Raw genomic sequence first — 140,303 nt, forward strand, 5'->3', positions numbered from 1 at the left:
CTCAGTTTTAGAGATCGACGAAGAAACAACATTCACTACTGTGAGGGGCTCCGCCCAGATCAGTGGCTCTCAACCCTTGAAGCAAATTCCGGTACCTAGAGAGCTTTTAAATAACTTACTGAAGACTGGCCTGCTCCAGACAAATTAAAAAGGGATGTGGACGTGAGGGAGGGGAGCTCAGGCAGAGGACTGACATCCTGCGGTTCTGTAGGTGACGCTGAAGGGTCTTCTCCCCGGGGAGTGTTGCCAGGTGTCACTTCTTGGCCTTACCCAGGCCCACCACACCCCAGACGAGCCACAAGATAACTTCAGCACCTCCCCCCCTCCACGGGGCACTCTCACTTCTCTCCAGATGCGGGTCCTGGGGGCGTTCAAGGTCCCACCCCCACTCGGGCCACGTGTGTCCCCCTAGCTAAAGCAGGGCGGGCGGGCGGCAGGACCCCTGGGGACTGCCCTTGGGCTGTGGCCTCCCTTCCACATTGGCGGGCGGGTGGCAGGTGGGCCGGGCGGCCGGGCGGCCGCAGGATGGAGTCGAGGCCTCCCTGCGTTCCGCGAACTGGCCGGAGCAGGTCTACGAGGAATTGCCAATCAGAGGGGCCCTTTCTATTCAACCGTGGCCTCATTTTAACTGAATTACATTTGCAACCACCCTATTTCCAAATAAGGTTACATTCTGAAGCAATGGGGGTTATGATTTAAACATAACTTTTGGGGGAAGGGGGGGTGGGTGGGACATAATTCAACCTACACATTGTCTAGGCTTGCACACTTGGACTTTGCCCTCTCTCTGAAGAGTCAACAAATAAGTGAATGAGCCTTTAAAAAACAGAAACATACAGAAGTGTGGCAGAGAGTGGCTGTTTACCAAACCTACATCGTCTTCCTAGGCACTGGAATGAGAATATTTCACCTACTTCCTTACATACTCCCTTTGTAGTTGGGAGTTCCCATGTGGAAAGGGAAGCATCGTGACCCTCCAGAGAGTTTAGAGGAAGAAGTGATAAATTAGTTCAAAGAGAGCACCTACAAATTATAAAACGTACTCCCCTTTCTTCTCACTTTTTTGCATTGACCATGGCTCAGTATAGATTTGACGTAAAAGCGTACTACCCTTAAGGTATTATTGGCCTTTAATAGCTGGTAAGGAGATGCTGTGGGGTGGAGTTCAGAGAGCACGTTAGTTCCTACAGAATTTTCCCTGGCAGAAACAAAAACTAAATGACTTCCAAGGCTTTTCTAGCTCTAAGAATTCCACAGTTCTTTGAAAAGCTGGAATTGTCCTACAATTGCCCTATAATTGAAAAATAAGAACAGGAAGAGTAGATGATCTTATTCATATTTTATAAAGGATCATCAATTCTCAATTAAAACAATGTGGTATTAGTGCTTAACAGAAAGACTGACACAACAGAATAGAAAGTCTAGAAATAGACAAATAATACAGGAATTTTGTATCTAATAAAGAAAGCATTTCTAATCACTAGGAGTAAAGATGGACTTTTTTAATAGTGCTGAGACAACTAGATAGCCATTTGTAAAACACCAGAAGGAACTTCAAGTAGATCAAAGATTGAAACATAAAAGCGAAACAAAACAAAAAGCCAGAAGTACTTAAAGAAAATATAGGCGAATTCCTTTGATTCTTGAAGTGGGAAAGACCTTTCTAAATATTACTCAAAATCCAAAAGCCATGAAAGAAAATATTGGTAAATTCAATTACGTAAAAATAAAAAGGCTGCATAACAAATTTTATCATAATCAAAGTTAAACGACAAATGACTATCTGAAAAAAATATTTTGCAACTCTTATTATAAAGGGCTAATCTCGCTAATATATAGAGAGCTTCTGAAACCAGAATAAACCGTTGTTCCTTTACACAATGAATATCATGTACCCATGGAAAGAAAAAGGAAGACCTCTGTTTCCTGTTGTAGGCACAGCTCCAGGACATACTGCTAAGCGAACAATGGTAGAGAACATGTATATATTATCCTATGAAAGGGTGAGAAGGAAGAGTATATATATTTTTCATTTCTATTTGCATAAAGAAATAGTGGAAGGGGAACTGTGTCGTCAGGGACAGTGGTGTGGAACTTGACTTCTAGGTGCATATCTTTTCATATGGTTTTGATTTTTGAATCAAATTATTTATTAAAAAATAAAATTAAAAAAGATGTGACCCATGATAGTTGAAATCTAGTAATATTCTTGTCTTTAGGTATTTGTATTTGTTTTTAAGCTTCCATTGTTATACTTTTACCATGCCCTGTTATTTGCAATGTTACTTTTCACCCTTTGAAATAGAAATCCCACTTCTGAGGACCTACTTTTGAGACACACTTGAAAATGATTATGTAATTGTTGTTAAATAAATTTTTAAGAATCCAGCAATAGGTGACTGGTGAAATAAACTATGTAGCATCGCACAGTGGAATACTGTGGGTATTTGCAAGGCCGCCATTTTACTATTTAGGAGTTAGTACTTCTTTTTTAATCCAGTTCTGTTTTTATATGCAGAATAATTATAGTTTTCTACATGGGCACATTGTTGAAGAGCTGAAAAATATGTTATGGTATAAAGAAAAGAACAAATTCCCTTCTCCTCTCCCAATATTCCCCGTTTTTACTTTGGCCACATAGGATACAATAAAACTTGTAGCATCAAGATGAGAGAGTTCTCCCTTCATCTTTTTTTTTTTTTCTTTTATGTGTTATTATTGTACATCTTACACAGCAAAACCCCTTATTTATGGTTTATATCTTCTTAAGGAGGCCCCACTGGTCTTCAGTTGTTCTGGAAGTCATATAACCTTCTGTTCTTTTCTCTGTCCCTCTCTTTTCTCTTTTCTTTCAAAAAACCCCACAGGCAGGGATAATCAAACCAATTATTAGTAAAGAATATAATTTCTGTGTCACCACTCTTACCTACTTGTCTCAGAAGATCTCTCAGACAATCAATGAGATTGATTTCAAGTCTGTCTCCTCTTACATGGATGTTAGAGCTGATATAATTCTGTGGTCAGAACATCAAAACAATAGACTCCTGGAATTGTAAAAGACCATAAAGAGCATGTTAACCACTGGGTTTCAGACTTCTTTGATTGTAACCCCAATAAGATATGCTTTCTTCTTTATGACCCAGAACGTACACGCATATGCCTAACAACATAAGTGTCTGAAGCCTAAATTCCAGGAAGCCGTATTTATCCTTACAATGTGCACACTCTAATATGTTCTAGTCGATTCTATTCCTAACAGGCCATGAAAAACACTAATCTAACCGTTTTGCTTTTAAATAAGCAAATGGAAGCACAAAGAGGTAGAATAATGATTCAGATTTATGGATGATAAATGATCAGGGCCAGGTCTCCTCTGTCCTTTCCCCTTTCTTTATATTCTTCTCTACCTCAGTCGCCCCCTTGGTGACCTCACCAAGTCTCATGACTTTAAATGCCATCCATAGACCAATGACTCCATCTTAATTCAACTCCATCCTCCCCAAAACTACTCTTGTCAAAACTACTGACCGCCATACTGCTACATCAAGGAACTATTCTCAGGCTTCTAATCACTTCAGTCTATCATCAACATTTGAACCCAGTTGATTACTCCCTTATCCACTTGGTAATCTCTTGGACTCTGCAAATTTCACAACAGAATTTCTGATTCACTCTCCCCCAACTCCACCACAACACACTTGCTTCTCTCTTATAGATGACCGTCTTAGGAAAACTCATCTCATTCTTTCAGCCACATTGAGTTTGAGGGCTTAACATCTAAGAAAGCACTGAACAAATTAAAAGAGAAAAACCATATGATTATATCAATACATGAAGTACGGCAGCCATTAAAAAAATTTTTTTTAAAGTAAAATAGGAATTGAAGGTAACCATTTAAATATAATGGAGATACAAAAAGTTAATAACAGATATTATTCTAAAGGACAACACTTAATACCATGCTAATGAAAACCAAGAACTAAAAAGGGATGCCTCCTAAAAATATTATTCAACTTTATTTTGGAAATTCTTAGCAAATGCTATACAAAAAGAAAATTAAATGCTTGGTATTCACATTTAAGGAAAACAAAAAAAGTTAAAATTATTTTGCTAATGACTAGGAAAAACTCAAGGGGCTCTCAGTTTAAGGAGTAAAGGAAGTAGAATTATAGAAATTAGTAAGTTTGCTGGATATAACATATCAATACATTTTTTCCTTCCTAGCAGTAAGACCTAAAAATAGGAAATGAGTATTCCATTCACAATAGAAACAAGGAAATAAATTAATTAGGAATAGAATTGAGAAGGACACATGACTCATACAGAGAGAACAGTAGAAAAGAATGAGAATACAGAAATAGATCTCATTATATAAGAATTTAATAAATAACAAAAATGATATATTTCAGTTCAGTGTGAGGAGTGAATGGATTATTTAACAAATGGTGTTAAAACAACTGGCCATCCATCTGGAAGGATGTAAACTTGAATTCTATCTTAAACTACATAAAACAAATTCTAGATGGATTAGAAAGTAAACATTTTTTAAGAAGCAAACAATTTTAGAAGAAGAGCTAGGAGGTGAATAAATAATGGAGGGGTGGGATTCAGTTTCTAAACCAAGAGTGGAAATCTAGAAGCTATAAAAGATACATTTGTGATTAAAATGTCTAATATTCAAATTTTATATATATCTAATAAATTTTATATAATACATATAAATGGAAAATATACCATAAACAAAGGAAATATAGAGATAAAAGCCAAGAGTAGAAAACTATCTGCAACACAGGTGATAAGTATAAGGTTCATTTTTCTATCATATAAAAAACACAATTAGGCAGGAAAAAGACAAACTGCCTAATGAAAAATTAACAGATATATAAATGGAAATTCTCTGAAAAGCTTATTCAAATGGCCAATAAACCTAAAGAAAGGATGCACTGGTGGTCATGGTAATGCAAATCAAAGTGACAATGTGAAATAATTTTACCCCCTTTAGACTGGCAGAAATTAATGAGATCACACCCTGATGGTTGGAATGCAGGAGGGGGAGCCATTTTCAGGCTATGTCAGGGCCAACTGAAATTTAAAATACACTCTAACTAATCTAGCAATTTCAGCTTTGGAATTCTATTGTTTATTGCACCATGCTCAGCAGTTGTAAATAGAGACGTCAATACTTATCAATATGAAATGGATGAATAAATTATTCTACTCCACATGCAGGACATTAAAAAAAAAAAGATTTGACTTGAAAGGATTTCCTTTAGGGTTAAGAGAAAAGCAGAGAAGCGTATATATCGCCATTTTGTAAATAATAATAAAACCCTACCAGAAAAAGAAAACAATCATGCATGTTTATGGATAAGTGTATGTAAAAGACTGAATTCAAAGGAAAACATGAATAGCTACATACCTGTTTGGGGAAGGGGAGTAGGGATGTGAAGTGACAGTAAGGCAGACATTAAGGGGATGCAAGGAGCCATGCAAAACAATGGGGAAAAAAAGACAAAACATAAAACAATTGACTATTAAAGAATTTGTATGCACATATGTAAAAGTTTTACAACTAATTGAGCTTCATTAAGTGAAAGTGAGTAAACCTGGCTCAACATATGGTACTTTTTTTTTCTCGGATGTGAAAAAAGACGTTATTAAAATGAATCCCAGAATTAAAATTTCAAAAGCTTAAAGGGGCAATTCTATGAAAGTGTCCCAGAGTATTTAACGTGGTGCAGCGCACCAGGGTTGAAAACTCTGCAGGCGGAGAAATACGATCTAGTTAGGCACAGAGTGGGAGCTTCAAATATTATCCAATCAGGGCAGTTCTGTTTCTATAAAGAGAAACCAGGACTAGCTGACAACCTGCAAATGGACCCAGGGTAAGTCGCCGAGCATGGACGATCTGCAAGGTCAGAGCTCGACTGTGATGTCGCTGCAGGAGGCGTGTGAGGCCTACCTGGTGAGCTCAAGGACACCAATCTGAGTGCCATGTAAGCCAGAGGATCACCGTCATTCCCAAGGTCAGACAGCTCTTGAGCCACATCTCAAAAGCATTTTTCAGGGCCACCCAATTTTGGAAAAAGCCGATTTAGCAATATTGCCCAAGAACATAATGTCCCCACTTTGGTCTCGCAGAGAACGCCAGGGAAATGTTGAGTAGACAAACGAGCACATAGTACACGGACCCAGCCTCAGCCACGGGTTCAATCGCAGTTACAGGTAGTTACCACTGAGGACGAATGTTTGGGGTGTGGGACTTCAGAATCGGTTCAAAAAGCTCCCCCAGGTATTTCTAACGTACAGGTAGAGATGTAAGCTTCAGGTTAAAACGGGACTAGGGAAATAAGCTCCTGAGCGTTGAAGTTTAAATCACTTGGGAGACCAAAACAAAAACAAAAACACCAGCTTCCTCAGGAATCAATTTACAAATCCCACAGCGAGAATTTAACTTAACCTCAAAAGAATTCTGACGTGGAGCAAGGATTGGCTTAAACACACTGCATTTGCATGGGGGCTGAAATTTATGAAACTTGTAAGACAGGAGAGCTGTGTACTTAAAGCTCTTTCCCTGAAATAAGTAGGTGGCTCTTAAAAGAGCCGTTGGGTTATTGGAAGCAGCTTGCAAGTGGGACTTTTACTTTTTCTTCGGTGCTGCCTTCTTGGGCTTGGCGGCAGTCTTTGGCTTGGTCACCTTCGCTTTGGCCGCTTTGGGTTTCACAGCCTTGGCTTTAGCAGGACTCTTACCTATTTTCTTAGGCTTCACAACCCTGGACTTCTTGGGACTCTTGGAGGACTTCTTTGTCGCCGCAGGCTTTTTAGCCTTCTTCGGAGTCTTGACACCTTTTTTGCCAGCAGCCGCCCCGGCGGCCTTCTTGGGCTTCTTAGAAGAACTTGTTACCTTCGCTTTCGCTGTCACCTTTGTGGCGCTGGGCTTGCTATCCACCGAGGCTATTCTCTTGTTGAGCTTGAAAGACCCCGAGGCGCCGGTGCCCTTGGTCTGCACCAGAGTGCCTTTGCTCACCAGGCTCCTAAGGCCCAGCTTGATACGGCTGTTGTTCTTCTCTACGTCGTAGCCGGCGGCCGCCAGCGCCTTCTTGAGCGCAGCCAAGGACACGCCGCTGCGCTCCTTAGAAGAAGAAACGGCCTGTACAATCAGCTCCGAGACTGAAGGACCCGCGGATTTCTTCTTGGCGCCTGCTGCAGCCTTCACAGGCTTCTTCGCTTTCCTGCCAGCTGAAGGCTTCTCGGGGGGAGTGGAAGCAGCTGGAACGGGCGGTGCGGTCTCGGACATGACGGAAGCAAAGAAAGACTAAACAAACGACTAAGACCTGACAAGGCAGTAAAACTCGAGCGGCTCAAGCGCGCGGTATTTATAGGGCGAGGCTGAGCTGTGATTGGTGCGCGCTGGCGCCCGCCCCCGGCACCCTAGCGCCCCCTGCGCGCCCCGCCGGGTCTCCGAAGGCCAATGCCGGCCGCTGGGGCCTATAGGCCTTCTTCCCTGCCGCTTGCACTGAGGCACCCAGACAGCACCCTGCCCCCCTCCTCCCCCCATCCCCCGCGCCGGTCGCCTAATGGAGACAGAAATACTAGGCAGGGAAGGGTACGGCTCTGCCGCCCATTACCATCAGAGGGTGCTACTTCTCTTTAAAAAAGCAGGGTTTTTTCCTAGGGGGAGGTGGGGTGGGAAAGAGCTGTAGAGAAGGCAATCACGTAAGAATCCAAGGAGTTTCACGTGAAACCTCGCCTCTAGGAAGCAATGTCAAAAGGACATTTGTTTCTAATCTGCAATAAATGCAAAACGTGTCTTGAGTGACTGGGGAGGGAGAGCAGAAAGCGAGGGGATGTAGGCGTGGTCTGCAGGTTTGGGACAAGTTCTCATCGATGCCATTGCCTTTCCTGGCAGCGCTGAGTGATGTGTGGTAGACCCGAGACGCCGGTGCCCTTGGTCTGAACCAGCGTGCATCTATTTGGGGCAAAGAATTGCAGAAAGCAAAAGAACTGGCTAACACCGCAATTAACACTCAAGCTGCACCGGTGGAAAACAGCACGCAATTTCTGTAATTGCAACTTGCTTCTACAGTCTAATGCACTTAACGAACTTTCGACCCCTTTTCATTCTCACAACATATCCCAAGCTCAAAAGCTAGCACAAGAGAAACATCAAGTAAACACTGGGTGGACTGAATTGTTCCCGGACAGGCATTGCACGCGGGGAAGTGTGGGTGTGGGTGTCGGGGCGAGGGTGGGGGATACGTTGCTTTAGTGTGGAAGCACAGCCCGGGGATAACATTTTAGAACTTGTTTGTGGTTGTAAAAGCGTCAACAATGCTAAAACGACTTCAGACTGCGAATCAGGCTAACTACTGAAAGAATAAAATGCCCCTCTCACAGCCCCGTTCTGGATGACATCCCCTCACAATTCTGCCCTGGGATCTTCTAGCAGCAGGGAGAATGCAATGACGAGCCATTCCCGCGCGCGCGACTGCGGTTTTCAAACAAGTCCGTACCGGCCTCAGTAACCGGCGCTTCCCTGGTAGCCCTCAAACAACATAAGAGCTTGTTTCCGGCTTGTGGCCAATAATGTAAGGGTTCCAGACGCACGATTCGTCCATCTTCTTTACCACCCTTTGTTACTTGTTTTCTTGAGAGTCTGTATTTACAAAATGCATTATGTAATTTCTAAGAACTTGAAAAAGAACAGTTGGAACTATGCGTCTTAGTTTGAAGGATAGTCATTTATAACACAGGTATACAATCTTTCTCCAAGCTGAAGGTTTCGTAGGTGAAAATTTCTGGAAAGACATAAATCTTTCTTAGAGTAATAAACATGGCTTCTAATCAAACAAAGCTTTTAAAAGAGAAAATATGCATGCAGCATTTCCTTATTTAGATAATAATTTGTACCTCCCGTGTCTAACGGGTTAAACAGCTTCAAATGCAATAGAAACGCTCCATGCAAATGAAGGATGCTATATCTCCTTTCTTAATGGCTACCCAGTATAATAAACTTAGCCAATCAGAAGGTAGAATCTGGGTTACCGCCTCTTCGTATAAAAGGTTCTCATTCGGTGTTCTTAAAGTCGACTATTTTACATGACGTATAGGATCAGTCATTGGCAATATTAAACTGTCCTCGTTTTGGTCCGTAATCCATTTATAGGCCCTAGTCCATCGCCTGCTCCTCATAGGTGAACTTCTGAGACGTCGTGCATGGCGTGATTGTGTGTCCGGCGTTGTACCCGGCTAAATGTATTCTAAACTTTAGAAAACTTAAGTTTCAGGAAGTTCCAAGTGTAAAGTCAGCATAAACACTTAACAAAAAAGTGCCTTGTTACAGGAAATATTTCTGGAAATGCTAGTTTGATTTTATTATGCTTGAGTTTACATCTTGTAGGTTTCAAAGAAGTTTCTCAGTTTAAGCGTTACAGAGGGATTACATTTTTTGTGAAATGGTTTTGGAAATTGATAATCCGTTATCGGGTTATCGAGCAGGGAATGTAGAGTACATTAGGGCAATATTCCCTCAATCTCCCCTCCCCCCCAGAACCTAAATAAATATACAGAACTACAGTACCAATTAAGTTAAGGTCTGTTTTTTCGAAAAGGTAACGCTCAAGGCATTGCATTCTCATGAAAATCGTGTGCGGAAAAGAACAAAAAAACAATTTGGAAAGAGCCGAGGATATAACGTAGTGGCCAATGAAACTGCACGGTTGTTGTAAAGTTTCAATGTAGACCAATCAGAGCCTGTAACGTAATATTTAAACATTTTTCTCGCCCAATCACTTCCCCTTAGGTACTATAAATACTAGCAAACTGCTGGGCGATATTTTTGCGCTAATATTCGGTACGTCTGTGTACCTGTCACTTGTCATGGCTCGCACTAAGCAAACTGCTCGTAAGTCCACTGGCGGCAAAGCGCCTCGCAAGCAGCTGGCCACCAAGGCGGCTCGCAAGAGTGCGCCGGCCACCGGCGGCGTGAAAAAACCCCACCGCTACCGACCCGGCACGGTGGCCTTGCGCGAGATCCGTCGCTACCAAAAGTCCACGGAGCTTCTTATCCGTAAACTGCCTTTTCAGCGCCTTGTGCGTGAGATTGCCCAGGATTTCAAGACCGATCTGCGCTTCCAGAGTTCGGCGGTGATGGCACTGCAGGAGGCATGCGAAGCCTATCTGGTGGGTCTTTTCGAGGACACCAATCTGTGCGCCATCCACGCTAAGCGTGTTACCATCATGCCCAAGGACATCCAGTTAGCCCGCCGGATCCGCGGGGAGCGGGCATAATTACTGCTTTTCTCTGAAATTTCAACCAAAGGCTCTTTTCAGAGCCACCCACGTTTTCAAGTAAGGGCTGTAAGAAACTAACTTTCCAGCTCAAGTTGTTCAGTATAACTTTGTATCTGCTTGGGAATGAAAAGACATGCATCAACACTTGTCGGATTATGGATAATTTTTGTCTAAATATCCACTGCGTATGCGAACACACTGGCCCTTTATAAGTGTTTATGTAAATAGTACTGTTTTCTCTTACCTTAGTAAAGAGCCAGAGTTTCAGAGGCACGCGAAATGATTGGCATTTGCAGAGCATTTTAAAAACATGGCCTTGTGAGTATTAGTTGTGAAACAAACAGGAATAGTATGAGTATAAACATTTTTACGTTTCTAACTTTGATCTTGATATTTTTTACGATTATCAAAATTTATTGATAATAAATTTTCGCCTTTTTAAGTATTTCTTCTACTTAGGATATTTGGAATCATGTTTCCTCTAAGCCTAATTCCTCCAAGTACTGTAGTTAAAACAGTAGCCCAGTCACGGAAGCAAAGACTATTGGTCAAACTGATCTCTTCCCACCTGCCCCACCCGCCCGGCCCTCCCCGCCCTCCCCGCCCTTCCGCGTGAGTTCCCGCGGCTTGGAGGCGGGATTAAGGGAGGGGACTGTTGGCGTCACACTTCCGGTTTGCGCGCTTTCCATTCTCTCTTTGGGGGGGGTTGGGCGGGGGAGAGGTGGTAGGTATATAAGGATCCGCTCTCCTCTTCTTTGTCAGTTGCTGTTGGTTTGCTTCTCTCAAAACCATGTCTGGGCGCGGCAAAGGCGGCAAGGGTCTGGGTAAGGGAGGCGCTAAGCGCCACCGCAAGGTTCTGCGCGACAACATCCAGGGCATCACCAAACCCGCCATCCGCCGCCTGGCCCGGCGTGGCGGTGTGAAGCGCATCTCCGGCCTCATCTACGAAGAGACCCGCGGGGTGCTGAAAGTGTTCCTGGAGAACGTGATCCGGGACGCCGTCACCTACACCGAGCACGCCAAGCGCAAGACTGTCACCGCCATGGACGTGGTCTATGCGCTTAAGCGTCAGGGACGCACTCTCTACGGCTTCGGCGGTTAAGCTTTCCGATTTCGCCATCAAGAATTAGCATTTCTCAACCAAAGGCCCTTTTCAGGGCCACCCAACTACTCATAAAAGAAAGCTGTAACCATTAGCCAAGGCACAGGAGTCTGCAGCTCAATGGTGTGGTTAAAATGAAAACTACTGAGACATCCCCGAGTCAGAAAACATTGCGGGAATTAATGTCTGTATATATCCATGTAACTCCCACTCTCGGCTCCATTCACTGGACACAGGTAGGGGGGAAAGATGATACTCAAACTTACTAAAGAAAAGTGGAAAAGAACCAAGTATGGCGAGAAACTTGAATCGGTTTGCAGGAACAAAGAGAAGCACTGCCCAATCAGAAAGCCCCATCCATGGATTTCAACCAATCAGAACTGATGATCTCATGTGGTTCCCCGCGGCGACCCAAATTTGGGGGATGGGAAATCGGGCGAGAAACGCCGAAGCCCTTGTTTAGAGAATTTTTTTTAATTTGTGTTTTTACAGGTTATGAAATAGACTCCGACGAGACATCTGAATGGCTCTCAGTCATGTCCTGAGAACAGTACTGAAATTACCGCCGCTAATAGGATGATTTGTCTCGATTAAAAAAATAATCTCTGAAATGTTAGGCAGAAGGGGAAACCGAATTCAGACTGCCAGCAAACCCAGGGCAATGAATTCAGGCGAAATTAAAATCTCGTTTATGAAGAAAACGCGCTTCCTTCTCTTTCAGTGTCAACACAGCCCTCAGCAGTTAGCCGTACTTTTTTCCTTACTTCACAGAGGAATGGAGATTAGGGTGATGGAAATGTTCTAAAATTAAATAGATTGTAGTGGTGGTTGTACAACTAAGTAAATATACTAAAATTCATTGAGTTGTACACTTAAAGTGGGTGAATTTTATGGTATATAAGTTATATCTCAATAAAGCTGTTTTACATATATGTATATATGTATATGTATGTGTGTGTGTATATATATATATATATATATATATATATATATATACATACATATATATACACACACACATATATAATCACCAGGCAGGGTAGCAGGAGATTGTAGGGTAGGCACTGTTGGTCTGTGAAGAGGTTCTCTTGCTAAAGTTGAAAGTATGGCCTGCTTGGTCTAGTCTGTCATTATAGCCACAGGTTTTTAAGCAAGAATATCCCTAGTCCAATTATATGTTTCAGTAGCATACCAGACTTTAGAACTCAGCTGGAGAAGGGATGTGAATTCACTTGAAGTTGGCTAAAAGGGAAACAGCTTATCCTCATCTAAAAAGATATTTACAAATGCCTCTGTCATTGGGTTCCTTTTTGTATCATTTTTATAGAAGGCTGATTTCAGCCTCAGTGTGTTAGTTTCAGTCACTATTTCTCCTAGCTTTTTCGGTCCCATTTCCCACGTGATAACTGTCCTCCAAGATTTTGGGGGGAATGATAAAAGTACGGAGCCTGGCTTAATTTAAACTGACAATGGGGAGAGTTCAAGGCTGTATCCTAGATGACCAGAGGAGCAAAAATGGGCCTGGTTGGGAGAGTGGTCACTTTATGTTTTCCTTAGCTGGTGTCCTGGTGTCCGTCGGGAGATATGTATTGATTTCATGTAATGTGCCAGATACTGTTGTAGGCATTGGGGTACACCAGTAAGCAAATTAGAATTTCCTGTCCTACATTCAGAGCATATGTAATGAAGTGTGTGGATAGTTTTCCTACACTGGAGGGAGGTGTGGTTGCTCAATAGACCAGCTTCTGTTACGGTTGGCCTGTCTTTTTTAGTTCATAAGCCGTGTAGGTAGTATCACACTCATTTTAGTCATACCCACTACCTGAGTGAAAAACCTGTGAGCCTTCCTCAGGCCTAACAGTCATGAAGTCCTTGTTCAGAACAAAGATAATGCTGCCTGATTTGCCACTCCTGCATCATTCCTAAGAGCCAGAGAAAACCTGGCATGCTGACTGATTCAGGCAGTGCCAGGTCAAGGAATTGTAGATGGGGGATCGATTATGGCCCTCTGGTGGGCTAGGGGGGTGGGAGAGGGCCTGAGCGCTTGTGTAGAAAATTCATGCATGCATTCATTCAACTCTGCCATGAAAGGACACAAGGGAAGACAGCAGTCTATGAAGCAGGAAATGGGTCATCAGACACCAGATCTGTCTGCATCGGTCCAGTGCCTTGATCTTGGACTTCAGTCTCCAGAACTGTGAGAAATGTTTGTTGTTAAAGCACACAGTCTATGGTGTTTTTATTATAGCAGCCTGAACCAAAACACCATTTAATGGATATAGATAATATTTTCTTTATCTGGTCCCTTCTCATGACAATTTACATTGTTTCCACTCATTTACTATTACAAACAATGTGCTGCATTAAACCATGTTTAAGTTCTTAGTGATCTCATCCAGTCTCACCGTTTGTATGTTGATGAGTCCCCAAATTTTTATCTAGTCCAGACCTCTCACCTGAACTTTAGAATCTCGCTTTCCCAACCACCTAGTCAGTATCTCCTCCAGTGTCAAGAGAGAGACATTAGCAGAGTAACCAGGCAGCAAAGTGTTTTCTAGAGCAGCCATCAGTACACCCTTTTCAAACATTAAATCAAAGATGCTGATTATGCAGTTAGCTGGTTTATCAATTTGAGGACATACTTTAAAAAACCTTTTATAATAACCATATTGTCATGTTTGAAAGTTTCATTAAAAAAAAAATACAGTTTACTGCAGACAGAGGAAAGAGATGAGCTGGAAGGAAGGTGAAGGTGCAAGAGAGCCACCTAAGAGCCACTTAACTGCAAAGGAGGGAGCTTCTCCCTTACAACCTCAAAGGCCCTGACAGAGGCCTAGGGGTTCAGAACAGACTCCCTTAGTCTAGTAAATGGGAATTTAAAAACTCTGCTTAGCCAGGGGCTTAGGGAGGGCCCCCAGCCCGAGGATGAAAATCAGCAATGCCGAGGCATTTTTAAACCCGAGATCACTGGCTTTACAGGGGGGTGACGACACTCAGCATGATGCCTGGCTCAAACTCTAGAGGTACCTGAGGCCAGGGTCTGGGGCCGACCCAGCGGAGGACGGGGAGGTGGTGGGAAGGGAGAGATCATAGAAGGCAGATCTTTCCTGACGTTGCTAAAGGCAAATACACTAGGAATTAACACCTGGCGTCTTGCTGGCAATGTATTTTAATTGATCTGGCTTCTGACTTCTTGTGAGCGAAGCAGCACCCTCGCAGGTTCTGGCAATTTGTACAAATATCTACTGAACCCTCCCAGGACTAAAAACAAGATCGGCGGCGATTCAGTAATGCCCGCTTCCCAGGAAAGAAACTGCCTCCTCGACGAAACTCCGGCCGGCAATTGATGCTCCTTTTACAGACGATGTGGGATAGGCAGGATCCCTCCCACTAGAAAGAGCCGGGGACGCCGGGCCATAAGTCCTTCATCGAGGTTACCGGGACTTCCAGACCCCTCTCATTAGCTTTCCCTAGTCCAGCGTTAGCCCCACCCACAAGCAAGCCCTCGCAGCCTGATTAGGCGAAGGTACCGCTACTCTTAGCAGGTGCCCAAAGATTGGCTGATGGAGACCGGCAGTGAAAGCGAACCGTTTGGCCTGTAGTTAAGGCCACGGTAGCCTTAAAACAGAACCACTTTTTTTTTCAAAAGAGATACGTTTTGAGCACGTAAGTCGCGTACAGCTCTTCCTGAGCGGAGGTGGGCGGCCCTGAAAAGGGCCTTTAAAAAAAATGTATAGAATGAGACTTTAGCCACCGAAGCCGTAGAGAGTGCGTCCCTGGCGCTTAAGCGCATAGACCACGTCCATGGCGGTGACAGTCTTGCGCTTGGCGTGCTCGGTGTAGGTGACGGCGTCCCGGATCACGTTCTCCAGGAACACTTTCAGCACCCCGCGGGTCTCTTCGTAGATGAGGCCGGAAATGCGCTTTACGCCGCCACGCCGGGCCAGGCGGCGGATAGCTGGCTTGGTGATGCCCTGGATGTTGTCGCGCAGAACCTTGCGGTGACGCTTAGCGCCTCCCTTACCCAGACCCTTGCCGCCTTTGCCGCGTCCAGACATGATTACCTAAATTATCGCAAACGTACAGAATGCAACAGGCTACTACTTGGTCAAGAGTAATTATAAGCTATAGTCGGACCTCGTTGAGAACTGAAAGCGCAGGCGGGAAGAGAGGCACTGACAGCGCCCCTTTGGCTCCGCCCCTCTCGGCAGTGATCCAATGACTATGTGGGAGAGAAGCTAGTAAAGAGGTTCACTTTTCAACTGGATTGTTTTGCTCCCTTTGCTCTTTGCACCTGAGGCTGTTTATTTCTTCGGCTGAGAATTTTAGTGGAGGCTTATACAGTATTTTATGGCAAATACTGTACTTTCTCATTCAGAAGGAAGTGATTGTTAGTTGCTAAGGGTAGCAGAATATGACTCCCCATTCCCCCACTCCCATATGCTTCTTTGGCAGAAGGACTATTTTTGAGCTGATTATTTTTTTAAAAACACCATACACAAAAACATTTCTAAAAACAGAGTAGAATTTACTCTTTTGTGAGGGACATTTACATTTATAAAGGGAATTTTGATTTGTGTCTTTTTCTCTGTACCGGGAAGAGAAGGATGACTAAATCACCAGAGAATCTCATCAATGAGGAGGCACTAGACTTAATTCTGTATAACAACCTTACCCTTGTTGTTCCTTTTCCTGGTAACCTCTCATAACTGGCTCCCACCCACTTCTTAGCTGAAGATGGTATTTAAGGTGGTGGCTTGGGCCAATTTTGGGAGTTTACTCAGTTTTTCTAGGTATTTCTCAAGCCTATGTGAGGTATACATGTTATTAAGCTTCTGTTTGCTTTTCTCTTGTTAATCTACCTTTTATACAGTGGTTCTCAGCCAAGAACTTAGAAGCGTAGAAGGAAAGTTATTTTCCCTCCCTTATAGGTATATTGATTATTTTGAGCTGTAGCAGAAAAACAGCAAATGTAGAGAGAAGATTTCTCTGAACTCCCATTATCTGCCTAAAGACAGATCCTCCAAAAGGAACTCAATTGTCATAAATCCCTTCCCAAGGAGTTTCATTAACTAGGGAAGAGTGACACTTATCTGAGGAAAGGACACTAAAAATTGACACCACACCCAGACAAACCTTGGCACAACCTATTGTCCACAAAAATTAATTGTCAATCTAAGACAGAAATAGAGGATTTTATTAGAGCCAACCTGAGGATTATAACCTGGGAGACAGTCTTTCAGAAAACTCTGAGGACTGTTCTGCTTGTCAGAGGTCAAAGCACAGCTATATAAGTTTTTGAGACAAAGAGTCATATATCAAAGTTACATATTGAGTCTACATAGTCCAGACCTTCACGTACAAGGTGAGTAGTGGGGCATCACAATCCCTTACAGGATTGAGAAAGGAATGTTATCTCCTAAGGAGTTACCTTGCTGGAACCAGGAGAAAATTGCTCTTTTCAATGAAGCAGGCATTCCTGTGTCTTCTAAGGAAGTCTCGTCAATCTGTAATGTGCACAATGCACACTAAAGAGGGGTAGTGGCCCAAATAAGCAGAGAGAAAATTTTATGTTTAGAAATTTTCTTATCCTGCCTTAAACATAATTTTATTTTATCCTGTCATACTTCTCCCATCTATTCTTCTAAGGGCCCAATCATCTTTCCTAAAAATTATTTACTCTCCCCCAAGAGGCCTACATACATACCACCCCCAACCCCTTTTCCCTATTAAGATGGTGTTTAAGTCTGAATTTTAAGCCACCTTGAGGAGTTACTCATTTTTCCCTGGGTATCTCCCACGTATACATGAGGGCTACATGTTACTTCTGTTTTGTTTTTCTCTTGTTAATTTGTCTTTTATTTCAGGGGTCTCATAGAGGGAGAATTATTTTTCCTTCCCTACAGCTGTGTGACCTTTAACCTTGCCTTTGTTTTCTTTATCTGTAAAACTGGGTAATGATAACACTGATGGAATTCTAGTGAAGATTTAATTTAGCTATTGTAAGCAAAGCATTGGAACAGAGATTGGCCCATGAAGTCCTATATAAATGTGACTTGTTTTCAGTTGGTATTATTTCTTTTTTCTTTTTTAAAGGAATTCCTTTATTATTATTTTAAAATTTATTTATTTATTTATTTATTTATTTTAGCTGTGTTGGGTCTTCGTTTCTGTGCGAGGGCTTTCTCTAGTTGTGGCAAGCGGGGGCCATTCTTCATCGCGGTGCGCGGGCCTCTCACCGTCGCGGCCTCTCCCGTTGCGGAGCACAGGCTCCAGACCCGCAGGCTCAGTAGTTGTGGCTCACGGGCCCAGTTGCTCCGCGGCATGTGGGATCTTCCCAGACCAGGGCTCGAACCCGTGTCCCCTGCATTGGCAGGCAGACTCTCAACCACTGGGCCACCAGGGAAACCCTGGTATTTCTTAAAGAATCTTCCTGGACTTGAGATATTGCCCTGAGGTCTCATCTTTACTCCTAACACAGTATCAATCACACAAATATGCATTTACTCTTGAGGATTTTTTTTTTAAATCACAGCATCTAATAAAGGACGAAGCATGAAAGCATTGTTTTGTTTTTCATACGTGACATGTTAAACATGGTGGGTCCAAATATGTTCCTTTGGGCCCTCTCCCAAGGTGCACTGACAATCTCAGGCTTCTAGCTTTCCTGCAGCCAAGCATGGGGTGCTGTTCAAATCTCCATACCAGTTTCCCACTATTGTGTTAAATTTCTTGAAAACACTCATTGAGCAGTAACTCACTTCTACTGGGACAACTGGAAAGACTACTACTAAATTTTTAAGTCTGAAAAATTCACCCTGACCTTGACTTCCTCCTCCTTTCCTTTGAGAGTCTTTATAACAAACCAAAACTCATTCTAGACTCCAACAGCATTAGCTGTAAACTTCAACCTGTGGTGTAACATCACTCTGCAGCCTGGGTAAGAAAAACCCTTTTTGACTGAAGACCTTGCAGCAGCCATTTAAAAGATACAATCTGTACATTAAACACCCCCTTTTGTCTTCAGCCCGACCTTAGTCACTCCCCTAATATAAAATAATAGATGCTTAATGCAATGATATTAAAATGCTGGCACCACCCCCCTGCCCAAAGTGTTCAGTAAATTTTCTTTCACAAATTTGATTTTCTTCCACGTTTGATTTTAAAATGTCTGCTGAATTTTATTTCTAAACTGAGCAGAATCTATGCAAGTAAGTAATGCCAAATAAAAAGGAAATTTAGAAGCTAAAGTTTGTCTTTATTTCAAATTTCGAAAAATCCTAGAGTATGAGAGAAAATGATACACAGTTCAGGAAAATTAACAGCATTTATATGATGCTATGTGTCCAAAACTTGATGCATATTATTCCAATAACAACCCTACGAAGTGGGTAGTGTTACTCCCATTTTTCTGATGATGGAGAAGGTGATTTGTCTAAGATGACACATTAAGTAGTAAAGCTGGGATATGAACCCAGGTAAGCTAGCATCCAAGTGCTGCCAGCTTGCTGAGTATACCCTAGAAAAATTAACAAGGTTATGAATTGTAAGACTGTGTTAACCTTTTTTCCCTAGATACTGCATAGTTGTTCTGTTGAGGGGCTCAAGTAAATGAAGACTTAAAGCCAAATTCATGTTCCTTGGCTGGGGAGGGGAAGGATCAGCCAGTCCCAGTCATTGTCCCCTGCCTATCTGATCCTCAACCAGCAATGGGCACTTTTACTTTTTTAAAGCTATCCTATCAGGCCCTGTACATAAAACACTTTTTTCCCAAGATACATAAAATATTAAAGGAAAAAGTCAAACAGTGTACATAAGAGCCAGCACAGCAATAAACAAGAAAAACCAAGATACCTGGACTTCAGCAGGGGCCAAGAGTTGAGGGGCAAAATCACCTTGGTTTAAGCCAAGGGCATTGGTGCCTCTGACAGACCCCTTATATGGGTAACAAAGGTCTGTTCCAGGCAGAGGCTTATACCAGTCTGGAAAAAATAAAATGTTAAAACAATATACACAGAGAGAAATATCTTTGTCATTTAAAAAAATACATTATTTTGTAAACCAAAAGTTTTTATTGAAACCCTGAAATGTAAATAAATCCAAGTGAACAACACAACACACATTACTCTTCTGTGTATTTTGTGGGTTTTGTTGTAGGTGGGAGTTGGGCAAATCATTTTAGCAAGGTGAATCAATTCTCATCTCAGAGCTAGGCATAGACTACTAGGAATAAGGTATGGAAAAAACTGAAGCAAAGCCTTCAGAATTGGTGGCTGTCATGTTTTTAGCATTCTCTATTGTTTTATAGTTTGTAAAATATAGTGTAAAAGCTACACAATTAAAAGGTTATTTCCTTCTCACATTTGGTCACTATCCCATGTGTCACTTTTCACCCAGTACTGAATCCCCAAACCGAAAAAACGTAAAAGCAAGATCAGAGTCAAATGGCTAAAGTCCTATATTTGAGTAATAACTACAGCAAAGAAATGTGAAAAAATTGTACAGCATAGCATACCATGGTACATAGCCCTAGAAGAGACAAAAGCAATGTGAGATAAAGCAATGCAATCAAATGGACTATTTACAAGCAGGGTCATAAATAAGGTTTGATAAACTATGCCTGGATGGCTACCTGTTAAGGAAGTATGGTTAGACCCTCGCTTCACACAACTCCAGAAATGTTTGGCTGTGGGGGAAGGGGGTGGGACGGGAAGAATTCTACCCTAACTCACCCTAGTTGAGGGGAGAATTTTACTTCCTTACGGTACAGCTCTTCAAAATGAAGCTGTAGGTGGCTCTGAAAAGAGCCTTTGGGTTTAAGATTGGCACTTTAACGGAAAAACAAGTTTATGCCCTCTCCCCGCGGATGCGGCGCGCAAGCTGGATGTCCTTGGGCATGATAGTGACTCGCTTGGCGTGGATAGCACACAGGTTGGTGTCCTCGAAGAGCCCCACCAGGTAGGCCTCGCACGCCTCCTGCAGCGCCATCACGGCCGAGCTCTGGAAGCGCAGGTCGGTCTTGAAGTCCTGCGCGATCTCGCGCACCAGCCGCTGGAACGGCAGCTTGCGGATCAGCAGCTCCGTGGACTTCTGGTAGCGGCGGATCTCGCGCAGCGCCACCGTGCCGGGCCGGTAGCGGTGCGGCTTCTTCACGCCGCCCGTGGCCGGTGCGCTCTTCCGGGCCGCCTTGGTGGCCAGCTGTTTGCGCGGGGCTTTGCCGCCAGTGGACTTGCGAGCGGTCTGCTTAGTACGAGCCATGACAAAGCCTCACAATGAATGTTCTCCCAAATGCCAGTAGAAAGCACTCAGCCGCCCTTCTTTTATACAGCCAGGCCACCAACTATTGGACCCAAGAACATTCAAAAGTACCCGCGCCCTCCTCGGATTGGTCCATTTCTGTGCCTGGCCCGGAAGAATTAAGAGCTGCTTTCGGGTTGGTGAATGAATCCTAAACCCTGCCCTTTAACTATAGCGACTCCGACGCCCTGACGTCATTTTATTTACGCTTTCGCTTCCAAAACGTACAGCAGTTACACAAAGCAACGCGGGCACCGCCAACGGCTTGATTTTTTGTGTATTTTTTTTTTTTAAAGTACAATCACCAAAGATATTTTGGAAGTGCTTAGAAAAATTAGATGGGCTGCATCTAAAATGATGCTCAGGTTTTCTTGAGTCTGGCACAAACACTGTGGACAGTCAGGAAGATGTTTCTGACACGAGCGCGAAGTACCAAGGATCTGTAATTTACTCAGTCCCTTCAGGAAATGTGTAATGTTTTTTTTTTTGTTTGTTTGTTTTTTTTTAAAGCTGCATTTTATAGCTACTTTATTTTTATTTATTTATTTATTTTTGGCTGTGTTGGGTCTTCGGTTCGTGCGAGGGCTTTCTCCAGTTGCGGCAAGCGGGGGCCACTCTTCATCGCGGTGCGGGGACCGCTCTTCATCGCGGTGCGCGGGCCTTTCACTATCGCGGCCCCTCCCGTTGCGGGGCACAGGCTCCAGACGCGCAGGCTCAGTAGTTGTGGCTCACGGGCCCAGCCACTCCGTGGCATGTGGGATCTTCCCAGACCAGGGCTCGAACCCGTGTCCCCTGCATTAGCAGGCAGATTCTCAACCACTGCGCCACCAGGGAAGCCCTGTAATGTTTTTATAAAGTTGAATAGATGCAGAGGCTTGGGGTGTTCCTTTAAGTCAACAAAAAATGTTGAAGGTTAACTTTGAAGAATACAGCGCTTTTCACTATACTGAAAGTGAGTATACTTTCCTCACTCTCCAGTGCGAAAAACTTTCCAAAAGTCACCGCTGGAACGAAGAGGAAAGTAGTTTGACTATAAACTGATTCACCTATACTTAATCCGGTCAATTTAAACTCGTGTGGCTTTCCTCACAGCTGGTGTTTTCGCACATATTCTTATTGATTTCCCTTAGGACACTCACTTATTAGCCGTGATTTTTCTCCTGATGTCACAACCCTCGTATGGGCAGAACTGAAAAGCATGACAGCTCTTTAAAAGAAAAGGGTGGGTGGCTCTGAGAAGAGCCTTTGTAAGTTGACTTTTTTCTTTTTCTTGGATAATGGAAAACAAAAATGCCGTGCAAAAGTAATAAACACTTTATTTGCCCTTGGCCTTGTGGTGGCTCTCAGTCTTCTTGGGGAGCAGTACCGCCTGGATGTTGGGCAGGACGCCGCCCTGAGCGATGGTCACGCGCCCCAGCAACTTGTTAAGCTCCTCGTCGTTGCGGATGGCCAGCTGCAGGTGGCGCGGAATGATGCGCGTCTTCTTGTTGTCGCGGGCCGCGTTGCCCGCCAGCTCCAGGATCTCGGCCGTCAGGTACTCCAGCACCGCCGCCAGGTACACCGGCGCCCCGGCGCCGACACGCTCGGAGTAGTTACCCCTGCGGAGCAGGCGGTGCACTCGGCCTACGGGGAACTGGAGCCCAGCTCGCGAGGAGCGGGTCTTAGCCTTAGAACGAACCTTACCACCCTGTTTACCACGGCCAGACATAACTACTACTCCTCTACTTAAAAGCCTTCAAAATAAAAAGCAAACAGTAAATAAAACTAAGGCGAGAGCAATATTTATACTAACCAGAGGTAGGCTTGTGCTAGTTTCCCATTGGCTACTATTTAATAACCAATGGGAAGTCAGAACCTGCATCCTTCATTTGCATACAAGGCTTCCGTCTAGTGTGAGTTTTCCGTTTGCTCCAATCTCATACAGTCTGGTGGGCTTTTAATACTGTTAATCTGGAGTCTATTTGGTTTTTTCAAAGCACTGTTCTTAAATGCAGTCAGAAGCAGGAGTGATTATTCTTATTGTTCTGACTTTTTGCTATTGAAATTGTGACTCATGATTTTTGGAAAGGAATAAACGCAGAACAATTTCGAAACATAATATTTAAGAGGGAGGTACTTCTATTCCCAGTGTTACTTTAACTTACCTAACTCTTTAACTCGTTTGGCAGGAAAGAGGGAGAAGAGGAAACAATTAATTTTTTGTCCTGGCCCAAGTCTTAAACTATCTGAACAATGAAAACTGAAGGCAAGAACTGGATGATCCAGTAAATCTTCCGTTTCATTCATAGCTTACTTATGAGGCCTTCCAGGATCACCTGGGAGGTATGTAGAGTGAGTACTGTCCTCATTTTAGAGATTGTGAAACTGAGAGACCCAGTTTGTTTGCCTTGGCCAAGGTTAATGGGACCAAGGACAACAAAATCCTGGCTGAAAAACTTTGTCGTCGTTCCCCAGTGCCACCTCTCAACCTTCCTACCCTCCCTCTTTTCTCACTTGGCTACCACACACAGGATTCTAATTACTTTAGAAAACTCCTCCATCATTCTCCATATCGTACTGCACTTCTTGCAGTTAGAGTGCTGAAAATTTTGCAGTACATGAGGACTCCTAAGAAATGAGAGAGAACAAACACCCCACAGCACATAAATACTCAAAATGAGATTACAGTATATTACTATAAAACACTATATTAATATTACTACAGAGTGTTTGGTCTTAAGCTCTCATGTTGAGGAACATAAAATTAAGAGAAATTACCGAGGGAGATCTTGCCGTTTTTTCTTTTAATGGTCCATGAAATAGAAATAGATGGGGCCCAGATGGAGGCGGATTACTATTTCAGGAATTTCTGAGGACTCCAGCCTAAAAGTCTACTAACTAACAGGATGGTAAAAGGAACAAGAGCCTGGGTGTGAGAAAATTACTTCTAAACCAACTCGGTCAGAGAACTATATTTTGATCCAGGCAACCAAGCAGGAGAGTAAAGATGCTCATTTCCTGTTTCTTTTTTTACCTTCTCTCAAGTCTTTTGACTCCTATGACGTTTTCTCTTAACAATATTCACTTCCATATTATTTATTATCTTTACCATGGACAACAGCAATATACATCAACACTGGCTCAGCCGTGTCTGAAATGTTTCAAAAACCGTGATGGAGATGTAAAAAGGTATCTCAGGTGCTGCCTTGAAGACTTCATACTCTCTTTTGAAAAGGGCAGGGGGTGGGGAGGTGGGGGGTTGTATACCTGAAGTTTAAATAGTACAGCATTTTTTGCATCCAAAACTGAAGGTTTTAAGCAATAAATATTATAAGAGCACATGGAGAAGAGTAATCACTGTGAATCAGAACGGTCAAGAGAACTCGAAAGAGATGTACATTTAGCATTTATTCAACATAAATAAGTAGTGCCAGAGTGTTCCAGGTGATGACATGGTGTGACCTTGGGGTCGCTGGGGAGGAAAAAATTTTCCTCTACCCTTCTAGGTTCTTCTGGCTGGTCTAAGAATTAAATTGACATGAGACAAATTAACAGGAAAAAGTTTAATTTCATTTGGGGGTCGGACACAATAAGAAAAATGAGACCCAAGGACAAGTTAGGCAGTTGAGGCTTGTTATGCCATCTGAGAGAAGAGGTTAGGGGCTTGGGACTTCAAAGGGTAGGAACGCATTTCACAGGAAGATGAAAAAAAGAAAATGTTTTGTGAACAAATGTTTGCTGGGCCAAACAGAAACAATGGCACCCAGAAAAAAATTTTAATGAACAGTCTTTGCTAGGCTCCCCCCTGTCTGCACACCTCGTTCAAATTATACTGTAGTTATCTAGGGTGAGAGCTGCCTTCCTGGAACAGGTTCTCCATCTAAAATTCTTTTAGGCATTTAGGGGGAAGGTCAAAGCTTCTTCTTGCATCTTTTGGGCCTTGATTGCTTTCAGCTCTAAATTCTCTGCATGACAAAGTGGCACATCTTGGGAAGGCCTGCCCTGAAACCCATCACTGCCATATCAGTTTAATTATTAGACCAACCGAAGAAAATTGTTCCCCCTCCTACAGAGGCCACATGGGGATCCTGAACTTCCAACCCCTCCCCAGCAATAATGAGGCACCTCTTCCCTGTCAATGTCAAACAGGCTGAGCAAGAAACTTGGATGCCACTCCCACCTGACAATGAGGCAGTGCCCCTCCTTCTACCCCAGGCGGGAAGGGGGCTGGGAAGGGGGGAAGGTCTCCTAAACCTTAAATTTAAATAAGATGTAGAGTCTCATAACAATACCCAAGATGCCCAGGATAAGTTTATTTTACAAAAAGATCACTGTCATACCAAAGCCTCCATTTGAGTGAATAAAGATAATCAACATATATTAAGACCAAGAGACACATATGTTAGAATTCTCCAACTAGGATTCTAAACCAGCCATCATAAAAACACTTAAATGAGCAAAGTTGGTGCCTCATCAGAATCAGCTGGGGAGATGTATGAATTTTATTTCTGGCTTCTCACCACTCCCCACATAGTTTTGGAGTCTAGCCCTGAGTCCAGGAATCTGATTTTTAATTTCCTTTTTGCTTGTTAAAGATCAGCCAGGTATCAGTATAGATGTCAAAAAGGCCTAGCTTTGAGTTTAGGGGACCCAGGTTTTGGTTTGGGCTTCTTATTTAAGGGTATAGTTTTAGGTAAAATATCAACTATTAGGAATAAGGGGGAGAGAGGAGAGAAGAAAGATAGAAGCAAGCAAGTAGGCAAATATTATGAAAGGCAAGATGGGGAAAAAATAATTCTTACCTCAGGAGATCATTTTGAAGAGGCTGAGATATTATTTCCCAGATCTCACCCCTCCAGGGAGTGATTCTTAAACTGCAGCTTGTGTTCAATAATTTTTTTTTTACGGGGGTTGGGGGGGAAGTAATAATCTAAAAAACAAAAATTTTAACTTCTAAGACAAGCTTCTCTTTCACAACTATGTTTTGTGTACGCTGAGATAAGAAATGCTTCTCATATAGCAGTCACCTGATTTGTGTGGGAGCTGGGAAAAGATCATTTAAATTTAAATTTTCTTTTAAAAGTGGTCCTTTTTGAGAAATTCTACTTCAAGTTTTATTTCTTCATCCAGACACACTGTTGTATGTCACCTACATACGGTGCTCATAAACCAAAGGAAGAGACTTTTCCCCACCTTGTTAATAGGCAGTCAACTGCTGCCCCTTTTCCCGGCTCTTTTTCCCCTCCCCCAGTCCGAGGCCTAGACCAGCCCCAACTGACTCCTTTTCCTCAACCAAGGCCCTTCCTATGGGGATTATTTTTGGAGTCGCGAGTTCTTTGAAAAGGGTTTCCAAGAAAAATCAGCACATTTTCGTCTCCAACTGGGGCCCTCCCGCTCTGCGACGAGGTAACACCAGATGGGGAGGGCGGGAAATTCAAATCCTTTGTCCCTCCTAGAGCTGGAGTGTCACCCTTTCAAGCTCTTCTAGAGGCATCCCTGAACGGTAAATGACCCAAGAAACGGGACCCCAGATTTCAGGAATGAAAGAAAAATTGCAACGGCTTTAGATTGGCTGTTGCCATCAGTAAACAATTCTAATGCGAATTAGAAAATCTCATTTCAACAACCGTGTGAAGAGAGCTGGAGGTAACCCTACAGAAGTGCCCACAGCTTATTAAAGGAACAACAGGCAATTTTGCTTGTTTTCTACATCCCAGGGGAGTTCAGGCTCCCGGGAGAAAATGGCACTTACCTGCCCTTTGTTCCGTCGGGACTCCTCCCCTCCCCTCTCCTCCTCCCCTCCCCTCCTCCTCCCCTCCCCTCCTCCTCCCTCACATTCCCTCCCCCCCTCACACCTCCACCCCCGCTCCCACCGCTCCCCCCACACCTCCCCTCGCTCCCCTCACCCCTCCCCCGTTCCCCCTCCCCTCCCCCCCCGCCCCATCCCTCCCCCCCTCCCCCCCGCCCCCATCCCTCCCCCTCACCCCCCGCCCCCATCCCCTCCCCTCACCCCCCGGCCCCATCCTCCCCCTCACCCCCCGGCCCCCATCCTCCCCCTCACCCCCCGCCCCCCATCCCTCCCCTCCCTCCCCCTCACCCCCCGCCCCCATCCCTCCCCCTCACCCCCCGCCCCTGAAAAGACAGCCTGGATAATCATCTCCTCAGGGGTCTCTACTCTCTGAAATCCCCTAACCGCTTCTTACCAAGGAGGGACATTCCCATCACCATTAGAAATTTCAGGAGGCTTTGTAGAAAGGAGTGAACACTTTCACAGCTTAATAAACATCTGGAAATTTAAATCCCTGGGGGAAAAAGTGAGTTTGTTTTGAGTAATGCGACACCAGTAATTCATGTCTTTAAAGCCGATAACCTTCCAAGTCGCTTCGGGCTTATGGCTCCAAAATTGCTTCAACTATCAACACCACCGGAAAAAAAAACCTGAAAGTAATATAACCAGTAGAAAACCGCATTCATCATCAAAAAAAACGGAAGTTTCAGCTCTTCTTCGAAAAAAGTGGGTGGCTCTGAAAAGAGCCTTTGGATTAGAAGTGCCTAATACAAGCACTTACTTGGAGCTGGTGTACTTGGTAACGGCTTTGGTGCCCTCGGAAACAGCATGCTTGGCCAGCTCTCCAGGGAGCAGTAGGCGCACAGCCGTCTGGATCTCCCTAGATGTGATCGTGGAGCGCTTGTTGTAATGCGCCAAGCGCGACGCCTCACCCGCGATGCGCTCAAAGATGTCGTTGACGAACGAGTTCATGATTCCCATGGCCTTTGATGAGATGCCGGTGTCTGGGTGGACCTGCTTCAAAACTTTGTATACGTAAATAGAATAGCTCTCTTTACGACTACGCTTGCGTTTCTTCCCGTCTTTCTTCTGTGCCTTAGTAATGGTCTTCTTAGAACCCTTTTTAGGGGCCGGAGCAGATTTCGATGGCTCTGGCATAGTTCTTCCGAACAGCTGCAGCAAACGTTAAACCGCCTTTTCCACAACTAAAACTAGTAGTGCGAAGAGTTCAGAACCCATTTATTTATAGTTGTTCAATGCAAATGAGCAATCAAGAGTTCTCACTTTTGATTGGATAACAGTAGTACTGGTTCACTAAGGGCGGGAGGGGTAGTTTATGCAAATAAAGGATACACTATTTGTTTTTCTATTGGATAGAAAAACAGCATACTTTTGACCAATCGGATAGCTTACTGGGGCATCCCTGTACTGTCCGTAAAATGATTTGTTCATATGTCATCCAGCGTTTTCTCCTTTTGCTCACAATGTTTGTTGTTAAATTGTATAAAGTAATTACGTTTGGACGTGGTGAATAAGTAGGCAAGATTAGGGCTAAAGCTAAAACTCGATCTTCCCCAGCTGGTTTGCAGTTCCCAGTAGGCCGCGTACACTGGTTGCTCCGTAAGGGCAACTACTCCAAACGGGTCGGTGTCGGGGCCACCGTGTACCTGACGGCCGAGATTTTGGAGCTGGCGGGCAGCCCGACCCGCGACAACAAGACGCGGGTCGTTCCGCCCCACCTGCAGCTGGCCATCTATAATGAGGAGTTCAACAAGCTGCTCGGTAAAGTCACCATCGCTCAGGGCGGCGTTCTGCCCAACATCCAGGCTGTGCTGCTGCCCAAGAAGACTGAGAGCCACCGCAAGACCAAGGGCAAGTAAAGCCTAGACAAAATACGAAATTCTTTTTTATAAACTGTCTAGAAGTTCTTTTCAGAGCCATCTACGTTTTCATTAAAAAAGCTGGTAGCCAGGTTATCTATCTCTGTTTTGTAAAAGACAAAGTGACGTCAAAACACTGACTTCCAGGGAAATTGGACTTCCCACAAGCATTATTTTAGTGCATACCGGGTGAAACTTCTGTAGTCAACAAAAGCGTTTCTAAAGAGGAGGCGGAGCATCGCTCGGGCTTGAGAATAACAAAAAGCAAAGAAATTTTCCTTTTGCCAGTAATAACCCTGTTCGGGCTCTCAAGGCTGTAAATTTAAGCAAAATCTATTTTTTTATGACGAAAGTTTGGTTGCGGTCCAGTGTGTATCTGTCATCAAATCGGTCTTTACATGTGATTTTTTGAATCATCCACCCAGTGACACTGCCATGTAGTTTCACAAAAGAAAAACTCGGGGTTAGGGGAGCTGTGATGACCAGAGAAAGTGGCAGTCCTGGCGGTTCGAGATTTATTTAAACCTAACCCAGCTGTCTAGGGGAGAAAAAACAATTGTACTCAATTTAGTGTGTGGACCAGCAGTATTGACAACCCGCGAGCGTGTCAAGAATTGAGATTATCAGGGGAACTCATCAACTGAATCGGAAGTTAACATGGTCCTTAAATGTCTCGTTATGCACGCTGTAGTTGGCGGCAGGATGAAATAGAACGTATGAAAATTCCTTCAGATCCCAGAGGCAAAAAAAGGCACCGGGAATGGGTGGTAAAGTAATTCATCCAATCAGATTCTCTAGTAATTAATTCTCCTTCCCCGTCACCTTTCAGCCAATGGTTTTATCGCGCGGTACTTTTGAAAAACTACAAGACCAATCAGAATGCTTCTAACTATATTTAAAGACAACTGCCTAAGCCTGCATCAGACTGTGGGTGTGTGGTCAATCACTTGTCATGGCTCGCACTAAGCAGACCGCTCGCAAGTCGACCGGCGGCAAGGCCCCGCGCAAACAGCTGGCCACCAAGGCGGCCCGGAAGAGCGCACCGGCCACGGGCGGCGTGAAGAAGCCGCACCGCTACCGGCCCGGCACGGTGGCCCTGCGCGAGATCCGCCGCTACCAGAAGTCCACGGAGCTGCTGATCCGCAAGCTGCCGTTCCAGCGGCTGGTGCGCGAGATCGCGCAGGACTTCAAGACCGACCTGCGCTTCCAGAGCTCGGCCGTGATGGCGCTGCAGGAGGCGTGCGAGGCCTACCTAGTAGGGCTCTTCGAGGACACCAACCTATGTGCTATCCACGCCAAGCGCGTCACCATCATGCCTAAGGACATCCAGCTTGCGCGCCGCATCCGCGGGGAGAGGGCATAAAGTTATCTCCCTAATTGAAAAAAGGCTCTTTTAAGAGCCACCCACAATTTTACTTAAAGGCGGTTGTGACATGATTGCTGAGGCATTAGAAATCACTAATGGTGGAAAGCGTATAGTAAAAATTCAAGTAAGAGAATTTAGTATTCGTAAAAACCAAAGTAAGCCTTTATTCGGGTTAGAGTTATTCAGGGAATTATCTCTGATAATTAAAATACTGTCTTAAGGTCAATTGGTCTACCTAAAATGGAATTGTAGCTCAGGCAATAGGAACTGACCTCAGTACTCACCAGCAGACATCCACTAAATTTATGTAAACTTAAGATTTGCCTATGCATCTTAAAATCAAGGGGGTTTGAGATTGAAGGGTACCAACTGTAGAGCTTTTTTTACCCATGCCCTCTTTTAATACAAAGAACATTTATTTAAATGTTAATTTTTTAAAAACATTTCCACATATTGATGTACAATGTAACTGATGGAGCAGATGGTTTTCTGAGGCTTAAGGCTTACACAACGCGGTGACTTAAAACTACAAACAAAATTACAAAGTAGATACTGAATATAATGAGAAAATAAATTAACAAATTACAATTTTACAAAAAGACAAAACCATAGCTATCACAAGATTCAGAAAAATAGCACATTTTATTAAGTTGAATACACACTGTAATGCTTTATTTTCCTATATTTTTGACAGCATACTCTGATTCCCTCTTTAAAGGAAAATTGTTTAGTAATATTTTCTATAGAGTGTAGACAGTGGGAAGAGAATTCAGTATTCCCTCTACTGTGGTTGATCACAATTTGTTTTATTCCCTTGATAACTTAGAAGAATTTCAGTTTCAAAGCACTGTAGGTGGTGTCAAGTTTTTAGGATTGTTTTCAAATTTGGAAAATCCTCTGTCAAGCTTCTTTCATATGTGAATTGTAAAATTTGGAAGAATTCTTCACAGACCAGCTTCTGGCTCTATACATTTCAAATCTCAATTCTCCCCTATGCACTCACTCCCAGTGCTAGGTACATGGATATATGACATCTAGTCCCATATTTCCTTGCCATTAATCCAGGTGAGTTTATCAGTGGGCAGTAGGAGTATTCCTTGAAGCCATTCTTAGATCGGACTGGCTAGCAACAACAGAACTATCAATATATATGAGCACATCTGCACATCACTTTATATATGTCATTAACCCCAAACAATATAGATGCAAGTAAATTTTCTCAAGTCCCAAATATTCTCATCAACATCCCAACATAATCAGACAAAAGGTGAATTGTAACAGAAGAGAAGACTGAATGGAAATAAATGGTTTTTACCAGCTGTGATTAAAATCTGTCAACACTGCAATTAAAAAAAAAAAGTATTTTTTAAATGAGGGCAAGTGAACATACTATACTCCCAGGGGCCCCTCCCAGGACCTTGGAAGTACAGGGTCTGACACTTGAGTTTCATTATCTTCAGGGTAAATCTGCTTCTCAGCACTTGCTATGCTTTTCCAAATGACACATGGCCTTCCTTGCCCTCCTACCACTCTGTTATACCACACCTCAGCAGAGTGCCCTGTTGAGAAACACTAGTCTCAGATGACTCAGGACTCTGAGATAGAGTCAGCATAATTATAGGATCAGGTCAGCATAATTATTTCCTTGGAAACATCTAGATTCTACTCCAGAGCAAGTATCCTCTTGCATGTTCCTTTCAGCATTTACTATAGATCTATATTGTTCAAGACGGTAGCCACTAGCCATATGTGGCTATTGAGCACTTGAAACACGGCTAGTCCAAATTGAGATGAGCTTAAGTGTAAAAATACATACCAAATTTCAAAGAGTTAGTATGAAAAATAGAATTTAAAATCTCCTTAATATATTTACCTTAGATGACTTGTTGAAATATTTTTATTTTAGTGGGTTAAAATATTATTAAAATAGATTTTACTTGTTTTACTTTTCTAAAATGTGGCTACTAGAAAATTTTTGATTACTTATGTGGCTCATTATATTTGTGAGGAACAGCACTCATACATGGAGGATAATTATACTGGCTCACTGATCAGATATTAACTCATTATGTCCTTAATGTGACCAAGCCTCAGTAATAATGGCACCTACCTCAAGGTGCTGTGACAAGAATGTGTTTGAAAATAAATGAAGAGTGTTCAGCAATAGTGCTTGGCACCCTTGTAAGTTAGTGCTCAAGAAATGCTAGCTGGGCTTCCCTGGTGGCGCAGTGGTTGAGAATCTGCCTGCTAATGCAGGGGACACAGGTTCGGGCCCTGGTCTGGGAAGATCCCACGTGCCACGGAGCAGCTAGGCCCGTGAGCCACAACTACTGAGCCTGCGCGTCTGGAGCCTGTGCTCCGCAACAAGAGAGGCCGCGATAGTGAGAGGCCCGCGCACCGCGATGAAGAGTGACCCCCGGTTGCCACAACTAGAGAAAGCCCTCGCACAGAAACGAAGACCCAACACAGACAAAAATAAAAAAAAATAAAAATAAATTTTAAAAAGTTAAGTACATTGGAAATTGGAAGTAATGTTAAAAAAAAAAAAAAAAAAGAAATGCTAGCTGTCAACAGTATTGCTGTTACCACTGTGCCCTATATCCCTGTTCCCTTCTGAAATTCTCTAATGATGTAATCACATCTTGTACTGGACCTGTTCCTCTCTGGCATGGATTTCAACCACAAAGTTACCTTTTACATCTCCCTCAGGCTTAGAAGAAATGATATCTAGAGCACTGCCTAGGGGAAGTAATGGGATATTTAATTTTTCAGCCATGAGAGCACTGTGTATGTACAGAAAAAAAATTTTTTTACAATAATGCATTACAAGGAACCTTTAATTTCTGTGTACACTTCCAAAGTACAAGAACATTTCATGAATTTTCATCATTATCAGTCAGCAGTTTAGTTTATGCAGTATTCATTGCCATTTTTGGCTAATCAGCCATGTTTGGCCAATTATTTGAGTATATTATTGCTGTTGTCAATATTATTTTATAATAATAAGTGAATACTGAAAATAATATTAATAATGTAAAAATAAAATATAGGTTTTATAAACTAAACAAAATCGTGACAAAGACCTTTTCGTTAAAATAGCCAATTTTTAGAATTGAATGAATGTCTTATTAGACCCAAGCCAGTAAACTATGTGAACAGTTGTGAGGGAATGGAACAAAAAGAACACGGACAAAATTGAGGAAACATTGTTGAAGACTATCTAAAGACTAGGTAAAATTAGAGATTTTTAACAATAACTTAGCTCTCTGTGAATCAACTCTTCCTGCAGCCTTACTAAAGAATGGTTATATTTGTTTTTGAGGAATATGTTTTACTTGAAAGTAAAGGACATGTTTCAACTATGCAAATACGTTTGCAGGAAACATTCAATGACAGGATCAACTGTATATAAACCCAATAAATTTACACCCCAAAGGGCATTCACAAGAGGTTTGAAGAAAAATTAGAGAATCAACTCTCTTTGCTTAGGTTGATTCCTTCCCTGCCTCTTAGAGCTGATGTGAAATCAAGCAAATGGGTGGACTTGAAATTATTTGAAGGAGAAAGGGAAAATAGAAGTACATGGTGCTATTACTATAAGCCCTATCTGTGATTATATTTGGAGTGTCTTTATTAGGTTTCCTGGTTGTTGCAACTTGACCCAACCTGAACTAAGTGGAGAGGCCCCGGTGGCAGGAGTTCAGGTGGCTCAAAGAACCAGGAACTCAGGAGGTGTCAGGAACCCAGATCTTGCAGCACTCTCTGTACATCTCTCATCTCTGCTTTTCTACACACTTTGGCTCCATTCTACTCTTTTTATCCAGTAGATCTCTTGGTTTCTCCTACACAGTGACTAAGACGAGGAATGAACTCCATTGCTACTACCACTAATGCAGGAAATAACAGATTCGTCCTTGTGGCAATGGTTGAAGAACTGAGCTGCAGGTCTGCAGAAGCCCCTGACCCGGGAAATTGTCTTGAGAAATTCTCTGCCCACCAGAATAGAAATAGGATGCTGGACTTTCTCTATCCAGGAGAAACGCCATGAATATGAAAGAATCCACATATAATACTGTTAATGAAAACTAAAGCCCTTTATTAGAGACATCACCTCCCCCCCCAATACACACACTATTTCCAAAACTTTACCAATATATTTTTTCTCCTTCGCGTAGAAAATTTTGGATTGCACAAAAATGCGTTTAAAGCATCTTCGATTTTTAGATGTTAAAGTCTACCTAAAATGAGGATCCTTGACTGGCCGGCCAGGACAAAATGGCCGACTAAAAGTTGTTTTTCATGCGCTCAAATCCATCACACATTTGTTTTAAGTTACACGATGCGAGGAACAGAAAGATCCCTGGTCCAGCCTTGTCCTGGGTGGAAGAGTCATTGCCACCGCTGTAGCAGTTTTTCAAATGTTCCTTTGCTGCCACAGCCCACAGGAATTAACAAAAGAATGCGAGGCCAGAGTGCCTGCACCCACACTCCTCCCCGGATCGGATGATACCAACGCCCCCGAGAGCCAGCAACTTGACTTTCGAAACATGGAAAATGTCCGAAATACCAGATACATTTCTGTATCAAGCGAATAGTGCTAACCCAACGAAAGGAAAACAAACATTGGTGACTAAGGATGGAGGCCGGCCACCATCCAATTAAATACAGGGTGAAAATCACGGGCTGGAGAAGTGAGCCAACCCGCGAGCAGGGCGGGACTTTTGAATGAGTTCTTAGCCCAATCGGAATATCCCGTTAAGACTAAGAAACTGGCTGGATTTCTTTGTGGTCGTATTTGCTGCTCACAGGAGTGGAGTGGGGCAGGCGGATAGCCGAAGTACGCAAGCCTCAGGACAGCGCTTGTAATTGCTGACCAGGAGACTAACCAAAAAGCACCGCAGAGCAAGGAACCCACAGGGATGGGTCTACGCCCTGCAACCTCACCGCAGTCACCCTTCCAAGCCCTCGCTGTCCATCTTAGTGTAGTGTGAGCAGCCTTCTGCAACGACTCCTGCGCAACCTTGATCTAGATTAAAAGGCTAAAGGTGATAGGTATATACAGCAACAGCAAGTATGGAAGGAGTATACAGGTCTTTTTTTTTTTGAGATCAGTGGTGGCTCTGAAAAGAGCCTTTTTGGGTTTTAGAAGCAGACGATTAACAGCCTACTTCTTTTTGGGTGCAGTTTTCTTGGGCTTCGCAGCCTTAGGCTTGGTGGCCTTGGGCTTCACTGCCTTAGCAGAGCTCTTGGCGACCTTCTTGGGTTTAGCAGCTTTAGCTTTCCTTGGACTCTTGGCAACTTTCTTGGTCACAGTAGCTGCAGCTGGCTTCTTGGCCTTCTTCGGGGTCTTCTTGGCGGTTTTTTTCGGAGTGGCCGCACCCGTGGCTTTCTTGGCCTTCTTAGCTGCCCCAGCAGCCTTCTTGGGCTTGGTCACACCCGCCTTCTTAGCCTTGGGCTTGGCTTCCCCAGTGGCCACCTTCCTGTTGAGCTTAAAGGAGCCGGAAGCACCGGTGCCCTTAGTCTGCACCAGAGTGCCCTTACTCACCAGGCTCCTAAGACCCAGCTTGATGCGGCTATTATTCTTCTCCACATCGTAGCCCGCGGCCGCCAGCGCCTTCTTGAGTGCAGCCAGAGACACACCGCTCCGCTCTTTGGAAGCGGCGACAGCCTTCGTGATGAGCTCGGACACCGGTGGCCCAGACGCCTTCCGGCGCGCCCCGGCCGGCTTCTTAGACGCCTTTTTCTTAACCGGGGTCTTCTCCGCAGGAGGCGCAGCAGCGGGAGCGGCAGGAGCGGTCTCCGACATGCTGAATGGTGAAGATCTAGGATTCGGGTACAAGTGGCAAAACGCCGATGGAACTATGCGCGGCCCGGGCCGCCGTATATATAGAGCGCAGGCGCGCGCTGATTGGTGCTCCGGTCGCCCGCCTGGCTGGCAGGCTCTGAGCCGCAGCGGTGCGCCCAAGTTGTGTTTGTTCCACTTCACAAAAGGGGGAAAATATTAAAATACCCAGCACCAAATCACCCGAGTTTGGTCGGGAAAGGATCCGAGAAGCCTCAGCCTTCGTGCTCTCCATTTATTTTTTCCGCAACCACAAAGACTACTCGTCCAGTCGTCCCCAACTCCCCCAACTCCTAGGGAAGTCCTGGGCAGTCGGAGACCACTTTCTGTTTTTCTTCTAAATTACCTGTTCGCTCCTTTGCCCCTGAAAGTTCTTTTTCTCAGGGGTGGTTGGGCACATGCTTCCCTTCTTTTGGAGCCAAAAACGAAATGGTTTCCACCTAAATTTTCACCATAATTCTGTTTCTTCGCAAGGGAAGTAACACAGGTCCTCTGTGAATTCTGCGTACAGACCCACAGGAACTGTGGACTGGGACCAGTCCAAAGCAGTTAGGGCGGGATGGGAGGGGGTTCGTAAGCCTTGGGGGGGGGGTCCTGGATGATGGGGGGTTAGAGACTTAAATCTTTGATTTGAAGACATTGAAACTCTATCAAATCCCTCTTTTCATAGATGGGGGCGGGGCACTCTTCTCACTTCTCCAAAGGCGAGAAATTGGGCTGTTTTTTAAAAGCTCTCAGGTTTCCCTCTGGGTTGTGCAAGACAGGGGGTCTGGCCCTCAAGAATAGGGATAATGAGGGAAGAAAGGAGACCCCCTAAGCCTGCAAATAACCCCCAAATAGACTTGGCAGCTAGGGACGTGTAGATGATCTGTTTTCAGAGAAAACAAGCATTTATTTATTTATTTTTGCATGCTGCAATAAAGATGAATTTCAGCACATGAAAATTCTAGGTTACTTCCAGTAACAATATCTAACACATGTCGTGGTACAGGACACTCTCTAGCTGGGAACCCAAAGATACAGATGGAAATAAAGCAACTGACTTCAACAAGATACACTTTTGACTTTTAAGATGAACTATAGATTTGAAACAGAAATCATGAAATGGCAAAATTTTAACAGAAATAGAGGAAAAGTACTAGAACAAATAAATTATTATGCCACTTTTTGCTGATAAGCTCACCTCTTATCCCCTCTAAAGCCGGCCATATGTATTCTATTCTAAAGCTCCCTTTACTACTACTACATCTAGATGAAAATATGTACTAAAGATGTCAGTCTTAGATGTGATAGTCAAAAGGGGTTATACAAATTAAGTTCAGTGATGAATGAAAAATGAGGTATCTTCTTTTAGACTAAGGATAACCCCATGGTTTCACTGAATAACATTCATTCAACATTTGGAAACTATGTCTACTACTGGTCATGTCCTCTGGGAATTAACAGCCTAATAAGATTAGTGATGGATGAATTAGCAACCACAGAAAATCGCTTTAGACCTGCCATCCATCAGTGTGACTTTGGGCATAGGAATTGTAAGAAATCATTGAAAGTGTATGAACAACTAAAGCACCTTCATCATACTAATATGTTTTGGTAAAAAAAAAAAAAAAAAAGAACATGCCATTTTGTTCTGATTCTATGTGCAATGAGCCCCCTCTTCATCTGAAACTCAGCTAAGTATGCATAACCACCAGGAAAAGAGCTGTGTGGAGTCTTGATTATCAGGTCACTGAACCTCCCTTCACTATAAATTGGTGTCCCTTTTTACAAATCAGCAGCATGTAAATTTGATTACTGTAATTCAGTTTTCTGATATGACCACTCAGTTTAAATCAATCAAATCACATCTCTCTATATGCAAATCTGAAGTCCAGAACCAGCCACCAGCCACTCAAATTCTTGCTCTCAACCTCCTGGCTACATAGTAGAGGCCGGAAGGCAGAAAAACAAGTAGCCCTTCTCTAGATCCCTGTAACTTGTGTTGAGAAAAGTCAAAAACAAAGCAAAGATATTTCTTCATGTCTTTTCAAGCTGTAGTAGAGAATTCTCCACAAGTCCACTTGTGGTTCATCTAATGCTCTAAGGCCATGCTATACAGTAAAATAGAATGTGAGTCATACACGTAATTTTAAGCTTTCTAGTAGTCACAATGAAAAAATAAGAAGAAATAGGTGAATCTAATTTTAATAATATATTTTACTTAACTCTGTATATCCAAACTACTATCACTTCAACATGTAATCGATATTTAAAAAAATAAGACAGTTTCTATTCTTTTTTTCATATGGTAAGTTTTCAAAGTCTGGTGTGTATTTTACATTTGTAAAATTTCAGACTAGCCACATTACAAGTGCTCAATGACCACACGTGACTAATAGCTGTCATACTGAACAGCACGCTGTCCACTATGACTTAATATTTCCTTTTCGATTGGGCTCAGAGTACGCAAAATTATACGTTTACTTGTAGAAGATTGATACATTACTAAAGGTTTTGTTCAGTAGAGATGCAAGTGAATTCTTTCTGGTAGAAAAGATAACCCTAAAAGTTATGATTGTATTGCCTAATAGGACATTAAACAATTTTGTATCTGATTTTTCAGCCACCCAGCATTCTTTCTTGCCCTGACTGAATACATATTTCATTCTCCTGTATCCTGCTTTGACCTAACTTTGTCATTCTGCTTGCTCCGTCATTAATACTGAAATCATTCTCTGACCCATGCACGAGCTCACTATACACAGTACTTGTATGAGAGTCATGTTTTGAAAATTATACTTTGACACTTGGTTATTCAGTTTGTCCTACAAACTCTGAATCAGAATCTCTAGAAACCATTCTAAAAAATTGGAAGATACAAGATTTTTTGACCATGAGCTATAAAGCCACCTTAGATCTTGTAGATGTCCCATGAAGTCTCAGGCTTTGAAATAAGATTGAACAAACCTGTGAGCAACAAAAGACCTACTAAAATTAGCTCCAGGGAAAATTCAGATTAAGGGTGTGGTCTGCCCACTCAAAATTGATGGTGTCAAGATAGCCAGCAATAAACTGAGGACAAAGTTAAATGTTGCCATGCAATAAATTGTGTATACTTGTATTTACACACATCCTAAATATTATGGGTTGGCTAATTTTGTTTCATGTTCTTCAGGTCAGGAAAGCTGGTGGACAAAGTTAAAGATGCAGAGCAGAATGTCAAGCCTAAATGGAGCTGGAGAGAGAGAGAGAGAGACTCAAACAGCAAGACACACTCAAAGGAGAGTGAGAGGAGTTGTTGGGAGAGGTGTATGGATCAGGGGCTGACAACTGATTTTTCTTTCACCTCCTCCTTCTACCATGCCAGAAGAGTGTTCTGTCTGTTCGTTATAGGCCCCAACTGGAAGTTATTAAAACCTGTTTTTTCCTGACTCGCCAAGGAAACTTTCGGTTGAGACTAAAGTTTCTGTATCTTATTCCCTGACACACTCTCAAAATACACTGCGGAAACCAACACAGAATATAGTAGTAAAGCACATAGTGGGAGCTCAGTTAATACATAGAGAGTATTACAAAAGGAACAGTACATTGCAAAACATTTGGAACTGCTATTAGAAGCACATAAGTGACACAAGAAACTAGGGCATTAATAGCCACCTTATTTTTCAAGCTTGTTTTCAAATGATTTTAAGTGGTTTCAAAAATGAAACCTACCTTCAAAAGAAAAGGATTTGTCAATAGCAAGAAGATATACATTTTTACACTTTCTCAGTTTAGGCCGCTAATGAAGGCAATTATAAAGCATAAGATGAAAACATATATTAGGCAATAGCCTTAATCAGAATAAATATATGGCTTTACACGATGACTATTTTGGAGGAAACAGGGGCATACAAATTTTGGTAGATTTGTTAGGACATGTTATTGCTTTTTATTTCCTAGCTCATCACTATGCCATGCATAAGCTTTTCACATATGCTTACTGAGCACTTGTTAAGCAAAGGACACCAGGAGGTAACAAAAGCAAAGATAAGCCAAGCGAAGTGTCTCCTCTTAAGGAATTATACGTTTTGAGACTGACACAGACAAGTATAATTATCATACAGTGTGATAAATCTGATTAGAAAGACACAAACCACTGAGAGAACAAAAGTATGAAAACCAAAAATGTTCATGTGCTGCTTAAACATTTGCCTTCAAGTACTTACCAATCCAATTGGGAAATTAAGACATCAGAGAACAGGCTAGAAGAGTGGTTCTCAAAATTCAGATTTCAGGACCCCTTCACATTTCTAAAAATTAGTAGCCCCCCGGTAAGTTTTGTTAATGTAAGTTACATATATATGTAGATATTACTACTTTAGAAATTAAAACTGAGTATTAAATTTAATAATCACATGTATATGATGTTTACTACCTATAAAATTAATTATATCTATTCATAATTATATATAACAAACAGCATTATATATTCATTTACATTATATATATAGATTTGTACATAAAATGTATAGCACATAATACTATATATATTATATAGAGATTTATATGTAAAATATATAGTAGTATAAATATATAATATTAAATACATACTACTATATATTACATATAAATCTCTACATAGTATGTATATTTTATATATACTATATACGCTATATATAGACTTGGATATGAAATCTATAATATGTAATACTATATATATAATATTATGTATTATAAAGGTAAATGATAGAAGGTCAACTCAGGAACGTTCCTCATTCCCTAGCCCATTCAAAATCCTGGCAGCCCCAGGCTAATCTGAGACTTGTAAGGCTGCCTGAAGGTTGGGAACACAGCTGAGTTGTTAGTGCAAAAGAGCGGAAGGCAAGACAGCAGCTTTGGAGCCAGCACACTCATTTCCTCCTCTGTAACACTCCCCACTGCTCCCTCGCCCCAGGAATATAGTGAAGATTGAATTAGATAATGTGCGTACAGTTCCTGGGATTGGACGGAGCACACAGTAGCCTCTTATTTGAGGTTTATTTCCACTACATCCTTGTACCATGGGAGTCTCCTGTCTTGGGGTGACCCTGAGATAGTTGATCCTCTCCTTCATTTGGAGGAGTGGGTAAGAGTAGAGCAAGACCAACAAGCTGGTTCTCTCTTTCCAATCATGTATGCTTCCCCTGGCAGCTTCTGAAAGGTCACCAGACCTAGGAACTAACCCAAAGAAGACCTCAAGAAGAGATTCTAATAAGAAGAGAAGAAGCTTGCCCATTAGAGATGGGAGATATGTGTGTGTGTATGTGTACTGGGGAGTGAGAGGAGAGAACATAATCAAGGACGAACACTGTCACTCAGAATCTACCCCCTGCATTGCTGTTCTTGGAGCTCACTCCTTGACCAAAACTCAAAAGGAAAAGATTATGATGACATTCACATAGTCACCTCCTCCCTGCATTCTGCATCCTAAGTGTGTGCATACTTCCAACAGCAGACAGGCATAGCTGTCAGGGAGAACCGTGTGTTGTCAATACAGAAGAGGGACCAAGGTATCCCATCACCCTGCATTTTTTACTACTGAACTCACCTAAACCTCCTTAAGTTAAACAAAATTTCTGGCTGGGACCAAATCCTTACAATGTTAGCTTACCTAAGAATTTGTAGCTATGCTTCAGTTAATACATAGATTTCTTACACTTTTCATGGTTAATGATAGTAGCACTTATATTTTCCTCTTAATTTTATAAAATAGTCCAGGAAAAATACAGATGTGGCATAGTATATTTATCAAAAGGACTGGCTCAGAAGCTGGAATGCCTGAGTTCAAACTCAACTTTGCCATTAGATAATTTTATTATCTTCTCTATGCCTCAGTTTTCTCATCTATAAAGTGGCAATAGTTGTACTTGTTTTATAGGTTGCTATGAGAATTAATGAGTTAATGTTTATACAGTTCTAAGAATAGTACCTGCCATGTTGTAAGTACAAATTTTTATATACATATTTTAAAAATTATTTTAAAAGTTATACATACATTCTTATAAACACAACACCATTCTGTAACTGTTGGTTTAAGAGTGTCAATAATACTAATAAAGATAACAGTTAACTGAACACTTTCTATGCGCCAGGCATTATATGCACTATTTTCATTCTGTCTTCACCACCATCCTATGACTACCATTACAAGCATTAGCACTTCACCAATAAGGAAATGGAGATTGAGAATTCAGATTTCTCCTAGGAGAGCCCTGCAGACTGATTACAATTCATGTACCCTGAACACACACACACACACACACACACACAAATATCAACTGAACTAAAGTCAAAGACCTTTGTTTTTCTATTATAAAGTGTATAAAATTAAAATACTCCCATAACTATTAATTACTTACTAGTCTGTTTAATGAGTTGTAGGCAGAAAGTGTTTTCACCCCTGCAAATAATTCTGCATGAATATCATACCCTTCCGGTAGAATCAAAGGTGTTTACAACACATCTTGCTGTCTGTTCTGACGGACACTAGATGGCGATCCCAACCAACCAAAGCTCATTTTGGCGGCTGGCATGTTACAATTTCTCCAGGCCCTTATGTAATTTTTAACCTTTAGTTATAACTTAACACTTTTCTGTCTCTTTTGGTGAACAGAAATTTTTATTCCCATTTGACAGATGGTGATCCTGACACCACTGTGAAGCCCTGAGACTTCAGCAAGTCTATAGCCAGGCAAGGCAAGGCAGGAACAAATTAAGTGGCTTGGACTGACAGTTGTCTAAGTAGTCCAGAAATATCACGCTGGATAATTATTTCATTCCACAAAAAATTAATCCGCACCTTCGATAATCCCGTCTGGGTTTAGGGAATAAGGAAGTAAATAAGACAGGCTCTACCCTTATGGTGGAATTTGGAGGATGGGGACCTAGAAAACGATATGGAATAATGGCTGTGGAAAAGGTCAGAGTGGACATGAAAAGGAGGAAACAGTCGACTTTCCCCAGGCATGGAGGTTAGCCATAGTCTTACAAAGGCAACTTTTAAAATACTAAATTATTTTTCTTTCCTTTCTTAAAGTAAAAATGACCACAGTGAGGAGGAAGATGACAGAAGAAAACACTATTGTGCAAAGATAACAACACTGGTACTATCTTGGTTAAGGTATATCAATTATGACAATGGTGATAGTAATAGAAAATTTATTACACACTATGTGCTAATAAGGATAAAAAGGTTTAAAGGGTTTGGGACTTTGCAATGTGCCTAAGATCAATCCAGCACCTTCATTGTAACACACACGCTCCAAACAAAGCCCCAAGAAGTAGACTGCACTGAAGTGTAGGTTGTGTAAAAGTCCAATTAACAATTTAATAAATGGGTTTGTTTTGGCTTACCCTTCCCTGCCCAAGGGCATTTACTATGTAGGATGTCGTTGGCACCAATAGGCACTAGATGGCGCTCCAAATTAACACTGTCCTTGGTGGACAGCTGATGCTCCTCATAGCCGGGCTAAGTCATCAATCATTAACTCTGGGTTGACATATTACCCAGAAGATTTCAAAACTCATTCATATATAGTCTTTTGATGGAAAGAAATGATTATTACCTACAGTTGACAGTGACAGTATTGAGAAGCTGTGAGACTGGAGTAAAGGCCCAGAGCAGTCAAGTACCAAGCTGGCTACTGGGACCTTTGGAGTCAATAATCTTTATAAAGAGAAATAAATTGTCAAATGGACAAGACACCCATGGTTCATTCATTCACCTCCTCAAGCAATTAATAAGGAGGAGAAGCACAGATAACTACCCTCAAAGTGCATACAGTTTAGAGTAAGGGGAAAAGGTATGGAAAGAGAATGGAAAGAAATGTTTTACATCTGGCAGTATAGTGTGGAGTAGAGACTAAAGGAGGATATGGCCAATTTTACCAAATCACGGGGGGTAGAAACAGTCTTGTGCAGAAACCACTTCAACTGTGTCTTAAATGTGAGTAGCAAATTAGGCATAAGAACTCCAAAGACCTAAAGAGACTGCATATGTTTTATCTTTTTAAATTATTATTATTTTGATAGTGAGATAACCACAATACAGGCAATCTGTAAGAGGATACTGACCTATCACCTGGTAGGGAGCAGCATCCTCAGATAAAAAATGTCATTGATAATATTAGTATGATATTAGAATATGTACCAATAATAAACATGGTTTAGCCTTGTTTACTTGCCAGGCACTTGTTGAGGGCTTCATTTATCAATTTTTATTCTTTTTCATTTAATTCTAAAAATCATTTTATGAAGTAGCTGTTATTATCACCTCTTTACAAATGAGAAAGTTGAGACGGAGAGTTTCAGTGGCTTTGCAGTATAACTTTGCCTTGAAGACTGATTATAATTTATGTGCCTTTAAAGCACACATATATACTCATCAGAAATGAGATACAATAGGGTAGTTTACAAAAACTCTGATTATACTAAAGTGAGCAAGAGTAGACTTTGTTGTTTTTCTCATCGGTAATGAAAAAAATATATATGACAGTTTTCATTAGAAGATATTAAATATCGAGGACGTTTTCTCCCTTAAAATTTCTAAGGCTCTTGGAAGAGCTGAAAGATAACAATTGACAAAAATAGTCATTGCAATCGTCCCAAACTCTTCCCAAATGAAAGAGACATTTATACCATGGTATCTCGTTAGTTCTGATGGCACTCTAAACCAAAACTTACAACATACAGTTTATTCCTAATCTGCCGGTCTGTAATTATTACCTTCTAGGGGTGTCCATATCTGTTAAGAGCTGTAAGAGGTCATTCACATAGAGTATCATTTGGTGATCAGAAATTATCCCCATTTCACAGATGAGCAAACTGAGGTTCAGAGAAACTGGAGTAAGGCCATAGTACCGTTAAATCTTTCCCTTTTTGTAGCTCTTTGGAGCTCTCCTCTGCTTGCTAGATGTTATGCTGCCTGATTCATGAATCATTCAATGAAGCCAATCAATCTTTAAATTTTACTTTGCTGAATTATGTTTTTTAGCAGCAGCTTAGTGACTGGGTAAGGGGAGAGGGAGGGAGGATGGTGGAATTTGGAGATGATGACTAAACGGTACTAAAATGTTTCATTGTGGATGGGATGACAAATGTTCTAAAATTGATTGTGGTATGGTTGCTCACCTTTATGAATATACTAAAGCCGTGGAATTTTATACTTTAAATGGGTGAATTGTATGTACGTGAATTATATCTCCATAAAGCTGTTACCAAGAAAAAAAAGTGATTGCACAATCAACCCCCATGTGCTCATCAGCAATATTCAACATTTTCCCCACCCTATTTCATATCCCCACACAGTTAAGAGGCCTTAATTTCCAACTCTGATTTTTTCTGAGATGGCCAAAATTTGCATACATGCTTTAAAAGGTATCACTTATATTTATTAGGCACTTAAAGGTTTCAGGAAAATCAGATATTAATATCCTTTTGAAATTTCTCAGACAGTAGTTCTCAAACTTTGTTGTGTGTGTTGGGGGGAAGAGGGGTATTTAAAATCCCGTTGCTCTGGTGGCACCATACAGCAATTAAATCAGAGTGTCTGGGGCCTATAGCAGGGCATCAATAGGTTTAACGATTCTCCAGGTGATTCCAATGTGCAGTAGTTTGTGACATATAATTTAACTATATAAATTGTGAAAGATGTTTCGATAGATAGGATCTAATCTGTTAATCTTATGATTTAACTAATTCTGATCAAAGAATAAAATAAAATTTTTATGCAAAAACATCAGGATTGGAAAGTTGAACTTAAAATTTTTGAAAATGTATAATTAAAATTTCAAGTTATTCAATATTTAAATATTTAGATCAGAAAATCGTGAAATATACTTTCCCCAGTCAGCAACATCCTCTCTGGGTTTAAAAACCAGAAGGACAGCTGCGTCACCGAGTGTTTCCCAAGCAGGTACTCTGGATTGCAGGAGAGAGAGTTCAAGTGCAGGAGACCCATTTCTTTTCGCCAGTGGCCCCGGAAAAGGTTCCCACTGTCCAGGAAGTTTCATCTGGGATCCCCGGAGCCTCGGCAATGGCTCCAGGGTGACTTCTTGGGCCACCCCCGTTTCCCCGCCCTACCCAAGCGGCTGAAAAGCGCCAGGACGGACGGTCCGAGCCGGCGAAATGGGCCCGCGAGCCCGGCCGGCGCTTCTCCTCCTGATCCTCCTGCGGACGGTGGCCACGCAGGGGCGATCGCCGCGTGAGTCCGGGGGCTGCGGGCCAGAGAGGGGAGCGGCGGGCGGTGGGGGGGAGGAAAAATCGAAACTAGCTTTTCTTAGCGATTGGGAGTTCGCTAAGCTCGGAACGACTGCTCAGCCCTGTGCGCGGTCCCCTCCCCCAACTTTCCCCGGAGGGGACGTGAGTCACTGGGGTGCAGATGGGGTTACGGGGCCTCTCGCCCCAAGACCTTCACCCCCACCCCCGGCCCGCTCGCTGTCCCTGCTGCTATGGAGTCACGCTCGGAACCAACCACTCCCTCCTCCGACTGTGCCGTGTTTAGATATAAACCTTTTCTCATCGAGGCCAAGCTCGGATTAGGGGTCCTTGGACTCGGATCTCGGTATTCTTGTTTCTACTGGTGGTTGTGTCGTTTTACCCCCGATCATCCCCAAACAGGAAGTTCTTTTCACCAAGGGCGACCTCGGCCGGAGCGCCCCCTCGGTGTTTCCTTCCCCGGGTGCTCTAAGGGTTGGGAGACTTTGGGACGAGCGAACACACGGCGGACCCAGCCGGGTTTCCATTTCAGAACCACTGGCGCTGTGGGTGGGAGGTTCTTGACAGAGGTCGGCCTAGGGACTGACTGACTCTTGGTGATTGTTCTTTTGCCTGGAAAAATAACATATCTGCTGTTTTTGAACTTTTGAACTGAATCTCACAGTTCTCCTTTTCAGCCCTGGTTTGTTGATTTGCAGTGTTAATAGTATTGTATAATTAACCGGCCTTTACTAAAGGATGCCAAAGGAATGGTAATTAACATGTAAGTAATGACCTCAGTTTTAAATCACCTTCAGATCTGTGATCTTGTTTGACTCTACTATGCATTTGGGAGGTAGGAGCTATTCATATGTTGATTTTACTAGTGGTTAACGACCTCAGGTTAAATCCTTTCCCCAGGTTACAAAGAGTTCAGGCAACCTGGTTTTCTGACATTAAATGAAGTATCACTGGTTCTAATCTTAGCTGGCAGTGTTTGCCCTTACTGTTGTCTGGCACAGCTCTGGACGCTTTATACTTTGTCACGTAGCCTCAGAACCACACTTGGAGGGTAGGTAGTATGTGTATCCACACTTTATAGATGACGAGAATGAGATAAGACTTGCTCACAGGTGGTGACTTTGTTCAATGTTACTCAGGGCTTTTGAGGCAGAGCCCGTGTCTCCGCTTCATAGCTGCGATTCCTAAAAGTCACACGGCATTAGGGGTTGAACCATAACATTTGTTGGACACAAGTCTTCACTGTTCACAAGTATTGAAGGAACACCACCCATGTGTTACGCTATTCTAGACCCAGGAGAGAGCGGGGAGACTAGTCCTCTGGTGCTTTGCATTCAAGTAGACGGTGATGACAATACACAAAAGGATAGAGAGCATCAGGTAATGGGTGCCCTGAAGGCGTGGGACGCACAGAGATCAGGGCAGGCCACTCTCCCTGGCTGGGTTTTTTTTTGTTTGTTTGTTTGTTTTTAAATAATGTGAGTTGTTTTTTGTTTTTTGTTTTTTTAAATTTTTATTTATTTATTTATTTTTGGCTGTGTTGGGTCTTCGTTTCTGTGTGAGGGCTTTCTCTAGTTGCGGCAAGTGGGGGCCACTCTTCATCGCGGTGCGCAGGCCTCTCACTGTTGCGGCCTCTCTTGTTGCGGCCTCTCTTGTTGCGGCCTCTCTTGTTGCGGAGCACAGGCTCCAGACGCGCAGGCTCAGTAGTTGTGGCTCACGGGCCTAGTTGCTCCGCGGCATGTGGGATCTTCCCAGACCAGGACTCGAACCCGTGTCCCCTGCATCGGCAGGCAGATTCTCAACCACTGCGCCACCAAGGAGGCCCCCTGGCTGGGTTTGAACAGAGACCTGAAGGAAGTAGAGGTGACGCTGCCTGGGAGCAGCGCTTCCCGGACAGGCTGGGGAGACCTGGCAAGGACTTGCAACCTCGGCACTGCTGACATTTTTTTTGTTGTGGGGACTGTCGTGTGCGCTGTAGGATGTTTAGCAGCATCCCTGACCTTTACTCACTGCATGTTAGTACACTCCCCAGCTGTGGCAACCGAAAATGTGCCCAGACATTGCCAGATGTCCCTTAAGAGACGGAATGTCCTGGTTGAAGAAAGAGCAAGGGCGCCGGTGCAGCAGGAGCGCAGGAGCCGGAGGCCTAGGATAGGCAATGGGCTCAGCAGAGGAGCTGCGGGCGAGTCTCCTGGGGCCTCACAGGCTACAGTGTGGATTCCAGCCCAGGAGTGATGTGATCGAGCACAGCTGTTGAAAAGATTGCTCCAGCTGCTCTGTGGAAAGCGTAGTGAAGGGGGCAACGATAAAAACAGGGCAAGCAGACGGGCAGGAGTTGATGGACTGGGCCGGTGGGAGCGGAAGTGGTGGTGAGAAACGGTTGTATTCTGGATCTATTTTGAAGGAAGTTGCTGAGGGATCTATGAAGGATCACATGACAGACAAAGTCGAAGGTGCCTCTGTTATTATTTTATTTTATTTTTATTTTTATTTTATCGGCCTGAGCAACAGGGGGATAGGTGATGTCATTTCTGAGATGGTGAAGGCAGAAGAAAGAGCATTTTGGGGGAAATCAAGAGCCTGGTTTTGGACTTGCTCAAGTTTGAGATTCCAGTGAGTCATCCAACTGGTGGTATCATGTAGGCAGTTGGAGTGTAAGAGTCTAGAGTTCACGGCCAGAGACAAAAATCTAGAAGTCAGCATTTGGTCACCCAACAAGTATGTATTAAGCATGTACTACGTGCCGGACACTGTTCTAGGCATTGTGGATACATCCCTGAACTCCCTCATTCTAGAATTGAGGGGAGGTGTAAGGAAGCTCTCACCTGCCCAGAGATCTGTCCTCTTGGGCTTACTGGGGTTTTTCTATATTTGCATTTGATTTGGAACTGTTTTGTTGCTGAAAAGCTGCCCTGAGCTGTTTATCAGCACATCTTCCAGCATTTGACAGGAAACATTTACAGGCAGACCTCAGAAATATTGTGGGTTCGGTTTCAGACCACCACAATAAAGGGAATGTCACAGTAAAGCTACTCAGATGAAGTTTTTGGTTTCCCAGTACATATTCAAATTATGTCTACTACACTGTATTCTATTAAGTGTGCAATAGCATTGTCTTAAAAAAAAAACATACATACCTTAATTTAAAAGTACTTTATTGCTGAGAAACGTTAACCATCATGTGAGCCTTCAGAGAGGCAAAATCTTTTTATAATACTAACATCAAAGATCACTGATCACAGATCACCATAACAAATATAATAATAATGAAAAAGCTGGAAATCTTGCGAGAATTACCAAAATGTGACACAGAGACATGAAGTGAGCAAAGGCTGTTGGGAAAGTGGTGCTGATAGACTTGCTTGACTCAGGGTTGCCACAAACCTTCAATTTGTAAAAAACACATTAGCTGCAAAGTGCAATAAAACGAAATCTGCCTGTACACAGTAAAGCATTTAGAGATGGAAGTAGTGATAAAAACCAACAATAATTCCTCTGGACTTGGATCTAATTGGCTCTGAGCACTAACTCTTGATCTCAACTGCCCTAGCTAGACAGACCTTGGGATTTTCTAGAGTCTGTTGGGTCCAAAGGAGGCTGCTGTAATCGTGACTACTGGGGCAGAGGCTGGGGCCTGCAATGGGGTGGCAGGCACACGTGGCAGATGGGCACAAGGGGAGAGCAGACGAGAGGGGCATGCGGAGGGAAGGCAGGCACCGCATGTCACTTTCACAGGGTGGGACCAGACACAGCTGGTAGCCAGTTTGATTCAGAAGGTCTGCCTCCCAGTTCCCCAGGCAGCCCAACAGAGAAGGCCTGTCGCCCTCTCCCAGGGTCACACTCCCTGCGCTTCCTCTCTTCATGGGTGCCTCCGAGCCAGACCTTGGGCTGCCCCTGTTTGAGGCCTTGGGCTACGTGGACGACCAGCTGTTCGTGTCCTACGATCACGAGAGTCGCCGTGTAGAGCCTCGTGCCCCCGTGGCTCTGGAGCAGGGGCCACCAGCCAGCTGTGGCTGCAGCTGAGCCAGAGCCTGAAAGGCTGGGATCACATGTTCATCGTGGGACTTCTGGACCATCATGGACACCACAACCAAAGCAAGGGTACGTGGAGAGCACGCCTCGCCTTCCCGAGGTGGGCGGAGTGTGTCCTTGCCTCAGGGATGCATCTTGAGGGAGAGAACTGGCTATTTGAGATCGGGGGGCAGGGAAGAGGGCAGGAGTTTGATTCCTGAGGTCACTGGGTCCCTGTAATGGCGAAAACAGGGGCCTGCTCCTTTGGTTTCAGTAACGAAGCTGGGAGTGCTGCCAGAGTCCCACACCCTGCAGGTGATCCTGGGCTGTGAGGTGCAAGAGGACAACAGCACCAGAGGGTTCTGGAAGTACGGGTACGATGGGCAGGACCATCTTGAATTCCGCCCTGAGACGCTGGATTGGAGAGCAGCAGAGCCCAGGGCTCGGACCACCAAGCTGGAGTGGGAAGTGAACAAGATTCGGGCCAAGCAGAACAGGGCCTACCTCGAGCGGGACTGCCCAGAGCAGCTGCGGCGCTTGCTGGAGCTGGGGAGAGGGGCCCTGGACCAGCAAGGTATGGCGGGAGCGCCCTCTGCCCCTCTCGTGAGGGAGGGGAGGCGGATGCAGGGCATGGGATCCCCGGCTGGGTTTTCAGAGATGGTCGAGGTTGTGTAACTCTCTGGGAAAGTAATGAGGTCTGAGTTTTCCACCCTGAGGTCTCCAGCTCTGAGGTCTCCACTTTACAATTGAGATGTATCATCCAGCCATGATCATGGTGTTCATTTTTTTTTCCATGCACGTAGCTAAAAGAAGAAGTAACTGTGATTTTCTCTTGATTTAACCAGACCCGCTATGTATATTTATAACTTTTAGGAATTCAGAGATGCCAATTATCACATGAATACCAAGGCAAGAGATGAATACCAAGGAGCCAACCGGTCAGAGTAGCAGAATCTTGGAGGGTAAAGGTTACGTTCACAGAACATGGCAGTAGTCACGTAGGCTGCCTATCTTACAAGGCCCCTTCTTACAAGAATACTTACTGGGTTGACCAGGTGAATTACCAGTAGTACATATTCAATCACTTTTGAGCCTCATAGGGGCAATTTCATCTGATTCCACTTAATGTATTAACAAAGAACGTAAGACATGGGCAACAGGTATGCATATTTACATGTGGGACCGGAGAACAGGCTGATATGACTGTGACTGTTCTCCATGTGACACCACATCAGAACCCAATCGTGGAACATGTTTTAGGGCACAAAATGGTTGTGTCTCTCCTACAACTTGCTCTATCGCACAGGGAAACTCCTTCCTCCAACCTGTAGAGAAAGTGAAGTGAAAGTTCTGGTCTTCCTGGCGTGGGTAGGAATCCCCCCTCCAGATCCTCCCTCCTTCCTGTTCAGCGCTTCCTTTGGTGAAAGTGACTCATCAACGTGGCCTCTGCAGTGACCACTCTACGGTGTCAGGCTCTGAACTTCTACCCCCAGGACATCACCATGAGGTGGTTGAAGGACAGGCAGCCACTGGATGCCAAGGACGTTGAGCCTGAGGACGTGCTTGCCCCAACGGGACGGAACCTACCAGGGCTGGGTGGCTTTGGCCGTGCTCCCTGGGGAAGAGCAGAGATACAGCTGCCAGGTGGAACACCCAGGCCTGGATCAGCCCCTCACTGCCACCTGGGGTATGGATGAGAGCCAGGGGCTGAGAAAACCTGGTGTGGGTGGGATGGGAGTGGTCAACAGGGCAGTGAGGGGAGGGTTGGCTCTGGGATGGGGCAGTGATCATGGGCTTTCCCTTGCTTTTGCTATTTTAGAGCCCTCGCTGTCTGGCACCCTGGTCACTGGAATCATCAGTGGAATTGCTGTCTGTATCATCCTCTTCCTTATTGGAATTTTGTTCAGAATCTTGAGGAGAAGGCAGGCTTCCAGTGAGTAGGAAGAAGGAGGAAGCCTCTTAGCATCTCTGCCCCCAGGACACACTGACCCTCCTGCAGGAAGTGGAGCAGGGGGAGGGCAAAGGGGAGTTGGCATCCATGAGAAGCCTTCTCATCTCTCTTTCTCTGGGAGCCCTGGCAAATCCCTGGGAGCAGGAATTAATGATTTCCCTCAGAATGAAAGCTCCTAATTCAACAGACATCTTTTGAACGCCTCTTATTTTGCAAGGTGCTGTTTTAGGTAGTGCAGGTGCTTTGAGGTTAAGTCACCTTTGCTATCTCAGAACCCAGGTCTAGTAAGGAATGAAATCCATGACAGGCAAATGCAGTTAAAGACCCCCAAAGATCCTAAGGCAGATATGAAGCAAATGCTCTGGGGTGTCAAGGGAAGGGATGACCACGTTCATCTGGGGATCAAGAAAGGCTTCTGTATCTTGAAGAAGTAAGATTTCTTTAGGTGAGGTTGAGGACGAGGGGAAGTCAGTGCAGATGAAGCAACCATGCAAGTGGGAGAGTGTGAGGCATGCTGGGAGGTGAGAAATTATTATCAATTTGACCCTTGACTTTACGTACTTTTCAGTCTGCATTTCTACTCCCTGAACATTGGTGGTGCAGGGGAAAGAGGGGCAGACAGAAGCCAACTCCTGTAGAGCCCTGGGGGCCTTTGGGATGTTATGTTATGAGCACTGGAGGGGCGGCGATCAATGCAAGGACTTAAATAAGCAAGGAGGGACCCAGTCTCCTCGATATGGAGAGTGAGTTGTTAGGAGGTGAGATGGGAGACAAGGAGACCAGTTAGGAAGCTATTCAGCAATTCCAGATGAGAGATAATGGTGCCTGAAATCCAGGAGTTCCTTGGGAAGGGGGTGGTAAGAGCTGACATGAGTGGCCGGGGAGGGGAGGAGGCAAGAGGATCGCAGGTCTGTGATGCTTCTTTCCTGGATCTTGTCTTTACAGGAGGAGCCGCAGGGGACTATGTCTTAGCCGAATGTGAATGAAGTGCAGCCTGCAGACTCCTTGTGGGGAAAGAGAGGGTGCACTTGAAGCGTTCTTCATGTTTCCGGACAGCTGGACCTAAGAAATAGGAACTGTCTCAGGAACTCTCTGCTCTTAGCCTTCCCCGTTCACTGTCAAAACGTTCCCCATCTAGGTTTCTGAGTTCCTGCTTGTTAAAGGGCCCCAGTTGTGACCTCTCCCCGAGAACTGGTTCTCCTGAATCCCAAGCTGCATCTAGAGCCTGCCTTCATTTCCTGCATCACCTCAGACTCCATACACCTATGTCATCTCATCTCCTAACGGTGGAATGAGGCTCCTTAAATTTGGGGGGACTTGTGATTCCTTTAAACATCTGAGAATAACTTTGAACCTTCTCCTCGGGACATACACTCTAATACCCCTACCAGAATTTGACACACACATCCAGGCATTTCCTGGACCCACTCAAGTTTCCTTTTAACCCTCTCTCTGTTATGCAAGAACTCACCTGTCTCCAAGCCCCGTGGTCTCTTCCATCAGAGGGAGACCTGGACCTTTGTACAGCGTGAAGGTTGTGCACTGCACAACCCGAGGAGGCACCTTTCCCAGAAGAGGCATCATGGATGTTTGTGCGCATTATGATAATCGTCCCGAAAATGGGTGGGAAGTGTGTTGAGGAGGGAATGTCTTTTTCTAATTTGCACAAAGGTGCCATGTAGGTTTCCTTAGGTTAATGATACCCGCACTTACAATGCCAGACTTGAAGTAGCACAGGATTTGATCTCTGCTCACACCCTCTCCTTGTTCTGACAATGAAAATGATAATTAAGATGATGACGATAATGCTAAGGTGGCTGACACTTATTTATAAAGCTCTTCCTTGGTGCCAGACTTAGTTCTGAGTGCCTACTTACATACATTATCTCAATAGTTCTTTGATGTAAGTACTATTATCCTTTTTTTTTTTAAGATGAAGAAAGTGAAATAAAAAATGGAGTATCTCACAGCTTGCCAGGGACAGAGACAAGTCTCAAACTCAGTCAATCTGGCTCTTTGATCCAGCTCTTTGGCGCTGCATTCAGATGGTTAGATGCCTGGAGTAAATGGGGAAGGAAGGAGATGGCTGTGGAGATAGCTCTTCTCTTGTCTCATTGTCTATATTCTCGGTGAGTTCGACCCAAATGAAGGGAAAAAGCAGCAGAAAACAATATCAGCCCTGTTTCCTTTCAAAGTCCCTAAGGGAAGAACCCTGGAATGTGACGCCTGTTGCCACCACCGGCCAGCTCTATCTGGCATCACTCATGGGACTGTGAGTGGGGGTGTCAATTAGTTACTGTGTTGGACCTCACAGTGTCCTGCTCCAATCAGGATCACCAGGGTGGAGGCATTTCCCTCCAAAAACTGGAGCAACTTCTTTCATATTAAAGATGGAAAACTAGAAGCCACCAAGTGGCCTTGGTCAGCACCAAGATGCTGACCCCAGCATCTTCCTGGGGTCCTTGAGAGTCTGGTTCTCATCCCCAGCTGTGCATGTTCAAAAAATTAATCTAACCAGGTCACTCAGGAATTAGTCGATTCTGGGAAAATAATTTGTCTGACCATATTCAAAAGAGTACTAATATATACACGCAGGAAACTTGTGTTTACTTTGTGCTGCCACATGTATTTGGCGGCATAACTGTGAACAAGGCTTCTGTCTTGGAGGGCAGCTGCCTCAGACCAATACAGCTCAAAAGTTGTTTGGTAGATATTGAACTTGGGCAAAGAGATCTCAACTATTTTTTTAAACTTTTCTTTTTTTGCAGTTCCCAAAGTTAAGTGGATAAAAGTATATAGGATTTGTGCTTACTACAGAAAAGTTGAAAATGAATTAAATTGAAACTATTATTCCATTAGCCAGTAATAAAGTCTATTAAAAATTTGCGTATTTCCTCTCACTATTATTGCTATATTAAAATATATAAAATTAGTAGATACATATATTTTAATAAATGCATAATTCATTGTGTTGTGTACTGCATGGTTTTCCTGATGTATTTGTCCATCTTATGTATATACTTAATCGACTTAATCATCACGTTATTTTGGGGACATTTTACTGCTTCTAATTTTTTAATGTTTTGTTTCATGGAATATTTTCATTAAACCATGGTAACTGAATTAATTGTTTTTCTTCACACTAGACACATTACCATCTAAGCTGTAACACATTGGTCATTTTACCTCCAAACCATGGTGGAAGCACACTGACAAATTCTTTCTCCTTAAACATCATCCTATACTCAAATCAGACTGCCAAAAAGCTTCCTGGCTCATACTGAGCTTCCTACCTCATTAAGGATATGTTACAATTAATTAGGCAACCTTTGTCTTATATTGGTTTTGTTTCACACAGGCCAAAATTTCAAGAAACATTCTATTCTTCACAGTAATACACATTTATTAACAGTCGGCAACTGTGGCCTGCTAATTTTTTTTTTAATAACCGTAGTTATAAATCTCCATTTTCTTTCAGTGTTTCTTAGCTTAATTTTTCTGGCCTTGTTCATCAATTCTTAAGGTCAACTACATTTGAAAAGTCAGATTTAAAAATCTGTACATTTAAAAATCTATATCTTATTTTGCCTCTGGCAAAACCATTTACAAGGGTGGTAGTAAGGAGAAGCGCGCCATCTGGTGGCCAAAAATGTCACAGTGGTCTTTCGACTGTGGGGTGGGGGGCGGGGGTTCCTCAGGGGGAAAGAATAAACAAGGGGTGGGGCGCTGGGGATCACTTTTGGAGAAAAGCCCCTGAAAATTTGAGAGAGCAAAGCTGAAACTATTCACCAGCTATTTGAATCGCTGGAATCACAGGGCAATGTTGAGCTACCTGAACTGGGAACAGAACAGAAGGAAAACGAACAAACCTGGTGATCTTTGAGGCAACCTGCCAGCAGTTGGTTAAGGCTGCTGGGCGGTACAGGCAAAACTTCGGCTTAAGTTATAATAATATAGTCTTAGAGTACCGTGTACTTGATACATTCTTCAGGTACACACACACACTTAAAAACAAAAGACCTTCTCTAAAATGCTGCAAGGTTCTTATAAGCTACACACTCTAATAATAACTAGAATTTTAAAATGCATGACTTTAACCATGGAAGATTTTCACATGCGTGGAGTGATATTTTTAATTTTGATTTCTTTCTGTGGACTTTGGGTCATCATTTTTTCTTCTCCCTTTTTGAATCAGTGATTAACATGTAGAATATTAATACAAGTATTAAATCATTTCATGTGACAATTTGATTAAAAAGCCTGGGTTGCCTTGACATCCTGCGTGCATTTATTACTTGGCCTGGCATGCATGCTGGTATCTCACTTATGCTGATTCTGAGTAATTCTCTAAGGTGTTTACTCATGTGTACGAGAGATACATATGATGTGTTTTAAGCAGATGCTTCTGTAGCTTCTATTTCTTGGCTGAATGAATTTTCATTCTCAGAAAAGTCTTCTTAGGCTTAAATATTTTCTAAAACTAATTTTTTTTCAGCTAATAATTATCGAGTACTTACTAGATGTCAGGCCCTGTTCTAAATATTAATTCTTTGGAAGAATCCTGTGAGGTAGAAACTCTTCTTATTCTGCTACCCTTATTTTGCTGTATGGAAACCAAGGCACAGAGAGGTTGGTTAACTTGCTGAAGGTTACACAGCTGGAAGATGATTGTGTTGATTTTTTTCCCAGCTAGCCTGGCTCAGATTCATAGCCACTACACAATCCCTCTCTCTGAATCAAGAAAACGTGTGGCTGGCATTGTTGCATCTTTTTAGGATACTCCTTTGAGTATCCATTCTGCTGCCTAGTGGCAGCACCTCTGATTATTTCCTGAGTGAGGAGAGAACCTGTTTTAACATTTCAGAATATACTCTATAATTTTTTCATAAATATTTGAAACATTTGGGATTTTTTTTTTCTGTTCACACACAAAATTCTAACTATCAAATTCACATTTTTATTTATTCTATTTATCATTCAGGGAGGTATTATGGGATGGGTAGCATTGAAGCACCTGTGAATCATTTTTCACCAGATTTGCATAGAAAGTATTGTAAATAAAGTAATTAAGTAAAAAAAAAACAACAAATTCTGGCTTTTGACCCAAAGATTCTAAAATAGAATTTTGGAGCCTTCAGTGCATTTGTGTGTGGAGGGGGAGGTGAGGATAACACCAATATTTGTATAAACTTCAGTGAAAGTCTTGTCAGTTAACCTTACCCTATGAGTTGATGAAATATCCTGGATCTTATTCTGTAAACAGAGTGACCACAATGGCATTTTCATAAGATAGTCAGCAAGCAACTTGGATACTGCCAAAGGAGCTTCACTATGTGTGCAAGAAAGCACCTGTTTTAAACATGGATATAACAGTTAATGATCTTTGCTTTGTGTACTTTTGTGTTCAGGTTTCACCATTAAAAAAAAATGCAAAATCCTTTCTTCGGGCTTTGTGTGTGTGATTAAGGAAGTATTCAATGGAATTTTGAAAATCAAATTTAACTACAAACATGTTTATAAAAATTTTGAAGCAAATGTTTAAGAAAGGATACTGTTAGAAATTCTCTTTCCAAATAACATTTTCTTTAGTAGGTCAAAATGTATTATGAATATTTGGGGAGAAAACCCACACAAGGACAGCAGGCCTAGAAAGTGCAAGTGCCAAAAACTTTTAGTAAAAGAGTTTGAACTAAAGAGAAAAAGCAGGGAGTTCCCTGGTGGTCTAATGGTCAGGATTCGGCACTTTCACTGCTGTGGCCCGGGTTCAATCCCTGGATGGGGAACTGAGATCCCGCAAGCCACATGGCACAGCCAAAATTAAAAAATAAAATAAAATAAGGAGAAAAAGCAGGAACGTTTTCCTAGAAGGATAAGGAGAGGAAGTGAGAAAAATATGGAGAGACACAGTATATGTATCTTATGGAACCAAAAACATGCCAGTGGGAATGACAGTTTAATTCAGGAAAAATGAATAAGAAAATAGATCATACCAAAGTAAAGATCAGGTGGCTGAAAAAAGAGAAATGCATTAAAGACTTAGGTGAGAAGGAGATAAATCAGCCAGGGGTCAGAAGAGCTGTCTGCCCCAGACCAGGAGTGGTGTCCCCAAATGCCCAGAGCTAACTACTGTCATGTTATAAATCCCTGTCAGGCTAAGTGGGGCGAGATTGTACTTATGTATTTCTGCAACTATAATACTGCTCAAAAGTATTTCTACCCTGGGATTTCTTTTTCCTAAAGTACATCTGTACCCTGAAAAGTGCTGGTATATTCTGGTAGTTTTCAACTCTGGCTAAGTATCAGAATTGTCTTTTGAATACATATATATTCCATGGGATGATATGTGTATGTATATTCCTCATATTTATATATATATTATATATATATATATATATATATATATATATATATATATATATTCCTCAACGTTGATATTCTGATTTAGTTTGTGGAGAGTGGTTCTGGGCATTTTATATTTTTAGAAGACTTTTGTTTAACATCACAGTTTTATTTGTGTGAATATTTCATGTGTCCATTTAGCCACAACTTGTTTGTAGGGTTTTTATTTGAAGAGCCTCGCTCACATGAATGGGGCTCTGGGAAGCCAGGTTCACTCTGAGAATGAGAGTTCCAGGGTGACCCACCTTTTCCCAAGCTACAGGACCAAGGAATACCTGAACTCTTCCTAGAGTGGAAGAATCCATTTTTAATATAAATCTATAATTGTATACCTCTTAAATATTTGGTTTTTTTTAAAGGAATTCCTTTATTTTTATTTTTATTTATTTATTTATTTTTGGCTGTGTTGGGTCTTCGTTTCTGTGCGAGGGCTTTCTCTAGTTGCGGCAAGCGGGGGCCACTCTCCATAGCGGTGCGCGGGCCTCCCACCATCGCGGCCTCTCTTGTTGCGGAGCACAGGCTCCAGACGCGCAGGCTCAGCAGTTGTGGCTCAGGGGCCTAGTTGCTCCGCGGCATGTGGGATCCTCCCAGACCAGGGCTCGAACCCGCGTCCCCTGCACTGGCAGGCAGACTCTCAACCACTGCGCCACCAGGGAAGCCCAATATTTCTGTTTTGACATTCATGATTTTTGAGTCAATGTCATTGAGAAAAAATTAGAAAACAAGAAATTAGGAGAAGGGAATAAGAAAAAAAGAACCATGTCATACACGTTATTTTAAATTTATTTTCATGAATTAAAAAGCATGTTGAGATTTCATGTTTACCTGTGAACTCTGACCTTGCACTTTTCCTCTGTAACGAATGGCATTTCTTCCTAGCTAAGTCTCCGCTTATAAGGTGCATGTTTGTGGTGGGAAAGGGTAGTGAAAGTCAGGAGCCTAAAAACACTCACTTTGGGGCAGAAGAATGTAACCATCTAATTATTTCAGAAGTGATAAAACCATATGTCATCCAGAGCTTTCCTGCCCTCTCCTGGGTCTTTTGTCTCCATCTTTGGGTCTCTTCTCCCTTTTTACCTAAGTCTGAGGTTATTATATGTGGTCTCTCTCAGGCCATAATCTCATTCTAAATCTCCCCAACAGACATTTATTTATTAACCAGGATGGGGGGGGAGGGGTGTCTTTTTTTTTTTTTTTTTTCCAATTTTATTAGAGTAACTCTTACTGTGGAAATTTTTAAAAGTTGTCAGGAAGCCAAAGAGAAACTTTTTGATTTGAGAAATCCTTCTCTTCAAACCATATTCAGATCCAGTTCTGTTCTGTTCGGCTTTTTAAAAAAAAGAATGAAAACAAAAATGGGATTAACCTGTTCAAAACACCCATAATCTCATCATAGGCCTCCCAGGGGAGGGCCCTGTAGGCTTTGTAATGACCTTAATCAAGTATTAGCCCTATCTTACTATTAATCCTGGACTCTACAAAACAAATGTATGTTCTTGTCTCTAAAACTAGAGAAGGTTGAGAAAGGATTAATGAAAGAAGGAAAGGAGCTTTTAGGAACTGCAGGCCAATGAGGCGCTGAAGGCCAGGAAGAGGGTCCAGAGGTAACTGATTACCCAAGCCTAGTTTTAAATTCCTTCTCTCACATGCATTTGCAGAAAAAGGAGTCACCCAGTACGTGTTTGAACGGAGGAAGAGAAGAAAAGGAAGAAGTTTTAATTTGCAGTCGTTTGTCTACCTTTTTGTCTTTCCAAACACAGATCTTTTAGGACGAGAGCCTCTTCATGGCCGGCTTATACTTCACCCATCAAAATGCGTCCTTTAAAATTGAAACATTAAAAGGACTGAAAGGGAAAGTCCCTTGACCTATAACTCTATCTTCCTTTACACATTATTTTTACCTTCCCCAAGGAACCATTATCTAACTTATTAGTTACCAAGTTACCAAAAGGAAATGTGGAGTGAAGCTCTTTGCTCCGTGTCCTTGAGCTGAATACACTCAACTTGCAAACGCGCACAGAAAAAAAATAGGGCAAGGCAAAAGAGAAACTAAAGCTTTTCAGCTGACTGAAGTCCACCTCACCTTCCGGCCCGCCAGACGAAGAGCGAGGTATTTCGACCAATCAAAACATTGAAATGTTAATAAGCCCCTCCTTGCCCCACCCCTTGATGACCTATTTGGAAAAATCCACCAGGGCTCTCGTTTTCAATCAGGTCCGGAAGAATGCTATTTAAAGAGCAGTGCTAAGTTCAAAAAGTTACTGCGACAACAGCCATGTCTGGTCGTGGGAAGGGTGGTAAAGGCCTCGGTAAAGGCGGCGCTAAGCGTCACCGCAAGGTCTTACGGGACAACATCCAGGGCATCACCAAACCGGCTATTCGTCGCTTGGCCCGCCGTGGTGGTGTCAAGCGCATTTCCGGGCTAATATACGAGGAGACTCGCGGGGTGCTGAAAGTGTTTTTGGAGAACGTGATTCGGGACGCTGTTACCTACACCGAGCACGCCAAGCGGAAGACTGTTACCGCCATGGACGTGGTTTACGCACTCAAACGCCAGGGCCGCACCCTTTACGGCTTTGGTGGTTGATCACGGCATCAGCCGAGACAGACCTCGACATTTAAAAAAAACAAAAAGGCCCTTTTCAGGGCCGCCCACAAACTCGCTGAAGGGCTGTTGGACGTTGCGGAGGTGTGTGAAAGCCAAATGTCAGAGTTAATTTCACATGTGAAGTATGGTCGGAAGCTGCATTAACAACGCAGTTATGTATTTAGGGCTTTGCGCTTGTACTAAGGGGTTAAGACGGTGAAACGCGAAGTGATATAAGGTCGGATCCATGAGAGAAATGTGCCTATTTTGTGCATCTGGAAATATTCTGAGACCTGTCCTTAAGTGGACGGCTGGAGGCATCCGTGGCACAAAAGTTCACAGTATCACCCACACAACACACAGCTATGCAAATGAAGGCTCTTCGGGGACAAGCTTTCATTGGCTGGTTCTCAGTGTGGCGAAGAAACCACTGTTAAATTGCGGAGGGTGGTGTTACAAGACTGTTTTCCTATTGGCCAAAACAAGGGGTTTCATACTGGTACCCGGAACTTAAGGGAAAACCTTCATTGGTTAACTCTTTAATCCGATGCATGCCAGGCGCTAAAGGGCCCGAGGAGCAAAATCGCAGAGTGGCCGAGCCGGTTCTACACAGGTTGGAGTAGTGCTGGGAGGTCGGCTGGCTTCTGGGCGGGATGAAGCCAGCTGTTCCTCCTTTCCCTCTGCGATGATAGTCTGGGGTCAGTCCACTGCTGGGCACAGAGAAGTAGCTCACTGCCTTGTCCGGCAAGTGAAGAATTTTCCTGCACTATCCCAACTCCAACTTCAGAGGGAAACAATGGCCACCTTATCCAAGCAAAGAAACCATTGTATTTAGTCGTTTTCCATATAGGATACAATTAATTTTTTTTTTTCTGTGGCCCGATTATACAAATGAATTCAGACAGGATATAGAACATGTTTGCGTGGGAGGCTGCATTAATTACGTAGTTTTGCACTGGGCTTTGTTCGAAGTCGCCCCCAATACCAAGGCCCAAAATAAGATTAACAGTATAAATTTATTTACGAGGATCTTTAAGAATGCTAAATTACAAACTAAGTGAAAACAAACTAAACTGTTTAAAGCGAAAAAGATGCTTTAACTCCGACCCTGAGCGTTTCCTAGTACAAGCAGGTTTGTGATTTAAAGGTCACACCCTAATATTTGAACCTCCAACATCTCCATACACGTTTTAGAGTTAACATTTCTCAGCCTGTGTAGCACAATCTGAACAAGCCTATCATTCTCTTCATAAATAGAGAACAATTATATTAAGACTAATTATATTATCAAACCAAATTTTAATGTAACAGTATGTGCTTAATATATAAAGTCATCTGGTAACTACTTGCAAACTAATGAAGGTGAAAGGCATTTCAATATTCTTGCAAATGTAAAACGGAAACATCTGTGATTTACACAACTAATCACTCATAGTGGAAAGAAAAATGTTTAACGAGAAGTAAACTTCTCACTAATCCAAATTGAGACCTTGGTTTCTGTATATTAACCCCTGTAAAGTCCATGGAGACTGAGCTCAGAAATCTTACATGGAAAGGCACATTAAATCATATACTAGAGTAGCATTAGGTGAAAAGACATGGTCAGGTATGGTTGGGCACGGAGCTGATCTCCTCTCCTCTCTAGACTTAAAATCCAGCACTTCTCTAAGCATTTAGGAACTTACATACAAGGAATGTGCCTTATTTTTATTAGGATGGACAACCTAACTTTCTGGAACTGGGCAGTCAGCATACCATTAAGTATCTGAAGCTCTTCAGAGTCTGTACCGTTTGTCTGACAAGACACTATCACCGCATCACAAACTTGCTTATTTGCAAGCGATAAGGTTGACGAATAGTCTTTTCTTCCGGAGTCTTCTGAAAACGCAATGTTACACCCTCTTAAAATCATTTGGGTGGCTCTTAAAAGAGCCTTTGGGTTCTATTTAAACTGGCCGTTGCAGAAATTTTACTTCTTGGTTGTTGCTTTCCTCGGATTAGACTTCGACTGGGTCAGTTTAGAATTCCCAGCCTTCGGCTTCCCTGCTCTGGCCTTCGCTGGACTTTCCTGTTGTTGTTTGCCCTTGGCGCCTTTAGCTTTTCTGCCACTCTTACCAGCTTTCTCAGCCATTGTTGTCCTCGGCGTCTTTGCTCTTTTGTTGGTCTTAGCTTTCTGTGGAGCCTTGGAGTCTCTAGCCAAAACCCGCTTCTTCGTCTTGGTAGAAGCAGGCTTCTTGACCTTTCCCTTGGTGGGCTCAGTGGCAACCTTCTTGCTGAGCTTGAAAGAGCCGGAAGCACCGGTACCCCTGGTCTGCACCAGAATTCCTTTGCTAACCAGGCTCTTGAGACCCAGCTTGATGCGGCTGTTGTTCTTCTCCACGTCATAGCCCACGGCTGCTAGCGCCTTTTTCAGCGCTGCCAAAGACATGCCAGCTCTCTCTTGAGAAATAGAAAGGGCCTCGATAATCAACTTGGACAATGAGGCGCTTGTGGTCTTGTGACTTTCACCCTTCAAGCCAACCGGCTTCTTGCCCCGCTTTTTGGGGGGACGTTTCTCGATGGACGGTGGAACCGAGTCCGCTAGAGCAGCACGTACCATCTCAGACATTGCCTTAGAGTAGAGGAATAAGTACCACCTAGCAAGTAGCGTAAACTGCTGCACGGGCCTCAGGGCCTTATATAGGGCAGGGCGCGCTGTGATTGGTGCGTCGCTCAGGCACCGCCCCCGCCCCTTGGGGAAGGAGCATTTGTGTTTGTTTCACTCCCAAAAGTTGAACGCCTCGAATACCCTCTGCACGGAATCGCCCTGGTTCCACTGACGAATAATCCATAGAGATACAGATTTCAGATGCCTTTTCGCCTTTTAATGAAAAATGACCCTGCATGCCAAAACTATTCAATAAAGCCCTCGAGTTTCAACAAAATTCAAAGGGAAGAACAAAACTTCCTCTTTTCCGTGTAAATATAAAAGTAATTTTTACTGAATGACTTATCTCATCTCTTTTAAGTGGTCTTCCAAATGGTTGGCTTTCAGTTGGTGGAGAAAATAAATTATTCACGCCCTGATTTTTATTGAAAAATATTTATGTATATGAGGGAAGCAACACAGATATCTTAGATGTCTCACTGCAAAGTTGGAAGATGCTTTTAGAATTGTCAAAAAACTTCAGGATGACACCTCATTTGGGCAAACAATCTAATAAACGATGATCTACAGGCATGTGGATTGCTTGTGACTAAAACCACTTCTCAGTCCCTAAGGCTTGATAGCAGACCCTCAAGCATGGAGTAAATTACGTGGATCTCACACATGATAATCTGCTTGGCCAAAATCAGGTCCCCCTTGTGGAGGGCATCTTGAACTGAGTTTTGCTTCTGGTTTCATTAGTTCAAACCTTACCCCTATACCCACCCCCACCCCCTTCATCCTCCACCCTCAGAAAAAAAATGTAAGGAAACAGATACAATCCCTGCACTTAATTAACTATAAAATATGAGGCAGGAACCTTGGTCTGAAGAGCTCAGTGGAAACGACAGACCCAGATCTATAACAGGACTGGGCTGGCAGGTGTCCTGCAGAGCTGTGGGAAAAGAGTTATTGGAATAATGTCTAGGATGCTTCTCTGGGCTTGTTCTAGGACTCACCTTTCTCAGAGGTGTATAAGAGTTTCAAGGCCCGGCCTTCCAGGAGGATGTTGAGGGAACAGTGTAATATGACCAGAGTCCAGGGTTCAGCAAAAGAAAATCCCATAAGGACCATCTTGTAAAGATCCACAAATGCCTGCGTGAGAAATTTGGTAACATTCTACAGGCTGGGCAACCACTGGAGGCTTTTAAGGAGAGAGTTTGTGTATTTTTGTAGTAGTTGTCTTCTTGTATGGTTGTTGTAGTTGCCTTGATTTTCAATTTTTCACATAAACAATTATTGTGGAGAGCCTAATGTCAGAGGTTGGTAGTCTGTTGTAATAGTCTCAGAAGAAAGACAAGAGCTTCATTTAAGGAGAGTGTGGGAAAAGAGAGAGTCTACATTTGAAATAATTCTGAAGAGGAAATGAGATGATGAGACTTTCAAACTTCTGATTGCAAAGTGAGGTAGAAAAGTCTCTTTCACTCTCTCTGTCTCACATACATGCTCACATGTGCACTTACACACACATTTGAAACATAAATTCTGAAAACAATACTACCTTAAGTGCATTCTGATATATTTTCATCTAGTTTATTTTATTTTTTTAAAAATGCTGGTTGCAAATCATGAGATTGATTTCACAGCCTACTAATACATTGTGACCCTCAGTTTGAAAATTTTTTTCTCCTTAGAGAGATTACGGGTGCATCTTACCAAGGGCTCTGTTTTAACATGTATTTGGTTTCTCTGAACCTCGGTGATCCCTGAGAGGTCGTACCATTAAATGTCAGTGGCTTAGGGTCGGGTATGAGTGGATTGATCCTTATATTTACAGGTTGACAGAACATATCACTCATCGCTGTAAAAGTAACAGAGAATTGGATACTTTTCTAAAATTCTTAGATTCCATAATTTAAGATCCAGAGGAAAAACCATGATTCATATTTTGCATTATAAATCTAAAAGATACCATAAAAACAAGCTCACACACATATACACCGTATATATGTGCCAGTCATTGTCCCAAGTATTTTCCCCCAAAAAAATTAGAAAAAAAAATGTAGGAAATCATTTTATAGATGAGGAAACTGAGTCACAGAAAAGTCACCTAACTTGCCCAAAGTCTTAGAGCTAGTGAGCAGGAAAGGCTGGGATTTGATTTCAAGAAATCTGGCTTCAAAAGGCTCTCCTCCCATCTCACTCTTAGTCTGCTCAGGCTACTCAAACAAAATACTCCAGAGTGCATGGCTTAAACAATAGAAATTTATTTCCTCAAAGCTCTGGAGGCTAGAAATCCGAGGTCAGGGTGCCAGCATGGTCAGGTTCTGATGAGACCTCTTTTCCTACCCTATAGATGGCTGCCTTCTTGCTGTGTCCTTACATGGCCTTTCATGAGTGCATGCACACCAGGAGAGTGATGGCTCTCTCTTCCTCTTCTTATAAGGCCATGAATCCTATTGGATTAGGGCCCCACCTCTATGACCTCTTTAGCCTAAATTACCTCCTAAAAGCCCTGTCTCCAAATATAGTCACATTGGGGGTTAGGGCTTCAGCATATGAATTTTGGAGGAGGGGTGGGCATAAATCAATCCATAGCAGATACTTTTCTTATGGAATGATTAGGAGGCTTATTAGAGACAACCTAGGTAAAAGTAGTTTTAGTTACACATAGCCAAACATGGTTCATTATTCCAGCACAGTCCTGGGCAAAGGAGGCACCTGATAAATATTCCCTTTTTTGGTCTTAACCTAAGATCCTACTTATTCTTTACAGAGTGCTTTCCCATGGAACGATTGCAATCCTGTTCATTGTTTGCAGCAGCTTATTTCTTATGGGGTCATGGCTAATAAAAATATGGGGAAAAAACTACCTTCACTCATAATGAAGGAAATTACATTTCAATATTTTTTTTTGGTCTATCTGATTAACAGTGTTTTAAAAATATTCTCAGTAAATATGACTGCTGTAAAATAGGAAATTTTGTATTATGTTGGTATTATAAGTTGGCATGGTCCTTCTGAATGGCAGTTTGATGAATGTATATATTAAGAGCCTTAAAAAATGGTTTTACCTTGTGATATAGTATTTCTACTTCTAGAAGTCTGTCCCAAGGAAATAATCAAATACTTAAACAAAGATTTATGTAAAAAGAAGTGTGATCTGTATGATTTATAATGCATAAAAATGGAACTCAGTCTAAATAGCCAGTAACAGAGGACTAATTAATAAGTAATAATACATCTATAAAAAATGTGTGTTTCTAGGCATGTTACCTAGAAAATCAGCTATATGTGTATATGTAGCATGATACCTAAATTTGCTTTATATATGATATATATTTATTAGAGATGGATCTCATATATATGTTCATATTCATATATACATATATCTTATATACATATAGAAAAGATACTAAGATTTATTTTAATTTTGTTTGTTATGTATTTCTCTTCTTACAAATTTCTGCAATTACCATTTAATATTTTTATAGTCAAAATAAATGTTTTAGCCAAGTTCTTATTGATCCTTCCGTGATTGTTAAAAATACCTCTTTTTATCTTCTTCTAGTATCAGTCATTTTCATTGACTTATTTGTGAGGTGCAACAGTGTCCAGCAGTGACCAGGGGTGGGAAAATACATTTCTAAAGCCCATTTGCTCCTCCTGTAAAAAGAGAGATTGATTAATTAATTCACTTCTATAATTCATCAAATATCTGGTATTGTACTTGATTCTGAGAACAGTAATAATGGCGATGGCTAATGTTCATTGGTGTTTGTTCTGTGCCAGGCAGTGCTCTAAGCACTTTAGATACCAATGCATTTAATCTTGCAACAACCTTCTGAGGTACGTATGATGGTCCTCCCTGCTTTATACATGAGGAAATTAAGGCTCAGAGAGACTGAGTTTCCCAGGTGGCACAGCTGTTGGATGGTGAGCCATGCTCTACAGTAAACCCACACCCTCTAGCATTTGAGTCTATGTGCACTCGTAAATAAAAGACGAGCATGATCTCGTCAGTGTCCCATAACTTACATTTGAGCTAAGTCTTGAAGGGCGGGTAGGACTTTGTCAGGTGAGGAAAGGGTATTAGGGCTTTTCACAAAGGAGACGTAGTGACAAAGGCCAGGTGGTGGGGGTTGTCTAGGGTGAGGTGCTTGGGGGTGAGCCTTGTAGAACCGCTCGTGAAGGATGAGGAAGGCCCTTGCATGACAACAGGTTGAAGAGTTCAAGCTTGTTATTCCCACATGAAGCAGTTTTAACAGTTCCCAGAAGCCTCCCTTCTCTCACATGCTCATCTCTCTGGGCTGCTGGCAGATGAAATCATTCCCCACTCTCAAATAAGCCAAATCAAACATCTAATGGAAATGTACCCAAATAAATGCTTAGTCTCTTTCTTGGGTTGTTCTAAAATGCATTTTTCCAACTCCTCTTCACAAGTAGACAGAGGCAAACCTGATTTTATGCTCTCTTGGTGTCCAAATTCAGTGCAAGGAAATATATGCAGGGTTTGCTTACTAAGGAGTCCTCTTTACTACCCGTGGGCTGACACATTAGTGGGGCAGGGACATATGGGTTTCTGTGAAAATTGGTCACACATTTGGGTAATATGAATACTCGTAATTATAAGCCACGCTTGACACAGCTTACACTCAGGCCATCACTCTACTTTACAGAGAGAGGCTCTTGCTACATGGTTTGTGTGTGCTTGTAAAAATGTAGTCACAGTTACACATTTAAGTTTTGAGAAAGCTCTGCCTGGAAGCAGATCCTGGTGGTCGTGGCGGGTGGGCAAGGGGGAAGCAGTCCTCTCTTTAGCTGGTGAGGGCCACAGTCTCCCACACAAACCATTGACCATCTCTGCTGACTCATGGTGTGATCTCTGATGTTCCAGTAGTTTAACAAACTCACTGTTGCTTCAGATTTAGCAGCCTTAACAATTGCAAGTGGTACGTGTTATCTTAAACACTGTTGAAAATGCACCAAATTGAAGGACTGTGCTGGAGGGAAGCACAGCTCTTCTCACCAGCTCACACCCAGAATGAGGGCAGTGACGGTGGTACTAGAAAAAGAGGGACAGGTACTCAAGGTAGAATCAATAGGGCTTTGATTTCTCTTCTTTTCTTCATTACTGGGTCTTCCTCCAAGAGTTTTGTATGTGCTTTCCAAATAACATTTTATTGTCTGAGAATAAATTGAGTTAATAGTGTAAAGCACTCAGAACAGTACCTGGCCCATACTAAGTGCTACACTAGTGTTAACTACTCTTGTTATATTAAGCATTTTAATTAGTGCTAATGTGCAAATTATATCTACCGCCCCTCTTGATCCCCCCGTTTCCTGTTTTCCATTTTCCCTTTCCATAGCATTTATTCCTTTCTCATTTTCTATATAATTACTCATAGTAACGATTGTTTGTTGTCTCTCTTCCCCAGCTGAGATGTAAGCTCCAGGAGGACAGTGACTTTGTCCTTTTCCAAGGAGACAGTCACTGAAGATGGCCGGAGGAACAAGAACCAGAAGGTGGTCCTCAGGACCAGAAGAGAAAGGGAAGAAATCCCCTCCTTAGACCATCCCAAAACTCTGTCTTCATTCCCTCTGTGGTGAAAATATCAAAGACGAGGTCCAGCATATGTGGGAGGATGAAAACCAGGAAAGCAGAGTGTGTGCAAATCTGGCTGCAGTACAGAACATGAGAGAAAGAGGCCGCAGACAGTGGGTAGGGGAAGAGTCCATCAAACCGTGTTTCAGGTCTTTGGAGTATCCTAAAGGAAGATACAGCTCTTTCAGACCCATTCCAGACCATCCATGATGCCCCAGCTCACATGCCAGAAGGATAAAGACCCCACAGCCCCTTCCCCTCATTTCCAGCTTATTAAAATTTCTGATCATTTTAGGACCGTAAAAAATTCTGTATGATATTATAACAATGAATATAAGTCATTATACATTTGACCAAACCCATAGAATGTACAACATCAAGAATGAACCCTAAGGTCAACTATGGACTTTGGGTGATTATGCTGTGTCAATATAGGTTCATCCTTGGTTTAAAAAAAAAAAAAAAAAAGTACCATTCTGGTGAGTGATGCTGATAATGGGAAAGGCTATGCATGGGTGTGTGGGTGTAGGGAGTATTTGAGGAATCTCTGTACCTCCCTCTCAATTTTGTTGTAAACCTAAAACTGCTCTAAAAAAAAAACTTATAAAAAAAGTATATAGGAAGAAAAATTCCAATCCACTCAGCATTATTTATGTCTAGAATCGATGGAGCCAGGCTCAGTCTCTGACGCTTAGAGTCAGGGAGGCCAAGCGCTTTCCAAAACCTCCAAAAAGCTGTTACCCTGATGCTTGCTGGGTATCCTTGACCCACCTTTGAGGCTAGCAGCCTTTCTTCCATTCAAGATCTCAGAACTTGCATCATCTCTGTAGAATTCTTAAACACACAATTGTATTTGTTTATTTATTTCAATTTTTAAAAATATATGTATTTCAGTGCATTAAAGCCCAAATGCATGTGTTTAAAAATCTAGTGACCAGCATCTACCACCTTAATTGTTTAAGCAAATCTAACAATAAAAGGGGCACATTTTTTTTAAGATTTCTTTTTTTTTTTTTGATGTGGACCATTTTTTAAAGTCTTTATTGAATTTGTTACAATATTGCTTCTGTCTCATGTTTTGGTTTTTTGGCCACGAGGCATGTGGGATCTTAGCTCCCTGACCAGGGATCGAACCCACACCCCCTGCATTGGAAGGCGAAGTCTTAACCACTGGACCACCAGGGGAGTCCTAAAAGGGGCACATTTTAATCTTTGATATTTTTATATCCTGTCCTACAGCTGAGTTTGGGCCAATTATAGTAGGGGAAAAAAGTGAAAAGAAAATAAAGGAAAAAAGAAAAGAAAAGAAGGGAGGAGGGGAGGAGAGGAGAGAGAAAAGAAAATGAGAACAAAGTTTCTTCCTTATTGCTTTTGAAGCCACTTCTTTTACTGTTGGAGAACTCGATCTTGTCAGAAGACAAGTTTAGAGCTGTAAGTGATGAAGTCAAGGTTTCACCCCAGTATTGCCTCCTCTAAGTATATCAGTCTCTTCATAGAATGAGACAAGTCCCATCATTTCTGTTCCTTCATCCCTTGGAGCCTGCAGCTGGGGAGATCTAATACCATGAATACCCATAGCAAGAAGAAACCAGCTCTTTCCATTAATTACTATACAAATTGCTTATTGGATGATAAGGTTATGTAAGGCTTTAAATGAGCAAACCAAAGCTTCATTTTCCTTCCTCAGAACTGAGATGGGACAATAAGAAAGTAGTTGATTCTCCATATTTACTCACTTTTTCCTAATTTATAATAAACCCATAGTACCTGAAGATATGTCAAGCTGATTTTCAGAGTCCAAAGAATTTAGTCAGAGCCTAGAATGTCTTGCTGGCAAGGTCAAAGGCAGCTGTGTATTTGACCCAATTAATTTTACGCTTAGTCATCCAGGATTGCACAGGGTGAAAGTTTGGAAAAGCTAAATAATTTTTAATACCTTTTATATTTAGGACTGTTGGACTGCAAAGTACTGACTCTACACACCCTTCGAAATCTGGACGCTTCAAGACAAGTGATAGCTATCATTCCTTATGTCTTTAGGTATACGCCTAGAGAGCTAATTAAGTACAAGTGTGGGAAAAAAAATGCATTTTCTTTCAACCTGTTGGACCAAGGTAAATGCAAAGGAATCCGCTGGCAATCTTTTTATATCACTTGTGAAATTCCTATCATTTAAGAAAGACCAGCTCCTACCGACTGAGGTCTTCAGTCACAAGCTGCCTTAGTTCCCTTTAGGGTATAAAGAAGGTTATAAATGAAACTTGTCAAACATCACACAAAAACTGAGCACCTACCATGTGCCAGGCACTCTTCAAAGTGTGTTCTATGCATTAAAGGTCTTTGATCATCACAAACATCTAGAAGGTAGGTGCTATTACCATCATCCTCAAGATATAGAAGAGGCACAGAGAGATTAATGACTTGCATCAGTCTCACAGCTAATAGGTGGCAAGCTGGGAGTCAAACCTGGAGGTTCTATCTCCAGGGGCTACACTTCTGTCAACAGGGAGCAATGCTGTGCAGCCATTTTACTGGCATCCATACCATTTCTAGGACAAATATTTTATATTTGCTATTTCATTTAATCCTCACCCCATCTTCTCAAGTAGGTAATTACTATCACCCCACAGGCTTAGAGTACTAGGTTTGTCAAACAGTAACTCAAAGACATTTAGTTAATTATTAGCACACTGTTAACTTGTGTATAAGGTATGCCAAGCAATAGATTGATTTCATCCAACAAAGTCAAAAAAGATGACTATGAAAGAGAAAGAGGGGAGGAAATGCCTTTGGACTGTCTAGGAACAGGATGTCATGTTTGTACATTATTTTCAGTAGGAAAGAGTTCAGTGTGGACAATCTGTTCTTACACAGACCAAAGAGGATTAAAAAAAAAAGAAAAAGAGTGATTGTCTAAAAACTCTCAAGATTGGCTGTGAAGAATATGTGACAGGCTGCCTCTGTATAATATGGTCCACTGACTCTCAGTCAGCATTTCCATCTTAGGTAGGTCATATCTTCACCATTTCTGGCATCAGAGTCTCTCAACTTCCCCACTTTGGTCAAGACTCTCATAATAGAGTAGCGGGTTTTAGTCTCCTCTTTGTAACAATTAGTCATCTGCATATTAGACAGAGGAGGAAGACAAAAAAGTTACGAGGACAATCACAAATATAATAAGAAATATTTGAAGTCTCTATTATCTTCAAGTACTTAATTGACACGTCTTAATTAGAAGAACAGGCCTCAAAGATTACCTTGATGGATTTAAGTTAAATAAGTGTCATTTTTCCTAACCACAGTTTCAACTCTAATTTGAGCCATACTCAGAAATAAATTATGTGGTACACATTCTTTTGTTCAGGAAATTTTAGTCAAGGTATAGATAGAGGGCTAGGCTCTGAGGATTTTTAATTTTTTTCTAATACTTGGGAAGAACAAATCCGAAATCTAATCTTTGGAAAAACTGATAATGGAGAAAAGGACAAAGAATAAAACAATGGAAGGAGAAGGAAAAAGCTATCTATTCTAGATCTCATCTTGATCTGTAGAACCTTAGGAGGAAGCTTCCTACTTCCAAAATTCTGGAAATCTTTTAATGTGTCAAGATTGGCTTTCCAATGAGAGTGTATATCCAAGTGGTAGGATTCTAAACATGTTTATGCTGTGAAAAAAACCAGAAAATCCATTTGTCCTGAAGCTTAAAAACAACATTTGTAGTTAAAAATACTGGAAATGGCCTTTTCTAGCACTGTTAAAAGTTGACACTTTGGGGAGTCTCTTTTAATACAATCTTTAATTGTATATTATGTAGAGGTGTGTCTGTTGAAGTCTTTTTTTGAAATGTAGATTGCATTTGTTGTATATATGACAGTGTAGCCTACATTAGTTTTAGATAATATCTGACACCTGAAACATGTCAAAAGGGAAGAAAAGACAAGTCACATGGATCTTGTGGTACAATTTCAAATGATGAGAATTTATGGGAATATTTAGATGTAGGTCATATTATCATTATTATTAAGGTTAGAAGTAAAATTTTGGCACAGTAAGTTTATGTTCTTTTGGGAATTTTACTTTAAATTATTTGTATTATCTTCTCAGCAGTTAGGGGTTGATATAGATCGATATGTTCTAATAAGAATAGTTTTATATTTTATCCATGATCTCATTTTTTATTATTTAAAACTATTACAAGTATTCCCAGGTGGCAAAAAAGATCCATATATTTCAAAGCAATAACATGAAATTGATTTGTTAATGCTGTGGTTCTTGAGATATGGTTGAAGCACTGTCCCACCTTTATTGATTTTCAATTTGTACTAATTGGATATATGGCAAGATTCAATCACTTGCCAAGTCTTTGAGATGATCAATATCTTTGTAAAACTTGAACTAGTGTGTGCTTGTTGTTGGAGTTATTTTTTGTTACATGACCATGAAGTCTGGAGGTGGTTGGGCTACAGAGAGATGAGATATTTGGATAGTCAATTTTTATTGAGGGGTGGTTGATAAATTAATATAGTTATAAATTCAGTCTTTATTGGCAGCTCTAAAGTATTTTTACCTTATCAGCATAAATATGACAATACATATAAAATTGAATTTACTACATTAATGAACAGTAACAACTTTCTAATAAATAAACAGACCAAACATAGCCATTGCTTGTGTACATATTTGTGTTTCTCTGCAGCTATAGTACTTGGTAGAGTCAGAGCTGTTTGTATTAACGACAGCCCTTTAGAAAAGCAGGCAACTGTGTTCCCTCATAGGCATAAGGAAACCGGGAGGCCGTCCAAAACCTGCCTTGTCCTCTCAGACCACATATACACTTTACATATCCCTTCTACAAATTTAAAGTAGCAAAAACAAGCATACCTATGTCTATTCTCTTACGGCATCTATATGTTCTCTAACCTGTTAATCTATGGTCATTCTCAACTGTGTGAAAATAAAAGACTTGCATAGATCTGTTTTTAGTGATGTGTATTTTGTACCCTCCAATTTATTTAATTTACTCAATTTAATATTTATCTAAAATTTTAAAGTTAGCTATAGACTTTGAATTCAGTATTTAAGCTGACACAATGAGTCCTTATGATTTGTAACATTATAAAAATTAATTCCATTTTAAAAATGACATTACCTATCCACATTATCACTATTTTGTGATAATTTAGTTCAATGCGTAATTTACGTAATGTAAAATTTTAAATAAAGTGATGATAACTCATCTAATCAGTAGAGTTAAAGAAATTTAGTAATTTTAACTTAGTTTTTTTTAAAGAAAATAACCCCTAAACTTGTGTAAACTAGAATACTATACTAACATTATTCTTACATTATGACAATAATAAAGAAAAAGATGTAGAGCCATTTTGTAAAGCAAAATTGTTAAGCCAGCAAATTTATCCTAAGGATTAACTTGATTAGAAATATGTGATTTTAAAATTTCCTATAGAATTACATGCCATGTATTAAAATATTTAAGTTGTTCAAAAATAATGGAGTAGTTCTGTTTTGTTTCTTATCTTGTAAAGTGTTAACTAAGACCACTAATTAAATTCAGTTAAACTTTCTTTTCTGTCTGAGTTACAACTTAAAGAGGTAGCACATTTAAAGCATCTGGAGAATTTGATTTTGCTCTTATTTTAAATTGATGTATGTTTTTTAGTCTTTATATAAGCTATTTACGTTTACATTATAACTTTTAAAATTGTCTGCTGAGGTAGATAATTTGCTCAAAATTATTTGTATTCATAAAGCAGAAAATATTCTCAATCATTGTACAAGTTAGAGGAGCTAATTGTGAAACTGGAACAAAACTTAAAGAGATTTAATTTAAAAGCAACCAGAGATTTAAATATGTTGATCAGTTAAAGAAACAATTGTGATTAAGATCAGAGATCCCTCAGGGAACACCACTGCTGGGAATATGAGTAAAGTCTCTGATATCCTTCTAAGTTTGGTAGGAAATTCTAGTTTCCAGTGCCATATCCCTCACAATGAACTCATTAAGGTTAATAAACTATTTAATGTTTGTTTTATACAGGTATTGGAAGCCCTCTCTTTTTTCTGACTCAGCTCTATTTATAAATGACATATTTCTTCTCTCTCCTCTCTGACCTTACTTAAAGAGCAAGAAGGGACAATATTTTTTTGGAATTATTGAATAATAAACTTTAGAGGCTTCGGCATAGCAAGAGACAGGCCAATTGTAGGCTGGAGATTCTGTTTCCTTGTTTCCTTTCTTGTCTTAAGTCTCCTGTTAGGTCTAACGCTTTATTAAAGTTAACAGTTTTAGGCGGCCATTTTATATTCATTTATCTTTGAAGCAGGAATGTTATTTTTGCAGATACTGACAATTATTTGGACTCATACTGAGTAATCACGAAAACAGACAGTTTTGAAAGGAAGAAAGAGACTCTGATTTTTAGTTAAAAGAACCCATAGAATACAAACACAAAACACCAAACACAGTGGATCCCATCAAAGGCCAGAAAGAAAAACACCAACTTCCTGGTCCTGTGTTCTCAAATGCCAGAGATGACCAGAATCCTCAGACAAACACAAGCAACCCAAAAAAGATGAACAAATGAACCAGATTCCAGATACCCTGTCCTCTGCCACCAACTAATTAATGATCTAGCGATAAAACCACTAATGTGTATCCAATCGACAAAGCACAATCTAAGAACCAAAATAAGAAACAAACTTGGGCAAAAATAAATTTTAGCATACAAGAGCCAAAGGAAGATGAACAGAAAACTCAAAGTGCCCAGGGCTAGACAAGGTACATTTTCAGTTCACATTTCTATTGATTCCTAAGATAGGGCTCTGGTAAACAACGTCTTGGTGGAATCTTCAGAAATAAATGGTCCAAGTGTTAATGATTAGCCAGTCTGCTCTTGTATTGAAGAGAAAGCAAGCAATAGTTGTTATTTCATCCAACAAAGGCAAACCAGAATTTATATGTGAGGAAAAGAGGGGAAGAGAAGGAGAAAACAAAGACAAAACAAAACCTTGTAGTCAGCCTGGGATAGTGAATGTTTGCACATTTTTTGGGTAAACTGATTAGTTGGCAGTGAGGAGAGGTTAGTCTGATTTGGATGATCAGTCCTTGGGCAGGCTCACTAGGGGTATAGAAAAAAATCCAATTTCAGTTGTTGAAGGACTTGGGAAACCTTATAGTTTGGCTGAAGAGCTTGTGTGATAAGCATGTGCCATTGTCCTATATTTGCAATTCTACCTTAATTAAGCCAGGGCTGCACTTCATTTCTCAGGTAACTTCCAGGTTAGGCAGCCAGTAATTGTGGAGCCGTGTTCCAATGGACGCCTGTCTAGCGCCAGACAGGCCTTAGTATCTTCCCCAGGTATCAAAGAAAACTGCACATTTAGAATCACGGGGTCTTAATGTTAAGTAATCTAAATCACATTGTATCTTACCTCAAATCGTTAAACTACAACAAAAAACCCTGTTTTCCTTGTAACATAAATTTTATTCCTGTAGCCTCCCACTTTTTTACAGAGAAAGCAAAGTTTACTCCTAGGTGCTGAAAATGTGTTCTAGACTTGGATAAATTAAATGGAAAATGCGTTTCGTTCACCTTAAAATCTTCCCCTGGAACAAAGATTAAACTGCTTAAGGGAAGGTGGAACTTGCCAGCTCCCCCCCCCCACCTCCCCGCCGCGCGACTACCTGGTTTGGGAAGGTTCTCTTCTAGAGACTTTGTATGCCAAGTTCAACAGCGTCCTTTCTCTTCCCGCCTAGTTTCCCCGCCTTTCGGTGCCAGCCCTCAGTTCAACCTCCATGGAAACTTGCCAAGTTGCAAGCATCTCCTAAAGCAGTTCGTCAACCCCGACTGCGTATTACAAGCCACCAGCCACCTACGCAGTTAATTTTCATGTTCAGATAGCTGGAGGTCAATTACAGTACATTGATCACTGGGACTCAAAAAATAGCTGACTTTATACTTGGGGTGAGCCCCTAATTGCAACGGGAAATGGATAACATTTGACACAACAATGCCAAAACCAACAACCTTGCAGTGCTTTTAACAACTTCAGTTGTCATTCCTTATACCCATTCATAGGACTTAGACAAATTTATCAATCTTTGTCTTCTAATTAATGCACTTTTGCCCAAACCTTTGTCTTCTAATTAATGCACTTTTGCCCAAACTCCAACTTACAGAATATAAGCAGCAGATTACAACTCTTTGTGGACATGTGGGTGGCTCTTAAAAGAGCCTTTGGGGTTAGATACAAAAGACGCTTACTTGGCAAGTTTTACTTGGAGCTAGTGTACTTGGTGACAGCCTTGGTGCCCTCGGACACAGCGTGCTTGGCCAGCTCCCCGGGCAGCAGCAGGCGCACGGCCGTCTGGATCTCTCTGGACGTGATGGTCGAGCGCTTGTTATAATGCGCCAGACGCGACGCCTCGCCCGCGATGCGCTCAAAGATATCGTTGACGAAAGAGTTCATGATGCCCATGGCCTTGGATGAGATGCCAGTGTCCGGGTGGACCTGTTTCAGTACCTTGTACACGTACACGGAATAACTCTCCTTGCGGCTGCGCTTGCGCTTCTTGCCATCTTTCTTCTGCGCTTTGGTCACCGCCTTCTTGGAGCCTTTCTTCGGGGCAGGAACGGATTTCGCTGACTCCGGCATTTTAAAACTTCAAAACACCAAAAATAAAATGAGAATACGAAGCGGATTTCTGCTATTTATAGGGCCTTTATGCTAATGAAGGATGCAGACTGCGTCTTAGTTAATTGGAAGACAAACAGCAAGGCTGTCATCTATGGGCAGAACTATGCAAATGAGGTATGGAAATAGAGCTTTTCTATTGGCCACTTAGGTGAATCTTGGTACTAACCAATCAGACAACCGGATTTACTCCCCAGGAAATGCCTATAAAAGCAGCAGTGTTCTATGTGCTTTCAAACTTGGTTTGCTTTGAGAAATATTCTTTTTTTATTTGTTCGTTTTTGTTTTTTTTTTTGCGATGTCTGGACGTGGTAAGCAAGGTGGTAAAGCTCGCGCTAAAGCGAAGTCTCGCTCTTCACGGGCCGGTCTCCAGTTTCCCGTGGGCCGAGTGCATCGCCTGCTCCGTAAGGGCAACTACGCTGAGCGGGTCGGGGCTGGTGCGCCGGTGTACCTTGCAGCGGTGTTGGAGTATTTGACGGCAGAGATACTGGAGTTGGCCGGTAATGCGGCGCGCGACAACAAGAAGACTCGCATCATCCCACGTCACCTGCAGCTGGCCATCCGCAACGATGAGGAGCTTAACAAACTGCTGGGCCGCGTGACCATCGCTCAGGGCGGGGTCTTGCCGAACATCCAGGCGGTGCTGTTGCCTAAGAAGACCGAGAGCCATCACAAGGCCAAGGGCAAGTGATTTGATAGGGATTTGAGTTTCCAGAAGTGCTTTCAAACCCAAAGGCTCTTTTCAGAGCCCCCCACTATTTCAAAGGAAGAGCTAACACCACTTGGAATATTAAAAAAAAAGGAAGGTAAGTTAATTTTTATCCAAGATAAAAAACGGAAGAAAAAATTTTCTACATCTTTAGAGAAGGCTCTCATTGTTACTAGAAATCTGCCTCTCTTTGCAGAAAGTGGTAAATCGGTTAAGGCCTAATGATCCACGAAGTGGTTAGGCATTTCAGACAGTCGAGTGATCTGCCTTTAGTAAGTAAAGCCTAAGCACGGTTTAACTGCAGGAATGGATATATGGTGGTCTCAAACTAACATGCCGAGTGCAATGGCCAGAACCTCTTAGACGCCTTGTTCTAGGCTGCAGACAATTCGTCTTTCCTAATCCCGCAAGGGAGTTAGGCTCTGCTCCCGCTAACTTTCAACGTGTCATCTGAAGTTTACCACGTACTGATAGGGGCTTTTGAAAAATTGATTACCTGGAGTTAACATATGGTAGCTTAGAACAGACTAAACCTAGACTCGAATTGTGGCTTCTCCCCACATTTACAAATTGTGAGATTTGGGGCCAATTTCTAACCTGGTAGTTTTGTTGTATGTAAATTGGGGATAGAATGATGGTGTTTTTTTGTTTTTTTTTTTTGACAAACCCCTTAACACCCGTAACCTAGATTAGTGCCTGACATTCAACGAACTAGAATTAATAGAGGTTCAAATGCCTAGGCTCCTAATGCAGCCCCCAAAGGGATAGAATAGGGCTGCAGGCCTCCCTAAAATAGTTAACTACTGAGGATCTGGTAAATTAGCTGCTCCAACCCAAAAGTGTCGATCTGGTACTGTGCAAAAATTCCTAGGATCCTATTTTCCGGGATTGAGTCTCATCAAGTAAACGTTTCTAATGCACGACTCAGTTTGTGCTTGGATGAGTAGGCAAGGAGGCTGAGTAGGCCAAAACTTGGGACCTGTGCGGCCCAGGGAGACGCACCCTCATTCAAACACCCCTGGAGCTTCACTGAAGCATTTTGCGTGGCATCAGTTCTTTTGGAGCATTCAAATCCGAGTGTGTGGGGAGAGAGAATCTAAACAGAAGCTGGTTCCCGTGAACGCACTTTTCTCATTCTCACGGTGGCACAGACGTCCTGCGGTCTTGAGGCAGCCTCCACCCCTCTTCCCCTCCTCCCGCGCAGCCTCCTACCCACCACCCCCACCCTGGCCTTGAAACTACCAGCCAAAGAACTGGGGCTAGAGGGTCTGGGTGTTTGGTGAAGGCAAATTGGCGGAAAAAGAAGTGAGCACCTTGATGGCCGCACGTTAGAATTTCCTGAATTTTTAAGGATAGCCGGAATGAAAATCAGTTTGGAGAAGGTCCGGCCTCACAGCATTTCACGTAGGGGTCCACTGAGAGGACCGGGTTCTTTACGCCAAGCATTTCTTGTATGTTGGAGAACTTGGATCCTTAGATTGCAATTGCTTTATATAAGCCTTGGGATACTTTTCATTGACTTTCCAGGTTGCCTTGGAACCCAGCTCCAACACTTAACTAGGTGGGTGACCTTGGGCTAGGTGCTTAACTTCCCCCTGCGTCCATTTCTTCCTATATGCCTTTGCTTGTCTTGTGATGAAAGGAGTGGGCTCAGCAGTGTGGGTTCTGAAATTAGAACACGGGGTGCTCGGGTAATGGCCAACACTTAGTAAGCACTTACTGTGTGTCAACATGCTTCCAGCATATTAATTTAACCCAACAATCTTAGAGATAAGTACCATTCCTATATCCCAATATTAAAGATGAGGAAACAGGAAGACAGCATAAAGAACTTGTCTGAGCCCCAAGGTCAGGAAGCCAGTACTTCTAACCACTGGCTATTTTATAACCAACTGCTCCCTAAGAGGTTGTCAGAATAATGAAACGAGTAAAAATTCAATACATAATGGATGTAACTTTGCCCACATACCAGAATGTTACTAATTGTATCCTAAACTCTGAGAAATTTAAGAGAAGGAGGAGAGGTAATCTCCCTGGAATCTACATAAAGGGAGGGAGGTAAATCCTGACAGACACGCTGGCCACATATTTTTGTGTTAACCAATACACTTTTGATTTAGTATGTGACAAGTGAAACAAGGGGACAAGTGGGGAGATGGTTTAGTAAAGAACCAAAGGACTTGATAAACTAATTTATTGTGGTAAGTGAAGAAAGGAGTTAGGGCTTGAATTTGAATTCACCCCTCTGGGCTTCAACAGCAAAACTTTGTATTGGATTACTTAAGAGTGAAATACATTGTGTTAATTTTGTGTGTATCATTGAGACCTCCTTGAAGTCAAGGACTACATCTTGTTAAATTGTTGATAGCATAGACCCTGGCATACAATAAACACTTGATAATCGGACACTGAGTAAATGTTGAGCTGAGTCAGTGGCTGGGCCATCACCAAGTACTCTTTGTTCTAGAGGGTCAGTTTATTACCAGAGGAGACATTAATTACACACCAGACTAACAGGCTGCTAATAATATCTTCTCTTACCAGTAGAAAATCCCTTCTGAAAAATCCAATTTGCATTGGCAACTTATTTTGGGAGCTTCAAAGAAACACAGAAGGTGCCAATTGATAAGGTCTTACCTAAGAGGTACTGCTAAGAGGCTACTCCCCAAGCAGAGGACATTCCTCACAGCTCTGGCCTAGCTTCTCCTCTTCAACATAGTTCTTCGCCTCCTACTTTGAAATGTCACTGTTTATATCCAAAAGCCCTAGTTACCACTTGGGAAAATTCTCTAGTGGGCAGTACACTCTCAGTAGCTTTAGCTGGTTTCCAGCCCTTGAGTAGGTCTCCATCTACCATGCCTCAAGGGTCCTGGAGAGGACCATTTAAATTGGGGCAAGTTGATGTGAATCGTAAACCCAGGGCTTCCAGTTACTGAAGACACCTGGGCACCAGGGACAAGATATGTATTAAAGGGATTTATTGAGATGTGAGGCTGAGACAGAATCATCATTCAATTATATAGCGTATTCCGAACAACACAGATCACTTTGATACAAAATCGCCAATTATAAAATCTTCTTTAAAATTTCCAAATAATCTATGCAGCAATATCCTTTCCTTTACTCCATCCATTATCCATTCACGTTCTATTTTTTAAATGTGTCATTTGAACTCTTTTTTACAAGTGTGATACATTTTATAACCAGTTGTAAAAAAAAAAATTGTATATTTTAAGGTTAGAAGTAGGTTACCTTCTAGGGGTTTGTCATCTGTTGAGCCTGAATTATAATTATAAATGTAAATATACCTGGTAAGTATAATGCATGTGGGTTACTAGAAGACATTAGGAATTTAACTGAGGAATCCCCATACATACCAAAATTGAGAATAAGGGCTCACATGTAGCCCCAGTATTCTTCCCTCTATATTTTATTTCAGTACCTTGATCTTGTAGCAAACTAAGATTAGCATCATCAGGAGATCTATCAAAAGGCAGATTATAGTCTATATTTATATCCATAAAACTGTATTATTAATAAGTAGACAAATTTATGAAAAAACTCAATAAGTATAATCATTATAACACCAAAAGAATTTGGAACATAACATGTATACTTTAAAATAAAACGAATTCTAGGACATGGAATTAATGTAGTCATATTGAAAAAAATATCAGAAATTCATTGGACTTAATTAGATTACAGTTGTTAGTTAAGTTGTAGTTTAGGCAGGGTGATAGAACAAGCATCTCTTAAGGCTTAGACTTACACATGTTACTTATAGTTGAGGTTCTTCCTGAAAGAAGCAAGTGTGCTAAGCTTCAGGGTCTCTGTTGTATGTTGCTTGTCTGCCAGTTGGAGCTTAAAGTTTTACCACATTCCTCACTCTCATGGCACCAGGCAGCAGCAGCTGAGCATGTCTATTCTTTCCTGTACTCAGTGATAGCCTGAGCTGAAAGTACAGGCCTTGACTTTACACCATGACAAATTGCCCTTGCATTCAAAATCTATCTCAGAATGGCTCTATCTCAAAATGCTCTAAATTTTAGAACCTTGGAGCTCAGTACTAGCCCCTGTTTACTCTGTCTCCTTGATGATTTTATCAGTAGTGTAGTTTCAAAGTCTGTCTATATGCAATAAACTTCCAATTTTACATCTCCAGTCCTGCTGTCTTCCCTGAAATGCAAATGTGTGCATACAAATTTCTACTTGACACCTTCACTTGAAACCCTACCAGGCCTCTCAACCTAAATACATTCAAGACACAAGAGTTTACATTATGCTTCTTAAGCCTGTTATTCCCTCCAATCCTCCCCAGCTCAGTAAATGACATTACTTGTAAGTCCATTTACTCAAGCGAAAATTCTAGGAATGAGCCTTGCTCCCTTTCCTTCATCTCCACAAATACAAACTATCTGTAAGTCACTTCACCTATACCTTTAATACATATCTTAATTTATTTACCATACTCCTTACCATGACCTGAAGAGCCATCCATGACCACCCTGGCCTCTGCCCACCTCCCTGACTTCATCTCCATCTCCCTGTCCAGCTACACTGGTCTCTCTTCCACCTGCCAAGCCCTTTGCTGCTTCAAGAAATCTGTACTGTTGGTCTCTTTCTCTGCAGTGCCCATCCTCTGATTTTTCTTCTGGCGAGCATGTTCTCAGCTCTTCTCCAGACAGGCCTATCTGAAATAGACCTACCCCGATGGATTAAAGATCTAAGGATAAAATACAAATACTAGATGACATTTTAGGGAACACTTTGTATAACCTCAGTTTTGTATGTGTGTATTTTGAGGGGGAGGTGTCATTATTAAGCCAGGCAGGAAATACAAATGCCATATAGGAAGGGACACAGACCACATAGGACAAAAATAAATTTAAGATGCAATATTCCATAAAAAGAGTAGAAAACAAGCAGTAAATTGGGATAAAGGATTTGTAAAACATTATACACAAAAGGTTAATGACTTTACAAGGAAGACCTGCAAGCTGCTAAGAAAAGGGCAAACAATAATAGAAAAAAATTACTGAACAGGATATTTTATACCTTTTATTAAATTCAAATAGTGCATATGAGAAAAAACAAACCAAAATACATACAACTGTTCACCTTCCTAAAAGTTAGGTTATGCATATCATAGCAACAAAGGAATAGCATTTCTCACCTATGGATAGACAACCACTAAAACCAATAATACTTAGGATGCTGAGGATGAGGAAGGAGTGCCACAGTCATATTATCTTTTGAGAAAATTTCCTGGCAATATATATTAAAATTTATTAAGAGACACTCAACCTTTTGTAAAGCAAAGCAGTATCAGATAGATAGATAGATAGATAGATAGATAGTAGAAACTAGGGAAGAGAGGGGGTCTACCATCTAGAAATAAAAGCCCCATTATGTGAGGTTATATGAGGAGAGATTGTTAACCTGTATAAACATGTGTGTAAAGTGTTAAAAGGAGCATGAATTAAGTTTGTAACTTCAAGTATAGAAAGTAAAATAAAAAAGTTACCTCCCTCTGCTCACGTCTCACTCCAAGTTACTTTCTATCAATCATCTTGTTGAGATTCTTTAAAATACAGTCTAAGATTTTATTTATCAGATCCCTTGTTGTTTGCCTCTCCCCATTATACTCTCTGGTCCATGAAGTGGGACCTGGTCTGTGACATCCTAACATCTAACAGAAGGCCTGGGACTCAACTCGCTGGTGAATGAACCAGGGAATGGATGTTGTAGTCCAAAAAGCCTTCTCAGAGCCCAGAAAGCACATGTGTATCTGAATTTCTGTATAAAAATGCCCACTAACCATTGTTAATACACTGCCTACTGCCCTACGCAGCTACTAGGACCGCTGTGAAATTTGGAAGTACCATATACACCATTTGTTTTCCACACTCTACCTTTTGCCAGGTTTCTGCACTAACCTCACCAGACTTAATGTCTCCTGATAAGCCTCAGTGACCCAGGAAGCCCAATTTCCTTTAAGGGCCTGTTTTCTCTGCTGGCTGATACCATGTATAAAAGAATCCTCTTTAATACCCTACTGGGTCTGTGGTTACTAATGCTTGCTTAGAGTCATGGAAGGAAAAGAGTCACACAGCTGATGTGTGTGACCAAATCAATGCTGTTTCATCCCCTTACAATGCCTGCTGTGCACATAAGGGTACCTTGGTGGCTTTTACAGTCTAATGCTGGATTATACAGTTAACACGATCATCTACAGGGTGAGTTTGTTGAAAAATTCTATCATACATCTCCACGCCCTGGCATGTCACATCCTCAGTAAATACTCGGAATGAATGCTCAGAATTAATGTGTTGGCAACAGAACTTGTATCTGCACGGAAACGGAATAATCACTAAGCTGCAGGGATTTGTGAGTTTATTTCCGGGTGATGTACCTTTTCAGCCACCACTCGGTTTTAAATTCCAGTTGCTACATTTGGAGGGAGATACATGACTGGTATTTGAGCTACTTTGTCCAAGATAGGCCACTGACCACATGTGACATTTTAAATTTAAATAAAATAATGAGGGGCTTCCCCGGTGGTGCAGTGGTTGAGAGTCCGCCTGACAATGCAGGAGACATGGGTTCGAGCCCTGGTCTGGGAAGATCCCACATGCCGCGGAGCAACTGGGCCCGTGAGCCACAACTACTGAGCCTGCGCGTCTGGAGCCTGTGCTCCGCAACAAGAGAGGCCGCGATAGTGAGAGGTCCGTGCACCGTGATGAAGAGTGGCCCCCGCTTGCCGCAACTAGAGGAAGCCCACGCACAGAAACGAAGACCCAACACAGCCAAAAAATAATAATAATAATGAAACTAAAAATTCAGGTACTCAGTTGCACTAACCATATTTCAAGTTGCTGGTGGCTTCTACATTGGACGGATAGATGTAGAACATGTCTGTCAATGCAGAAAGTTCTATTGGTAGCACACCGGGCTAGGTACTTTTTGTCCCTCTGAGCTAACATGTTCAAGTGCACTTAACCAGCTCCCTCCAGGTAGCATCTGAGGATACAGTTGCCTGATAAAATATAGGATGCTCAGTTAAAATTGAATTTCAGTTAAGTGACAAGTAATTGTTTTAGTATAAGTATGCCCCCAAATATGGCATGAGACATGCTATAATTCAACAAAAAATGTTGTTTATCTGAAATTCAGATTTAACTAGGCATCTTGTATTTTCATTTGCCAAATCTGGCAACCCTATCTGAAGAGCAAAATTAGAGCATCTTCCCGGGGAGGCTGGGTCCTCTTACCATGGGGAGTGTGTATATGAGGAAATGAAAAGGGCTGATACACAGAATGAACCAAACTCATTATGAGGAAAGAGGTTTGTAAGTTTTTCTGCATATGTTGAGGAAGGTTAAGAAAGAAGTTCCCAAATACATTTACTTTGGTTTCTTCTCTCCCCTTAGGTTTCAAAAGCTTCTCACTACAAAGAGACGCCTAGATCCAGAGTGTCTGTCAAACTCATCAATTCTCAGAAATAAATGGATTGGCATCTGTGTTCTGACATCTTTGATTGATTCTGCACCTGCAAATTTTTTCCTATTAAAAACTCACTCTGGGTTTCTTTCTTCATGTGTACTGTGTGTCTTGGGGATAAGGAGAGTAAAAGGGAAGGGATGGTAAATATTACTGTGGAGAAGCTCTCTTTAGTACAAAATGTACCTAATTTCTTGAATAAGTAATACATTCACAGGGTTCAACCAAATCAAAATAACAAGGTATATGTGGAGAATCCACTCCTCACTGGATTACCCCACTGCTCCCTAGGTAACATTATTTTCCTTGTGTATTTGCCTATTGTTAATTCATGCTGATGTGAGTCAAGAATGAACGCATTTTATCTCCCCCAATTTTCATTCTTAAAAGACAGCAGACTGTATACACTTACTCTTTTCTAGAACAGTGTATCTTGGAAAACTTTCCAGATATGAACATAGGGGGCATCCGGTACACTGTCTCATGGTATTGCACTGTGAATGCATCACCCAGTACAGCACAGTTCATGGAACCTGTCTCCTGTTGGTAGGCACATAAAGCAATTCCAGAATAACAAACCCTGATGTACAGCAAAATGGAAATTGTTCTAATATTCCTCTGGGATGGTGGAAAATGAACAGAAATTCAAGTCACTCTTGGCTTGGACTCAAGGTTCTTCTCCTTAAAAACTGTGGCTTTAGCCGAGCTCATTTTGAACCCCAGTTTCTTCATCTGTAAAATGGAGGTAATACGTACCTTAAGTAACCACGAAAATGAAAAAAAAATTGTTTGGGATTCTAAAGAACAGCACAAACAAAATTATTTAATTTTTCAACACTACTTCTTTTGTGAGAGTTATATATAATAAATTGTAATAGGATCAGGCTAATATGGTACCAAGACAGAGGAAGATAGTTTCATTAATTACCTGGTTAAATGGCCATTTCCTCACACAGGAGTTAGAAGGCACACCCTCCCAATCTGCCTGCCCCTTTGCCCCTTCTGCTCTTTCCTCTTAAGTCAAGGTCAGGTTTTAAGAATGTTTCTGCTACTCTAGTGTCTGTGTATTGGGGACTGGGGGCCTGGATGGTCCACTGCTGTATTACCAGCTCTCAGCTGGTGTCTGACATGGCCTGGCATGTACTAATCACTCAGGAAATAGCTGATGAATTCCTAAGGCTGGGTTGTAAGAAGGACACACCCAACTTAGTCTTAAAAAATACCTATATAAGTCTATACAAAGTGGTTTGTGTGTGTACACACATATACACATGCATGTACACACAGCACAGACATGCAGTGAAATATTCTGGAAAGACATGCGAATCTGGAATGAAAATACTTGGGTCTGTATTCCAGCTCTGCCATTTACCAAGTGTCTGACTGGGGGTGAGTCACCTGCCATCCCTGAAAAATCAGGCTTTTCATCTGTAAAATGGGATAATAGCACCTCCCAGAGTTTTGAAAAACCAATCAAATGAGAGCACATGAGAAAGCACTTTGTTCCTTGTAAAACCTAACATAAACATGTGTAAGATTATATAAAGATAGAAGTAGAGATAGAAATTATCTCTCACCAGAAATTATCTCTCACCTGTTGATCTATTCACAAATGTGGGAAGTTGAAGAGGATGCTGGGATTTCCAAGTTGGGATTTGCCAGCTTCCACCTGCAGAGATTGAGGTGACTTAGGTTGTGATACGCCAGATCACTGCCTGCTTCTGGCAGCCACTCCCCCATGGCTGGAGGAAGCTTCCAGAGGAGTGGGCCTGGCAGACATGTGGTGTTGAAATGGCAGTGGACGCACCCACTCACCTGCCACCAGGTCTCTTCCAGGTGCAGAAGCAGCAGCCCCAGTGGACTGGGTGGGCACTTTGAACTCAGCTGAGCCACCTTTCCAAGAGCAGAGACTCCTAAGACAGGGATGCTCCAAACTGTGGCTACTCTATTTTGCTCTCAGCTTGACTCCCTGGATATGGAGCATCGCCCCTACTGGGTACCTGTGCAACTTTGGCAGAGAAGAGAAATATGTGCAAGGCCATTAAGGAAAGGGGGCCTAGGTACAGTGGCTCTTTGGGAGGAAAGAATAAAGGAAGGGGAGAGCACAGAAGGAAACTTCGATTTCCTTTAGCTCAGTCCTTCAGGCTGTGGATGAAGAGACTGGGGCCCTGAGCAGCTGGTCTCTGTGTGGTCACAAAACAGATCAGCGGTTTGTACACGTCACCCACAGAGTTATATTTCTGCCCTCGCCGTCTTCATCCTCTCAGGCGTCCAGTGGAAAATCTACATGTCATTTTGAACCTTCCTTGCGTTCTATTCTGTGTTCAGGGTAACATGGGTAGCCTGGAATTGGCCATAGCGGGAGTATATACACAACAAGAACTGGCTACAAGTCAGTATTGGGGGAGTTTTCCTGGAGAATCAGTTGTTAAACCTTTACCAGCACACCACTACCTTAAACATCCTTTGTTTCTACCCCATAAAGATAATCTCATACCTCTCATGACTCTCTCTGTCTCTGTCTCTCTCTCGTGCACACACGTTGGCTCACGCTATTGTGCTGTTTTCCTACCTAAAAGGGTTCTGTCTCACCTCCCAAATAAGCCCCATGTCTCTGGGTTGATTTAATTCCCACAGTCCTATGATCCGCACCTATTGTGGATTCTTCTGCATTGTTTCCCATCTGCTGGGTTCTCATATCGACTTCCCAAATTTTATGAGAAACCCTGACACACTCTTCTCACCCATCCACACCTGCCTCACCCCTCACTTCCTTCAGGCTTTTGCTCATATGTCACCTTCTCAGTGAGACCCTCCCTAGCCTTCCTCCTACTCCCAGAGGGGAGAGATGCCTGCTGGGAGGGTGGCCAAGGTCTGGCGGAGAGTGATGCTGGGAGTGTGGACTGTCAGTACAGCATGGCTAGGAATGTCATGAGCAAAGGCACTGCTAGGACACAAGCAGGGCTGTTTAACCAGTGACCCCAGGGATTTCCTCTGGGTTGCCTGGCAATGAACTGGGAACAATGGCTGCTTCTCTCCCTGTGGGAGAATCAGCCAATGTTCTCAGGTGCTGGGAGGCTGGTGCTCCCAGCTGAAACCCACACAGAAAAGGTTTCTTCTCATTCAAGTCTGGTCTCGTGCTTTCTCTATGAAAAGGAACAGCACAGGCACTGGGTCCCCTTCTGGAGCACAGCCCCTCTGTGCATCAGGCTGTTCCCTTCCCTGGCACGTGACTCAGAGCTGCAGGAGAGCAGGCACTGCGCATCTGCCGACTTCTGCCCACGAGTTCCAGCAGACACAACTGACACTGTGCCTGCCAACCGGACAGGAGCCCAAAGTACGAAGACCTGTTAGGAGGAGTTAATGACCTCTAGAGGAGGGAGTCGGTGGGAAGGAGTGGCTATAAACAGCTTTCATTATGGGCTGAGATCGAACTTTTTAATCATTATTCTAATCACCTTGTGTCTCATCTTCTCAAATGTTCTCCACGAACGCTACAAACCAACAGCTCTTTCTGAAATTTCTTATTTATCCCTTTGTATTCCTCCCCCACCCCACCCCCACACCCGCCACCCTTTCCTTTGCCCGTTTTCCCGCTCTCTTTCCTCTCCATTTAGCATCAGCTATTTTTTAAGGAGCACTTTTTAAAAGTACCTGGTTTTCACACTAGGTGGTCAGTGTTGAAATACGTGGAGACTCTGCCACCGTTGCACTCCGCGCATGCCCCAGTGGGACCCAGTCACGCCGGAACTACAGGCTCAGCTCGGGTTTCCGGTGCCGGCATCTGTGTTATGGAGCCGCAGAACGGTCCTCTGGCTCCATCAGTAAGAACCACGCCGCTCGGATCTCACCTGTGACTCAGAAGCTGTGCCTCAGAATCAGACAAATATTCCTTGTTATCCAAATTTACTGCTATCTAAACTAGAGTTGGATTGGGAGGAATGTGGTTCCTACCTCACTTCATTAGATTATAATGCTCACTCAAGCACTAACTTATTTAATCTTCATAATGTCATGAGGTAGGTGCTATTATTGTCCCATTTTGTAGATTGGGAGACCAAGGCACAGAGAGATTACCTAACTTGCCCAGGTCATGTACCTGGTAAAAAGGACGGATGGGGGAAGTGTGCAGATGAGAATAAGACGCACACAGGGAAGCAGCTTCATAGTGTTATTGGGAAGGCAAATGAGGTAATACAGGTAAAAACCTCAGAAGAGCGCCCAATCCGAAGGGAACCCTCGACAAATGCTAGTTGCTGTTTGCTGCTATTATCATAACAGTAATTATCTAAATACACAATGCAACCAGTGGTCTAGTAGCCCAAAGAGCTAAAAACTGTCTGTCTCTTTGGAGGCTTTGTTTGCTTTAATTTGGTTATTTGTTACACCAATTTTATATTGTTCTCTGGACTTTAGTCTTTAACTAAGAAATACCCTGGCCTCATCAACATGTTCCACCGGGGCCTCCCATTGGTCAAATCTACTGGAAGCCAGAGAGCAAGGGAGCCTGGGAAATGTAGTTTCCAGTGGCAGCGGCTTCGGAGAGTAAACAGGCAAATGAGGGAAACAATGAGAAATTCAAACAAATATTTCTGAAAATCTGATGCCTGAGCATGAGACCTTGTATCTGCACTCAACCAGAGGTACACTTCCATCCTGAAGTGCAGAAAGGAGCAGAAATAAGGCCCTGCTCCTTTTTTTAATTTTTAGGTGAGTTATGATATTCTGTGATGGAAAGAAGTGGGTATACAATTTTAAGAAAGCAAGAAGGCATTTGATTTTAAACAATTTACTCTTTTTATTTGTACTCAATCCAAATGAAGTGACTGCAACTTTGAAGGCTGGTTGTTTTGAGTTCTGGAACAGTGTGAAATAATGAAAATAAAAACACAGATGTGGCCATCCATCAGACCCTACTTTGCAACCCTTCCACTGCAACCCTACAATGCGACCTTGAGCAAACTATTTTCCCTTTTCATCTTCAGTTTCCTTGTCTGGAAAATGGAACCAATGATGATCACCCACCTCAGAGGATAGATGCAAAGATTAAGCGGGGATAATGTGCTCGGTACATAATAGACACTGAAAACCATGCCCTCTCTTCCCTTTATTTCCCCTTGTATGTCTTTGGCTTATCTCTGGATGTATCCGTTATCTATTGCTGCATCACAAATTATCCTCAAACTTAGCAGCTTCAGGATCTGAGAGTAGCTGAGCTGGGTTCTCCGGGTCTCTCACAAGGCTGCAGTTAGGATGTGGCCAGGACTGCAATCATCTCAAAGCTCAATGTGGGATTGATCCACATCCAAACCCGTGCACATCGTTGTTGGAGGGACTCAGTTCCTCAAGGGCTGTTTGTTAGACTGAAGTCCTCAAGTTCTTGTTTCTTGTCATGTCGGTGGCTTAATGACTTTCTTCTGAGGAAATGAGAAAGTGAGAGAGTGCAAGTGGGGGCCCAAGATAGAAGCTACAACCTTTTGTAAACTAATCTCAAAAATGACACACCATAGCTTTTGACATATTCTATTTTTTTTTTAAGAGTCTGTGCTTTTTAAAAATTATTTATTTATTTATTTATTATTTTTGGCTGTGTTGGGTCTTCGTTGCTGTGCGCGGGCTTTCTTTAGTTGCGGCAGTGTGGGCTACTCTTCCTTGTGGTGCTCGGGCTTCTCATTGCGGTGGCTTCTCTTGCTCCGGAGCACGGGCTGTAGGAGCGTGGGCTTCATTAGTTGCGGCACGCGGGCTCAAGCTGCTCTGTAGCGTGTGGGATCTTCCAGGTGCAGGGCTCAAACCCGTGTCCCCTGCATTGGCAGGCGGATTCTTAACCACTGTGCCACCAGGGAAGCCCCGACATATCCTCTTTGTTAGAAGCAAGTCACCAGGTGCAGCACACACTCAAGAAAAGGGGATAACTTAGGGATATGAACCCTCAGAGGCAGGGATCGTTTTGATTCTGTCAGAGGATCCCCACCACACTGGATATATCACAACCTGATTAAAAGAAGGTGAAACTGTCTTCTTGATCCCGCGTCTTTAAAGATGGAAGTGTACCTCCGGTTGAGTTCAGATACAAGGACTCATGCTCAGGCATCAGATTCGCAGAAATATTTGAATTTCTGATTGTTTCGGTCATTTGCCTGTTTATTCTCTGAAGCTGCTGTATGTCACTGGAAACTACAATTCCCAGGCTCCCTTGCTCTCTGGCTTCCAGTAGATATGACCAATGGGAGGCCCCAGTGGAACATGGTGAGACCAAGGTATTTCTGCCATTCCTGCCTTTGCTTCCTGGGGTTTCTCCAGCCTCACTGGCACTCTTTGGCTCCAGTCCCACCAGAGAGCTGGTCTCTTGGTGGTCTCCACTCCTGTCTTACCAGCCTGTGTTGTTCCAGCTTCACTGGAGATCCAGCCCCAACTCCTAGATGATAGCAGCACCTCTTTTTCCTTTGTCCTAGCTCTTGGAGATGTGGCAACTTCTTGCTGCTGCTTATCTTTGGTTACTCCTCATCTCTCTTTTGGTTTCTTAACTCTTTCATGATCGGTTTCACTGATTACCTCTATTAAATTCATCGTATATAAAATCCCTGGAGCAGTTTTTAATACACTGACAAACAGTGGGACTGAACCCAACTGATAAACATTGGTCTTTCCTGAGCAACTCATGTACAGAGCAGTGTTTGCAGCAAAAGTTTTCTAAAGCATTTGCGATGCTAAATATCTGCCCTAGTCCTCATGCTGCTGGAAGTCCAGAGGGTGATTGCTTATTCAGAATGTAACTTCACCACTCTGGGCTTAAGTTTCCTGTTTTACAAAGTGAGAGGCTTTGTGACATCTGTGGTCTCTTAAATCCCTGAATATTAGGGGCTCCAGAATTTCTCCATAGGGAAAGTTTAGGAACCATATTTTGGGAAGTGGGTGGAGGCACTTTATATGAGACCAAAGTTGGGGTGAAGGAGAAGAAAAGAAAACAAAAACCCAAAGCCCTAAGTTGTCCATGTCACAGAAGAGGGGGGTCACTGGTGGAGAGGGGGAAGTTAATGAGGATTGTACTATGACTTCATAAACTAAGTATGTTGTCCTACAAATTGCTTCCTATTTCCTACTCCAGCCCCTGCTTTCTACCCCACCCCAAATCAAAGAATAGTGCTTAGAAATAAAGCTTCAGGGCCTCCCTGGTGGTGCAGTGGTTAAGAATCCGCCTGCCAATGCAGGGAACACGGGTTCGAGCCCTGGTCCAGGAAGATTCCCACATGCCGCGGAGCAACTAAGCCCGTGCGCCACAACTGCTGAGCCTGCACTCTAGAGCCCTCGAGCCACAGCTACTGAGCCCACGTGCCACAACTACTGAAGCCCGCAGGCCTAGAGTCCCTGCTCCGCAACAAGAGAAGCCACCGCAATGAGAAGCCCGTGCTCTGCAACGAAGAGGAGCCCCTGCTCGCCGCAACTAGAGAAAGCCCACGCGCAGCAACGAAGACCCAACGCAGCCTAAATAAATAAATAAAATAAATCTATTTAAAAAAAAAGAAATAAAGTTTCAAAACATGAGAATAAAATTTTACTGTACTTGGTATAACAATAATTTATAAAGGATGGCACAATTAGTCACTGGAATAATCTTACAAGGTGGAGAGACAGTACAGGAAAGCTCTCATAGTTTAAGTCCTTGGGCAAGTTACTTAACATCTTTGGATGCAGTTTTGTCTTCTGGAAAATGGTGTAATAATAGCACCATTGTGCCAGTGACTTGTAATAATCCTTGTTATTACAAGGATTAAGTGAGTATTTGTAAAGTGCTTAGAACATATTGTATTTACTGGCATATTGTATTTACTCTATGGTAAACTTTATAAATATATTGCAATATTCTAAATTATAACTGACTATATTTGTACTGCAACTGATATAAATTATATTGGAATATCATGGTTACTGTAAGTCTGGAGAATTCATATAAGAGCAACTGTGAGAAAAGGGAGGTTGGTGATCACCTAGAAAAAGAAGAGTTTGTAGAATGGTAACTTGTTCAGTGTGTCTTTTCCACAAAACAAAACACAGTACACAGGTGTCCTCAGGGTGGAGGAGCTGATTGATTGGGTGACCACTGCTTGATAAAAATATCCCTTATTCGAACTATATGCTCAAAAAGCATCCTCTAATCTGTATCTTGGTCTCCTGACCAGAAAGTATGTACACTCTGATATTTATTTTCAATATTAAGGGCATCTCATTATAAATTAATTAATGGCATGGCTTATAAACTCATTTCATGTGAATTTAGGTTTGTATAATCATAGTAATAGGTGATAGAAAATATGTAATATGCAGGGTTGTTTACTATGTCTCAGTATTATAAGCACTTCAAAAATATTTTATCAAATCTCAGCATACTCCTGAGTAGATAATAGCTGTATCAGTTAGATTTTGCTAAATTATATAACAAAAAACCCCCAAATCTAAGTGGATGACAATGTCAAGGGTTATTTCAGGCTCACATTGCATTTTTTTATAGATCAGTTGTGGTTCTGCTCCACATTTTCTTCATGGAGGGACCCAGGCTAAAGGAACATGACATGAAAAGATCTCATTGCTCCTAACGATTCTGCTGGAAAGTGAGTACACCTCACTTCTACTCACATTTGATCTACCAAAGCAATTCCCATGGCAGTGACTGATATCGAGTTGGTGTGGAAGTATACTCCTCACAGGGGTAGGCATGTCATAAATCGATATCAGTGGGCAGGGATGTATAATTCTCCCAAAAAGGGCAGCAAAAATTGGGAGTAAAAGTGAAATCCACCGCACTATCCTCATGCAAATTTTAGACATGAGAAACTTGAGAAATAGAGTTTGGTAAATTTCTTAAAGTTGCAAACCTAGTAAGTGATAGGATTGGGATCTGAAATAGAGCTGTTCATCTACAGAACTGTGATAGCCAGACTCCAACATGGCCCTGGTAATTCTCATCCTCTGATATGCATGCACATGTGCAGACTCCCAAACTAAATAGGACGGACCTATAGAACTAATAGAATATTGTGATTTCTGAAGTTATGTCATAAAGGATATTGTGACTTCTGTTTTGCACTCTCTTGGATCACTCATTCTTGGAGAAGCCAGCTGTGATGGAGTGAGCTCTCAAGCAGCCCGATGAACAGGTACACATGCCAAGGAACTGAGGCTTTCTGCCAATAGCCAACACTGACTTGCCAGCCATGTGAGCCATATGAGACATCTGGGAATTGGATCTTCTATTCTCAGTCAAGTTTTCAGATGACTGCAGCCAGAGTAACATTTTGACTGCAATTTTATCAGAGATCCCAAGTCAAAACTACCCAGTTAAGTCACCCCCAAATTCCTGACCCATGGAAACTGTGTGAGATAATAAATGCTCATTATTATTTTAAGCCACTAAATTCTGGGATAATTTGTTATACAGCAATGGATAACTATGCCAAACTGTCACCAGGTATGAATTAACAATATTGTGTAAGTGGATGGAACTTACATTTAAAACCAGCAAATTCATATAATTTAGGGGGAACAGAGAGGGAAATGTAAAGGGATGCTGAGGGAATAATAGGAAGTAGGACAGACAAAGAGAGAAAAGTCAAGAACAGAGAAAAGATACACAGGCTCAAATGCAATCTATTCTTGTTCTTTGAACCACCTCTTTTGAAGACACCAGCAACATCTTTGAATAAATAGATGTTGAAGAGATTGATTAGGAAAATGATTATGAGTTCAATATTAAGGTTAATGGAAAGGTAGTTAATATCTCTGAAGTCATTCTTTCTCACAGGGTCCACTTTCTAGACAGAAGAGAATATTTCTCAAGCTCTTGCCAGAATTAAAGGATCTGTGTTTTGACTCTTAAGAGTATATATGTAGACACTTATGTTTTATATTCTTAAGCTCTTTTGGGCCAAGAAAGGATACCCAATCCTCCATCCCATCCCCAGATCCAAACTGCTCTCCACCTGCACCTTCTGCAAGGACCCTGCCTCCTTCCAGATGCCACAGGATTCCCTTCCTGACAACCCAGGGGACAAATCACTAACCTCTCTCAGGCTGTCATTTTGAAACAATAATGGGTTCTTGGAGTTTCCATATGCTTCAACATCCAAATTAAGTTTAGAATCATTTATTAGATTCACTCTTTTCATATTTTTTTGTTTCGGTTTTATTGATTTATTTAGACTTAGGCCAGTGAACAATTTAACTCTGAGTTTAGAGCGCAAAATGTGTGTGAGCTTGTGTGTAATGCAAAATACATAAGATACCAAAATATATACGTACTCTGCAAGATATAAAGATAAAGATATTAAGATCACCTCTTAAACTATACCTTCAATCTGCTGATTAAGACCTATTATTTATTAAATCAATTTATTTGGTTGTGATCAGAAATCAATAGATTTCTCTATTGAAATAAAAGAGGAAAGAGGAGAGGGAAGAGATGAGAAGAAGAAATAGCAAAGCAAATTGCATTTAAAAGGAATTTCTATTTCTCCCTCAAAGTTTTGTTTCAGTTAGGGCAAGCATGAGTGCATATGAGTGTGAGTGTATGATGTAAAATATGTTTCTTACTGTAGGTTATAGTCAAAAAGAGTTCTTAAAAAAAATAAATAACTGGCCAGCTAATGAACATTTGAAAATAAACTGAAACCATTACCATTTAGGCTACAAAGCACCCAAAACTTAGTGGCTTAAAACAACTATTTTATTATACCCATAGATTCTTCAAATCAGGATTTCTGATAGAGCAGAGTGGAGTTGGCTTGTCTCTTTGCCATGATGTTTGGGACTTCACCTGAAAAGACTTGACCACTGGAAGCTGGAATCAGCTGGAGACTCCTTCTCTCACATTGTTGGTCCTTGTATTAGGATGGTTCAAAAATTGCTATGACTAACCAGAGTGCCCAAACGTGGTCTCCACAGGCAGCTTGACTTTCTCACAACGTGGTCTCAGAACTACCAAAATTCTTATGAGATAGATAGTTCAGAAACAGAAGCCTAAGTGTTCCAGCAAATAAGGCAGAAGCTCCATTGCTTTTTAAGACCTAGCGGTGGAGGTCACACAGCCTCCCTTCCTTCACATTCTATTGGTGCAAGCTGTCACAAGGTCACTCAGATTCAAGGGGACCAGAACTAGACCTGATGGGGGAGTGACAAGACACATTGGAGAAGGGAATGTGGGTCAGGAGAAATAGTTGCGACCATTTTTGAGAAATTAAATTTGCCATATTATATAACCACGAGAATGTCCAGGAGTGGTAGACTAGATAAGTAAATACATTGGACCACATGTATAAAAGAAATATTAAACTGCAGTGCAAATCACCAAACTAGAGCTCTCTGCACCAGTATAATACAGAGGGATGGATCTTGTTCAGGGAAAAAAAGCAATACATGAAAGATTAAATACACTGTGATTTTGCACGTATACATAACAAAATCAGGCCAAACTAAAGCATTGTTTATGGATAAATGATGAATCTGTAAATGAAAAAACAAGTATATAATTTCCGTGAAAGTCCAGATAAAGAGCAGAAAGAGGGGACAGATAGTACCTGAATGTCTGAGAAACTCAGCACCCATATATTTTTAATATAAGCTTCATCATATTTTAAAGAGAAACATGTTGTTTGCTAATAATAAAGTAATTGTGCTTATGGTAGAAACTTTGAAAAACGATTCAAGTTTGGACACAAGAATAAAAATCACCTACATTTCCTCCACTTTGGCAAATCTGTGTCACATTTAGGTATATTTCCCCCTTCTATGAAAAGTGTTATAACATGGTGAGATATGAAGAGAAACTTTTTTTTTAAGGAAACTTTTTATTTTGAACTAATTTTAGATTTACAAGAAAGTTGCAAAAACGGTACAAAAAGTTTCCTTATATTCCTCAACTGGCTTCCCCTAATGTTAATGTCTTACATAACCATTGTACAGTTATGGAGAACAAGAAATGGATGTTGGTGCAATATTGTTAACTAAACTTCATTTTATTTATTTTTTAATTCTTTTTTAAAATTTAATTTTTTTATACAGCAGGTTCTTATTAGTTATCTATTTTATACATATTAGTGTAAACATGTCAATCCCAATCTCCCAATTCATCCCACCCCCACCCACCCACCCCATCCCCACCGCCGTGTGAACTAAACTTTAGACTTTATTCAAATTTCACAAACTTTTCCACCAAGTCCTTTTTCTTTTCCAGGATCTTATTCAGGATCTCACATTGAATTTACTTAATGCTTTTCCTTAGTCTCCTCCAGTCTGTAACAATTCCTTAGTCTGTCCTTTCCTTTCATGGCCTTCACATTTTTGGAGTATTGATCAGTTATTTTTTTAAATGTTCCTTGAGTTGAATTTGTCTGATGTTTTCTCATCCCTGGAATGAGGTTATGCATTTTGCCAGGAAATATCACAAAAACGATGAAGTATCCTTCTCAATGCAAGGAATTCATGATGTTGATATGTCTTACTATTTGTGGGGCTTAGTTAAGGTGGTGTCTGGGTTTCTCCACTGTAAATTCATCACCTTTCTCTTTGTAGTAGATAGATATCTTGGGGAAGATACTTTGAAACTATGCAAATCCTGATTGTCCTTCAAATTTCACTCAATGATTTTAGTATCCACCTGTGGATTTCATCTGCAACAAGGAAAAGTTGTCCATTTTCCTTATGTATGTATGTATTTATTTATGGATATATATTTTATCTATGAGTTAACATCCAATATTATCAATTTTTATTTTGTTGCTCAAATGGTACCAGCTTTAGCAATTAGTAGCTCCTTGAGAGTGGCTTGCATGGTGTTTCAACAAATTTTCATTTTATTTTAAGCATCTTGCTTTTCTGGCACCACAAGATGTTCCAGGCCCACCCTGTATTTTCCCTACGCCAGCCTTGGAGCCAATCACTTCTCCAGGTGGTCCTGGTTCCTTTGATTAGAGAATGATGCTTAAAAACCAAAGATTGTCTTCCAGGTGTGCTAATTGCTACTAGGGTGTCACTGCTTTTAGGTCTGCTCCACTGACAGAGCAAGGAAGTATATCTGTATGTTAACCCAATCACATACACACACTTCTAGGTGTCTATATCTATTAAACTGGAGATGTATTTTAAAATATGAGTTTATATTAATACTTCTGATTCTAATCCAGCACAAGTTTCATTTTAGCCAAATACTTCTTTTTGCACTAGTGAGAACACTGGATCTCATTTTCTACACTATGTTTACTTCTTTGTTCAACTCTAGACACATAAGTAGTTTCAGAATTGTTAACCCGTAACCCTGAGAAAAACACTTTTATTAGATTACAACCTTTATGTGTAGTTGCTTTTGTCTTTAGCCTTATAGTATCCAATCAAGATACTGTTTTCTACAGTTACTTAAGTTAATTTTTATCTTCCCCAATCCCTTTAGTGTTATTATATAATAACTGTAATTTAATATAGTTTGGTTAATTTGTTAGTGCTTATATTCCATTCTGAGTTCCCTCATCTCTACTGCTTTTAATAGTGTGACTATTTTGCTGGTATATGAAGCATTACTATAGTTTTAAGGGTCAGAGTTATACAAAAAGACATACTCAGAAAACTGTCACTCCCTTCTCATCCCTGCGACTCTGTTCCCATTTCTCCCTTCTTTCCATTCCTTTCTAATCCCCACCCCCATAGATAACAAATCCCTTTCATTTTTGGTTTATTCTTCCTGTGTATCTTTTGCACAAATGGGAAAAAAATGTATTTTCTTATATCTTCATCTTTCTCTTACAGAGGGTATCATACTATAGATACTCTTCTGCACTTGGCTTTTTCACTTAACCATCTATCCTGGAATTCATTCCTTAATAACTCATAGAGATCTTCCTCATTCATTTTTGTAGCTATATATTACCCAATTGTACATACGTGTCCTAGTTTATTCAATCACTTTTATATGTGGATATTAAAGTTTGCTCCAATATTTTACAGTTCCAAAGAATGCTGCAATGAATAACCTTGAGTATGCACCATGCCCCAGTTTTATTTGTTGAATTAAATAAAAATAATAACAATTTCTGAAATAATATATAGCCCATTTTAAGAAGTTTTCCAGAAATGCTCTATACCAAAAGCCAAGATAGAGTGCCTCTTAAAAGAGTCTACAAAGGGGAGGCTGTCCCAACAGATAGAGATCTACAGGTGGTCTTCTTAGTGTCACCATTGCTGCGATCATACAACACGCCTGCTCTGAGGAAGCTGGAGAAGGGCTAATTTGTTTAGCAAAAAAGTGCCTCTTGCCCAAACTCTGTCTTGAGTAATGCAATCATGGTAACCTACTGAAATAGAAAAGTCCAGAACCAACTGCTTGATTCTGGAGCCCAGAATTTTGGAGTAAAAGGAATCAAGTATAAGCCTCCCTTTCCTTTCAGCTTTTCCACAAATCTCGTCATTACTCTTAGCACAGTTGCTATCGTGTTCAAAATGGAAATGTTTGGGCTTCCTTGGTGGCGCAGTGGTTGAGAATCTGCCTGCCAATGCAGGGGACAAGGGTTCGAGCCCTGTTCTGGGAAGATCCCACATGCTGCGGAGCAACTGGGCCCGTGAGCCACAACTACTGAGCCTGCGCGTCTGGAGCACAGGTTCCGCAACAAGAGAGGCCGCGATAGTGAGAGGCCCGCGCACCGCGATGAAGAGTGGCCCCCGCTTACCGCAACTAGAGAAACCCCTCGCACAGAAACGGGGACCCAACACAGCCAAAATAATTAATTAATTAATTAATTAATTAAAAAAGAAAAAAATTCAGGGCCTGGGGTCCTCTGTCCCCCAGGGGGGAAAAAAATGGAAATGCTTGCAGAGTGCTTCCCATTTTTTATGACTCGGGGTTTCTTAGAGGCTTAAAAACGCCAATAATAGGAAATTACTTTTTGTAGATCATTAGCGATTAATACACTTGAGAATATTTCATGGCTATAAAAGTTCAAGAAATTGCATGAGGAAGACTCCTCCCACTCTGGCCATATGAGATTGTACTGTAAGAAATACATTTTACACAGTGGCACCCAGCACACAATCAAAAAGCTATGCAGATAACTGAAACTACATGCTTTGGGCTCTGATACTTTGTATTCCATTCTAGTTCATTAAAAAGGAAACATTTTGGCCTTGTGCTACAAAATTGATTTTGCAACCTTTAATGATTGTTCAGACCTGCAGCCTGAAAAACACTGAGCAAATGCTTTGAAGTCAAACAGATGTGAGCTGGAATCCTGGATGCACCTCTTACCAGCAGTCTTCTTGGGAGAATTCAGAATTATCTGGGGCAAGACTTTGGAATCTATATTTAAAGCACAGGTACAACACACACATATACACACACACACATACAAACACCCTAGATAGTTCTGATATAACTGACAGATCAATAGGAAAATAGAGCCTTTGGTGTTACTTCTATTTCAAATAAATGCTTGATGTAACAGTGGCAGATCCTCTACATCTTCTTTAAGTCTGTCAAATAGTTTTATTTATAGAAAACGCACTGCACCATAGGAGATGAGCATAGATGAGTTAAAAGATCACAGAATTTGAAGAATTTAAGTACCCCCGAATCAGAAGTTGTTAGGGATACATAGAAAAAAGTGAGGCATTTGAGAGAAAATTCCAGTGTGCTCTGCAAATTTCAACTATGTAGGGGAGTGGTTTTGCTTGTCATTGCAAATGAGCATAACCCCACTGCTCTGGGATTAAAGTGCCCATAAAATCAATTTCTGTAGTAACCATCAATTGGTCTGTTTTGGACCCTAATCCCCTCCCTTTTTATTTTAATATATAACAAAGCGCATATTTATTTTTCACTAGCATGCACAAATTACATTGAAATGTTTACACATTAAGGGTTTAAAAATATTGATAATTTATATGTCTTTTATACCAGATTCAGCATTAACTTAAACAAGACTCTTTTGAGACATTTCATTAATGTTGAATCAAAGATCTGTATTCTTTTATTTCAGTAGTAGAGTCTGTTGTGTGTGGAGAAAATTAGGGGCAATGGAACTAAAAATTAATGTGATGTCAAATGCCATGTTACAACCAGCTACACCCACAGAATTGTATCCTACCACCTTATAGCGCTGGCCAAAATTTCAAGTACATGGCTTGCAGTTTTTAAAGACAATTCCATCCAGATCATTTTCCAGGAATAATTCCTTTAGTTGGGTTTTCATTGCCAACGTGTACACTTTGGTGATTGCCAATATGTACTACCTAAATAAAACCACTTTTTCAAAGACCTTGCAAAGGATGTCTTCAGAGGACAAAAACTTAACGTGGATGGTCCCTCAAAGCTCTGCTTCCGAGCTGGAAATCTGAACTTCTCATTCGATCCTACACGGAACTTGTTTTCTTTTTGATGGAGCTCCGGGAAGCATAGGGCCATAATCTTCATGAGTGAAGCCATATTTGCTGTGTGGACTAGTCATTCATCAGTTATTCAGTGATAACAGGGTCTGGGTTTCTCCAGTAAAGGGAATAGATATGTTATAATCTACAGTTTCCATTTAGTTCCCCTTATGATCAACGCTTGAATTCCAATTCTATAGAGTATATTTCTATTTGATCCTGAAGCATTTGCCAAAAGAACTCAGCAAGACTGCAAACAAATTCTTCCAAGTGCACCTCCGCTTCCAGTGACTTCACAGAAAACATCTGCGTGTTATTTGAAAATTAATCCTTTTCCATCTGTGTATCCTGTGTTTTGGACTCCCTTTCCTTCCCAAATATCCTGAATTCAAGGTATCTAAACTCATGGAGCAGTTGTCCAGAGGAGAAGCAACCGCCCCTCCCCCAACCCCTGGGAGCAGACAGGAAAAGAAATATCCTAAGGAATTGTTTAAAAACCCAGACGCAGCAGACAGAAATAAAACCATGGCTGCATACGTTGATGTCCCAGGGGTCCAACATTTAACCTCATATGGGCAATAATTTGTTTAGCATTAAACTAAACCAGTTTGATGAACTCAAATGCCCTCGGCTCAATAGGCAGGACTCTCAGAGGAGCCTGTGTTACTTCCCTCACTTAAGTGCAGATTTGTAATAAAAATCCTAATGCCAGTTACATGCTTTTTGGACCTATAAGAACCTAACCACTTGGAGAATCATATTTGAGAGGTCAGAAAACTCCACAGTTAAAGATCGGTTTATAATTTACGAAGAAAATAGAAAGTTTTGTTTCTCTGAGTTGAAATTTGACAAGCACGGCGGGAAATATTGCTGGGTTTTGGCATAAGGTTTTGTGCTTTCCTCATAATTTGAGACCTGAGTGAAGCCTGAGACTTCGGGGATCATTTTCTGGGAAAAATCGGGCAATTCAGTGCAGAGAATTTTGATATTTTTGGCATTTTTTGAGGTGTAACAAACACAACTCGGGATCCGAGAGGACACTCTGAGGCTGCCAGCGAGGCGGGCTGGACAGCGCACCAATCACGGTGCAGCTCCGCCCTATATAAACGGGCGGGCGCAGCGGCGCGGCCCGAGTCCCGGCCAGTGCCTCTGCTTCCGGCTCGAATTGCTTTCCCAACACCCGCCTTCAACATGTCCGAGACTGCGCCCGCCGCGCCTGCTGCACCGGCCCCTGCCGAGAAGACGCCGGTGAAAAAGAAGGCCCGTAAGGCTGCAGGTGCCGCAAAGCGCAAGGCGTCCGGGCCCCCGGTGTCCGAGCTCATCACCAAGGCTGTCGCCGCTTCCAAGGAGCGCAGCGGCGTGTCTTTGGCTGCGCTCAAGAAGGCGCTGGCGGCCGCGGGGTACGATGTGGAGAAGAATAACAGTCGCATCAAGCTGGGTCTCAAGAGCCTGGTGAGCAAGGGCACTTTGGTACAGACCAAGGGCACCGGCGCCTCGGGTTCTTTCAAGCTCAACAAGAGGGCGGCCACCGGGGAGGCTAAGCCCAAAGCCAAGAAGGCGGGCGCGGCCAAGCCCAAGAAGCCCGCAGGAGGAGCTAAGAAGCCCAAGAAGGCGACGGGGGCGGCCACCCCCAAGAAGAGCGCCAAGAAGACCCCAAAGAAGGCGAAGAAGCCTGTCGCCGCTGCAGGAGCCAAAAAAGCAAAGAGTCCGAAAAAAGCGAAAGCAGCCAAGCCGAAGAAGGCGCCTAAGAGCCCAGCGAAAGCTAAGGCGGTGAAACCCAAGGCGGCTAAACCTAAGCCCGCCAAACCTAAGGCAGCCAAGCCAAAGAAGGCAGCAGCCAAGAAGAAATAGGAAGTTCCTTTGGCCTAAGGCTTAGAAGCTCGACACAACCCAAAGGCTCTTTTCAGAGCCACCCAAAGATATCAGGAAAAGAGCTGTTGGCACATTATTAAGGGGGCGTGGCTGGGAGAAAAAGGCAGCAAGTGAGGGGCAGTCCTCCCCAGGGTGGGTCTTGATGGCAGCGGCTGTAGTACAACGTGACAGTCCCTTTAGGAAACTGGTAATAGCGTGATTAGACTGACCAGGGAACAGGCCTGAGCGTAAGCATCTTGTTTTAGGCTCCAGGGTGCGGAGGGATTGGAGATCGCTGGTTGGAAGTTGGCCCCCACTTCGCCCCAAAGGGTGCGGTAAGGGAGAGCACAAACTTAGGGGCAGGAACTCTCCCCCCAGTATACCAGGCACTACGTTCTGTAGGTGTCTGGAGACCACTAAAGTGAAATTTAAATGTTTACTCCATTGCCTGAAAGATGGTTTATCATTTAATGAGCCACTTGCATTTTCTTTGGTTAACAAGGACATGCCGACAGGCAAAATTGGCATGTTTGCGGGAAAAATACTCCCAGGTATTTTAAGCATCATGGTTTTTTAATAAGTAACGAAAATCATCAGGACTTATGATGGAGAGCGAAGAGGTTAAGGATTGTGAACTTCTAAGAGAGTGACCCAGCCCAGCACGTTATGTGCAGGTGGGGGTTACTTATTGGTTAGCTGCCCAGGGCGCGGGGTAATGCGTTTATCGAGCTTGTCCACCAGCCCCAGCTGGACATTAACACGGCGACTAGTTGCGGGGCCCGGACCAATGCACGAAGTTACCCGGAGGAAAAGAGAAGTTGCTTTCAGTTACAAACTTAAAGCTAGCGTGTTGTCACTTCCTTTCATCTACTTGCTGTGAAATATACTGTGCAGGTGCTTCAAAAGGCTATTTGTACTAGCTATGGGTAGTCTAGTCTAGGCCCCTCTGATTGGGTCAAAGCACACTAACTAAACAGCCAATGAAAAGGTAGACCTGCTAGTATCATTTACATTCCTGTTTGTGACGCCACAATAAAATTAATCCAATCATGAGCGAAATCTTACTAACCTAATTTGAATACCGCATCTATAAGTAAATGTGGCCTCAGCGGGGGGCGATTTTTTTCCCAGGTGTGTGTTAGCGTTAGTGTTCGAATTTTTAACGCTACAATGCCTGAACCCACCAAGTCCGCTCCGGCCCCGAAGAAGGGCTCCAAGAAGGCGGTAACCAAGGCGCAGAAGAAAGATGGCAAGAAGCGCAAGCGCAGTCGCAAGGAGAGTTACTCCGTGTACGTGTACAAGGTGCTGAAGCAGGTCCACCCAGACACCGGTATCTCGTCCAAGGCCATGGGCATCATGAACTCGTTCGTCAACGACATCTTCGAGCGCATCGCGGGCGAGGCGTCGCGCTTGGCGCATTATAACAAGCGCTCGACCATCACGTCCAGAGAGATCCAGACGGCCGTGCGCCTGCTGCTGCCCGGGGAGCTGGCCAAGCACGCCGTGTCTGAGGGCACCAAGGCTGTCACCAAGTACACCAGCTCCAAGTAAACTTGCCAAGTAAGCGTCTTTACACCTAACCCCAAAGGCTCTTTTAAGAGCCACGCATGCTTTCAGCAGATGAGTTGTAATCCTTTCATTCCAAAGGCTATTTTCGGATGTCTCCTGCCAAATTTAAAGCTTCGCTACTGTTCTTTAATATTCTAATACAGTCGCGTTGAAAATACTTAAGAGGAACTTAGAAAATAACAATATGTGCCGTTAATTGCGCGCTCACTATGGGCAAGTACATTTCTATAGGACCATGATACCACATAACCAGATATCAGTTTGCACTGAAAATGCCATTTCAAGTGTACAGCTTTCCTCTTCGTGCGTAGGTCTCCAAGTTGATCCTGAGGTTGATCCAGAATTTGGCGATGACCCCTTACCCAGAGCACGAAAGAGCATGCTCTGATAACTTCATTCTGCTCAGAGCTTTTCCATTTCTCTTTCCCTTTTTTAAAAAAACCATATAGACATGTATTTCTGGAAAAAAATGCTGAAGAAAATGGGAGTTTTCACTGAAATGTTACACAGGTTTTTCTGGTTTTCTTGCTTTGTAATTGGTGCAGTTTCTGCTTGAGGCTCTGAGCAGCGGGTGGGGGAGGGAGAGGAGGAGCCTACACTATCCTAAACGCACCGAGGAAAGGGAAAGGGAAGCCTTCAAACCCTGTCAGCTACTATATCTTCTTTCCCAGAAAGTCACATTTAATATATAGTCCTTTGGGGGCAGCATTCAGCTTTAAAGTCCTCTGGGTCACAAGAGGGAAGCACAGTACTCAATCAGTTAAGGCGCCTGATTAAGGTCTGAGGCCCCATTTTCAGCACCCTCTCCGCTTTCCCGGATGTCCCCGAGCGTCAAAGATGGAGAGGAAGTAGAATGAGAAGGAAAGCCCTTTCTGGCAGGATGTGGCTTTTGCTGCACTAGGTAGGATAGGGGTAAGGGTTTTCACTGCTGCGGAATAGATTTTGTCGGGAAGATAAATCTCTGAAAAGAGGTTCAGAGGGGCCGGGAGGGAGTGGCCGGGAGGAAAGGAATCAATGGTCAGAGATCACCAAGAAAATTGCCAGGTAGATGAGGCTGGGCTGGGAATGAAGTGCTGGTTGAGATGGAAAATTTAGGTGGAGGGTATTGTTGACTGAGGGAGGAATGAATTTAGAAACTCTAGGGTTCTCACGATCTCCCAAAGAAACAGGGATTCATGGATTATGGGGATAGATTTTACATAATATGGCAAGCTGGGTACTTGGATGAACGATTAAAATCCAGAATAATATTTTTTTTAATTTATAAAAGTAACGAAGAGCAACCACAAAAGTAAGGAACTCTCGGTCCCAGGGGCTTGGGCCACGTGAAACCCCAAGCACCACAGCTGACTTCACCCAAACCTGCGCTTCGTTTTTTAGGATGTTATGTGATGCCTGGCCATGGTGGAGAGCATGATAAGAACACTTTCCCAGTGAAGGTGAGACACCAGACCAAAATGAACTAGAAATAAACACACAAACACACCATAGATGATGGCAAAGAGTCTGCCCTAAACCTTGGTGCTGAGTAGATTCCACTGCTGAGAATTTGGACTACAAGCCAGACTTCATACTTAACTTGTTTCAGCTTTAGTACCACAAGGATTCAAGACACCCAGGCTGAGAATTTAATTTAGGGATATCCCAAACTGGTTTGGTGCCCCTGAGCACCTGGTAAAAGCAAATACAAATCCTCTCTGGAAGAATAAGCTTCATTTTAGGCCTCAATAAATCTTCACAGATAAATATCCAAGAAAATGAATTAGCAGCTTCACAACCAAAATTAACCAAACACACCATGAAACAAGGCACCATGACCAAGAGCAATAGACAATGAAAACAAAAGCACAAATTAACAGATACAGACTTCAAGTGACTAACTTTAATATCTTAAAAAAAAAAATATGTGCGGGATTAAGAGAATACAAAGAATTATCACATAGATTTGAAAAAAACAAATAGAAATTCTAGAAATATATATACATTTATTTCCAGAATTTCTATTTGTTTTCTATAGAAACAAATGTTACTATTCTATAATACATTATATATATAATTATATATAATATATATAAATATAATATAAACATAAATTTATATAATACATATAAAATTATATATATAACAAATTATATATGTACATATAAAATTATAACAGAACTGAAATTAAAAGCTTGCTGGATGATTTTTTTTTTAATTTAATTTATTTATTTATGGCTGTGTTGGGTCCTCGTCTCTGTGCGAGGGCTTTCTCTAGTTGTGGCAAGCGGGGGCCACTCTTCATCGCGATGCGCGGGCCTCTCACTATCGCGGCCTCCCTTGTTGCGGAGCACAGGCTCCAGACGCGCAGGCTCAGCAATTGTGGCTTACGGGCCCAGTTGCTCCGCGGCATGCGGGATCCTCCCAGACCAGGGCTCGAACCCGTGTCCCCTGCATTGGCAGGCAGACTCTCAACCACTGCACCAACAGGGAAGCCCTGGATGATTTTAATAGCCAACTGGACCCAGCTGAAGAATTTTCATGAATTATATAACCAGATGACAAGGAATTATCCAAAATGAAAAGAGAGGAATGTCAAAGTGAGTTTAAGAGATCTGGAATTAGTAGTAAAATTGTCTGGCATGCATCTAATCACAGTAGCAGGACACGCAGAAAATGATGCAGATGTGAGATTTAAATGATCATGGCTGACAGTTTTTTAGAATTGATGGATTACTCATACAATGAAAAATAAATGTAGTGAAAAATGATACAACAGAAAGGGTTACTGTGTGACACTAAACTAAGCCATATACATTCTTACAACAAATATAATGCTGATTTTCATAGGGTTGTGCCTTCTAATCCGTGTGGACACATGGCATCAGACCAAAGCACTGTTTGAAATTCTTGGGGGGAGGGGACTTGAGTGATTGATTATTTGCATGCATTTTGTATCTAGCTAAAAATTCTGTTAATGCTAATCCATATTTAATGGACTATCTTGATTTTCATTGCATATAATACTATCATTAGCAAATAAAAAATCTTTGATATTCTTTCCAATAACAATTTCTCTTAATCTCTTTTATCTTGTTATTGTGTTAACTAAAATCACAAACTGTTTCATATTAGACATGCTATTAGATGTCACCATCTTTTTCCTCCTTTTCATGGAAATAGCTTTGGTAGTTCATTATTTATAATAATACCTGTGTGTGTGTGAGAGAGTAGTCTTTATTGTATTGACGTAGTTTCCTTTTAATTCTTTTTTAAGAGTTTTTATTAGGAATGATTTATGAAGTTTTGTCATCTGATGAAATAATGTCCTTTTTCTCCTTTAACCTTTTGCAATAAAGTACATGTAGATTTTCTAATGTTAATCCATGCTTCCAGTCCTAGGACAAATCTTATTTGGTCATGTTGTATTATTATCTTAAATAATGGCTGGATAAATTTTAATATTTTACATGGATTTAAAAAATCTCTACTATTCATACATAAAATCATTCTATGATTTTCTCTTTTGGGTTTACCTTCATCAGATTTTGTCCTTAAGGTTATGGTAGCTTCATAAACTTCACTGTAGGGCTCTCCTTTATTACTTACTGCTGTATAATAAATTATCCCCCAACTGAGCAGCTTAAATCAATGAACATTTATTATCTCATTCAGTTTCTGTGATCAGGAATCCAGAAGTGACTTAGCTGGGTGGTTATGACTCAGGGTCTCTCGGGAGGTTGAAGTCAAGATGTAAGCATAGGCTGCAGTCATCTGGAGCATAGGCTCCAGACTGTAGCTGGAGGATTCCCTTCCAAGATGGCTTGAATGCCATCTTGGATGCCAGACAAGTTCCTGGTGGCTGGTGGCAGGAGGAACTCTGCTCCTTGCCACATGGACCTCTCTGGAGGGCTAAATGACTGTCTTCAAAACACGGTAGCTGTTATCCCACAGAAAGAGAAATTATAGAGAGAAAGAGAGAGTGTCAGGAATGCCTTCTGCGACCTAGTTTCGAACATCACACACTGATGTTTCTGCCACTTTCTATTCATTAGAAGCAAGTCACTTAAACCTAGCATATATTCAGAAGGGGAATTAGAATCCACTTTTGAGGTAAGGATATTTTAAAAATTTGTGGACATATTTTAAAACCACCACATCATTCTTTTTATGCTTTAAATACTTGAATGTAAAAAGTATTTTTGCTTTAAAGATTAGATAGAAATAAGTTGTAAAATCACCTGAACTTAATACCTTTATACTTAGATTTTTAGGAATTCCAGCAACCTAGACTATAATAGACCACTATCCACAGAGACAAAGTCAATAAAACTCCCACATGTTGTCCTGACGGACTTTTCTCTGAGATTGTAAAGGACAAAATAGCGGCCTCTGCAGTTAAATAAAACATTCTCTCAGCACATAGCAGGTACTTTTTAAAATATTGAATGAATTGAATTTATTCATCTGAGAAATCCTAAACTGCAATCAGGAAAGCAAATCTCTGGTGCACGATTGTTTTGGAATGTCCAACAAACTAATACGTTTGGTCTTTTTGAAAAAGAAAACAAAGAAGAAAATAAATATAGTAAAAAATTAAAATTTCAGAAAATACTGTGGCCTATGAAAATAGGAGAAAATAGGGCTTCCCTGGTGGCGCAATGGTTGGGAGTCCGCCTGCCGGTGCAGGGCACACGGGTTCGAGCCCTGGTCCGGGAAGATCCCACATGCCACAGAGCAACTAGGCCCATGCGCCACAACTGCTGAGCCTGCGCTCTACAGCCCGCGAGCCACAACTGCTGAAGCCCGCGCGCTTAGAGCTGGTGCTCCGCAACGGGAGAAGCCACCGGAATGAGAAGCCCCCGCACGGCAAGGAAGACCCAACACAGCCAAAAATAAATAAATTCAAATAAAAAAGAAAATAGGAGAAAATAATAATATAGAAAATAGTAATGAAATTTAAAATTGACAAGAAATTAAAGGTAACATAAAAATTTATTTAAAATATAGGAGTGAAGATTGATGATGAGTAAAAAAATACAATGTTTAAAGTGTAAGGTAACAGATTAAGAGTCTGCAGAAACTCTGTAAAAGAAGAAACTAAACTGAAGAATTCAGTTATGAAGGTTTATAAGGAGATTCTTGATGTGTGTCAAAATGTCCTAGCAAATTGTACCATGGCAGTAGTTAGCATATTTATTTATAAATCAATTTATTTAAGAGATAGTCATTGAATGTGTCTGGGCTAGTCACTGGCATGGGCACTGGAGATACAAAGAGAAATAAGGTTGTCCTTGACTTCCAGGAGCCCTCAGTTTTGTAAGATCGTCAAGGAAGCTTACAGTTAACTGCTTTCATTTCCCTTTATCTTTCACTAAGGCCCAAACAAGTGTTTATCACTCTTTGGAAATCTGCAGTTAGGTGAATAGACTTAGGCTCATGTGGGAACTACCAAATTCATTAAATTAAGGCAAAAAAAATCATCCTAATTTTTGAGTGATAAAAAAATATAGTAATATTAATACCATTGTGGGACTTCCCTGCTGGCGCAGTGGATAAGACTCCACGCTCCCAGTGCAGGGGGACTGGGTTCGATCCCTGGTCAGGGAACTAGGTCCCACATGCATGCCACAACTAAGGAGCCTGTGTGCTGCAACTAAGGAGCCAACAAGTCACAACTAAGGAGCCCACCTGCCACAACAAAGACCTGGTGTAACCAAATAAATAAATATTAAAAACATAAAAACTGCATATAAAAATAATAATAATACCATTTTGACATAGTGCAAAGCTAAGAACGGTCCATAAGGCTGCACTCACACATCTGACACCAACTTCAGGGTTCAGAGGTCTCTCCAAAACTACCCTCAGATTAGATAATTTATTAGAAGGACTCACAGAAATCACTAAAAGCTATTATACTCAAGGTTAGGGTTTATTATAGCAAAAGAACACAAAGCAAAATCAGCAAAGGGAAGAGACACATGGAGCATAATCTAGGAGGGTTCCAAACTCAGAGCTTCCGGTAACCCTTTCCCAGTGGAGTCATGGAGTGTTAACAACACCTTCCTGCAACAATGTGTGACAACACAATATGTATTGCCAACTAGGGAAACTCACCCAAGCCTTGGTGTCCAGACTGGATCTTTAGTATCCAGTTCCTCTGGATCGAGTACAGATATGGCATGGCCCAAAGCACCCATCATAAATGATCCTATTACACTATCCAGTGTAGCTCAATGCCTCCTGGTAAACAAAGATAATTCTTATCATGCAGGACATTCCAAGGGCCTACAGATCACATTTCAGCAAAGGGCAAAGGCCATACCTCCTTGGATAAGGTTAATTCTGAACAAAGTCATAAGAAAAACTATATTTTTACAATTTTGAATTAGATATCTATCGACTGTAACTTGAGTTCTACAACTATTTGCTTTTTATGATTGTTCTGTCACATATTTTTGCATACTTAGATCAACTGTGAACCCAGAAATTATAAGGAGGTTTCTTTTGGAAGACTAATTTTTGTACTTTATTCAGATGAACAACTTCAGCAGTAGTCTCGATTCATACTCCCAACTTCGCTCCAAACCCTAGCTGCAGGAAAAGAAGACTCAGGAGAGGTAGAGTTCAACTTTGGGAAAAGTTTGGGGAAAGTTTCATGTTGGTGGCATGAGCATTTAGTGCTAAATAGAAGAAAAGGCTCCTTTTCTTGACATGAAAAGCAGTATTTGAGTGGCTCTTCCTTTCATAAACCATGAAATTTGCCATCATGCACAGGGAAAAGTAATTGTAGAAAACTAAAGGAGTTATGCTTTAGAATTTTGTTTAAAAGTTTTAACAGTGAATGTTAAGCTGTATTTCGTAAATACAAAACAACAGAAATATCACAGCCAAATTATGGCTATTTTTTTTAGGAAAGAAGGAGGAGGAGCATGGGGAAAAGAAGAAAGGTGAGAGAAAATGAGGACTCAGAAAAAGAATGGAAGAAGCAAACTACTACAAAAAGGAGAGAAAGGGCCTAGTGACCAAAGAGAAGCCTATAAAAGACTGTGATAGGAGAGAGGCAGTGGGTGGACAGACTTAGTCATGTATTTGGTATTTCAGCTGGGTATAATACCTGTTACATAACTGAAATATTCTTCACATTTCTTGGGTTTTAGGTTGAGTGGATTAATCAAAATGGTATCATATCTGGGAGACTTTTCTGATCAGCAGATGTAAAATGGTACCTCCCTATCCCATTTTTTACTTTCCTCCATTCATTCTTCTTTGTTTTACTTAGTACTTATTGACATAAATTTGTTTATTATTTGTTTCTGCTCCCCATTCTCAAGACTGTAAGCTCATTGGAGCAGGGTTAGTCTTTTTTGCTACTGACTCCCTAATGCCTTGACTGTTTCAGACACAGAGTAGGCTCTCAGTAACCATTTGCAGCACGAAATAATTAATTAATTAATTAAAATACACATACGTCTACAACAACAGGAATAGAGGCCAGATCTGGTTGCTGAAATGGTTCAGTTGAATGAGTGACTCAGCCTTTCTGGGTCTCACTTTCTTCATCTATACAAGGAGAATAATAATAATGCATTACTTCTTAGAGTTATTTTAAGGATTGAGATAATTTGTGTAAAGCTCTTAAAACAGTTATAGTCATTTCGTAAGCAGTTAGCAGTTGTTAGCAATTGTTATATTTTCCTTAATCTCTGAATTAAAATGAAAATCAGAGTGACTCTTCAGGTCAAAAACTAAAGGGAGAGAATATAAGCTTTTAAACTATTTGAATTCCATCCCAGTAAGGGTAGTTGGGAGATTTGAAACAAAGATTATATTATTGAGAAATATCTCTTGACTGAGCATGGTTTGAGTCATTACCTGTTAATGCTCATAATGACTAAAGTGTAGGTAACTCTGGAGCAGAGACTCCTCATAGCACATTATACAAGCGTATGTAAACAGAACCCTCTTCTTTGTATAGCAGATATTAATGTTGATGGCAAAATGGCACCTAACATATAAACCTTTTTTTATTTCTTCAATCAGGGGAGAGATATAAGTGCAGAGAAGAAATGAATGCAAACAGTAACTGAAAATGAGAATCTGGCCATAGAAGTTATGAAGTATGATGTCTGACCTGCCTGAGATGATAGATTAGTGTGTATATCCCACCAAAATCCTACCCATTCTGATTTGCTGCACACTGACTTATCAAAAGGAGATCACTACCTGAGTGGAAGAGCCTAAACAAGGTGTTTTATCTTTTTCATTTTATTTTTATTTACATTATAAAAATAGAATTTACTTCTGTTACAGGCGTAATTACTGGGAACTCATTATTTACCGTGGACTACCTTTGCTGGGGGAAGTCTGAAAGGATGGCAAAACATTTGTAAATGAGATGCTATATTTAATAAACTCTATGGATAATTGAAATTCCGCTTTCATTGTTGATTCAAATTCTTCTCCTAAGCGCTCCCCTTTCTGGACAGACAATTTATTGATATTTCAGTTTATTTTCTGGCATTAAGTCCTGAGTGGGTAAGACCTAAGAACTGTTTTGGCTTTGTTAACGATCTCGAAGGTAAAAACTTAGTTTAGCTAAGCTGACATTTAAAAGGTCACCTTCAACATCTGAATTAAGGGGAACACATTACTTCTCACCTGAAGGATTTTTTTCTTTTTTTTTGGCCGCGCCTCGCGGCTTGCGGGGTCTTAGTTCCCCAATCAGGGACTGAACCCGCGCCCTCGGCAGTGAAAGCGCGAAGCTCTAAACACTGGACTGCCAGGGAATTCCCTTGAGGGATTTTTAAAAACAGATTGCTGGGCCCCACCTCACAGTTTCTGATTCACTAGACCTGGAGTAGGATCCAGTAATTTGCATTTCTAAATTATCAAGGTGGTGCTGATGCTGCTGGTCAGGGATCACACCTGGAGAACTGTGCTTTAAATTACGACTTGGGATGTCCCTGAAATGATACTACCAAATAGCCGCACAAAACTGAAAAATCACCTTGAGGTTTAAACTGGAAGTGTCAAGTCCTGAAAATTCGCACCTCCTTCCGGTACAGCCGCGTAAGGGTGGAAAGAATAACTTGGCGTTCCACGCCCGGCCTCTGTCGGCTCCCGCCCGTAGCCACGCCCCCCCACGCAGGGTCTGTCAAAGGGCCGTCCCGCCACGCCGCTCCACGCCGGCTCCCTCATTGGATCGTCTCACCCAACTTCACGTTCCGCTGCTTCTCCCAGAACCCCACGTTACGCATACGCCACGTTACGTCACTTCGGCTCCCCGCACCGCCACCGCCCCGGGGTCTCCAGTAAGCTGCAGGCTTCCGCCAGCCCCTTCTGCGCGCGAGATTTCGCGTGGCAGCCACCTGCTGATGCGCAGGCTCTGCGGACCCAGCTTCTCCCCGCTACCCCTGGTTACTGGAGAGTCCCAACAGTCCATGAGGACATGCGCAGATTAAAACGAGGAACCGAGCAGTTTGAAGACCGAGGAACAGGGCAGCAGACCTCCGGTAGTTTTTTCCTCCTCTCTCGACTTTTTCTGAGCTGACGCTTTCCCTCATAACTAATCCCCAGGACACCTTCCTTGCACCACCCCTGTTTATTATCAGGACATTTCTAGGGCACTTTGTGTGAGGATTAAGTGCGTGTATATGTACGTGTGTGTGAATTATTATTACTTCCCACTTCAATAACTATATGTGTTTTAAATTTCATCTTGAGATGCACGAAGGGCCTACATTTATTAGGCTACGGTAGACACAGACCCTATGGCCCACAGTACTCTTAGAGGTTGACGAAAATATTTTAATTTCTTCTAAAATCAGAATTAAAAATGAACTTTTAGGTCGATGAAAACGTTTTGTGTAATACTAGTATTTTAATGTTTATATAATTTTAATAATGTTATTATTTTTCTTATTATTTTTACGGAGGACAGGGCCCAGGAAGGCAAAAGTGCATAGGGCCCGCAAAACATAATGCAGCCCTGGGTGCAGTTTGCACACAACCATCTCCAGTTATTTTTATTTACTTAAAAAAAAAATTTTTTTTTGGCATACACCTAGACACATTTCCAAGTGCTGTCCAGATGTTAACTCCTTTAATACTCGTAACACACCTATGAACTATTGTTATCCCAATTTTACCCAGATAGATCGAGTCACTTAGAGCTTAAAATAATTTATCCAATGTCCTCTAATAAATGGCAAAGGGGATTCTGACCCAAGCAGCTTAGCTCCAGGGTCCCTGCTCTAAACCATTGCACTAGAGACATTATCTCTTGGTAACGCTAAGCAATCCGAATCAATCACAGCAGGTAAAATTTAGAGCAAACTAGCCAGGCTACTTTGAGCCCTCTTCTTGACTTGGCCTACAAAGATTTGAACAAATGCTTAATATAGTTTCTGACAGCTCAAGGTCTGATGATCCTAGCCTCTCTTAGGTTCCCTGCCCCACTATTTCTTTTTTCTTTCTTTTCTTTTTTCTTTCTTTTCTTTTTGATTTGTTTTATTTTGTTTCGGAGAATCATCTTCACTATTTTTGCTCATTAACATGAATTTTACAGTGCTTTACCAAAAATACAGTGCTGTTTTGTGGCATAACATTGAATTTTTAGGTTATTTTGGAGTTTATGAACATTTTAGCATATTGAGTCATCACAAAACATAGTATAGTGTATATCTATCTCTTAATTTGAGTGAATCTTGTTTTGTATCCTCCAATCGCATTTCATAGTTTTATTCATACAGATCTGGAATATTTTTTCCTGGACTTAGAATCCTTAGAAAGTGTTGTTCTGTTGTAAATGATTTCTGGTTTTTCTGTTTCGATTCCAGAAAGGCCATGAATTTTTATGTGATGCTCATGTAGCAACCAATGCTTTTAAGCTCTGTAAGGTCTAATTATTTGTTTATAGATTTTCATGAATTTTTACAATGACATATTATTTTCAGACAATAAAGATAACATCTTTTCTTATTGCATCCTTACCCTTCTTACTTGTACTTGTCTCATGGTATTGGCCAGACCCTTGGTGCCATGTTGAATAGGAGTAGTACCACCAAATTTTGTCTTTCTTTTGACTCTTTGGGAATCATTCTAAAATTACACTATTAAATGTTGTGCTCACTGTAGCTACTCCTTATGAAGTAAGTAGCTACTCCTTATCCTTCTAGTTTGTTAAAAATGTTTATAAAGATGGAGTGTCATATTCTAACAAATATTTTCCCAGTATCTATGCAAATGATAACAGTTTTTCTCTATTAATTTCTTACACTGGCAGATTTGATGTTAAACTTTTCCTCCATTCTTGGAGTAAACCCTATATGATATACTATTTTTTTTTTAAATAATGTAGTCTCTTGGTTTCCATTTGCTTGCATTTCAACTAGAGCTTTTTCTTTAAAAAAATGAATTTCATGAGTAAAATGAGACTATAATTTTCTCTCATCTCTCTCTTTCTTTCTCCCTTTGTTTTCGTTCTGTGTTGTTCCTGTCCAGTTTAGGTAAGTGTACACAATTTCAAAAGAAAAAAAAGGAGAGCTATTTTTCTATTGAAATAGCTTCTGTAAAATAGGGCTTATCAATTACTTAAATTTCACTAATACCTGTAAAACCCAGTTGTGCTTGGTATCATTTAGATTGAAGAGTACAGGAGAGCTTTTTTTTTTTTTTAACTGCCTGTCATATTTCCATAATCATAACTTGTTTATTCAACCCATTACTTAATTTTTTTCTTGAAAATTATCCTTTTCTGTTAAGTTTAATTTTTTGTAAAAGTTATTCATAGCATTCTTGTGGTTCTTTACATCTCTTTTTTGGTACTACTTTCCCTTTTCTATTCCTATGATTTATTCACACACACACACACACACACACACTCTCTTTTTTTTTCCTCATTAGTTTTTCTAGATGTTTGTCTATTGTTATAAGGTTTTTCAAAGAACAAGCTTGTGGTTTATGGATTATCTCCATTTTTTTCTTTAATTATTATTTTTTTAAATTTCAGGTCAGGGTTGACATATTTAAAATAATATGTCAATGTGAAAATCCATGAGACTCTATAAACAATGAGCTCTAATAAGAGCTCAAGAGGGTTGGTAAATATGTGCACCACATAAAAATTCATGACCTTTCTTATATTAGCAATGACCTATCTGGAATTGAAATAGAACATCATTCACAACAGTACAACACATTCTAAGAATTCTAAGGCTGATTCTTTCTACTTTATTTGATTTATTTTCCTGTTCTTTTTTTAGCTTTTTTTGTTGAACACCTAGTTTGCGTATCTTTAGTGTTTCTTGTTCCTTAATATATGCATATAATAATATATTTCCCTTTTAGTACAGCTTCAGATACATTCAACAAATTTTATATGTATTATTCTCATTCATATTTATCTCATAATATTACATAATTTCCCTTACGATATTCTAATCCATGGTATTTAGAAGTGCACTTTTAGTTTCCAAGCATATGGGAAGATTGTTTTATTTTTACTATCTTAAAAAAAATATTTTCTATTGCTCTTTAATTAGCTGATAAAAGAGTGCCGTATATATGAAACTGTTTTTTTTGTATCCTTTGTGACTTTTTCTAAACTCGGTGTTGAATTTTTGAAATTATTAAATGCATGCTTTTAAAAATTGGACATTCTCTTTGTGTTAAGTGCAGCAATCACAGATAGATCAAGTTTGTTCATTGTGTTGTCCAAATCTTCTATAACCATACATGTTTTCCTCTGCTTGTTACGTGAATTTATAAGAGTAGTATATGAAAGCTTGCCCTACAGCTGTAAACTTGAAGTTCTCTTGCTAATTCTGCCAGTTGTTGCTTATATAGTTAGTGGTTGTGTGGTCAGGTGCATATAAGGTCCTGAATGTTACATCTTATTAGTGGATTTTTATTTTATCATTATGGAATATAGCTCTTTTTTATTTTTAGTTCTATTTTATTATTTTTTTAAATTTAGCCTGGTTTTGATTGTCCCTTGTTCCTTGATTGTATTATTACATTTTTATTTCTTCAAACTTCCAGTAAACAGTTATTTTATGGTCTCTGATAATTTCAATATCTGAAATTCACTGCCCGAGGGAAAGAGAGGGAATCTAAAGCTCTTGTTTGTTTGGATGCCTGACCCTCCATAGTGTCTGTTTTCCTCTTCGATTTGATAACATTTATTATAAGCTTATATTTGGACATTCCAAGTTCCTGGTAGAATGCCTGGCACGTAATAGATGCTAAATAATTACTGAATAAATAAATCACAATCAATCTGTGTACAGTATATCTAGAGAACTTGGGTTCACGATGCTTCCTTCTTGAAGGTGTTTATGTTTGCCTTCACAAGTCACTAGGAGGCGCTATGAACCTAGGTTACTAATTTCAGGAAGCTTTCACTGAAACACGGTGGGGGCGGGGGGGGGGGAGCGGAAGGTTGGGGAGCCTGAGGAATGTTAGGAAAAAAAGTCAAATTCAGGGAGGACACCTCTCTGCAGAAAGGAAAGAGAGTACTGAAAGAACTAACTAAGAAGCCGGTTTCAGATGAAGATGATGATGATGATGGTAATAATAATAATAAATTTAAAATAAATGTGTTAAACACCGGGTTCTTAATTTTTAGTAAGTTTTTGGGTTTTTTGTTTGTTTTATCATTTCACTAGTTAGACTGAAGAACTATTTCTGACCCTCCTTTGTGGCTAAACTGGATGTGATTTGCTCCTTTCCAGTTCGAAGGTTTATAGCCATATAGGCTACGAAATTCTTTTCTTTCTTATCTCCCTTCAAGTGATGTAATTTTATTTCCCTGCCCTTTGTTTTTACGCTGTATTTCTGCATTTTCTGTACAGTGGGAAACACTGTACTCGGAATTGTCTGGATAATCGCCTATTTTTTCTCAGTTCTTCCTTTCCCTCTCACTGGATTCAAATGTAAAGATACAGCTTTTCCAGGAGCTGTAAACGGGCCTTGCAAATCGGAGACTAACCGTGCCACGAGCTTTGCCTCCTTGGTGTTTCAAAACACTGGAGAGAGTGACTTCCAGTTTTTAAAATTAACAGACTAATCTGAATTGTTATAAACGAATCAGAACTCATTATAAAATAGGTTAACTAGATTAAAGAAGGTGGCCTGATTGCTGGCAAACTGTCTCAGGATATGACCAGTGAGACAGTATATCTGGAATGATTTATTTGCATGCAGACCTCAAGATGAACGAATCAGCAATTGCATAACTAAGTCTTTATTTGCATAACGTTGCCTACAAATAAGCAGGATCCGGTGGCGCGGACACAGTTTTCTTGTCTTTCAGAAGACATCGACGGTACGATGCCTGAACTAGTGAAGTCTCTGGTCCCGAAGAAGGGCTGCAAGAAGGCGGTGACCAAGGCCCAGGAAAGAGATGGGAAGAAGCGCAAGTGTAGCCGTAAGGAGAGCTGCTCCATGTACGTGTACAAGGTGCTGAATCAGGGCCACCCGGAACCCGGCATCTGATGCAAGGCCATGGGCATCATGAACTCGTTCGTCAATGACATCTTGGAGCGCATCGCGGGAGCGGGAGAAGCGTCGCGCCTGGCGCGTTACAACAAGCGCTCGACCATCACTTCCAGAGAAATCCAGATGGCCGTACGCCTGCTGCTGCCCGGGGAGCTGGCCAAGCACGCTGTGTCCGGCGGCACCAAGGTTGTCACCAACTATACCAGCTCCAAGTAAATGTTTATAGCCACTTTTCAGAGCCATTTCACGTTTTCACAATCAGAGCTGAGCACTAGCTTGTGCGGTTTTGTGAACTCTGGGCTTTAAATTAGCGTCAAGGGTAACGCTTAGCAAAGTACTTAAAAAGTTAGCGATCCTCGGGTGGCAAATCTACTGTATATGGTTACTGACAACTGTTCCGCATACGAGGGTTGCTTCCCAACTGCCAAAGCGAACCTGCACTGAAACCACTTAGTGCTAACCCCAATCCTTGGAGCTCTTGGTCACCTTTATAAACTTTGTACAGGGTGCTCTCTGGGCTGGAATCGGCGCTTTGTGAAGCTCTGGTCTTGGTTTTATGTAAAGCGTCAGGCTGTAACGTCCAAGAGACCACAGTTATGTTTGAAAATCCCACTGTCTAAAACCAGCACTTTCTTAGTATAACTTTGCGGGTCTTCCGCCTAGGTTCATTTGTGTGGATCTAATTCTTTTTCCTCACACTCCCTCACCCCCAGCCCTTTGCCTAGGGCTTTCAAGTCCTGGCTGAACATTTTATCTAAGATTCTTTACAAGCATATTATGTTGGGTGGCTGTAGCTCTCCAGTAAGGGGAAAATAGTTACTAACTTTTTATTTTGTTTTATCTCTTTCCTGGTCATTAGATTTTTGTTTGAAGAATGCAATCTTCTCCCCACTCTCCTGACTCGCTTTACAAACTAGACCTGCAAAATTCACAGAATTCTGTATTCGGCCACCTGTCTTCTCACTAGAGTAGCCACATAATATAAAGATTGGCTCTGCCGCCTCCAATCTGTCCTTTTCTGTCCCCGGTGAGCTCCCTTCTGAGCCCATCGCCCTATCCTGCCTCCAGATCTCCTCCCTCTGCTCAGTTCAGAAACTGTGGAGGGATCCTGGCAAGGAAGAAGAGAGGGACCCAGGGTCGGCTCAGAACGCAGAGAGGAAGAACTGTGGAAGTAGAGATGCTTTTTAATGTGAGCTGAACACTGAGGTTTGGAAGCCTACGGTTTGTGATCGCATAGTGCCCAGGAGATTAAACCCTGGGAAATAAAGAGCAGGGCTCTTCCCTCATTTCTCCGGAAACTGCAAGGTAGAGGTGTCCTTCAGGAAGTCAGATGAAAAAGGTTCAGTTGAGGGCACTTCACCCATAAATGGAAATGCCAAATCCACCCAAGAATTGCTATCACTCTCCTTGAGAAAAACTCCTAGCCAGCCTCCAGGGCCAGTCTATCTGGTCTCCATTTTATTGTCTCAAAAAGGTAGATAATAAAATAAGCACGAAGATACAAACAAGTCTTTATTTTCAGGTTACTGAATTACAATTGCATTTCGACTGTTTCTGATCACCTTGATTTTAGCCTGAGGTCATACTAAAACTCCTCTGTTCATAGGGTATTTAGTTTCCATTCCAGAGTCACCGTGGGGGCTTTTTGTTTTTTACCTGCTCACAGCCTTTGGATGATCACCCACCTCACAAAAATCAAAAATCTGTGCTATGGCCCCAAGCCCTGAAAAGTCTGGCCCTCACCTAACTCTCCAACCCAACCTCAGAGGATTCTTTTTCTCCCTTTTGTTTTGTGTTTCTTCATTGTTTTTTGGTTTGGTTTTTTTCCAGGACTTTGCCATTTTTCTCTGTCTGAAATGCCCCTGATTCCACATCCATCCCCAGCACACTCACAGTTTATTGATCAACAACTTCAATTTCAGCTTAATCATTATTATATCCTTGGGGAAGCTGGCCTCCATTGTTAAAGGCTCTCACAGTCACAAACAACTGGATGTATACCCAGCCCCCCAAATTAATCATTACTAAGGGGACATGGGACCCTTAGGATTGATGTGGTTGAATCAGAACCCCATTCCTGAGGCTAAGAGAGGGACTCTGCCTTCCCTGGAGCACAAGGCAGGGAGGAAAGGGAGACCTTAACAAAATTGAGGCTATATTAGAAAGGAAGAGGGCAAATGACTTTTGGCAAGGCACTTGCACTGCCTGATGTAAGGGCCTTCTAGGCAGACAGAAGGAGCATCCACCAAGTTCATTCATATTCAAGTGCCAAGCACTAAATTATGTACTGAGGACATAAAGCACTTGAGTGTGCATCAGAATCACCCAGAGGGCTTGTTAAAGGACAGATTGCTGGTCCCATTCCCACAGTTTCTGTTTCATTAGCTCTGGGGGAGATCTGAGAACTCGGCTTACTAAAAAGTGCCCAGCAGATACAGTGCTGCTTATTTGGTAGGAAGCTTTGAGAACATCTAATATATGGTGAAGAACAAGCTACCAAAGCCCCTGCCCACATGAGCTTCCTGGTGGCAAAGATAAGTTTATGATAGAAGAAGGTAAAGGGTGTGGATGTCAAACAATGAAGTTAAGATTTATTTTGCAGACGACAAAAAGTTATAGAAAGCTTCGGAGCAGGGACTGACATAATTGGCTCCAGTGTTAGGAAGGTGTCTATAATGGCAGTAGAGAAGCGATTCCATTCAGTATTTTGTCAAATAATGATTGGATTTTCTCTGTGAGAGGCCTTATTTACAGCGGTGAGACAGACAGGCTGATCTTCTGGGGCTGATATCCAAGTGGGAGGAGAGAGATAATCAACACATTGATAACTCAGCAAGATATTTCAAATAGAGAGAAGTTCTGAGGCCTGTAAAATTATTTGAAATAAGACCAGGTGCTGTGATAGTAACTACGTGATGCTTTAGATAAGGGAACCCACAACCCAGGGAATAAAAGTTCCAGGCCAAGGCAGGGAGGAGTTTGTGCTCAAGGAATATAAGGTCTGTATGCTAGGAGATTAGTAAGGTAAAGGGGTAAAAAATGAGGCTGGGGATTAAACAGGTACCTGAACATGTTGGACCTTATAGGCCAAAAGAAAGCACCAGATTCTTATGGTGTCATGGGAAACTCTTAGAATTTTTAATAACTCTAGCCACTATGGGGAGAATGAATTTTATGGGATCAAAAGTAGAAAGAAGCAGGGAATAAAATTGAAAGCTTATTGCAATAATTCTGGTGAAATTATTAGAATTAGATTTAGGAGGAGAAAGTCAAAAGGATTTATTGAAGAGTTAGGTTTTATGGGTGAAGAATCAAGTAGCTAACATTTGTTGAGCCCTTTATATGTTTAGGAAACTATGCCAGGCTCTTTAGAAACGTTAACTCACTTCATCTGCTCAACATCCACATTATCTAGATGCAACTTTTCTCTCCTTTTAATTGAGCAAAGTGTGTGGCTGGTGTTAGACCCAAGGTAGTGTGGCTCCAGAGGTTCTGTGCTTATCTACTGCCCTGCAGTGCTAATGAAGGTCTTGGGTAATCAAGAATGCTAGGAGAGAATGAGTTTTCTAAGACTGGAACATGACAATTTTTAAATCCCCTTAGCACTCCATTGTAGATGTCAAGTGAGTAGTTGTATATGCGAGTCTGGAATTCAAAGGCAAATGGGGACTGGACATAGAAATTTTTGAAAATTTTGGAAATAGATATTTTAATGTCAGCATGGCATGAGTTGGAGATTACCCATGGAGGAAGAATAAAGAAGTGAGTTTATCCTGGAGGCATTCCAAACTTTAGAGAAAAAGAGAGAGCAAAAGATTCTAAAGAGTGACAAGTGAGTTTGGGAGAAAATCAGGAGAGCAGAGTCACAAAAGTCAAGAAAATAATGTATTTCACCAAGGAGGACATGACCAAGTTGGTGTGATGTCTAGAAGGCTAAGAACAAACATGAGCTTTGGATATAGTTAATAGAGATCCCTGGGAACTCAGGTTATGGGTACTGAAGGACGGCCCAGACATCATCTGGGACAACTTCAGGACTCAATTATTACTTCTTTCCTAGGAACAGCTCCACTCAGGGCTGAGCGCCATGTGTGGCCATTATGTTTTTACCCTCTGTCTTGGGCCATCATATTTGATCGATGCAGGCATCTGCCCAGCTGGATCAATCAGATTTGTTTTCGTAGAAATTAGGAAAAGGAACTGAAGAAAAAGACAGGACAAAGTGTTCAGTAATTGCTTAAGTGTGGTCAGCAAACTTAACTTTCGAGAGAATTTTTTTTGTTTAAATAATCTGGAATTTTTTTTTTTTATATTTACAACCAAAAGAACTTCCATTTATGCACTTGCAACTTCTTAAGAATATATGTAAACTATACTTGTCAAACATATGCATAAACACATAATCCTATGTTTTCACTCAGTCCTCACGAAAATATGAATTTTTGCCTACATTACAGATAAGGGAACAGTGGTTAGTACTTTACCACAGACCACAAAGATAGAAAATGGTAACTCAAGACTTTAAGTGTGTGTCTTCGTGGTTCAAATGCCACTTTTTTTTCCTCTGGGCCTCTGAGAAATGTCATGAGAAATAAGAATGCTAATAATAGCAATTATAATAGCCCAAACATGGAGCATTTACCATGTGCCATGCACTGGCCAAAATGCTTAACAAATATTTAATGTTATTCACCCCCAAACATATAAGATAGGAACTACTGTTATCTCCATTTATGAGGAAACGGGCATAGAGCGGTTGGTTAAGACAAAGAGACAAAGAATAAGCATCCCTCTGTACAAGCTTTCCAGCTCCTTTTTATCTCTGAAAAGGGGTATTGGGAATGTTTCTTGTAAATTTAATAAATGATTTATTCAATGACATAGACCCTGTTGAATATATTTACCAAGACTAGCAATGGAAGACAAGTTCAAAGGGCCTTAAGAAGAAATTCATGGACTTCCTCCTTAATCAGGCTAAAAAATAAACACCCCACTGTTTTTATTTACTTTTAAATCTCATGAGATACAGTCATTTTGGGCCTTCAGGCCTCTGAGAATCAAAATTTTTCCAAATGGGCTATCTTGCATTCTGAGTTATGAAGTGTTAAGACCTGACCTAACTTCTTGAGAATATATAGGTCTATTGCACATGGTGAATAAATGGTGACAAATTTACTCTTGTTCAATGTGTTCTTTATGCATTTTGTCTGTCCTTTCCTCTCTAGCCTTAAATTTTGGATCTTTACACCTCAGAGTCTAAAATCCTAGACTCCAAGCTGTTGACAGGAATCCATGGAGCCCTGGGAATTCCTTGTATGAGCCCCATGAAATATCTATGTCCAAAATGTGAACTTTTTACCACTTTCTCAAAGGAGCTTCTGATCCACATGTTGTTAAGAACTACTCTCCTCGGGGAAACAGTACTCTGAAATATCCAGATTACAACTGCTTAAGACATACGGATAGCCCACCCACCCGTCTCTAACATGTAATGAGCCCCTATTCTGTGTTCTGTCTAGCATGGAACACAGTGGAAGAGATGTCAAGGAGAGAGGCTCACTTGGCATTAGCTTTCCTTAAAAGAGCTTTCTGGCCAATGGAAGGACAGTCATACTGGTAAATAAGTTGAGAAAACAGTATTTGGTATGATAAAGTTACGTTGCTGTAACAGAGACTCAAAAATAAGTTAGCTTAAAAACAGTCTTGTTCATGGAACAGATACACTATGATTAGTCCAGCTCTGTGGGGCAGCTCTGCCCCTCCTGATCAATCAGGAACTCTTGTTCCTTACAATTCATGGTTCTGCCACCCCTAGAGCCTGATGGTCTCTGCTGGGTCAAACAAGATCAGCACCTTCATAGCCGGCAGGAAGAGGAAAGGTTTTAAAGCCTGGGAGTGTCTTCTACTTACACTCCAAAAAGAGCACTTAGTCACATACTCCCCTCTGCTCCCAGACAAGCCAGGAATGTTATCTCACACTAGGGAGACTCCTGTCCAGCTATACGTTATTATAATACAGTGAACCACTTTCACTGGAAAAAAATACCAGTTGTATCACAATAACCCAAGATTTTTTCACAGAATAAAGCCCATTCTGAGGAAACCAAAGAATACAGTGGCATGCTGACAATCCTGAGAGACTGTAGAAAGTTTACAGTAGGTAAGAAAAAGAAATGGGCAACCCACTTGAGAACTGCTTATTTTACCTCATTTCCTGATGTGTAGAGAACAAGGTGGGATTTGACTCAGGAAGACCTGAATTTGAAAGGCCCAGTCCAGCATTTTGTCAGGATACGTGTTATGCAACTCTCATCTATAATTTAAGGTAAATCTGCTTGTAATCAAGTCTAAGAATATTCAAGATAAAGAGTCAACATAATAACAAGTTGGTAAACATAAACCTGTATATTTATATCAAGCATTTATATCAACTTTCATAAAAGCTTCTCTTGGATTGAGAAACCAGTAGCTTTGGACATGGGAAGACAGCTCAGAGAAGCAGAGACAAGTTGTCCTGTCTCCATTCCACTTTTAAACAAGAGAGAATCCCAAGTACTCTTATTTTACTTAAGTATAGTTGATTCACAATGTTAATTTCCAAGTACTCTTATTGTTTCTCTGGTAGAACTTGACTGCCTTCGACATATTTCTGTTGATTGATCATCCCCCTTTCTCCCCCACCATTTATCATGTGATGTCCAAGAAGACAAGACTGTTTTAATGTCTTCAGCCCACAGAAGTGTCTACGTTCCATTTTCCATTTTCCTAGCATCAGGGTTTACCTCTTATCTCTTCTGTGATGTTCTCCACCTTTTTTCACTGACAGTTGCACAAAAGGTCACCTGCAGTTTACTGTCCTGTTGGTCTCCTAGCTATAAGCACACTAAATACATTGAATATGCAATTCGACCTGAGGTTATGGATCAGCTTTACAGACTTGCGACTAATCTGAAACATACCAAAAACGAATCAGATAAAATCAATTTAAATTTACATATTGTAAACAGTACTGACCCAAACATCTTAACAAAAAATTAGAACAGAAAGCGCAAAACTCTTTTTGAGTGAAAGAATAGGTGGCCCTGAAAAGGGCCTTTGGTTTTAGTAGGCTCACGGAGATGGCCAACTGGAGTTCAGCCACCAAAGCCGTAAAGAGTGCGGCCCTGCCGCTTGAGCGCGTAGACCACGTCCATGGCGGTGACAGTCTTGCGCTTGGCGTGCTCGGTGTAGGTAACAGCGTCCCGGATCACGTTCTCCAGAAACACTTTCAACACCCCGCGGGTCTCCTCGTAGATAAGACCAGAGATACGCTTGACGCCACCACGTCGGGCTAAGCGACGGATGGCCGGCTTAGTGATGCCCTGGATGTTATCTCGCAGAACTTTGCGGTGGCGCTTGGCGCCACCCTTCCCCAGCCCCTTTCCACCTTTACCACGCCCAGACATTGCAAAAATACAGCTATCACACCCGCAGCGAAGTGATTTCCACAGCGCCACTTACAAGTTATATAGTAATGTGACGGACCTGTTTGAAAACTGCAAGAGCAGGGGCGGTAACCACATTCAGTTCCCACCCTTCGCTTATTTGTCCCTTGCTCAGAGCTGTGGCAGCTATGAGAGGCGCCTGAAGCGACAGTGGATCCTGGAGATGGGATTTAATAAATGCTCCTGTATATGGATACGTGTGTTTGTGCATCCGTACAATGCGGGCAGCCGTTAAGTTGGGCAACAGATCATACACTTTCCACAAAGAAGCCTGATACTTGTTCTTCAGACTTTCCAAAATATGAAAGAGTTAGTACACGCTATTGTCCCTTATAAAATGCTTTAAATACGGTTTTAAATAAATCATATCTTTATTGTTTAAGCTTCCATTAGTTTTGTCCATTTATGTTTGGTTAACTAAACAGAGCTCTTTGGTATGCAGGCTGGATGACCCCACAGAGGGAACTAAGAATATAAGAAGGTTACGCGTTTAAGAGGTCAAGTCAGGTTAAAAATCACTGAGCGCTACATTGGAGATTTATAAATATGTATATCCCAAAGTGATAAAAACCTTGTTCTGCTGTAAGTCTAAGATTTATGGTTTGATTATATATTTAATTGTGGACAGTTTGTATCTGGCATTGTATCTGTCACCGCATTCTATTTCTGCAACCAGGTGGCATTACAGTGTCCAGTCAAGCTCTGGAGACAGCCTTCTCTACATACTAGCTTGTGACCTTGGGCAGCTTATACTCAGTTTTTTCCTCTTATCGATAAATGTATAAGAAAGTGTAAATTATAGAGCACTTGAATTTAAAAGAGATAATCCAGATTTCTTAAAATAATATCTGTAAATAAGTAATCACTCAGCATTATTTATTATGACACATTATAGTATCATGTCTGCTCTTAACTCTTCCACTCAAGATTCACTCCTCTAAAGTGAAAGTCTAAGTGATTATCTAATTTACTAAAACCTTCTTTTTGAGAAATCCTCAAAATAATAAATACGTAAAGATTTAATTTATGGTTAATTCCCTTGAGTTCCAGCTGACTTGGATAGCTTTGGCTTTTTCTCCATGGTCTGTGAAGAGGCCCAAGTTCATCAAAACAGTTCCATGAGTTTACACTGCACAGAAACAAATTCCAGAATGGCGTTCTTAACCTCGGCTATATAGATAGATTCAGAGCATCTGGAAACTTGTATTGAACAAAAACTCCATCTTTATCTTTACTTTATACTCCAAGTGAACCTCAGCATTTCCTCCACTTGTGAATGCAGGCAACAAACAGTGTGAGTGGCAGGACCTGTGCTATATTCATACCATGTTGCAGTTGCAGCTGTCAATATCTCAATCTCTAATATTGTTTAAAATATTACACTTTCTAAACTGTGGTAATTCTTGGTCATATGGGTAATCTTGTTATTTAATGTGTTAATAAAGAAGCACATGTTAATGTTTCACCAGTTTGAATTTTTGATAAATTTGATAATGGTATTTTAATACAACTGTTTTCCTTTGTAATCCTATGTATATTATCTTAAGCACTGAAAAGCATTATTCTGGGAAGGGGCTCGTAAGGTTTACCAGAAATACAAAGAAATCCATGGCTGCTTCAAAATAAACATAATATGTTAAAGACGAACAGTTTGAGGCCTGAAGAAGAAAATCAAAGCACTTTCTACCATCAATCTATTTCCTACTGAACATAATGCATAACCTATAATGTGTTTCCTATAAACCTGTATCCTTGCTTAAATAAGAAATGTAGTAATGAATATAAATGCTTTTCAATTTCCGTGTCTTAAGGGAATTCTATATAAGTATGTGTGAGAGTATTGTGCATGTGTATATTCCTTATTTCTTTTACTTGGATACTTCGCCAAAGTTTATCTTCCAGAAGCATGACAGAACCCTGAACCCAAGAGCTTGTGAACATTTTAATAACTGATCCTTCCTAATAAAGTCAATGTAAATAAATGAATCTTTAAAACCCCATAAAGCAGTCCAACTCTATTTTATGCCTGTACCTGGACCTCCTCTGCCATCAGCTTGTGCATCACAAGCCCAACTACCAGGTCAAGAGGATCATTGATTACTGCTTTTGCTATTTTCCTACATAAATTTTGAATGCTTAAAGCCCCCAAATTAACTAACCCTCTATGTAGTCACAAAAAAGCTATGATAAAACTTTTCCAAACTAAATAATGACTTTTCTTATCAGATATTGCTGTTATTCCAAGCAGCCTTTACTACAGTTCTTGTAGAGAAATCCTGAAAGAGCCTGTGTTATTTCTCCTCATATGAAACAAATTTTCCAGGTAAATGTCAATGAGAATCAAGCAGTTGTTGAAGGTATGAAAAGCCAAGAATGTATAGAATGTCACTTGAGAGCAAGCTATTGAAGACACAAAGAGAAGAATTTATATTTTAAACGAAACTCAAAAAGTTGTCTCTCTGACCTGTGAATCTGTAGGAGTGTCGGGGGATTTTGAAAAAGGCTGAGACCAAAGTGATAAAAACTGGAAGAAGAAACTATAAAGGTCTCAAAGCTTGAGCTGTCCCGGTTCATTGTACAATATAATTGGTGTGGTTCCTCCACAGGAGATCTTTAATTTTTTGCTTTCCTGAATTGTAACAAACACAACTCCGAGACAGAGCTGAGACTAGGTTGCTTGCAAGCTGGAAGCCAGCTGGGAACCAATCAGCGCGCAGTGGCGCTGTGTGTATATATAACACACACATTCCCGGTCTGGGTACTCAACTCTGAGTCTTTAATTTCTTACTGCTAGGCATCCACATCAACAACCATGTCTGAAACCGTACCTGCTGCGCCTCCTGTTACTTCTGCGGAAAAGACGCCTGTGAAGAAGAAGGCTCGCAAGTCTGCTGGTGCCGTGAAGCGCAAGGCGTCCAGGCCCCCGGTATCCGAGCTCATCACCAAGGCTGTCTCCGCTTCCAAGGAGCGCAGCGGCATATCCCTGGCTGCGCTCAAGAAGGCGCTGGCAGCTGGCGGCTACGACGTGGAGAAGAACAACAGTCGGATCAAGCTAGGTCTCAAGAGCCTGGTGAGTAAGGGCACCCTGGTGCAGACCAAGGGCACCGGCGCCTCTGGCTCTTTCAAGCTCAACAAGAAGTCGGCCACCGAGGAAGCGAAGCCCAAAGCCAAGAAAGCGAGCGCGACCAACCCCAAGAAGGCTACTGGGGCAAAGAAGCCCAGGAAGGCCACAGGCGCTGCCAGTCCGAAAAAAACCGCCAAGAAGACCCCAAAGGCAAAAAAACCATTAGCAGGTACCGGGGCCAAGAAAGTGGTCAAGAGCCCGAAAAAGGTGAAGACAGCCAAACCGAAGATGGCCAAGAGTCCAGCCAAGGCCAGAATTCATAAGCACAAGGTAGCCAAGCTTAAAGCGGTCAAGCCAAAGAAGGCGGCCCCCAAAAAGAAGTAAGAGAAAAAAAAGACTTGAGTACCTTAAAGGCTCTTTTCAGAGCCACCCAATTAATCTTAAAGAACTTGTAACACCATTTTTGCCGGAGGCGGAGGTTGGGAGGAGAGGTTTTATTTCCTCGCTCGAAATGGAGGTCCCAGTGCACAGGAATCTTTCACAGAAAAGGTGGTTGGCTCTGAAAAGAACCTTTGGGTTTTTCAGAGGTTGGCACTTAATCGGGAGACACAAATCTACGCCCTCTCCCCGCGGATGCGACGGGCAAGTTGGATGTCTTTGGGCATGATGGATGGCACACAGGTTGGTGTCCTCGAAGAGCCCCACCAGGTAGGCCTCGCACGCCTCCTGCAGCGCCATCACGGCCGAGCTCTGGAAGCGCAGGTCGGTCTTGAAGTCCTGCGCGATCTCGCGCACCAGGCGCTGGAACGGCAGCTTGCGGATCAGCAGCTCCGTGGACTTCTGGTAGCGGCGGATCTCGCGCAGCGCCACCGTGCCGGGCCGGTAGCGGTGCGGCTTCTTCACGCCGCCCGTGGCCGGTGCGCCCTTGCGGGCCGCCTTGGTGGCCAGCTGCTTGCGCGGCGCCTTGCCGCCGGTGGACTTGCGAGCAGTCTGCTTTGTACGAGCCGTGACAGATTTCCCGAAAGCAGCTAGCTGGTGGAAAAATGAAAGCCTGCCCCCCGCCCCGCACCGGTATATATAAAGAGAGTTCCTTTCTGATTGGACAAGGCATTTGTTCCTTACGGCTTGCAGTGAAGGTATTGGTAGCGAGGTTCACTCTCCGACATCAGCCTCCCTTTGAATGGCTGTTTTCAACCCTTTCTCGCCTCTATCTTCCTTATGCAGTTTCTTTACAATGTTCTTTGGCTTTTCTCCGCAGAACTTAACACAAATTATTACAATGCTTAATCTTGTTTGCAGAATAAATTTTTTAAACTTTGGTACATGAAACTGGCTTTCTTTTGATCAACTTTTTGAAAAGGCGTGTGTTGGATGTGATTGGCGCCAAGAGATTTTTATACCCTCATTCAAATGTAGTAAGGCTAATTTTACGTCAATTTCTTGATTTCTCTTTTTAAACTCTTAAGAGATTTTTTAAAATAACAAAATACTTTCCTTTTATTTCCCCTTTTATATTACAGTTAAGTCGTGTTTTGGTAGATTATATTATCTATGAATTTCATTTCAGGATAGTAAAGGGGGTAGTTACAGTATTTGTTATAGAAAAAGTGTTGGATCTGATAGAATTGAGAACCATCAGTTTAGGGGTCCAGAGATCATATGAAAGCAGAACTCGGAAAGAATCCTGAACACTTATTGTTATCCCCAATCCAGGCCCCCTGAATACACCCTCCTCTACCTTCCCCATACGACTTAACGTGGCTTGCCTGTAAGTCTTATGATGAGCCCTTGCACTGCATTCCAAGCTATCATGCTCCAGTGTCAGTTTTCTGGCTTGGGGTAAGAGCTGTGGCCACAGGAGGTGAAAGGAATCCCTACTATTAAGATGCATTGTGTTTTAAAGATATATGTAAATTTCAGATTTTACAAAGACTAAAGAATTTACACCTATATAGCTTGTGATCTGATCATATGTCGGAGGGTTCTTTAGGGCCATATTAAAAAAGAGAGAGAGGGGGAGAGGAAAGGAGAAAGAAATAAAACTTTTTGGAAACTATTAATATTATTATTTACTATTAAGGAATCTACTTGTATGACTACCATGAATCCCAGGCTGGGTTAACAGTGAAAAGTTCTGGAGGTAACTACACCCAACTCTGGACAGTCTGGTTATAACCACGGTCTTCTCTCTCCACCTCAAATGAAAGCCTAGCCACATGAGTCCTCAATCTCTGAAGTCCTCTTCATGGAAGATGCCAAAGCCAACTGTGTGAGAGGTTTTATCAGAGGAGAGGACGACTTTGTCTTCCCAGAAGACAAACCCTCCGCTTTTTGAGGTAGATAGCAACCCCAAACCACAGACAGGTTGGGACCTGGGCAGGCCTCAATTCTTTGAGATTTTCGGAATGCACTAAAACCATTAACTCTGAATTAATTTCATGTTTGCTATTATAACTATATTAACAAATGTTTACTTTTCACTATAACATTCTCACATAAAAGCACCCCACTACGTTTCACAATTTCAACTGACCTTCGTGTAAAATGGTGTTAAGAAAAACTCAAACTTGTAAATGGTACACAAGTGTTACTGTATGTCCCTTAAAGTCATGCTGAAACCTTTGTTAAGCTCTGCCTAAACAAATTCTAGCTCCAGGCTATGCAGTATTGTATTCCTATTTACAATTGATTAGGGCCCAGCTCAGTAGAGTTGAGATTGGCTATTAAAAACATAAGTATGAATTACAGATCAACTTGTCCCATTAGGATGCAAAACAATTCCTTTCAACATGAGATAGTACTAAAGGAGTGGTTTAAATGATCTTGTAGATCACTAACTAGATTTGCACCTAAACTTTCAACATTTACCAAGTATTATGCTACCATTATCTTTTCCTGAGGGTTAACAACTGAGGGCTTGCTGCATTGATCGACTTAATTACTTGTGACACAAAGTCTCTCTATATCATTTTTACTTAGCTAAAGAGTACTTTTTTGATTACTTTAAACTGTATGATTAGTTTGCATTTCCTAAGAGTGTAAATACATCTTCTAAGTTGACAAAATGTGTTGAAAATCATTTTCGACAACCTGCTTAAATAACGAAAATGTAAGCCCTTTTAACGAATACGTGGGTGGCTCTGAAAAGAGCCTTTGGTTAAGACTGATTCCTCAAAGATCAAGAATTTGAATACTGCAGTTTACTTGCCCTTGGCCTTGTGGTGGCTCTCGGTCTTCTTAGGCAGCAGCACGGCCTGGATGTTGGGCAGGACGCCGCCCTGAGCGATAGTGACTTTGCCCAGCAGCTTGTTAAGCTCCTCGTCGTTGCGGATGGCCAGCTGCAGGTGACGCGGGATGATGCGCGTCTTCTTGTTGTCGCGGGCCGCGTTGCCCGCCAGCTCCAGGATCTCGGCCGTCAGGTACTCCAGCACCGCCGCCAGGTACACGGGCGCGCCGGCCCCGACCCGCTCGGCGTAGTTGCCCTTTCGGAGCAGGCGGTGCACTCGGCCCACGGGGAACTGAAGCCCAGCCCGAGAAGAACGGGTCTTAGCCTTAGCACGAGCCTTACCACCTTGCTTTCCACGTCCCGACATCTGATCAATCTAATCAAGGTGCTTAGCAAAGAAGAAGCAAAACGAAAGTACAAATTCTCTTAACAAATGAGAAGCAATTATACTTCGAAGCCGAATTGTAAATTACACTGTTTGATTGGTTAAAAGGGTCTAAAAGCTGGCAACCAATTAAAAAGGAGAACTGCTGTCACATAATTTGCATACCACCGAACAACGAGGAAAATTTATCCAATCAAAGTGTAAAGTTTTAAATACCATATTTGCATAGTAGCTCTACAAATATTCTGAGTGATGTTTTTACGACTTACTTTTTTCTTTAACTTGGCACGGTGTTCGTCATGCCTGAGCCGGCCAAGTCCGTTCCCGCCCCGAAGAAGGGCTCCAAGAAGGCGGTGACCAAAGCCCAGAAGAAAGATGGCAAGAAGCGTAAGCGCAGCCGCAAGGAGAGCTATTCTGTGTACGTGTACAAGGTGCTGAAGCAGGTCCACCCGGACACTGGCATCTCGTCCAAGGCCATGGGCATCATGAACTCGTTCGTCAATGACATTTTCGAGCGCATCGCGGGCGAGGCGTCGCGCCTGGCACATTACAACAAGCGCTCGACCATCACGTCGAGGGAGATCCAGACGGCCGTGCGCCTGCTGCTCCCCGGGGAGCTGGCCAAGCACGCCGTGTCCGAGGGTACCAAGGCTGTCACCAAGTACACCAGCTCCAAGTGACCTCAGCAAGAAAGTGCTTTTTGTGGTTAGTCTCAAAGGCTCTTTTAAGAGCCACCCACTTTTTCAGCAAAAGAGCTGTAATGATTCGTCTCTAATATGACTGCCATAATACTCAATTTCAATATATTGAAACGAACTTGTTGCTGTATGGTGCTAACACTTGAAGTACACAGCATTTTGGTTTGAAAACAAAACATGTATTTACATTCTAGGTAAATGGTAGCATAGCCTTCTCTTGCTTTCACAGCTCACTTTGGCTACAAGGCTAGCCAAGTGTGGACATGTAAGTATCATTTGAACTGCTGTGATGTGTGCCCTACGAACTGACTCCATGAAAAGTGAAGAGGATTTAAGAAATCCTCTTAAATCCTTGGCAATGCTTTGTTAGTGCTGTGTGGTAGTAAGAAGAATATGTACATGGATTCGATTTATTTAATTAAAACAATGTAACTTTTCTAAGTATTAATGGGAGCAGCACAGTTAATGTGCATAGAAATTTAAAAGCGAGTATCACCGGTTCCAGGATAGGGCCATTTAATTGTAAGGAGAATTTTTCCAAGGTTTGGCTAATGAAAAGTTAGACCATTGCTGAACCATCATGTTGGGGCTGATGACACTGGCAGTTCAGGAAAGAAATACCCTTAAAATATTTTGGTGCCTCCTCTCCCTTAAATTATGTTATTTTCTCTCAGGGTGGATGTTATGATTATTTTGTCCTAGAAAAAAAAAAAAAAAAAAAAAACTTTTTAAATGAAAATAATTCATACCACCACCACTCTCCTGTCCTATGTATACATATATAAGGGTCATGAAAATTGACACTTTTCTCATAATTACAAACCTGCTTAAGTTTATGAACTGCCATAAACGGCATCCCATATGGAACAAATGCTAAGAATGTATTTACAACATATTTTTAGGATTTCAACCCTGGTAGGAAAAAAGTACTAATAGTCTATAATCTTGTGTAATTAATGACTACCAGGCTTCCCACTCCCAACACAACACATAAATATACACACACAACATACACAAAAAAATACATAAACATTCAAACAATACATATAAAGAACAAAAGCAAAAATAAAAAAATGTAAAAGAATGAAAACTAAAAATACCAGATGGCTGTATATGAGAGTTTATGTTATTGTAAATAGTCATATTTTGCTTTCTGTAGTCCCAGAGGTAAACATCTACACCAGGTCTATATGAGCTTTAGGGGAGTATATGAAATCCAAGAAATTACATACAGTAGTGTGTCCATATGTTTGTCCTCCCACCAGAACAGAAAGTATATAGCATTCTGTCAAATTCTAAAAATACTGTCACTTACTGTGCTAGGCAGAATGATGCCTCCCCACTTATGTCTACCTTTTAATCTCTGGAGTCTGTGAATATGTTAGGATACATAACAAATGGGAATTAAGGTGGCAGATGGCACTAAGGTTGCTAATCACCTGACTTTAAATAGGATTATCCTAGGGAATTCCCTGGAGGTCCAGCGGTTAGGGCTCCGCGCTTCCACTGCAGGGGACATGGGTTCAATCCCTGTTCGGGGAATTAAGATCCCGCATGCTGCGCGGCATGGCCAAATAAATAAATAGGATTATCCTAGAGAATCCAAGTGAACCCAATATAATTACAAGGGCCCTTAACAATGGAAGAGGGAATCATAGTACAGAACCAGAGAGATGGCAGTGTGAGAAGAATTTGGCCAGATACTGCTGGCTTTCAAATCTAGCAAAGGGCTGTGAGCCAAGGAACAAGGAAAACCCTCCAGGAGCTGGAAAAGACAGGAAACAGATTTTCACTGTTAGAGGCCCAAGCCCTCTGACACCATTTTAGCTCAATGAAATTCATTTCAGAATATTGATCTAAAGAACCATAAAATTATAAATGTATTGTTGTAAGCCACTGTATTTGTGATAATTTGTCAGACCACCAATTGAAAATCAAGGCACTCACGTTTAAGAATTATTGATTAATGTATTCAATGATCTTTAAGATTATAACTACATACGTTTAAATTTAAAAGTGTAAATATAAAAATGACTATAGATACAAGTAAATTCTTCCTAAAATTGCAGGCTCACATAATTTTGACATTGCTTTAATTTTAACAGCGGCAATTTACATTTCCTTTTTTTAAGATTTTTACTTAATTTTGGCTCCGTTGTGTCTTCGTTGCCGCGGGCTGCGCGCGGGCTTTCTCTAGTTGCGGTGGCCTCCTGCGGGTGGCCTTCGTTGCGGGGGCTACGCTTTGTTGCGGTGCGCGGGCTTCTCATTGCGGTGGCCTCTCTTGTTGCGGAGCACGCAGGTTTCGGTAGTTGTGGCTCACGGGCTCTAGAGTTCAGGCTCAGGCTCAGTAGTTGTGGCGCACGGGCTTGGTTGCTCCATGTAGGATCTTCCAGGACGGGGGCTCGAACCCGTGTCTCCTGCATTGGGAGGCGGATTCTTAACCACTGCGCCACCAGGGAAGTACCCTACGTTTCCTTTTTAGCTAGTGTGTCTAGGGTGTCTGATTTTAACAGCAGAAAGTCTAATTTCATGGAGCAGCACTTTGTTCATTCATTATAGTATTATTACTTCTGATTATAATACTATATCAAAAAGCTTGTCTTCATTATATGTAAAGTGTAGGACTAATGGGAAATTTTACCTCATAATGTCCATAAATAACTTCATGAATTGCAAATCAAATTGTAATGTTTGCTTTCATTGTAACTACTGCATTTGTTTACACAAAACTGTCAATGAGTTGGTTTCAGTAATATCCTTTTTTGTTTGCTTTTTTTTGTTTTTGGCTGTACCACGCGGCTTCTGGGACCTTAATTCCCCGACCAGGGATTGAACCCGGGGCCAAGGCAGTTGGAAGAGCGGATCCCTAACCACTGGACGTCCTGGGAACTCCCATAACATTCTTTTTTTTTTTTTTTTAATAAATTTATTTTATTTTATTTTTGGCTGTGTTGGGTCTTCACTGCTGCACGCGGGCTTTTCTCTGGTTGTGGCGAGGGGGGGCTACTCTTCGTTGCGGTGCGCGGGCTTCTTATTGCGGTGGCTTCTCTTGTTGCAGAGCACGGGCTCTAGTAGTTGTGACACACAGGCTCAGTAGTTGTGGCTCGCGGTCTCTAGAGCGCAGGCTCAGTAGTTGTGGCACACTGGCTTAGTTGCTCCGAGGCATGTGGGATCATCCTGGACCAGGGCTCTAACCCGTGTCCCCTGCATTTGGCAGGCAAATTCCTAACCACTGCGCAACCAGGGAAGCCCAACATTCTCATTTTTAAAGTAAGGAACAGAAGCTGTGAGAACCAAAGATTATTTACCTCACAGAACTCAAATTCCAACCAATGTCTTCTGATGCAATTTTCTTTCAAAGACGTCTAGATAGAATTCAAAAACACTTCACATGTACAGATTTCTTAACACTTTAGGAAGTATTTTTGCATGAATTACCTCCTCTCCCAGCACTAGGCTACATCCCTTTTCTTGGTGCATTTCTTATTCATCTTTCATGAAGTGTCCCGAATCAGCCAAAAAGACATGGTTAGGCTAGGAGATGAAGCTCCAGATCCCAAAGGCCTGCAGGCTGCACTCAAATTCGACTCACTTCTTTTGTCTCCTGGAATAAATGCTTTACCTACCTGGGAGAACTGATGGTGATAAACCCTTCTGAGATCGAGAGTAAGGAAAATGTATGATTACCAAAGTGCCTGATGCTGAAACGAAGTGAAATAAGCAAAAGGTTTAAATCAAGGGAGTCTTGGCACCATGCATAAGTGTCCAGTCAGAAAAAGAGAAAACTATTGGTTATTTTTACAAAGATAATTTAATAAAAGTTAAACAGGTTTTGGAAGAAAGAGCAAAATCCGAGCTGAAGTGTTTCAGAAACAACTGAAACTGGACCACATATAGGAGTCCGGGCACACAGGAGAAGGCAGAGGTACTAGAATGTCGAAGTTTGGAGGGGAGGCCAGGTGGAGGTAAGGCTCTGAATTCTGTGGGGTGGGGCATGATTCTGGGAGCGTAGAATCCATTCTGGAGAAAGGGCCGGGGGAAGCTGGGAACTGAAACCAACTCCTGGTACCAGAGTGCCAAACCATGGCTAGGATAGGAAGAGTTCCCTTTCCTAATCCCACCCAGCCAGCCTCCCTTGCTTTCCTAATTGAAAATAAGGCGTGGTGGACAGAAACTCTAGCTTTTTTAGTATAGAATATAGGAAGGTTTGGGAAAGAGGTGAAACAGAAAGAGCCTGTTTTAGTAAGCACAAGGGCTTCTCTATACATAAACTTATTTAAAGAAACAGCTCAGCCAACTCTGGTATCTAACTGTGTTTAGATAACATCCCCAAAACGGGCAAGAAGAGGGCATCACAACTCCTCCGATGAAAATGTAAGTGGCTCTGAAAAGAGCCTTTGTTTTAACAGCACCTATAAACATTTACTTAGAGCTGGTGTACTTGGTGACAGCCTTGGTGCCCTCAGACACGGCGTGCTTGGCCAGCTCCCCAGGCAGCAACAGGCGCACGGCCGTCTGGATCTCCCTGGACGTGATGGTCGAACGCTTGTTATAATGAGCCAGGCGCGACGCCTCGCCAGCAATGCGCTCAAAGATATCGTTGACAAACGAATTCATGATGCCCATGGCCTTGGACGAAATGCCGGTGTCCGGATGGACCTGCTTCAGCACCTTGTACACGTACACAGAATAGCTCTCCTTGCGGCTGCGCTTGCGCTTCTTGCCATCTTTCTTCTGGGCTTTGGTCACCGCCTTCTTGGATCCCTTCTTCGGGGCAAGAGCGGACTTCGCCGGTTCAGGCATACTTGCCGAATTCAAAACGTACACTAAAGTATAACCTTGATATGCCTGCTTACGTCTAGAATCTCGTCTTTTATAGGCGACCTATGCAAATAAGGTATTCAAGAATAGCCAGAACTGATTTGATAATGCATTAGTGACGAGATTATGTAAATTAACTTGCATCACATCTCCTTTCTTATTGGTTGTCTAGTAAAAAGACGATTTTAACCAATCCTACCTCGTATTTGACAATTCCACCCAGCTCTATAACTGTCATCTTGTTGCTCCTTATAGAACATTTTTTTTTCGCTTTTCTTGTGGCTGTTTTTCCCCTGTTAGCACTCAGTATGTCTGGGCGCGGGAAGCAAGGAGGCAAAGCTCGCGCCAAGGCTAAGACCCGCTCCTCGCGAGCTGGGCTCCAATTTCCCGTAGGGCGAGTGCACCGCCTGCTCCGCAAAGGCAACTACTCCGAGCGGGTAGGTGCCGGGGCCCCCGTG

The 140,303-nt window shown here is 41.8% G+C and overlaps 19 protein-coding genes, 1 long non-coding RNA gene and 4 pseudogenes across 20 annotated transcripts in view; 11 read left to right on the top strand and 13 right to left on the bottom strand.

The window, feature by feature from the left end:
• Window positions 1–6,607: 6,607 nt before the first annotated feature.
• On the bottom strand, window positions 6,608–7,331 carry H1-1 (H1.1 linker histone, cluster member). The gene has a single exon (XM_036868038.1). The coding sequence runs from the start codon at window positions 7,295–7,297 to the stop codon at window positions 6,641–6,643; it is 657 nt and encodes a 218-aa protein (XP_036723933.1). The 5' UTR covers window positions 7,298–7,331; the 3' UTR covers window positions 6,608–6,640.
• A 2,518-nt stretch (window positions 7,332–9,849) lies between these two features.
• Window positions 9,850–10,309, top strand: LOC118903230 (histone H3.1). Its single transcript, XM_036868056.1, has one exon. It carries the CDS (start codon window positions 9,880–9,882, stop codon window positions 10,288–10,290), a length of 411 nt encoding a protein of 136 aa, XP_036723951.1. The 5' UTR covers window positions 9,850–9,879; the 3' UTR covers window positions 10,291–10,309.
• A 768-nt stretch (window positions 10,310–11,077) lies between these two features.
• LOC118903232 lies at window positions 11,078–69,311 on the top strand. Its single transcript, XM_036868058.1, has 5 exons — window positions 11,078–11,369; window positions 19,189–19,204; window positions 29,264–29,622; window positions 60,385–60,890; window positions 68,778–69,311. The coding sequence occupies exons 1-4, from the start codon at window positions 11,084–11,086 to the stop codon at window positions 60,711–60,713; spliced, it is 990 nt and encodes a 329-aa protein (XP_036723953.1). The 5' UTR covers window positions 11,078–11,083; the 3' UTR covers window positions 60,714–60,890; window positions 68,778–69,311.
• On the bottom strand, window positions 15,135–15,469 carry LOC118903228 (histone H4). Its single transcript, XM_036868053.1, has one exon. The coding sequence runs from the start codon at window positions 15,451–15,453 to the stop codon at window positions 15,142–15,144; it is 312 nt and encodes a 103-aa protein (XP_036723948.1). The 5' UTR covers window positions 15,454–15,469; the 3' UTR covers window positions 15,135–15,141.
• On the bottom strand, window positions 19,511–20,782 carry LOC118903216 (histone H3.1). The gene has a single exon (XM_036868042.1). The coding sequence runs from the start codon at window positions 20,651–20,653 to the stop codon at window positions 20,243–20,245; it is 411 nt and encodes a 136-aa protein (XP_036723937.1). The 5' UTR covers window positions 20,654–20,782; the 3' UTR covers window positions 19,511–20,242.
• On the bottom strand, window positions 21,942–22,474 carry LOC118903219 (histone H2A type 1-B-like). The gene has a single exon (XM_036868046.1). The coding sequence runs from the start codon at window positions 22,398–22,400 to the stop codon at window positions 22,008–22,010; it is 393 nt and encodes a 130-aa protein (XP_036723941.1). The 5' UTR covers window positions 22,401–22,474; the 3' UTR covers window positions 21,942–22,007.
• On the bottom strand, window positions 26,947–27,669 carry LOC118903223 (histone H2B type 1-B-like). The gene has a single exon (XM_036868050.1). It carries the CDS (start codon window positions 27,615–27,617, stop codon window positions 27,237–27,239), a length of 381 nt encoding a protein of 126 aa, XP_036723945.1. The 5' UTR covers window positions 27,618–27,669; the 3' UTR covers window positions 26,947–27,236.
• LOC118903448 lies at window positions 27,944–28,339 on the top strand (annotated as a pseudogene).
• Window positions 33,776–35,554, bottom strand: H1-2 (H1.2 linker histone, cluster member). The gene has a single exon (XM_036868039.1). It carries the CDS (start codon window positions 35,509–35,511, stop codon window positions 34,870–34,872), a length of 642 nt encoding a protein of 213 aa, XP_036723934.1. The 5' UTR covers window positions 35,512–35,554; the 3' UTR covers window positions 33,776–34,869.
• On the top strand, window positions 45,449–54,611 carry LOC118903208 (annotated as a pseudogene).
• Window positions 61,750–64,099, bottom strand: H1-6 (H1.6 linker histone, cluster member). The gene has a single exon (XM_036868040.1). It carries the CDS (start codon window positions 63,319–63,321, stop codon window positions 62,683–62,685), a length of 639 nt encoding a protein of 212 aa, XP_036723935.1. The 5' UTR covers window positions 63,322–64,099; the 3' UTR covers window positions 61,750–62,682.
• Window positions 66,754–77,678, bottom strand: LOC118903221 (histone H2B type 1-C/E/F/G/I-like). Its single transcript, XM_036868048.1, has 2 exons — window positions 77,227–77,678; window positions 66,754–67,005 (listed from the first exon to the last, which is right to left on the bottom strand). Exon 1 carries the CDS (start codon window positions 77,615–77,617, stop codon window positions 77,237–77,239), a length of 381 nt encoding a protein of 126 aa, XP_036723943.1. The 5' UTR covers window positions 77,618–77,678; the 3' UTR covers window positions 66,754–67,005; window positions 77,227–77,236.
• A 213-nt stretch (window positions 77,679–77,891) lies between these two features.
• On the top strand, window positions 77,892–85,955 carry LOC118903217 (histone H2A type 1-C). The gene is made up of 2 exons (XM_036868043.1): window positions 77,892–78,462; window positions 85,796–85,955. The coding sequence occupies exon 1, from the start codon at window positions 77,955–77,957 to the stop codon at window positions 78,345–78,347; it is 393 nt and encodes a 130-aa protein (XP_036723938.1). The 5' UTR covers window positions 77,892–77,954; the 3' UTR covers window positions 78,348–78,462; window positions 85,796–85,955.
• Window positions 85,956–86,020: 65 nt separating this feature from the next.
• On the bottom strand, window positions 86,021–89,604 carry LOC118903234. Its single transcript, XR_005021750.1, has 4 exons — window positions 89,520–89,604; window positions 87,681–87,873; window positions 87,460–87,534; window positions 86,021–86,597 (listed from the first exon to the last, which is right to left on the bottom strand). It is a non-coding gene; the product is annotated as an uncharacterized LOC118903234 (long non-coding RNA).
• Window positions 89,605–103,400: 13,796 nt separating this feature from the next.
• H1-4 (H1.4 linker histone, cluster member) lies at window positions 103,401–114,102 on the top strand. Its single transcript, XM_036868037.1, has 2 exons — window positions 103,401–105,674; window positions 113,709–114,102. The coding sequence occupies exon 1, from the start codon at window positions 103,455–103,457 to the stop codon at window positions 104,112–104,114; it is 660 nt and encodes a 219-aa protein (XP_036723932.1). The 5' UTR covers window positions 103,401–103,454; the 3' UTR covers window positions 104,115–105,674; window positions 113,709–114,102.
• Window positions 105,257–112,601, top strand: LOC118903222 (histone H2B type 1-M). Its single transcript, XM_036868049.1, has 2 exons — window positions 105,257–105,674; window positions 112,580–112,601. The coding sequence occupies exon 1, from the start codon at window positions 105,285–105,287 to the stop codon at window positions 105,663–105,665; it is 381 nt and encodes a 126-aa protein (XP_036723944.1). The 5' UTR covers window positions 105,257–105,284; the 3' UTR covers window positions 105,666–105,674; window positions 112,580–112,601.
• Window positions 114,103–114,962: 860 nt separating the features above from the next.
• LOC118903215 lies at window positions 114,963–120,870 on the top strand (annotated as a pseudogene).
• A 5,879-nt stretch (window positions 120,871–126,749) lies between these two features.
• LOC118903229 (histone H4) lies at window positions 126,750–127,976 on the bottom strand. The gene has a single exon (XM_036868055.1). It carries the CDS (start codon window positions 127,610–127,612, stop codon window positions 127,301–127,303), a length of 312 nt encoding a protein of 103 aa, XP_036723950.1. The 5' UTR covers window positions 127,613–127,976; the 3' UTR covers window positions 126,750–127,300.
• Window positions 127,977–130,433: 2,457 nt separating this feature from the next.
• LOC118903213 (histone H1.4-like) lies at window positions 130,434–131,242 on the top strand. Its single transcript, XM_036868041.1, has one exon. It carries the CDS (start codon window positions 130,464–130,466, stop codon window positions 131,097–131,099), a length of 636 nt encoding a protein of 211 aa, XP_036723936.1. The 5' UTR covers window positions 130,434–130,463; the 3' UTR covers window positions 131,100–131,242.
• LOC118903515 lies at window positions 131,204–131,867 on the bottom strand (annotated as a pseudogene).
• A 1,209-nt stretch (window positions 131,868–133,076) lies between these two features.
• LOC118903218 (histone H2A type 1) lies at window positions 133,077–134,308 on the bottom strand. Its single transcript, XM_036868045.1, has one exon. The coding sequence runs from the start codon at window positions 134,306–134,308 to the stop codon at window positions 133,916–133,918; it is 393 nt and encodes a 130-aa protein (XP_036723940.1). The 3' UTR covers window positions 133,077–133,915.
• A 312-nt stretch (window positions 134,309–134,620) lies between these two features.
• LOC118903224 (histone H2B type 1-C/E/F/G/I-like) lies at window positions 134,621–135,027 on the top strand. The gene has a single exon (XM_036868051.1). It carries the CDS (start codon window positions 134,626–134,628, stop codon window positions 135,004–135,006), a length of 381 nt encoding a protein of 126 aa, XP_036723946.1. The 5' UTR covers window positions 134,621–134,625; the 3' UTR covers window positions 135,007–135,027.
• Window positions 135,028–139,436: 4,409 nt separating this feature from the next.
• Window positions 139,437–139,850, bottom strand: LOC118903226 (histone H2B type 1-C/E/F/G/I-like). Its single transcript, XM_036868052.1, has one exon. The coding sequence runs from the start codon at window positions 139,825–139,827 to the stop codon at window positions 139,447–139,449; it is 381 nt and encodes a 126-aa protein (XP_036723947.1). The 5' UTR covers window positions 139,828–139,850; the 3' UTR covers window positions 139,437–139,446.
• A 303-nt stretch (window positions 139,851–140,153) lies between these two features.
• Window positions 140,154–140,303, top strand: part of LOC118903220 (histone H2A type 1-B) — a 456-nt gene continuing 306 nt past the window's right edge. The window contains exon 1 of the mRNA XM_036868047.1: window positions 140,154–140,303. This exon is cut by the window's right edge and continues 306 nt beyond it. Within this exon, the coding sequence (XP_036723942.1) occupies window positions 140,154–140,303 (150 nt within the window).

This window comes from Balaenoptera musculus, chromosome 11, assembly GCF_009873245.2.
Source record: "Balaenoptera musculus isolate JJ_BM4_2016_0621 chromosome 11, mBalMus1.pri.v3, whole genome shotgun sequence".
Classification (NCBI taxonomy): domain Eukaryota; kingdom Metazoa; phylum Chordata; class Mammalia; order Artiodactyla; family Balaenopteridae; genus Balaenoptera; species Balaenoptera musculus.

What these genes read in the sequence shown, in the direction of transcription:
- LOC118903218 (XM_036868045.1), bottom strand. Translation starts at nt 134,308, where the DNA reads ATGTCGGGACGTGGAAAGCAAGGTGGTAAGGCTCGTGCTAAGGCTAAG.
- LOC118903226 (XM_036868052.1), bottom strand. Translation starts at nt 139,827, where the DNA reads ATGCCTGAACCGGCGAAGTCCGCTCTTGCCCCGAAGAAGGGATCCAAG.
- LOC118903222 (XM_036868049.1), top strand. Translation starts at nt 105,285, where the DNA reads ATGCCTGAACCCACCAAGTCCGCTCCGGCCCCGAAGAAGGGCTCCAAG.
- LOC118903217 (XM_036868043.1), top strand. Translation starts at nt 77,955, where the DNA reads ATGTCTGGACGTGGTAAGCAAGGTGGTAAAGCTCGCGCTAAAGCGAAG.
- LOC118903230 (XM_036868056.1), top strand. Translation starts at nt 9,880, where the DNA reads ATGGCTCGCACTAAGCAAACTGCTCGTAAGTCCACTGGCGGCAAAGCG.
- LOC118903228 (XM_036868053.1), bottom strand. Translation starts at nt 15,453, where the DNA reads ATGTCTGGACGCGGCAAAGGCGGCAAGGGTCTGGGTAAGGGAGGCGCT.
- H1-4 (XM_036868037.1), top strand. Translation starts at nt 103,455, where the DNA reads ATGTCCGAGACTGCGCCCGCCGCGCCTGCTGCACCGGCCCCTGCCGAG.
- LOC118903216 (XM_036868042.1), bottom strand. Translation starts at nt 20,653, where the DNA reads ATGGCTCGTACTAAGCAGACCGCTCGCAAGTCCACTGGCGGCAAAGCC.
- H1-1 (XM_036868038.1), bottom strand. Translation starts at nt 7,297, where the DNA reads ATGTCCGAGACCGCACCGCCCGTTCCAGCTGCTTCCACTCCCCCCGAG.
- LOC118903229 (XM_036868055.1), bottom strand. Translation starts at nt 127,612, where the DNA reads ATGTCTGGGCGTGGTAAAGGTGGAAAGGGGCTGGGGAAGGGTGGCGCC.
- LOC118903223 (XM_036868050.1), bottom strand. Translation starts at nt 27,617, where the DNA reads ATGCCAGAGCCATCGAAATCTGCTCCGGCCCCTAAAAAGGGTTCTAAG.
- LOC118903224 (XM_036868051.1), top strand. Translation starts at nt 134,626, where the DNA reads ATGCCTGAGCCGGCCAAGTCCGTTCCCGCCCCGAAGAAGGGCTCCAAG.
- H1-6 (XM_036868040.1), bottom strand. Translation starts at nt 63,321, where the DNA reads ATGTCTGAGATGGTACGTGCTGCTCTAGCGGACTCGGTTCCACCGTCC.
- LOC118903232 (XM_036868058.1), top strand. Translation starts at nt 11,084, where the DNA reads ATGTCTGGGCGCGGCAAAGGCGGCAAGGGTCTGGGTAAGGGAGGCGCT. An exon ending in CTTCGAGGACACCAACCTAT is followed by an intron (nt 29,623 to 60,384) that starts GTGCTATCCACG and finishes AAGTTCAAAAAG; the next exon opens with TTACTGCGACAACAGCCATG.
- LOC118903219 (XM_036868046.1), bottom strand. Translation starts at nt 22,400, where the DNA reads ATGTCTGGCCGTGGTAAACAGGGTGGTAAGGTTCGTTCTAAGGCTAAG.
- H1-2 (XM_036868039.1), bottom strand. Translation starts at nt 35,511, where the DNA reads ATGTCGGAGACCGCTCCTGCCGCTCCCGCTGCTGCGCCTCCTGCGGAG.
- LOC118903221 (XM_036868048.1), bottom strand. Translation starts at nt 77,617, where the DNA reads ATGCCGGAGTCAGCGAAATCCGTTCCTGCCCCGAAGAAAGGCTCCAAG.
- LOC118903213 (XM_036868041.1), top strand. Translation starts at nt 130,464, where the DNA reads ATGTCTGAAACCGTACCTGCTGCGCCTCCTGTTACTTCTGCGGAAAAG.